General features: G+C 49.4%; 2 protein-coding genes across 5 annotated transcripts; both read right to left on the bottom strand.

Moving 5' to 3' along the window:
- Positions 1–16,993: 16,993 nt before the first annotated feature.
- C20H13orf46 (chromosome 20 C13orf46 homolog) lies at positions 16,994–27,417 on the bottom strand. Its single transcript, XM_057753139.1, has 8 exons — positions 27,228–27,417; positions 25,133–25,184; positions 24,093–24,252; positions 23,956–24,003; positions 22,967–23,017; positions 21,716–21,783; positions 19,814–19,892; positions 16,994–17,059 (listed from the first exon to the last, which is right to left on the bottom strand). The coding sequence occupies exons 1-8, from the start codon at positions 27,415–27,417 to the stop codon at positions 16,994–16,996; spliced, it is 714 nt and encodes a 237-aa protein (XP_057609122.1).
- Positions 27,418–31,584: 4,167 nt separating this feature from the next.
- Rasa3 (RAS p21 protein activator 3) lies at positions 31,585–134,519 on the bottom strand. 4 transcript variants are annotated; one of them, XM_057752712.1, is made up of 24 exons: positions 134,313–134,519; positions 87,129–87,246; positions 71,044–71,147; positions 63,459–63,553; positions 56,572–56,648; positions 54,152–54,232; positions 53,715–53,787; positions 50,570–50,646; positions 48,925–49,029; positions 47,886–48,042; positions 47,190–47,338; positions 45,979–46,093; positions 44,716–44,790; positions 44,145–44,268; positions 42,879–42,985; positions 41,520–41,597; positions 40,557–40,634; positions 39,961–40,034; positions 38,545–38,651; positions 37,713–37,795; positions 37,270–37,478; positions 36,059–36,162; positions 34,622–34,805; positions 31,585–33,120 (listed from the first exon to the last, which is right to left on the bottom strand). In XM_057752712.1, exons 1-24 carry the CDS (start codon positions 134,365–134,367, stop codon positions 33,045–33,047), a joined length of 2,505 nt encoding a protein of 834 aa, XP_057608695.1. In that variant the 5' UTR covers positions 134,368–134,519; the 3' UTR covers positions 31,585–33,044. The 4 variants fall into 4 exon arrangements, with proteins under 4 accessions (XP_057608695.1, XP_057608694.1, XP_057608696.1 ...); XM_057752711.1 differs by lacking the exon at positions 134,313–134,519 and adding an exon at positions 133,102–133,120; XM_057752713.1 differs by lacking the exon at positions 134,313–134,519 and adding an exon at positions 126,517–126,629.
- Between the last annotated feature and the right edge of the window lie 9,285 nt (positions 134,520–143,804).

Below are 143,804 nucleotides of genomic sequence, written 5' to 3'. Positions count from 1 at the left end.
ACTGAAACCAGGATGTGTACATGAGGCTCTGCCTGTGACAGTCAATATCATGAACTCCAAATGGCCACCATTTGGTCATCTGTGCACAAAGAGTCGTGTATGGTGCAAGGGAACACTAGACAATGCAAAGAAACTAGAACTGTGTGCACCATCACGAAAGAATTTCAGAATCTCTGTGCTGCATACCAGAAGCCAGAGCATGGAGAGGCCATGGCTAAGGCTCTTACCGTGTACGATTCCCAACCTACAAGTCATTCCCTGAGACCTAGGATAGAAGCCAGCCTCTGGGGAGAGGGAGAGAGAGGGGTCATAGACAGAAAGAATGCATTAAGGTATGGTTATGGCAAGAAGGCTTCTGTGTAGAACACTGTGCAAGGCTCATGGACCAGAACAGGCTACCATGGAGACATTAAAAGAAAGAATCATTTGGAAAGTTCCACACCAAGTCCAGTCCACCCCAGTCAGGGTGATAAGGAGGCTCTACCACCTGACTGCAAGAAAACCAACTGTGGAACCATCTCTGAGTCCGTTCTGCGTCCTTGGTCCTCAAAGACCTGTTGACCCCCTACTCACAGCAAACTGCTGCTTGCTGGAAGTAGTTTATCCCCGATTGGAGTCACAGAGCAGAGCCCTGGTACCTGCTACAGTTTTGTCTCTGGACGCTAGTGTCTGAGCACCTGAAGCTGTGCAATCGTGCCCCGCAGACATGTGCACAGTTTACAGTACATGATTCTCATTCGATCATGCCGCATAAAAATCCCAACATTTTAAAAGTCACAATCACTGCTCCCAGAATTAGATCATCTATTTTCAACCCAGTCCTGTCCGTTTCTCTGTCCCTTATAAGTCATCTGGGGAGGCCAATGTCCCTTCTGGTTTGTCAAGGCTGGGGCCAGGCCTGTGGCCTGTCCTTCAAAATCCCTCCTGTCAGTGGGGTTAATTTGGTGTCAAGTCCCTCCCTCCCCTCTCCCTCTCGCTCCCCTACTCAGTACCCCAGGCAGGCCTGGAACTCACTATGTAGTCTACACTGCCTCAAGCTTGTAGCCATCCCCTTCTTTCAGCCGCCAGGGTTGAGATTACAGGTGTGCTCCATCAAGCCTGACGATGCGGAGGAATGTGTGCTTTGCTTTGGCCTCCCGAGAGCGTCTCCGTGAGCGTACACTTGGAGTGAACGCTGCCTTTCCTGTAGCTTGGGCTCTTTTGAGCTGTTGCTGGCTTTGGATCACTCTGATGACTGCCATTCGGGGGTTTTGTCTTCTGATTTATTCTGAGCCCCTGAGGTTCTGTTGAACTATTTGGGCATTATACTGTGTATGTGACTGGCATTGTCAATTTGAAAGATTTTTTTGAGCAAATTTGGAGTTATGTAGGACTGTTTGGCTATCTACCATGGTAGGGGAAGTTAAATTGTGTTGGTTTGGGAGTGTTCTGTTGAACCATAGGTTCTCTGAGACATGAAAACAAGGTTTTGAGGGAATCTCTGCCATGACTTGTGTGACCATGGACATCATGAAGCCTGTCCAGCCTTGGTGTATACAAGAAGGTTCCAGAATGGCTACAACGGGTTAGAGAGACAAAGAGGACAGGGCGCTGCAGAGCACTGAGCCATCACAGGGTTGAGTGTCTTCTTCATGGCGTCCTTTCCCCAATTTACAGCTGCTGAGTTCTCTGGCCTTTCTGGATATGATTTTAACATGCCCGTGTGTTCTTACAGCCCCGGCTCACCCTAAAGAATTTATAGGGAGGGCTGGAGAGATGGCTCAGTGGTTAAAAGCACTGATTCTTCCAGAGGTTCTGAGTTCAATTCATAGTCATCTATAGTTAGATCTGGTGCCCTCTTCTGGCCGGAAGGCATACATGCAGGCAGAATACTGTCTAACAATTCTAAATAAAGTTTCTAGGGCAGTATACTTTCTACTCCCAGGAAGAGTCATTACCAGTTTATGCTCTCTGGGTAAGGCCATGCAGGTGGTTCCACTCACATGTCTGCCCAGCTTCCACCCTCAACAAGCTGCTTGTAAAATGGAGTCTCTCGAGGCAAGGCACAGTATGGAAAAAAACAGTGTTTTATATAATATAAAGTAACTTCGGGCAAGGCACATCTCAGCAGAAAGGATGACTCTCTGGTGGCAGCCAGAGGTGAAATTGCTTCCCACAAGGAAATTTCACAGCACTGACAGCTGGTCAGCCCACTTTGAAGGAGACTGGAGCCCAGAGGAAGACGGGTCAGCGATGGGCTTCTACTCTCTGCCCTCTACTTAAGGCTAAACCTCGAGTCAGAGCTCTGGAGATGAACTTGAGGCCACTAGGCATCTTCATTCCTCTTTCTAATGTAGTCACAGTGGCTAGATCCCTCTCTGTGGTTGTTACTATTACTTGTTTAAACTGCTATGTTGAGGATGGGTGGCTGGATCTAACTTGTCTGAGTTGCTGGGACCCAGGCTGTGTCCCTAACACTCTGATGATACCGGTTGATCATCATTGAGGACACCTTGGATTTCTGATGTCCCCAACTCCAAGAATCTATACCCTCTTCTGTCTCCAGGAAGGTCCTCTGTTTGGTTTTTGATGTAACAGGACTCATGACCAACTGGCATCATGCTTCAGTCTTACCTTGACTCCCCCAAGGACCTAATAGCTTGAGAAGAGGAGACCAGCTCTGAAAAGCCACTTTGAGGGCTGAATACATCAGGCAGAGAGGCCTTTGGGCCTAGCTATTTTTTTATTTTTTTGAGCAACGTGGCTGTGGGCAGCCTAACCAAAAATGCTTGGCCTCTCTACCTCCTGCTGAGAGAGGCTAGCCTGGGGATCCAGGGGGGGCGGGGCTGCACGAGGCTTGGCCGTGCTTGGTCCGAGAGAGTCTGCCAGCCTCTTGGCCCATGCTTAGAGCATTTCAAATAGTCCCCTCTAAGGACCCACAAGGCCAAAATTCCCCTCCCGTCCCTCCCCAAGCTAGAGCCATGCTGGATCCTGCTGGCAACACAACTCCAGGCTTCTTTGCCTCCATGGCAACGACTGTTTGGGTAAACTGTGTCCAAGCCCTCCAGCTGGCAGGATGAGAGCATTCTGGAAGCCCATTAATGTTTACATACTCTTGTTCCTTCTGCTCCTAGTCACCAGTCTGCGGCACCGACAGAGCAGAGGGGCTCCTGCAGCCTGTATGGGAAGGGAGTGGCTACCGAGCGCCTGCTAAAAAACAACTTTTATGACCGGCGTGATGCCTCACACCTGCGATCTTAGTGTGGAGTCCAAAGGCACAAGCTAGGGGATCAACAGTTCAGAGCTGGCCTAGACTCCATCTCAAAACACGCACACATCCCACACGCATTTTCCCTACACACTCACCCCAAACCATACACCACACCCCCTCACATTTCCCAACCACCCCCTATAAGATACATACCACACCATATACCATACCACACAACCACACATACCATACCATTCACCACACCCCTCACATTCCCCAACCACCCCCTATAAGATACATACCACACAATATACCATACATACCATACACACAACCACACATACCACACCATACACCACACACACACATACACCATACACCACACAAACACACATGCACACCACACCATTCAATTTGCCACACACATACCCCATACATCATATACCACATTCTCACACACACCACATACATACATCACACACACCGCACATGCCCCATAATCCACCACACACACTACACACACACCACACACACCACACACACCACACCCATACATACACCCCCATACACCACAAACACTTCTATAAATAAGTCCTCTGTCATATGTGGATGTGGATACCAGAAACACTGGCTTTGAATCCAGAACTGAGCAGTACCAAGCAGCTAATGACAAGGCCTCCATCACATCCATGGTCCTGTAGGGCTAGACAGGAGGACACTCATTCACACCAGGCTCATTGTGATGGTTTGAATGAGAATGGCCCCTTAGGGACATATATTTAAATGCATAGTCACCAGATAGTGGAACTGTTTGGGAAGGATTAGGAGGTGTGGCTTTGTTGGAAGAGTCGCCACTGGGGGGCAGGCTTTGAGGTTTCAAAAGCCCATGCCAGACCCAGTCTTGTTCTCTCTCTCTCTCTTTCTCTCTCTCTCATCTCTCTCTGCCTGATGCCTGTGCATCAAGGTGTAAAGTGCTCAGCTCCTGCTCCAGTGCATGTCTATTTGCCTCCAGAATCCAGACCCTTTGACTGTGAGGAAGAGCTTGCAGTCTGAAGTGTGCTAAGCACAATGAGGTAGCCTGTATTCAATGGCTCTCCTGGATCTCAGCCTCCCGCATTAAGCTGGGTGTGGTCAGTGGCTAACAAGAGACAACTCAGGCTGGGTCACAATGATGCCTTTTCCTCTCCCTCTTTTTCTCCCTCCCTCTCTCTCCCTCCCTCTCTCTCCTCCTTTCTTCCTCTCCCTTCTTTTCTCTCCCTCGCTCTCCTTCTCTCTCCCCCCTTCTTCTCTCTCCTCCTCTCTCCTTCTCTCTCTCCCTCTCTCTCCCTTCTCTTTCTTTCTCTCTCCTCTCCTCTCTCCTCTCCTTCTCTCCTTCATTCTTTCCCCGTCCCTCCCTCTCTTCCCCTCCCTCTATCTTCCCCCTCTCCCCTTCCTTCCCTCCTCTGTCTCCCTCCCTCTCTCCCACTCCCCTTCTCCTCACTCTCCTCCTCTGTCTCTCCTTTTACCTCCCTCTTTCTTTCTCTTCTCTTCTCCTTTCCTTCTTTATTTTTCCATTCTTTCTCTTGTCTTTCTTTTTCTCTTTCTCCTTCTCTTCTCTTTCTGCCTCTTTTTCTTTATTTTTTCTCTTTCTTTTGCTTGCTTCCTTTCTTTCTCTTTATTTCTGTTTCTCTTTTCTTCTCTCTCATTCTTTCTCTTTCTCTTTTTGTCTTTCTCTGTCTTTCTCTTTCTGTCTGTCTTTCTCTTTCTCTTTCACTCTTTTTTCTCTTTCTCTTTCTTTCTGTCTCACTTTCTCTTTCTCTCTTTCTCTTTATTTATTTCTTTCTCTTTCTTTTTCTTCCTTTCTCTTTTTCATTCTCTTTGTTTCTCTTTCTCTCTCTCTTTTGCTCTCCTTTTCTGAGACAGAGTCTCATGTGTTCCAGACTGATCTTGCAATCCTGAACCTCCTGCCTCCACCTCCCAAGTGCTGAGATTATAGGTGCGTGCACTACACTTGGCCTCCAGTAGCCAGTATGGATATTCAAAGACAAGCTGATGGGGCTGCAGATTGTCTGTGAATTTTGTTACAAATCAGCCCAGGGTTCCAGTTGCTGATACTTGTGTGCCCCAACACACCCCAGAATCACTAAAGGCCTGAAAGATGGCTGACTGCTCACAGGCATAGAAAATGAACATTTACCTACAAGCAACACTAAGTGAACTCAGACTTTATAGACACAGCATACACACACACACACACACATACACACACACACGTCTGTGTATGTGCAATAATAAAGAATAAGAAGCCATGAATTTGAGGCAGAGGCATAAGATACGTTAGGAGGAGGAGGAGGATAAAATGAAGTAAATACAGTGCTTATATGTGAAATTCTCAAAGTGATAATTTTAAAAAGAACAAAATTGTGTGGGGGACAAGGTGGAGTGAGTCTGGGAGGAGTTAGTAAGAGGAGTGGGTTAAATATCAAAATATATTGTATAGAATTCTCAAAAAAGCAATAAAACCTCTTTTTTAAAAAAGACAGGTTTTAACAGACTTAAGCACGAGGAACTAATAGAGAGTCACTGAGGTAAAGTATATAACACACTCAAGTGAGCACGTGAGCGTCTCGAGATATGCCATGAGCTCATGGAACAACAGGTAGGGTCACAGCTGACCAGAAAACCTGAAATCTGGAGGGTTGCATGGGAACCTAAAATATTTTTACTGCACAGAGAAGTTTATTACCTTGTTAGCGAAATTCCCAGAAACTGAGAAAGAAGTAAGGCCAGTCTCAAGTCTTAAATATGGTTCAATAGTATTTTAACATTATTTGAAATAGCTCCATTAAGAAAAATCTTCTTCATCAGCAATCTTCACAGCAAATATTAATTGTGCTGGGTTCCTGACTCTAAGCTCGTGAGAGGCTGAGACTCTGGGGCAGGGGGCATCTATTCTTCCCATATTCCCCAAAGTTTCTCTTTCTGCCCTGCTTCAGTATGGTATATACATCAAGGGACCAATGGAAAAGAGACTGGTTGTTTCCTGGGCTTTAGCTCAGTACAGTTTCCCCACTTGCCAAGGCTCCATCATGTCTGTCTGTCTGTCTGTCTGTCTGTCTGTCTGTCTGGATCAGTCTTGGGTCTCTGTACCCTCCAGCTGGTCTCCAGTTGGGTTCCCTAACACCTTATCTAAAGACTTGCAACATCTGCCCTTGAATGTATCTATTCCCTGTGTCTGCCTTCAGTAAGCCTCTTTAAACTGTGTCCTATTTAAGCCTTTTAATATACTCTGTAACCTACATATATGTCTTACCATGTGATGCATTTGTGAGAGTTAATATTACCAACTAAGCCTGGAATAAAAGGTCCTTTGATGACCACGGTACAAAGGGCAATCGGCATTGCTTGGTATGATGGTTAAACTCAACTGTCAGTTTGAGATCTAGCATTACCTGGGAGACGAGCCTCTAAGCAGACCTTAAGTAACTGAGGTGGTGACACCATTCCCTGGCTGGGATCATGGACAGTTTAAATGGAGAAAGAGTTAAGTGGTTGCGTGTGTTCACATACCCTTGTTTGCTACTCAGTTTTGTGTGATGCTTCTGACTGCTTCAAGCCCTGACTGCGTTGACATCCTACTATAATGGAGTTCGCGCTTGAAATGTAAGCCAGAAAAAAAACCTCTCCCTCCACACTTTTTCCAGATTATCCTGTGATAGCAAAAAGCAAAGAACTACGACACTAGGAAATTGCACCCCCAAGCTTGTGGACTTATTTTCATCCATTAAAATATGGCATTATGGAAACACACACATGTATCCCTTTATTTCTCACATAGAACATTCATCTGTCTCTGGAAGCCACATCTCTGCTGGGGATGGCAAGCTACCATAGTTCCTCACTGCTTCCTATCTCCATGTCTGGCATACACAAGCCAATAGTTTTTCTCCCCTTGATCTGACCTTTGGTCCCCTTACAAACTTGCGAGGGAAGGGAATGATCCCTATAGCTGGCAAGTTCCACGGAACTGAGGTTAAAAAGCCTGAGGACAGGGCAGGGTAACGACAAGAAGAATCCTGTGTCCACTGTCTGGGGGCCTGCAGGACCCAACCCTTCACCAAAAGAAGGAAGGAATGGCGTTGAGATCAGGCTGGGCTCTGCCCCAAGTTAATCCATATCATATAGAATGGTTGTTGTTTTTTTTTTTTTTCTTTCCAGGCTGCGCCTTGTCTGTATCTTAGTTAGGGTTATTATTGCTATGATGAAACACCATGACCAAAAACAAGTTGGGGAGAAAAGGGTTTATTTGGCTTACACTTCCACAACATGGTCCATCATCGAAAGAAGTCAGAGCAGGAATTCAAACAGGGCAGGAACCCGGAGGCAGGAGCTGATGCAGAGGCCATGGAGGGGAGCTGCTTCCTGGCTTGCTCCCCATAGCCTTCTCAGTTTGTTTTCTTACCAGCCCATGGGTGGTACCACCCACAAAGGCCTGGGCCCTCCCCATTAATTACTATTTAATGCCAGATCTTATAGAGGCATTTTCTCAATTGAGCTTCTCTCCTTTCCAAGGACGCTAACTCGTGTCAAGCTGACATAAAATCAGCCAGCACAACGGACTCCCTGTCAGTGCGACACACAAACATATCACTATTAAGCCACGAGCCTCCTTTCCCATTCATCCACCCCCAAGATCTCACACTAATGTGAATATCACAATATAACACATGCCAAATTTTACAAGTCTCACGGTCTTTAAAAATGCAAACACTTAAAAACTCAGTCTCTCCCCAACTCCAGCAGGCAGTACCTGGGACCCACAGGCCACTCCTGCCCTTGAAGCAGGTGGACTGACTGCAGATCTTCTGTCCCCTTCCGCTTCTCCAAATCCAACCCCCAGTCTCATCCTCAGCTCCATAGCAGACCTGACGGAGCCTCACTTTACCCTCTGCCTCCATTCCAAAGATCCTGGTGGAACTTTGGTGAATTTGTTTTCCTCCCTCCTGTGAGCCCCCTCAAAACTCCAAACTATCCCTAAGAGGAGCTCAGAATACCCAGAAACTGGAACCCCAGTAGCCACACCTATCAGGGCCACAGAAAATTTCTACCAGGCAATATACAGCTACCACACTCTCCTAAGAACCAGGAAGGAAACAGAAAAAACAAAACAAAACAAAACAAGGAACAAGTGCCCACCTAACGAAGACAAAACTAGGTATCAGCACCCTGAAGTATAATCCTCCCAGGCCCAGGTGCCTAGACACCAGCAAAAATAAATAAATAAAAATACACAACCAATAACAGCCAGGACAGTATGTCTCCACCAGAGACGAGCAACTCGACCACAGCAGGCTCTCAGTATTCCCCCAGAGATGAAGCATGAAAAAAAGACCTTAAAACAGCCATTATAAATATGATAGAGGTCCTGAAAGAGGAAATGAATACATTCCTTAAATCCAGGACAGCACAAACAGTGGAAGGAAATGAATAAAGCTGTTCAAGACCTGAAAATGGAAACAGAATCAATAAAGAAAACTCAAGCTGAGGGAAGTCTGAAAATGAATAATTCAGGAATTCAGACAGGAACTAGAGAGGTGATGGTCATCAAGAGATGGAAGAGAATCCCAGGCACGGAAGGCAGAGAGAAGAAATAGAAACCTAGGTCGGGGGAAACATCCGGAAAATCTGGCACACTATGAAAGACCAAACCTAAAAATAGTAGGAATAGAGGGAAGAGGAAGAAACCCAAGTCAAAGTCACAGAAAATATTTTCAAAAAATCATAGAAGAAAAATTCACTAACCTAAAGAAGGAGATGCCTGTTCAGGTACAAAGGCATACAGAACACCAGATAGACTGGACCAGTAAATCAAAACATTAAACATACCAAAGGAAGAAAGAATATTAAAGGCTTCCAGGAAAAAATGATCCAGTACCATACAAAGGCAGACCTATTAGAATTACACCTGACTTCTCAATGGAAACTCTAAAAGCCAGAAGGGCCTGGACAGATGTGCTCAAACTCTAAGCGACCACAGATGCAGGCCCAGACTACTGTACCCAACAAAACTGTTAATCACCATAGATGGAGAAAAACAAGATATTCCATGATAAAGTCAAATTCGAACGATATCTATCCACAAATCCAACTCTACAGAAGGTGCTAAAAGGAAAAATTCAATATAAAGAGGTTATTCAAACCCCCCAAAAAACCCATAAGGAATAATTCCAGACCAGCAAAATCAAAAGAAATGAAACACACACACACACCACCACCACCACCACCATCACCACCACCACCAACAAAATACTAGGAAGCAACAATCATTTGGTCATTAATATCTCTTAAGAGCAATGGTCTCAATTCCCCAATAAAAAGACACAGATTAACAGAATGGATGAGAAAACAGGATCCTTCTCCTGCATCCAAGAATCATACCTCAATATCAAGTAAAAAAAAAAAACATCACCTCAACAAAAGGGGATAGAAAAAGATATTCTGGGCAAATGAACCTAAGAAACAAGCTGGTATAGCCATTTTAATATCTAATTAGAAGAGAAACAGAAGGACACTGTACACTCAAATAAAAAATATCCACCGAGACATTTCAATTCTTAACATCTATGCCCAGGAAGCATTACTGCCGCTTAAATTCCATATTGGTCCTCATTCACCGAGAGTGGGAAACCTCAGCACCCACTCTCACCAATATACAGGTCATTCAGACAAAAACTAGACAGAAATACTGAACCTAAAAGACATTATAAACCAAATGGACCTAAAAATTATCTACACAGACTTCACTCAAACACAAAAGAATATATATACCCTCTTCTCAGCACCTCAAGGAACTTTCTCCAAAACCAGTCACATACTCTGACACAAAGCAAGTCTCAATAGACAAAAGATAATTGAAAGAACACTCTGTATTCTATGAGACCACCATGGATTAAAGCTGGATAGCAACAACAGAAACAATAGAAAGATTGCAAACTCGTGGAAAATGAACAACTCTCTACTTAATGAAAAAAATGTGTCAAGACAAATAAAAAAATTAAGCATACCCAAACTTACGGAACACAATAAAGGCAGTGGCAAGTTCATCCAAAAGACCCAGAGGGAAGAACCAGGGCACAGACACAAACAAAAACCAAACCCCAACAGCGTAAATAAGTCAATGTCCAAAAATCTTGGATTTACTCACAATCTTCTGGGCTCCTCCAAGGGGCTGGGGTCACTTCTCCAGCTCCGCCCTCTGCAGCACACAGCTGCCTTCTAGGCTCCAGCTGGCTCCACTCTACCGATGTTGTCCTTGGTGGTCTCCAAAATGCTAGTGTCTTCTGCACCTGACTGCACTTTCACCAACTCTCCTGGGCTCATGACACCAAGTCTCAACTTCTCTCCATAACCCTTCAGTCCTGTGCTTCCGACTGCTCTGGAGGCAGCACATTCTCCAGTGACATATTCTGACCTCTCACAGAGCCACGCCTCAGCAGACTTTCCACGACCCCTTCATTACTTCAAAACCAGCATCACCTGGGTGACTCTAACACTACCAAGTTTGGTTGCCAGCACAAAGTACAATACCTAGCCACAAACCCAGCCCTACAAAAAGTACCAGAAGGAATACTTCAGCCCAAGGAAGTTAGCTACATCCACAAAAACACAGACAAGAGATGCTCTCACAGCAGCAAACCCTAAAGAAGGGAAACACACACACACAATAGCATCACCAACAATGAAAACTAAAATAACAGGAGCTAGTAGTCACTGGTCATTAATATCCCTTAATATAAATGAACTCAACTCACCTATAGAAAGACCACAGGCTAACAGATTGGATATGAAAACAGAATCCATCCTTCTGCTGCATAAAAGAAACACACCTCAACCTCAAAGACAGACATCACCTCAGAGTAAAGGGTTGGGAAAAATTTTTTCCAATCAAATGGACCTAAGAAATAAGCCAGTGTAGCTTATTGTAATATTATCATAATATTTAACAAAATAGACTTTGAACTAAAATTAATCAAAAGTGACAAAGAAGGATATTTCATCTTAGTCACAGGAAAAAAATCATCAAGAGGAAATCTCAATACTGAACATCTATGCCCCGAATACAAGGGCGCCCTCATATGTAAAAGAAACACTTATAAAGCTTAAATCATACAGTAAACCCCACACACTAATAGTGCGAGACTTCAACACCCCACTCTCACCACTGGGCAGGCCTGCCAGTCAGAAACTTAACAGAGAAATAAGGGAACTAACAGATGTCATGACTCAAATGGACTTAACAGACATCTACAGAACATTCCATCCAAATATAAAAGAATATACCTTCTTCTCAGCACCTCATGGAACCTTCTCAAAAACTGACCACACACTAGGTAACAAATCAAACCTCAACAGATACAAAACAATTGGAAAAACCCCATGTATCTTATCAGATCACCATGGCTTAAAATTAGAATTCAACAGCAACAATAACTTCAGAAAGCCCACAAACATGGAAATTAAACAGTGCTCACCTGAATCAATGGGTCAAAGAAGAAATAAAGGGAAAAATTAAAGACTTCCTAAAATTCCACAAAAATGGCCACACAATATACTCAAATTTATGGGACACAATGAAAGCAGTGTTAAGAGAAAAGTTTGTAGCACTAAATGCCTACATAAAGAAGCTGAAAAAAAAATCCCACACCAGTGAATTAACAGAACACCTGAAAACTCTAGAATAAAAAGAAGCAAACTCACTCAGGAGGACTAGACAGCAGGAAATAAATTGAGATCTGAAATCAACAAAATAGAAACAAACAATACAAAAAAATCAATGAGACAAAGAGTTGGTTCTTCGAGAAACAACAAAATTGACAAACCTTTATCCAAACAAACCAAAAGACAGAGAGAGAATATCCAAATTAACAAAATCAGAAATGAAAAGGGGGACAGAACAACAGACATGAAGGAAATACAGAGGATCATCAGGTCATATTTTGAAAACCTGTACTCCACAAAATTGGAAAACTTAAAGGAAATGGACAATTTTCTGGATGAATATCACTTACCAAAATTAAATCAAGACCAGATAAGCAAATTAAACAAGACATATAGAAACAGTCATCAAAAGTCTCCAAAACAAACGAACCAAAAACCAACCAACCAACCAACCAACCAACCAAACAAACAAACAAACAAACAGGACCAGGTGGATTCAACACAGAATTCTACAAGATTTTCAAAGAAGAACTAATACCAATACTCCTTAAATTGTTCCACACAATAGAAACAGAAGGAACATTGCTGAACTCTTTGTACAAGGTTACATTTACTGATACCTAAACCACATTTACTGTGTGGGGCATAATCTGTAGATTGAGAATATTTGTAGTTAAGATTGGAATAAGGGCTGAAAAGATGGTTCACCCGTTAGAAACACAGGATCTTTGCAGAGGAGCTGAGTTACGTTGCCAGTGACTGTGTCAGATGGCTCTCAAGAGCTAGTAACTCCCCTGGGGAACCTGATACGACCTTGGGGGCCTCGGCATTCACACGCGCAAACCCTTACACAGACACATAACTTATAAATAAAAATAAGTTGGAATAAAATAACTTGTTTTGCCATGGGTTAGTTATTAAAGGAAAACTGATTCAAAACAAATCGTTTGTGAATTGTTAGTAAAATCTGACAGCGTGGACACAAACACATCTGTCAGCGTGTTAGAATCCCAGACCAGATGCTGCCCAAGTTATGCCCGCCTGTGGCCCTCTCTCCATCCTCATAGCTGACCCTGGGATCCCCACTGCTGCAGGGAGAGACAGACACCCAAGGGTCTGTCCGTGGTTTGTAAACACACGTCTCCTGTCCAGTCTCCAGAGATGGCAAGCACCGTTCTTTCCAAGGAAGTTTACAGGTTTTCAGACTTCACGGTACACCAGAAAGTTCCCTGTGCCCACACACCCTACATCTATCCTCCCCCGCCCCCGCCACTCAAGAGTCAGGGACAACCTAGTTTAAGGTTTGTACCAGAAAACTTCCCCCCTTTCCTATGATACCTGTAAGAAGGGACCTTGGCCACAGTGACTCTGCTCGGAGTCCCTACCATGTTATCTGCCTGTGGTAATTGGGGACTGGATGTTCCTGAGAGTTCCTTAGTCTATATGTCCATGGAGCTAATTCTAATAAACTTCTTGCCCAAAAGAACATTCTGTCAGTGTCCTCCCTCGAGTCCCCAACCCGAGACCTTTCCTTGTGTACCTGATGTAGCAGGCTCATGACAAACTTGAGTCCAGGGGAACCTCTTTCCTCCCTGGAGAACAGTGCCACCTAGAGTCTCAGCTGCTGGGTCCCATGCCTGCTCCGTGCATACTTAATGCATGCTCTTCAGCCAGCAGGAGACCGTGGACTAGGGAACGACCTGGTACCTCTTGACCTCCAAGTGATACCCCTGCGTAATCACCTTGTTCATTGTGTCCATCATGCCAATGGATGCTGGGCCTATGACACTAATTACATCCTGGACTGCAGGACACTTCACCAAGGTGCTTCCTAGTCAGAGGCGCGAGAGGCCCTGACGTCAGGGATATCAGAGCTGCAGGTCGGTGGTAGGGGGCTGCATTTTTCAGGCTCAGCTGTGAGAGACACCCCTCCAAATCTGGAATGGAAATTACTTTCTCCCAATTACTTGGGAAACCACGAGCCATGCCAAGCTGATGCTGAGTCAGGCTAACGGGAGAGCCCCCAAGGTCGTGCCCCTCCGGCCTGGCAGGGACACTGCCAAGCGAGTGCTGAATTCTGGGGCTCTGGCTTCCTCCAACTCCTGTCCTTTCCAGGTCTATCCAGCATGCCAGATCCCCTGCTGGTTCCTGGAATCTGCGACTGTTCCCACCTCAGGCAGCAAACTTGGCAGCAAACTCAGGAGGATGTCACTGGGTTCCTTGCCAGCCAGTCCTCAGAGGACCTGAGTGGGAGGTGGCTTAGACAGGCTCATAGATAGGGACGCTCAGGGAAGGCTGCAGGCAAGTCTCAGCATGCCTGGGCCTGCCCCACAACCTGGTTCTGCAGAGCTGCTGACTGGGGACTTTCCCTGTGGTTCCAGTTCCTGAGGCTGCTCTCCCTTCCCCAGTGACTTATGTGGGATTGCAGGGACTTCGCTCCTAAACGGCCTAGATGCCAGAGGTGGGGTCGGAAACTGGAAGGTGGAAAGCTTAGTTCACTGAGGGAGTAGGACTGACCAAGGACACGGAACCGTCTTGTGATAGGGGAGTTGATTTCAGCCTTGAGCACTGGGTGCTCTCCCAGCAAGGCTTCTTATTCACACTATCCAGCCCTTGGGCTATGCTGAGCCTGAGCTCTTTGTTCTCAGTTTAGGTGAGAGCACAGATAAGAATCTGATGGCCCTGACGTCACTCCTAGAAAATGAATGGAGGAGGAGATGGGAAGTCCTTGGAGAACAGAGCTCTTGGATCAGAAGGGGTGCTACTTGGGTGGGCTCTTTGGCCATGGGATAGATGCCCTTGGAGAATGAAGTCTTTCCCATCATGGGCACTGAAAGTAGGGGTGGGTAGGTCCTTCCACAGGGCTGGATGGGTGATGAGCAGGACCAGAGCGGATGAGAGGTCAGCAGCTTGGGGGAAGGGATGGAGCAAGCCTGTGGGTAGCCCATGGGGATGTGTGCTCCACCCCAGTGCTGCTCAGTCTCTGGACTCTGCCTCAGCTTCCTGGCTGCTCCCTGGACCTCAGTTTCCCCATCTGTACAGCAAGGGTCATCCTTTGAGATGCCTTAAGGTGTGTCAGAACCAAACAAGATGGCTCCTTCACCGAGACAAACTCCAGCCTCCCTCACCCTTCCAGAATGTTTGCTCACCCCTGGGGAGGGTCCTAAGCTACAGGTCACTTTTGCCAGCTGTGTTCACAGTGCGGGAGAGCTCTGAAGATGTGCCCCAAAGCTAAGCTTATGTGGGAAAGACACCAAGAATATTGTCAGAATTCAGACCACACTGGGGCTCACACTCCCCACTCAGAAGCTGTCAGTTAATCTCTAACTCCCTGACAAACTCTCCAGGTGTCCTGACCCCAGGAGAATGGCAGGTGCCAAGGAAGCTCACAGGTCGCTGTACTCCAGGACATCAAACAGACTATAATCATCACATCCCCTCTCATCCATGAACTTCTGCTCTCCCCCAGCAATGCAAGGCCCACCTCCACTACCCCAGTCTCTCAGTGGGGAATAAGAGGCAGCCTGACTACACAGAGTCTCCCTATGCCACTGGTACCTGTAAGAGGGGACGCACCCCAACTCTGTGTCACGGTTTGGTTGCCTATTAGCGATTCTAGCATGCCTACCTGACTAAGTGTGACATTTGGGTCCGAGCTCCTTTCAGGGCTGTGCTGTGGTCCCTGTCTGCACACGCACCAACTTCTTACCGCAAAGGACAATGTTCCTTAGCATCCCAAGGACTCTTTCAGATATGAGCCTGGATTCCCTTCGGACCCCACAGACATCCCTGAATCACTACTTCCTTCAGTCCTCCCATCCCAGCTTGGGCTCTACGTTCTACACATATACTGGGCTGCTCCCAATTGTGACTCCAATAGGATCCTGCTCTGGGAAGGAGGCTGAAGATGCCCTACACTGTCTGCATGCTTCCTAGTGACCATGACAACTCCAGAAGCACACTATGGGATCAAGCCTCTGCCACACACACACACACACACACACACACACGCCGTCTTCAATGATTACCATATCCTTGCTGAGTCCAGGTACTCAGGGCCTCAGATGCACAAGTTTGAGGAATTGTTTCTGCTTTGTTTTGTGTGGGGGAGGGGGAGACACATGAGAAGGTGATTGGGGAGTCCACATCCCCAAGCACCTTAGAGAACCAGGCTCCCAGGTAAAGGGACTAAGGAAGGCTGTGGCCCAGGGCCTGGGGATGCAAGGATATGGGTGCAGGGAGGCCCCTCTCCTCTCCAGCTGCAGCCTGTGTACGCCATTGTAACTCCAGCGAAGCCTTCACATCGTGATGTTTCCTTTAGTGAGCAATTAGCTGGAACTTAAGTTCTGGGAGAGCGATGAGGCGGCCAGCCCGCTGAGTAGTTGGTTCCTAGGACTGCAAGCGAAGACGGGTGGAAAACTTGAGTCACCAGGGGGCGCCATCAGACAGGCTAAAGCCCTGGTCCTGGTGTTGGCACAAATAAGCCTAGAGAGGCCCCAGCGCTGTGGGTGGAGGACAGAGGGGGAACTGAGGGGAGGTTGGTTGGTTGCCGCAGCAACACGCCCTGCGCAGAGCAGCCGCAATCACAAGTCCACACAGCTGACAGGGCCCCCAACACTGGTGCTCTACCTGCCCCCCGACTCCATGTGTCTCCTGCCCTCATGGCTTTAATAACTAGACTAATATTTACCAAAAGACCCTTTTGTGGCTAAAATTAGAAGTATCAAGAGATACTGTCTGCCCAGCTACAGGAAGGACCCATGGAGGCATGGACTTGGTCCACGTGATGCCCTGTCTCAGTACTGAGTAGCACCTGAAAACGGTCACCAGTGACATGCCTGTTATATACTGTAGAGAGGAAACCTCAGGTGCAGCGTGACCCCAACGTGCAACACAGTCTGCCCCTGACCTGAGTAAGGCTCACGTGCCCTCTCTCTGCGGGGACCATCTACCAGAAGGTAGAGGTTCACTCACTTTCCACCTTACCTGTGATTGGTGTTGGATTGAAGGAGGGTCCCTGCTTTGGGTCTCCGTTGGCTGCTGTCACTCTGGCCCTGCCCATGGAGGGAGGATCATGAAGCTGTTCCAGGCCTGGGCTGTCTTCCCTTAGTCCCCAGAGAGCTCTACTAGTGGCTGAGTCAGAGGGGTTCTGTCCTTAGGCGACTGGTGGTTCTAATAAAGCCAAGGCGGTGTCAGTGCCTGGCTGGGAAGATGAGGCCCAAAGAGGATGAGATCCTTGGGGGTCTGAGTCACTGGGGGGCGGGTCCTGGTAACTTCCAGGCTGTGGGAGGTGGAACCCTAGAAGCTAGGCTGCCGTCCCTGAATTCCAGCATCACTTGGATCTGAGGAGCCAGTGGCTGTGCTGGGCCGTAACGGTAGGTGTCCTTCAACCACCTCTAGCCACCTGAAGCAGCAACAAGAAAGACCCTGTCGTCTTTGCCAACCACGGACACAGGGACAGAATGCAGGCTCCTCTTAGTCCTCAAGCGCCAGGCCTGTTTCATCTTCCCAGTAAAACTGGCTGCTGCCGGCTGCTGCCCAAGCAGAACTGACCTCCTGCCCCAACACTGAGCCCTCAGCACACAAGTGACCACCCCCTTCTCGTCCTGCCAGGACCTCTTCTCTGAAGGGACAAGTGATGCTAAGAAGCCATACGGTTCAGAGTCCAAAGACAGACTGGCACAGGCAGGGAAGGGAGACTCGGGTTGCAAGCATGTAAGAACGCTCAGAACCAAGGCTCAAAGTATTTCTTGAGCCTTTCAAAACAGGATTTCATCCATCTCTGGACCTAGCAGCTGCTGTGACCCTCAACAAAGACACACAGAGGGAAGAACATCACTGAGACTTAAGCAAAGGTTCTCCTACCCAGAGGCCTGGCCTTGGCCAACACCAAACTGCTGTCCGGACACAGCAACAGAGGATGAACAGGTAGACAGACCCATGCTGATGCCTGCTCTACGGCAAGAGTCCAGGAGTTATGGCTGAGGACTCCTATTCCACCCTAGCAAGGTTCCAGCCAGCTGTTTGCCCTCATCCGTCTCTGAGTACCTTCCGGTGGCAGCTGGAGAACGGGACTGGCTCAAAATCACACGGCGGGCGCAAAGGTTGCCTTGCTTTACCATATAGACCCATTCAGAGGACTATCAGGCCATGAGTTCCCAATGAGTAATGATACCGGAAAGGCTTGCCCTTCCAGCTAGGGGCCTAGGTGGAAATTGATGGGTGGGCCTTCCTCCCCTCTCTACACGACAATGGCCTCCCTGGAAAGTCAATTCCTCAAGCCTTGCTCTGAGAGGTTGCACTAACCTTCTACAGCTAAAGGACCCCAATTCTTATCTGTACTCCATGTGTCCCCAAAAGGAAACAGTGGGGACACAGACATATTACATATCTGTGGCTTGTGGCCTCTGACCTTTGACTTCCAGGTGTCTCATCACATATGTCACATCATGCCTATGTGTATAGAAGCATGGTCATGGAGCATGCCTACATGTGACCTTGTACATTTGTACTGTGGAAGGGAGCGTGTGTATGAGGTGTGTAAATGCAAATGTGAATATGTGTGCACTGTGCAGTATACGTGTGACTGTCCGAGTGTGGACATGTGTGGTATGTGTATGAGGAGCTGAGAAGCATGGCCCTGCACACTCATGAATGAGTGTGTCCATGAGTGTCCCATGTACATATAAGCATACCTGTGTGAATGTCGAGCATGTGAGAGTGCTCTGTGGGGGACTCTGGTGGCACACGTCTGGTGAGAGGGGAGCTGGGCCCCGTCTTGGGATGAGGAAGAGGCCCATGAGTGGCAGCTGTTGTACACGCCAGTTTGCTCTCCTTCAACCGGTTGAGCAAGGTGGAAAGTGTCGGTGTATTATCTTCCTTCCGTTCTCACATGGCTGTCCTGGGTTCCCGTCTGGAACCTGGGTATCTGCTCTGAGCATTCTCTCCAAGGAGTTCAGACTCCTTGTCTTCAGGTCAAAATGTCTAGATGGTCCAGAGGCCTTGGCATCCTGGCGTCTCCCTTGGGACTATGACTGTGGTGGCCGCTGAGAAAGAAGCTGGTTCTAGTGTCCGGCTGGGACAGCAGCTGGCCTGACCGGGCTGTGACAGCCCCGACTCAACTTGCCTGGGCTGGGGGTTTGTTCCTCGAGCATTAGACAGCTTCTCTGCTATCCTTGCACATTTAACGTGTATCTCTGGTGAAAACAAAGCTCGGATACTGGATAGGTGAGAATATTGAGTTCCTACACCTGGTGAAGGACCATCTCCCTCCTGGTCTGGAAGCACACGGCCACGGTCAGACCTAAAGATAGGAGTTCTCTGTGTGGATCACATGGTAAAACTGGGGTTCTTGTTTCTCCAGTTTACCAGGGCCTGTGCCCAGCAACAAGCACAGAGGAAACTCAGGCTCCTGGGCATCCCTGACCTTACCCTTCAGGGACCTTGGCACCCACCGTGCCTTCCCCTGAGCACCATGTTCCATCATGAGTTTGGGCCCACAGATGCTTCTAGATGTTTCCAGGACCTGCAGGGTGGAGGACGACCCTAGGACTAGGGCATGCCAGCATCGTTTGCCATTACTGGCAGGTGCCTATGGAAGACATAGCCACTTTCCTGCCTCTGTCCACATCCCATGGAAGAAGAACATGGTCCACAAACATCCCCTTGTCTCTGGTGGCCAGGGTGCACACCCCGGTGGTGTGCATGCCCCTCCCAGAGCATTCTCAGGTTTAAGTGGACTGGGGGGGTCTTAAGCGGACTAGGGAGTCTCTGCACCACTGCTCTTTCTCTCAGCTGTGGCTAACCTTGCAAGATGGAAATGGAACCCCAGGGAACTGGTCAGAGGGGCCCTGGAGTAAGCACACCACCCCTGGGCTCCTAGCTGCTCAGAGTCCCACCCTTACCTGCCCTCCAGGTCTTGACTACCTTTTCCAAAGTGTTGATAGTGTCCCTCGCCTTCTTCTTTGTGGAATATGGGATGCAGCACACCCAGCTGGTCCTTGTCCTGGATGCCAAGAACATGAGGGAGTAAGAAGGCCCTCTCTGCCTGTCACACCCAACCTCCTGGACGGCAGCCCCACCCCACACTCTCAAACCCTGCAGCTCCCACTCTGCAAAGCCCAGGGCAGCAGGGCACTCCCCCAGCAAGCTACATCTCAATTCCAAAGCTCGCCACTTATTTCTGTCCTTCAGGTACCCAGGTCTCTTATTCTCTGTCTAGAGGGACTCTTAAAAGACTTCCTCCAGGTAGCAAGGTGGAGGTGGAGAGAGGTAACCTCCATGTATGTTCCTGCCATAGGAGGCAGTGGTTCCCACTATGTATTTCATAGGTGGCAGCAGTTCCCACTATTATGGTGAAGGTAATCACCCAGCTCATAATCAAAGCTGCCCAATTGGGCAGCAAAGGTTGTTGGTGCATAGTTGGCCCATCTTACTGAGGGATCCTGGGCATAAAATTGGAAATTAAAGAGGTGAGAGGTGCAGATGGGTGTCACGGCTCCTGTCCTGACCAGGTTATGTACAGAACCCTCGTCCCTACCAAGTGACTGCCAGCACTCAGGATTACTCTGACACCTACCCTACCTAGGGTAGTGAGCATTAGAGATTGGAAACCAGACCCAGACAATGGACTTAACTGTCTCTCAAGCTAAAGAGTAAAGTCAACCCTTTGTCTGTGGTTAAATCCATCCAAGAAAAAGTGAGGGGAAAATCCCTTGGAGAAGACTTGCCTCTGTCAAGTCTGGGCTGGGAAGTGTGACATACACGGACTATACACAGGGAGTATGACATGGGCATCCTGATATCTTGGTAACACTTGATATGATCACCTGTCATGGCCTGGTCATGTGGAGGTCAGTCAGGGAGACTTCCCAGTGAGGATGACCAGACGTCACTGAATTCTTTTCCCAGGACCGAAGCTTGAAGCAAAGGTGGCAATCACCGTGACCATATTTCCCCAACTGCCCACCAGATAGAGGGCTAAGTGGAATGTGATCAAGGAGCAGAGTCTATGGGTGACTTATGGCCCAGAGGGCAACCATTACCCCACATAAACCCAGCTTCTGCCCGAGTGTGACATCAAGGACTATGCAGCCCAGTAGGATTAGGGGTGATTCTAAAACTCCCTTTTTCTATGTTATTCTGTTCCACATGATGTGAGTTCCTTTATGACAACATGCCAGTTTAACAAATCTAATAGAGAAACAAGCCAAGATCCTAACAAAGACATTAATTCCGAGGGGGTGGGAATTTGAGTAACTATTGTGTTCTCTCCATTTCTCTGTATTGTCAGAAATGAAGTAAAATTAGATCCATGGGCTAGAGGCAAGTGCTTGCCTGGATCCCAATGCCCTTCTTTGTGGCTGATGCCTCTGGACCTCAGGAAGCTGTGAGGCTTTGCCGGTCTATCCAGGGGCATAAGTCTCAGGACCAGTGTGCAAAACCTTGTAGGCCTAAACCCAGCTATGAGAGACTATCTCTCCCTGATGGCATCCAAGTGTGCAGGGCTTTCCTAACACACTCTCTACAGTTAAATGCCACACCTTTACCTTCTGCTTTGGTCATTTTGCTGGCTGATAGGATGAGAACACGTGGTTTGGTGGTGGAGTGATATATGGCTCCTGGTAAATTTGTTCCCAAGCTCTGAGAAAGTTTACCATATTGTCACTTGTTCCTTAGCTCCTCTGGTCCCCATAATCAATTGACTTATGCATGGCTTAGGGGATGGAGGGAAGGCAGAAGGCACAGAGCTGTCACCATCGGAGTCTGTGGTAGGAATGTCACCCTGATAAGCAGCCCCATCTAAGTTATCCCTGAAGCAATACTCACTCATCCTCTGACAAATACCCTGTGTCCATCGGGGGCCTCTTCTCTTCCCTCAAGGCACGGGTGATTATCTATGGGAGGAGGCAGAACAACCTATGGGGCCCTCCCAAGGAACAGATAGGGACAGAGAAAGCCAGTCCACTATGGTTCCGAATGTCCTCCTTCCAGACAGTTCTCTGTTGAGTGGGGATGCCCAACAGAGGACTCCGGCTCCTTGTGAGCCTCCCTGACTCCTGGGCTACAGGTGGAGAGAACTGGCCCCTTGGTCTACTTCTGCTACTGGATGACCTTTCTGGAGTCCTTAGAACTCAGGGCCCCATGAGTGGCTTCACAAGGACACAGTGTGATTCAGAAGCTAAAGGTATAGACAGGTGTAATCTGGAAAGTAGCCAACCTTCAGGTACTCCTTAAATTTGTCAACAGAACTTCAGAAGTCACCCCAAAAGCCATCTGCTCATTACAGCAGGGAACTGGAAGGAGACTCCAAATAACTATGTTGATGAGCCACTGAGAAAATCTCATTTTATGGATAATGATGATGGTGATGTAACGATGATGTTGATCATGACCATGACGGTGATTATGTGATAGGGCTATTGATAATGATGGCTGTGATACTAGCGCTGCTGATGGTGGTGATGGTGATGATGATCATGACAGTGCGGTCAACAGCGGTGGTGATGGTGACAGGATGTCAAGGGTGAAAATATGATGGTGATAATGTTGATGGTCATGATGGCAGTGATACCCGTGGTGACGATGGTGGTGGTACTGTTGGCAATGGTGATGATAACAGTGTGGTGATAATGGTGGTGATATTGGCAATACCTCATACCAAGGCCACAGCCTGGAGATGTGGGAATTACGCTTTCCAGTCCATGCTGGAACAACGCAAGCACAAGAGGTTCATGAGCATTTTGAGCAGTTGCTGATAAAGCCATGTATCTCTTGTTCTCTCTGCCTCTTTCTGAGATTCCCTTAGAAGCTCTGGGTACCCAAGGACCCACGTTGGTGCTAAAGGAGGGAGAGTGAGAGCAAGAGCGAGCGAGCGAGCGAGAGAGAGGACACAGGTGTTTTTCTTCTACTCCCAGTCAGTCCTTATCACTAGCACCATGGATGTTCCCTGGAACTTCTGGTCTTGGGTCTCTGCCTCACCCTTCATGTGTCTGTGATGCTCCCCCCTTCACACACACAGAGTATGGGTGCTTTCCTAGTGGGTAATTTGGGTTTCTGGTCTGGAGGGTTTTACTGTACCTCCTCCTCAGTATGGTCTCCAAGGTCGATCTCCACAAACACAGATGGTTTCTACGGAGGAAACAATAATTTAGGAGAGAGCTTGGAAGGAGCTGCAAGGTTCTGCCTTTTAGACCTGTGGTCTGGATGGCCCTACCAGATGCTGGTGATGACAGAGAGCCCCTGTGAAGCTTGGCGGACCACGGCAGCACAGAGAGCAGGGGCCAGAAGGCAAGCTCTGGGCAGATGAGGAGCAGCGTGACCTTCTCACCTGTTTCTACTCAGTGGAAACTAGTTCTTGAGATTCTGAGAGTTTCTCCATCCTTCAAGTGACAAGGCCACTGTGGAGTTCTGGGGATCCCTCCCCAGCCCTGATCTACAGGAGCACATGGCTCACCTCCATACACTTACCTAGAGCTATGCTTCACCGAGACAAGATCTATTCTCTAAGGTGGGCTAGCTCACAATATGCCAACTCAGCCTCTGTTTGATACTTTGACTGGCCCAGAAACTTGTCAAGGACTATCTGCTGTGAAATCTTGGTGAAAGAGGTGCCCCACTGTCCCCGTTCCCCATAACATGGTCTGGGAAGGAGGATAAAGCTACCTTCTTCCTTCATGAAGGTCACCGTGAAATTCCTAATTCAGTATGGTGCTTGCACAGAAGATGTATCTCAGAGATCAAGATCGGGGTGCCTTTGGTCAGCATCCCTGATTGAGATGCTCTGGTTGGGGTATTATTGTGGGTGAAGTTCAATTGGAAGGGGAAATCTCAAGATCCACACCTTTAGTGATTTCATTGTTTGGCAAGCTAGGGCAGGATGCTGCAGGTTCAGGCAAAGAGGCCCAGAGCTTGCTCCCTGAACCAATTTCTAGCCCAGTCAGATAGAAGAGCACTGCTCAGATGGTTTTAAGGATTCCAAGTCTATGGTGTGCGCAGAGTCCACCAGGAGTTGCATACGAACAGATTTGCTCATCTTAACGCCTGTGGCTCAGGTAAAAAGTGCTTGCCTGTTTTTCTAGAAGGTTATTCAGTTTCATGGACTCTGGCTCCTGCTCCTACAAGTCAAAGAAGACACCAATAGGTGAGTACAGGGGAGGCCGTGCAGGAGGCCAGAGTGCACAGAGCCTCCCGAGGCCAGCTTGACCTCGGCCACTGAGGTGCGTCTTCCTTTGCGGGCACCATCCTTTTCTGAGGTGCTGGCCTCCGAGTCGCTCTTCTCTGGTTCTGACTTCCCACACTTTTGGTCCAGTGTTCTGGGCTCATCCTGGTTCCTCTTCTTCCTGTCTTCCTCTAGGCTCACCTGACTGAAGATCAGTCGGTAGGTTAGGCATCAAAAAAAGCAGTTTGGATTAAGTGTTATGACAGGAATCAGTTGCTGTCTCTGGCTGCTCCCCTAATGCTTGGAGTGAGGTAAGCCTGTGTGCCCTTTTGGAGACAAAAAGAAAAGCTCTCCTATGTCCCCTAACAACTCATCTTGTCTGGAGACACCAGCTCCACTCCCTACAGGCTTATGGGGCATGATGGTACCTAGTTCTACCAACCAATGGTGCCTCCAGCGACTTTAGTCGCCAACATCCCTCCCCCCCCTCACTGTTTTTTGGTCTAGCACCTTCCACCGGTGCTGGCTCATGGGAAGCCCTCTGTAAACAGGCAGCCTGACCTGTGCCTAGTGCACGGCAAACAGACTTTGGGATCTGAGAAAAGCCCTTGTGTTCAATGACTTTGAAGCCCCATGGAAGGCAGGATGGTAGGCAATGCAGAGGGATGGCTCCGTGTTAGCTGATCAGACAGCCTGTTCTATCTGACCATTGGGAGTCTGGTTATACAGCCTCCCTGTCAGCAAGGACACCTTAATGGACCCAACTGACATGAGACAGGGTGGCGTTTCCTTTCTGGAAGAGGCACATGGAGATACTTGTTGAGATACTTCCCCCAAGTTGGCTGGATGCCAGACAAGGACCAGGCAGAGGGGCTGCCTAGGAAGTGAGCAGGGCCGCCCGCACTTCTGAGACACATGATGGTGGGTTCTGGTTTTACGGGTCCTTTAGATAAAGAAGGTCCCCAACCATCCCAACCAATGCGCCCTAAAAGGAGTCTTCCCAAGTCCCGACCCAGAGGGAGGGCTCCATCCCGCTCCCCTCTGTCCCAACCCTCTCATTTCAGAAGAGAGTGCCTTCCACTTACCAGGAGGTATCATCCGTGTCACTTCTCGGATCTTTATCTTGGTCCTCAGAGTCTGAGGAGCAAGGGAAGTTGGTTAGCATCCCACGGTATGATGGCTCCCGCACCCAGGCCTTCCCACAGTTCACCAACCCACTGGTTCACTGTCCTGCCAAGGACTCATCAGGGCAGGCTCCAGGCCAGCTGAGCGTGAACAGCCATGGCTAAGAGAATTCTTTCCACATCTGCTTCTTTGGCCATCCTCACAGTGCACTTGCATTTTCCCCCCTAGTCCAGCACCTTCCATGCCTGGGCTGGAGCTTTGAGCCTGCTTCATGCGTAGTTGTGAAAGCCCAACCCTTACTCTATCTTCTTCCGTGACCCAGGCTTGGCATCCATGGCCTCCTGGAATACACTCACGGGTCCCCAAATCTTCCTCATCCCAACACTGATTACGGGAGTGGCAGAACAGGAGTCAAGGAAAAGGGACCCTCACAAGATGGCGACTTGCTCTAGACGAGATGGCTTGTCCGGGAACATCCTGGCCACTGGGAGCACTACTTGGTCTGTGAGCTTCACCCGCCCCCCACGGCATACTTCTTCCGCATGTAACTTCCTCCCCTCAGCTTCCAGGGATCTGGCAGCTCATCTAACAGGAGGAGCCATGAACAGATGACTCCATTGAGGCCCCATTCTGTCCAATTCCCCCAGTGTTGCTGCCAGGGCCAGACCTCAGCATGGATGACTGGTACTATCTGATCCCCACAGTGGCTTTGGGATTCAGACAGAAACCCCAAAATGTTAAAGAGTTCGGTAAAAAACCAAGCCCAGAAACTGGGCTGGGGGCTGCCTTGTTCTGGATGGTGCCCTAACAGAACTGGCAACCCCTTTCTTTGGGTTTAGCATCCAGGCTAGTTGATGCCAGTGCAGGAGACACTTCCTCACCAGCCGGTCCTCTTCCCTTTCCATCCACTCCAGTCCTCCATCCCAGCGCTGCCCTTCATAGAGATGCTAGGTGCGTCTAAGCTGCCCCCTTCCTATCAGGGAGCCTGTCCCCTCCTGTGCTCAGCACAACTGGCCTTGGCCTGTGCCACGTGACCCCTCTCTCAGGAGATCTCATGCCTGTCCCTCTGTTGTCTGCAGTGGGGGACTCAGACTTGTGGGTATCTGTGGTTAGAAGCTGCCTGCCCAACAGAGAGAAACAAGAGACTGAGGCCTTTTTGCTTTGTGTGTGTGTGTGTGTCACACAGCTTTGCACGATAGCTCAAACCAACGGGTCAGAATGATGAGAGGAGGAGAGCTCACTAGAAGGGTTCCTGGTGACTTAAACACTTCCAGAAGGATTTAAAAATGGACTGGAAGGGCTGGAGAAATGCTGTTAAAGGCACTGGCTGCTCTTCTAGAGGCCCAGGGTTTGGTTCCCAGCGCTCACGTGGGGCTCATAACTCTAATTCCAATCCTAGGGGACCCAAAGCTCTCTTCTGTTCTCCACAGCACTGCATGTACACAGCGCACAGGCATACATGCTGGCAAAGTACCCACACATACAAAGATCTCTGTCAGCCCCACCTGAGCACACGTGGATACATGTCAGCCCCACCTGAGCACATGGGGATACATGCCAGCCCCACCTGAGCACACGGGGATACATGTCAGCCCCACCTGAGCACATGGGGATACATGTCAGCCCCACCTGCACACACATGGATACATGTCAGCCCCACCTGAGCACATGGGGATACATGTCAGCCCCACCTGAGCACACGGGGATACATGTCAGCCCCACCTGAGCGCACGGGGATAACATGTCAGCCCCACCTGAGCACACGGGGATACATGTCAGCCCCACCTGAGCACACGGGGATACATGCGCCTATGATTTAGAAGATGCTAACTATAAGGAGAACCTTCTAGTCCTGTGAAGTGGACTTAGCAAAGAGCAGTCAAGAGAAAGGTAGGATTTCCATCGCTTGGTGCAGTTGTGCGGTTAGAAGCCAGTGACTTCTTACAGGAATATGCCTTGCAAACTGTCCGTGTTCATCTGTACACAGACTGCTTTCTTGAAGTTGGGCCAGGTCCGGCCTGCCCTCCCAGCCCACCAGGAGAGAGCCACCCCTACCTAGCTCCTTGCGTAGCAGCTTCCTGATGCAGACTGGTGGATCCCCCTTCTGGTGCAAGCCACCCACACTCCTGCTCCTCTGGAGTTCAGCCCCCTCGCTGGCCACTTTGAGGTATCCAGGGGCTATTCCTGAGGGCAGGGCCCCAGGGCCAGGCCTGTGCCTCCTGTGAGTGGCAGGATCCTTTTCCATCCTGACCCAGAGGGGAGGAGGAAGCCTCCAGGGCAGCCTCAGACCGAAGGCATCTCTGCCAGCCTCTCTCCCTGTCTCTCCTCCAGCAAAGTGGCCCAGAGCATGCTCAGTCCCCGTTGCTATGGCGCTGCTGTGACATCACAAGTCAGAGCTGAATGCTGAGGGCCACCCCAGAGGTCTCTGCAGGCTCCAGGTTTTTTTGGTTTGTTGTTGTTGTTTTGGTTTTTTTGAGTGATTTTGTGTTGGCCACTTTCCTGTGCTTCATGCCTCACACGTGTGCTCCTGACGCCCGTGCGGTCTCCCCTTTGGACATCTTCCTTTTCCTTCAGAGATGAGGATGGCAGGGTGAAAAGTCCGGAAAATGAATAAAGGGTTCTGGGGCAGCGTGATTGGATCTACATCCAGGCCAATGGGTCAGACTCGCCACCGAGAGGAGGACTTGGTGGAAGATAATTTGATGATTTAAATTACACTGACATAAACATCTGCCCATACAGGACCACAGCCTGGATGACTTCAACTGGAAAAATGTCTCCCAATCGAAGGCTGGAGGGTAAGATCAAGGAAGGGCAGGGCTGGCTTCCCTGCAGCCTCTCTTAGGGTCACAGATGTTATCTTTAAGGTGCTGTCCCTTGAATCCCTGTCTTCATCTCTTCTTTGGATTGCGGCTCCCCCTAGTGTCAACGTAACCTACACTTATCCCCTCGAAGGGGATAAAAGTTTACTCTGGAGCTAAACAAGTGACCACCGCCTCAGAACACATTCAAACTCCATGGACCAACAGCTGGAAGACTTTTTCTCTTTCAAATTTATTATAAGTATGTGTGTCGGGGATATAGCCCACGTGGCTGCAGGTGCCAGTATGGTCCAGGAAAGGGTGCTGGGTCCAAGGAGTTGCAGTTACAGGCCGTTGTGAGCCATTCGATCTGAGTGTTGAGAACTCTCTGTGTTGAGCAATCTCCAGTCTCCAGAGCTTTTATATCAGCATGACGAAGGAAGCCATAAACAAAGGTACTTTTCAAGCAGATTGGCAAAAGCATTAAATGGATGCTACAAAAGTCAAGGGACTCCAGCTCGACCTCAGCTGCTATCTGGTGGCGGCCGCAGCCTTTTGGTTGGGGAAACCAGAGCTTTGTGAATGCATGCCAAAGGGTTGTATCTGTTAATCACAGGTTGTTAGGTCAGATGTAGAAGGCAGGCAAGGAATGGCTATTAAGGTGTCTAAATATAGCCCAAGATAAACATTCCAACCTCGCCACAATCACTGGGCTTCTTATCAGTTAACCAGCTTTATGGATGTCTGATGTAAGGTGTCATTCTTTCTAGGAACTTTGATTCAAGCGAGTGACCTTAATTCAGTTGCCCAACTTTCCAAGACCCCCCCTTCTCAAACAGTCAGGCCTGAGGTCCCTGGTGTTAGGTCCTCAGCAAATGATGGCGGGGGAGGGGGGCACAACTTGATCTAACGTAGCCCAACAGAAGATCCCTGGTTCACTGTTCAAATACAGCGTCATCTAGAGCTACGGTGCTGGGAGGAGGGGCATCCTGACTCTCCAGGGCTTTTGATTGGGCCTTCTGAGATTAAACTGACTCAAGGTATATTTAGCAGGAAAAAAAGTATATGAATCTATTTTCCTGGCAGGGGACCTGCACTGGTTAGTCTTTGTCAGCTCGACACACAAACACATCAGCATTAAGCAATAAGCGTTCCTTTGTGGTTTGTCCCCAAGATATTAATATTAATATCACATTAGAAAACACAGTTTAGCTTTTAAACATCCCACGGTCTTCTAACCATTCCAATAATTTAAAAGTTTAAGTTCTCTTTAAAAATCCAAAGTCTCTTAACTGTGGGCTCATGTATTTTCTTACTCCAAGAAGGAAGAACCAGGGAAGCTACAATTAAAGTCAAACAAAACCAAAATTAAATAGCTTTGTGTCTGATATCTAGGACCCATATAGGATCTTCTGCGCCCCAAAGGATTGGCAAATCCCTCTCTTCCATGCAGTCTGCTGCTCAGCAGCTTTCTTCTACGGGTTGCTCCTGTTTGAGTCTCTCCACTGCTTTCCCGATGATTGGCTCTGCCCCGCCTTCCCGATGATTGGCTCTGCCCTGCCTTCCCAATGCTTGGTTCTGCCCCGCCTTCCCAATGATTGGTTCTGCCCCGCCTTCCCAATGCTTGGTTCTGCCCCGCCTTCCCAATGCTTGGTTCTGCCCCGCCTTCCCAATGATTGGTTCTGCCCGTCCTTCCCAATGATTGGTTCTGCCCCGCCTTCCCGATGATTGGTTCTGCCCCACCTTCCCAATGATTGGTTCTGCCCCGCCTTCCCAATGATTGGCTCTGCCCTGCCTTCCCAATGATTGGTTCTGCCCCGCCTTCCCAATGATTGGCTGTGATCAGGATGTAAGTTGCTCTTGGTTGTGGTATTTCTCACAGTAATAGGAAGCAAACTACAACAAGGCTTCATAAATAATGAAGCCGGAAGTAGCAGAATACTTGGTTTTCTGCTATCTGGATGGAGAAGCATGGTAAAGGGCATTGTGTGGGGTCAGGGAGGGAGACCGCAAGGGCTGGGTCAATGAGGTCTTCACAGAGAGTCCCTCATTCTACCAGGGAAGACAAAGCTACCCTCTTCTTGCTACAGGGGAGATGTTCACTGAGGTTTCTATCTGCAGCCACTGGCTTCTCAAGTGACCTCAAAATCATTCCTTCAGAGCATTCAGCTCCCGACAGCCAGCATGGTACATGCAGGCATGTCTCCCCACACAGGCATCCCTCCCTCTCTCACATATGGGAGGCTGCAAGTCACCTGGTCCAGTGACCATTGTGGAGACCTAGCATCCAAGGGGTTGGTGGCAATCCTACCCCACTCCAGATGCTCTCCGATGGATGGAGCTCAAGATGGAAGCGTGGAGGTAGTTCATGGAGATGCTTTCTCCAGTGACTAACAGACCTTCTGAAAGAAAAGCACAGACATGGCAGAGGTCTCCATCAGAGAGAGCTGTGAAGAGGGCTTTGAGCCTAAGTACTCTGGTGTTTCATTGTGTCTCCTCCCCACAGGGACTGGTCTATCCCTAGCTTCCTCGTTATCCCTGGGTTGAACTTTAACCTGACATGATAAAGTGTGAACCCTGCCTCCACCCCAATGAGATGAATCTTAACTAGGCATGCTAGAGTGTAATCTGGGCCTGAGAGAGGCATACCCCAGGGTAAACTGAGTCTAGGCATGTTTCAGTGTGAGCTGAGTTCTAGTTGGCACGCTCTAGTTTGAACTGTGCCCTAGCTAGGCATGACCAGTACGAGCTGGAATGTGAGGTAAGTCCTCTGTCTTGGTATGGTCCAATTCTTTAAGGATACTTTGCTTCTGGTTGATCCAGGCTGACAAATGCATGTGGCCAGGCCAGCAGACACTCCCCACTCCATTCCTAGGAGATCATAGGCAGACAAGAGGCCAAGGAGCAGGGCCACCATCCTTGCTCCACTCCACACTCTTCTGTGGCCAGAGGACGCTGACCAGCGACCCATGCCAGTCTCACCTTGTCCTGAGAAGCCTTTTGGCCCGAGTTCTTGGCCCCAGGAAGCCCCCAGAGGGCTGTCTAACTTGGTGCTCTCAAAGTCGGACCCTAGACTTTTCTTATAATGGTTCAGACTCCCAGTGGAATTAAAGAAAGTCAATTGTAGAGAAGAGGGATGAGAATTAGGTGCTTCAGTGGTGTCACTTGTTCAGGCGAGGGGCCTGCATGCTGTGCCTCCTCGCTCTCTAGGGCTCTAGGAGAGGCAGCGAGGCCTGAGTAGCCACGTAGCCCCCATGTAGCCTGCTTGTCTGCTGCACACACTTCTGCTCTGACCTCAGGGCACCATATCCTAGAGACAAGGGAGGAATCTGTCTCCTCCTCCCCTAGATGTCTTCAACTCCACAGGACTCCCAGCGGTGCCTAATGCCATAGGGCACCCAAAAGCCAGGCTCTCACAGAATCCTACGTGGACACATGCCAGAGACAACACACGCTATCAGAAATGCCACCTGTCACCACAGGAACCATCTGTCTGGTCTGACAATGATGCATTCTACCTCTATCTGCCGCCCTCCCTGTAGGGGCCCTCCTGTACACTGTCTCCTTCATGTGAGCCCCTCCGGAAGTCCAAACCACTCCTCAGAAAGAATAAAACATCTGTTTTAATCGACCGATAAAATACATTGCAAATCGTTAGTATCTTATAAACAGAAACATTAAGTTACAAATCCATGTTAAAAACAAGGCCAGTGCAGCCTAACTGCTGTGTCCAAAGTCATTTTTCTTTAATCCTCCATTTCTCTGACAACCAAGGCTGTTACCATGTTTTCTAGATGAAGAGTGAACTTCCCAACAAGAACACAGAGAAACTGGCGCCGGGGTGCGTGGTTGTGTCCTTCGGCAACATCCGCCCACAAAGTGCCTTTCTCTAGCCTGTGGAGATGTTGTGTGGGGGATGAGGCCCCAGCAGCACTGTGGGGCCAAGCTGATGTAGTCTGCCTTGTCTGCTTCAGGACCCCCCCCACCACCTGGAATCCAAAGTATCTCTAGACATTGCCGTGTGTAGCCTGCTCGGTTCACAGAGACATAGGCACGTAACATACCATGTTTGGCCTTTATTGCTGATGATGCAGCCCGCAGCCCAGGTCTCCGTCCCTGAGGACCCTTTGGCTTTTGTGAGAAACAAACATCGTTCCCTTTGGAGTTCCCTGGGCCACACCCTTTAATGCATATAGGTGTTGCTGTTCCACACTGCCTTATATCAAAATGCTATTTAAAAACAGTCCTTTAAAAACATTAAGAAAAACAGCTTGAAAATGCACATTTTAAAAATCTTTCCCAAACCTTCACCAAGGCAGCAAGCCTGTAGATTTCTAGTTTCGTCCAGCATCCAGACGTGTGGTGAGGGCTGATGGTCACCCAGCAAAGCCTGGGCTCACAGTCCTCCCTCTCCATGTCCCCAAAGATCAAAGGCTTCTTGTGCCATCCTGTCCATCCTAGCCACAAAACAACCCTTTAGCCAGGAGTGAACCAATGCAAGCTGAGGAGAAAGGCTGCCTGCCTGCTGGCTGCCACGAAAACACTGATTCTAACATCCCAAACAGGGATTAAGTAGAACAAGGATTAAGGAGGATTTCTGGAGCTAGGATCAGACTGCTACATGTATGCAGAGCCACAGAGTTCAGCAGGTGAAGAAGGGGGAGTGTACACTGCAGAAGGTAAACATGGCCATGAATGAACCAGCCACGCCTCTGTGAAGAGGGATTGGGCCATGTGGGAACAGGTTTAGACACAGTCCACACTTCCCTAATATTTAACAGATCCCTGGATCCCCATAAAACCAAAGTAGTAAAAAGACAAAGGATCACACATTCCAGAACGGCTCAGACCACCTGTGCTGGCAGCCAAGGAAAGTGCACAGCCCAGGCAACAGTTCCTGCCGGGAAGGAGCATGCGTGGCTTGCAGTGGCACCACCGGCATGGTAGGACCTGTGTGAACTGGTGAACATGGTTCCTCTCCATGTACGTGTTCTGTCTTTTTTTGTCTGCTTTTAACGGTTGTGGTTTTCCCGGTGCAGCTCAACAGCACATTCAGGGAGATGCTGGGACTTCAAATGGAATGGGTGGAGGTCTCAGAGTGCTGCCTGATGTAGTTCTGGAAGCTCTTGTCTCCGATAGGGTGTTCCCTGGAGAGGGAGTAGAGAGACAGAGTGAGGCTGTGCTGCCGACACCCCGACAACCTCTATACATTCAGTAGTCCTTGTGTTTGTCACTGTGACACACGCCAGTCCTTGTATTTATCACCGTGACACATGCTAGTTCTTGTGTTTGTCACCGTGACACATGCTAGTCCTTGTATTTGTCACCGTGACACAGGCACGTCATGAAAAACACGGAAAGTGTGGATCCACAAAGACAGAGCCGACCCCCAAGAAGCATTCGCCATGACACTAGTTTCTGCTCTGCATGGCTTATTCCCCATGTTGTCTATGTGCAGATGCCATGTGTGCTTGTGCAGAGCACATTTAGAACATACATACTATACACACATAGAAGTGGGCTGTGCATTCTAACCATGTGTGGCAGATGCACACAGATGTATGTATGTTTTAGTGGGGACATATGTGGGCTGTGTACACAGGTGTGTACCTCATGGAGTATGCAACACTTGAAATGTTCACATGTATATGGTGCATGTTTGGGATGGTGTGGTCCTGTCTTCTCGTGCTGGTAAATGCTCTATGCTGGGACAGGGCCTGGAGCATGGTGGGTCCTTGGTCACTGTTGCTCCATGGTGAGCCCACACCTCACCTCCCTTCATGAGATATGGAGTCATGCCTCTCTCACTGTTCTCAGCCTACGAGCTTCGGACTGTGAGACTGACACACATTTAATATGAACACAGGAATGTTACCAGAAGGTAAAAGTGGGCACCACCACAGGTGTGTCCAAAGAGATCTGGCAGGATGATGGGACTGGAAGGGGGTCAGTAAAGGTTTGTCTGAGATCAGAGCCTGCAGATGCTAATACTGAGTCCTGCGAGTACCTGGGGAGTCAGGACATGGGTCATGCCATCTCCAAGGATCCCAGTGTGGTGGGATTGGGCCCTGTTACTGTCCCTGGGCATCACTGTATCTTTCCCTGGAGGCCGAGCAATGATGCAAAGAAGGCATGCATTAGGGGCTATGCCATGGGCACTTCCAGAGAAGTCCCTGAGCAGCGCTTGGATAGAGGTAGGGCCCCACAACCTGCTCAAGATAGTTCAGGAGCTGTCCTAGCCTTTGTGGTCCTGAACTTCATCTTCTCCAACTCTCCACCTACAGAGGCTGACCTGCTGGGGCCACATGACCCGAGTTGGGCAGGTTGAATGTCTCTGTCTGGCTTGAGTCCTCCACCTCTCTACCCCTCCCACCTCAACCAGAGACAAGAATGTGGTTAATGACCTTGCACCCAGAGCCATCAGTGGCCTGGGAAGACAGTCAAGGGTATATGTGATGGCAGAAACTCAAGTTGGGAGGCTAATGGGATGGGACCGCCTCCAGGCACACCAGGGAACAGAGCTGGGTATAGCAAGCGAGGCTAAGCCCAGGCCACCGAATCCCATGGAGCCCCAGGCCTCTCCACATGAGGTGGGTGAGGGTCCAGATCTCTCCCTCAACCCCGACTCTGAAGCCCCCCAGCACTCACTGGCTCCCGTATCTCGTCTTCTTGAACTTGTCCCTCCTGTACTGTGCATGCTCCTGTTCAAGGGTCCCCACCCCAGCGATGACCTGCTTTAGTGTCTTGTAGGTCTCCTGGGGGTCATCGATGATGAACGTCGAGTATTCCTCCTGCTCAGGGCCGTCGTACACTGACTTGCTGCCACAGGCCTCTGTCACAGGGTGGGGGGGGTGGGGGACAGGAAAGTGTCAGTATGGGATGTGGCCCCCGGGTCCTCTTTTCCTAGCTCTATCTTTGGATGTTGACACAGTCCCTCCCTCAAAAAGCTTCTGAAAAAAAAGAAAAACAGAAATAGGGGCTACTTATAGGACCAAGCACTACCCAGCCTGGAGGACCTCTGGGTGGGCTACATAGCCAAGGTTTCTCCAGTTGGCATTCTGAGACCTCACATCCCAAGCCACAGTACTGTCTCCAACCAACCTCATAGGAAGAAGGAAGGCTGCATGACATCTTGAGCCCTACAGAATCAAACCAGCGAGCTCCTGGCTATTGTTATATATGCTTCTCAAGATGAGGAAAGGGCCCAGAAGGTATCGGAGAGGAGCAGGGCTACCCTTCCACACCTGAGACATCAGCCCCCAAGCCAGTCATCGCCCTCAGGATTCCCGGCTGCACTGAACTGATTCTGAACCAGGAGAGAAGATAAAACTGGTATAAACTGGTATGAGCAAGAGCAAATCAAGTGAGGAGACAGAATCGGCTTGGAGTGTGGCTTGAGGTGATAGTTATCTTTGTCAACTGGACACAATCAGATGTCATCAGGGAAGAGACTGCCAATAGGGGTGTCAATTATCTAGACCAGATATGACTCTCTCTCTCTGTGTGTGTGTGTGTGTGTGTGTGTATTTTGCTTATGGTAACTGAGGTGGGAGGACCTGTCTACTATGGGGACACCAAGCCCTGAGTAGTAAATTTTGAACTGTATGAGAAAGCTAGCTCAGCACTGGTGTGAATACATCAATTCACTGCTCTCTCAATTAGCTGTTTACCCCTTTGTCCATCTGTCTGCTAGGCATGTGGCATACTCACATGTGCCCATACAAGAAATTGTGTGTGCATCCACATGTGTACATGTATATATAACCCATGTACACATGCATGTGCATACTAAATACCTCTCCGGAAAGCACGGACGAATGAAATACTCAGTATAGAAGTATTAAGAAAGGTCAAAGAATCTCGAAGTTTCCAGTCTGCGTGTTAAATTCTATCTGAAACGATCAGAACATCCCACGGGCAGACTACTCTCCTGCCAATTGTTCTTTAACCCTCACCAAGCTCCCTGTCCAGTATAACAGACACCCACGGACACCAAGGAACCCCAGAGGCCCTGGAGTAGCATTTATGTGGTTACTTATCCCAATTCACAACTCCCCCTGGTTGGTGCCCAGGGTCCACACTCACCCTGCATCTTTTCCAGCTTGCCCATGTACAGGCTAAAGAGAGAATAGATGCGCTCTGTCTCACGGTCCCCATCGATGTCCAGCTGGATGTTTGCTGGGAGCCCACTGTCCAAACACAGCAAGCACAAAACTATGAGTGCATTTTCTTAAACACTGCTTTGTATGAGAGAGAGAGAAAAAAAAAAACTTGGACTTGGTAGCAATATGAGAAAAGACCATGTGAGAAAAATCTTCTTGGGGCACACAGGTAGGAATGACCCAGAAGAACCCCACACATGAGCCCGTGAGTCCTCTTATCCTTGAAGGTTGTGGGGCTCTGGCTCCTGAACCAACCTAAAAAAGGAGGAAACTCTGATCTCCTCCCAGAAGGGTTCTAGAGATAAGGGGAGACACACACACGCACGCACGCACGCACGCACGCACACACACCCGAGAGCCCTGACAAGGGGCCCTCCTGAGGCTCAGGGACACACACACACACACGCACACACACACACGCACGCACACCCGAGAGCCCTGACAAGGGCCCTCCTGAGCCTCAGGCTCCACACTAATGAAGCTGGGGACAATGACATCAGTTCAATGGAGGGTTCAACCACAGCCTGAAGGGTGAGTGACCCTGAACATTTCAGGACTTGTCGTACAAGGTTATTTTCGCTTATTTTATGTGGACTAGCTACTTAAGAGTTGAACACGGGGCACTACAATCTTCATGGGACAAGGGTGCCTCTAGGACGAGCCCCGCTGATAGAGCCTTGACAATTGCAGGAGGCCAAGCTGGCCATGGGGCCAAGAAGGTGATGGCCTGCCTTGATTTCCAACAAGGGGATGCAAGCAATGATCCAAGTAGAGAAACCAGGTGAGGTATCTGTGAGCTAAGAACGTGCTGAGGGATACACACGCCATTCATGCTTTTTGTAGAAGACACAGAGCATCCTGGGGTCTCTGCTTAGGATCCTCCACAAGGGCCTACCATGCATGAAGATATCTCTGCCCTGAGCAGGAGACAGAGAAGAACCTTAAAGGCTTGCACCTCCCACCAGCCTAGGCAGAGCCTTTCAGAGGACCACACCAAGGGCTCCCTCAAGAGCAGCTCTGTGTGTGTGGTTTCTGATTCACTACATTTTAGTCCCCATTCAGTGTCTTAGCTTCCACAGCGCAGAGGCCCGCAGCTGCGCCTCGTTGGATCGGGCTGCAGAGCCAGGGACCTACCCGGTACAGGGAGTACAGCCAGCAGCCGTGTCTGAGGAAGCCCTACAGCAAAGCCAGTGGCCGTTCAGGTAGGCAGATGGATGGTATGTGGTGAGGCGCTTCTGGTTACATTGGCTCACTTTGGTGAGGATGTCAATCCAGTCCTTGGCCTCCACACAGTTGTTGGCCTGGATGTATAGCGCACGCTCTGGCTGGATGACCTGGAACATCTGAGCCCGGAGAAGGGGATCAGGGGCTGTTAGTCCAGTAGGAGCCAGGTCATTCGCCTAGCTTCTAGTTGGTTTGACCACTAGAAGGTAGAGGAGGTGGGATGATGGGGGCCTGGGTAGCAGAGTCCCCAGGCTTGGGTAGGCAGGGTAATGGCGGAAGGCGCATCGCCAACAGCAGAGGCGGACAGGGAGAGGAAGGGCAGCCTCTCAGGCTGGAACTGGGCCAGCACTCACATTCTTCATTCGGAAGGACTCCTCCTCCAGCCTCTCCACAGCCAAGATGTTCTCAATGGGGATGCTACAGAGGGGCTGATCACCTGCAACAAGGAAGGTGGGAGAGTTGTGTTCAGTTGCACAGCGTTCCCCCAGGTGGGAGGCTCCCACGGCCCAGGGACGGCAAAGCCACAGAAGAGGGCTCTTGGCTGTCTTTTTCTGAAGGCTGGACAAATAGGAAGAGCACAGATGTGGGGTTGTGATGGGTCTGGGGTCCTCAGAGCACAGTATCTACGCAAAGGAAGGACCTTGGGCCTGTTCTCACTCTTTAGGTCCCCAGGAACATGGCCTACCCCATCTCCAGCACTACAGCATTCTAAGCCAGTTTAGATCTAGGGCAGGGCAGGACTGCTCAGCTGTCCCCATGACAGGAACCCAGCACTGTGAGGTGCTAGCCCGATGAAGCACGGAGAACCTGGCTGAGTAGGTCTTCCCTAAGGAAAGCTGGCTGCTGCCAAACTCATGGCCCCCTGGTCCCTCACTGCTCTGGGGCTCTGCATCCTACATAGGAACAGGAGCAAGAAAGGCACAAAAAGGGATGCTGGGGGCAGCGACACCGCAGACAGTTGAGGAAGTCAAAGTGCAGGTGAAGGGTCTTCTGTACCCCCACTCAGCTCTGTACCCCTTGGTTCTGTGGGGAGCAATTCCTGAGAACAGAGTCACCTTCTGAGGCTGAGGCTTGTCTTAGGTGTCACCTGCTCCCCAAGCTCCTGTGACTGTCAGCCTGTACTGGTAACTGGGGAGCCTCTCTACCATGCCAGGCCCCAAGTGAAGGAGTGGGGAAACTCATTACCTTTGCTTTTCTGGTAGGTGAACTCGTGGTTCGTCAGGCGAAACCACCTCTTCTTGAAATTCTTCATTCCAAATCGTTTCCTTCCTTGGGCCCGCTTAATCATGAATCTATCACAGAGGGCACGCGGCACTCAGTGAAGGTTCTCGAGTCAGGACACATAATCACACATAATATTTCTCTACTATCATAAGCCACAGGAGGGCAGTGGTACCAAAACCCTGTTGTTTTGTGTCCTTGGGCTAAGGTTGAGGTTGAAGGGCACACACTCTTGTTTTATCGAACAGTTCTGCCTCTTACTAGTACTTTCCTAGAAAACACAATTTTCTTTGTCCTGTAAACACATGGAATTTGTATAAAATTTATGTACACAGCATCCCTTGTCAGTTTGGATTTTACCATACAGAGGAGCACACGTGTGCAGCACTATGGGAAAGTATCTGTGGGTCTCTTGGAAAAGGATTCATAAATCTTCTTGTTCATTTCTTGACCCAAGTACATGCATAAATGACTTTCTCTAACTGCCACCAGTTTTTCCCCATGGGGGGCAGTAGTCGTTGTTGGAGGCTAGAGTCAGGGTCACTCGCCTCACATAAGCAGGGCTGACTTGACCCAGCGAATATACTCGTGTGCAAAATTGACCATGCGGTTCTGTGTGTAACACACATGTGAGGGATGTTTTGGCTGCAGCGGAAGTGCACCTAAAGTGTGTGGGCCTCTGTGGGCACAATTACTTCCAGCAGTGGATGTGGGTGATGACATAGGACAGGGTAAGAAGAGACAGGTCAGTCTCCAGGGTGACACTGCATCTACACGTACAGAGCTGCGAGGGGTCTGAGGACATGATCCGGAAGATGAACAGGTAGTGCTTCAGGATGGGTAAAAGCCCAAAACCTCGGCATGAGAAAGCTAGTGAAATCCTAGCGGTGTGCTGGCAGAGACCAAGAGGCTGCTCCACTCTGCAATGGTTTTGCTACTGAAAGTTTTTTTCTATCAATATAAGTTTCGCCAGACCTGTACACACTGGGCCAAGCTAAAGACCACGAGACAAAACCTGTTGCTTCAGAGGTTGTGAATTAGATACATAACACATGGTGCCATGTGTGTATTGCTGAACACGTGGTTAAGGTAGAAAGTGATTTAAACAAAGACAGCAGATGCAGTTAGGGCAGCCTGGTGATAACTGTAGATGGTTCAAGCTTGAGCCAAAGGGACATGGGGCTAGCTAAACATGGTCTCCACGAGGAACTGGGAACTGACATGCAGAACAGGGCTCATGGAAACTAGGCATGCCTGTCAAAGTTCACGCAAGCGAGAGCAGGATGCATTCCCTCGGGCAGGTCTACAGGATGGGAAGAGTGGGGGCGGAGAAAGAGGCCAACTATACCACAGTCTCCCCACCAGGACCCAATTCCTTACCCTTCTTTAAGCAGGATGGGCTGCTCTATGCTCTTCGGGTCCCTTCTCCCAGAGGATGAGATCAAATCCAGGAACTGAAGTGAGAGGAAATGGGACCATCAGAAGGGACGCACGGGGACAGAGTCTGATCTGCCAGAACCCTAGCTGGGGGTGTAGACCTCCTCAGAGGCCAGTGAGAGATCTGGGGTATGAGTCCTGAGAGAGCTGGAGGGTCTGCTCTGTCTCCACTAGACGAGCCCAGTCCATCCTACCAGGCTTGTCCATCTGCCGTGACCTTGTCGGGGCACTCGCCCGGAGCCAGGTGCCTGCTAGGGATTCTCCCTGAGCTCCATAGGCCCAAGTCAGGTTCTAGTGGTACATCCTGAGGTACATGGGAGGGAGGTGGGTTCTAGTGGCACATCCTGAGGTACATGGGAGGGAGGGAGGCGGGTTCTAGTGGTACATCCTGAGGTACATGGGAGGGAGGTGGGTTCTAGTGGTACATCCTGAGGTACACGGGAGGGCAGGCAGGCCAACCTCAGTTTAGAGAGGACATAAGTCCTGGCAAAGGCCACGGAGAGAGTGGGGAGCTGTGCCTTGGAGGACGCGACACTTACGTTTTTTACAGCATCCGCGTACTTTTGCTCATTGAAGAACTCATAGAATGTTGCCATGTATGACTCCTTAAAACTGGCCTGAAATGAAACAGTTCAGCTGTTGACAGCCATCAGCACCAATGCCCATGGCCAAAGACCAGAAAGCTGCAGCACACAGTGGCAAGCCTCGGGTGTCACAGGTGAGGCGATTCCAGGCCACACGGGTGAATAGTAAGCATACAGCCCCACCTGGAGGCTGCCCCACCTAGAGGCTGCCCCACACAGAGGTGTCTGCAGGAAGCTGGGATTCTGAGGTACTACCCATAGAGGTTGCTGGGAGTCTACATTGAAGTCCCTGGCTCAAAGCACATCTGTGGTCTTATCAACCCTGGGAATCGGGGTTACAGGCTATAAACTAGTTATAGATGTGGTCACGGCAGCCTGGGGCCAGCAGCATGGATCAAAGCAATGGTCTGCAGGAACAGGCATGGGGCAAGTCAGACACCTCAGCACCAACCCCTGGTCTGGGGCATTTGATGATGAAGGGGAAATGCAGACTTATGGCCAAAGGGACAAGAGGGGCTTGGCCTCTTCTGTCCAGGATGTAGAGGCTGCAGATGGATGAATGTCAGCTGCAGACAATCCCTAGGTTACTCCTATACAGTGCCAACAGCCAAGATCAATACCACATATCTGGCCTACTATGGCCAGGGGTCCTGGGGCAAAGCTGAGGAGGCTCAGCCATCTTGTCCACTTAAACAGTCAGATGGGGCTGATTTGCTCACCACTATGGTCGGTGAATCTCCCCCACAGTGACTGGTGAGGGTAGAGGCTGTAGGAAGTGCTGAGATTGGAACTTTGGGAGCTGGGAGACGGAGACACTGGCTTTGACTCTATCTGCTGTCCTAACAGCTGTGATGAACACACCCTCCCCATATGCTTCTGAAGAGGAGGAACCAGAGCCACTGTTCATAATAGACTTACAGACTTGGACTTGGACAAGCTGCCCAGAGTCTGGATCGTCTTTGAGATGAGTGTCAGGGTTCTAGACGTCTGTGGATCCTGAAGGGACAGGACAAAAGTAATGTAGGTGTTATCAGTTTTGTAGAGGAGCAACTGTCAATCCCAGAATAAGATGAGACAAATGAGTCTCGACCTTCCTAACGCTGCAGTCCTTTAATAACAGATTATCATTCGTGGTGACCCCAACCACAAAATTATTTTCGTTGCTACTTCAGAACTATCACTTTGTTACTGTTATGAATCATAATGCAAATATATGTGTTCTCTGATGGTCTTAGGAGACCTCTGTGAGGAGGTCAGTTGACCCCCAAAGGGGTCATGACCTACAGGTTGAGAACCATTAGCCTAAAACCTAGCATAGAATGGGAGTATATACATCAGTAAATATTCAGGAAGATCTGCATTGCTCAGGCCTGGACCTTGTCACATACCAGGAGCCCATTTCATCAAGTCCCCAGGTTCCTGGCATTGCTGGCTGAGATGACTCACATGGCTGAGGACTCTCCGCCTGAGATGCAAAGAACCCTCTCAAAGTTAGAGCAACCCAGGAGATCACTGTCATGCTAGTTGAGGCTTCGCGACCCTGACTAGGGACGCCTGCAGCTCTGACATGACATGGAGGGTTGAGAACCCCTAGCACGGGGCTGCTCTGCACTTGTCTCTACCAGGAATACATGTCACCCCAGGAGAAGGCTATGTCCCACCAGACAGGGCTTGGCCATAGCATGTGCACCATGAGCAGATGAAACAGATGCTTGTATATCTTAGGTGGTGGGAAGAATACTAGCAGAGAGTACAGGGTAAGACCCTGGCCAGACCATGCACTATTATTTAAAACAGTATTAACTGGAGGTCGGCGAGATCGTTCAGCTGGTAAAGTGCTTATTATACAAGCATGGTTTTGACTCTTAGCACCAACATACAAAGCGGAACATGGTAGCATGCACCTGTGATCCAAGTATTGAAGATGTGGAGTCAGACAGATTCCTGGAGCCAGGCACTCTAGCCTAAACAGCAAGCTCCGGGTCCCAGGGAGAGACCCTCTCTCAGAGAATAAGATGGCTGTGCATGAAGAAACATACCCACGTTCGACCCGTGCGTCCCCCCAACACATACCTAGACATATACAAATACTAAAGAAGATAAAGTAGTATCAATTCTTCAATCAGAGTGGATAAAACTGCTCAACCCACCCTCTCTTCCACTCACATAAGCCTAGCTGGTTAAGGAAAACTTGCTGTTTAAGAAGGACTGGCTGGTTAAGGTGGACTGCCTAGTTGTGGAGGACTGGCTGGCTGGTTTGCAGGACAGCTCACTTACCGTGTGGTGGGGTGTCAGCTGGAAGAGGTTTGGGGACAGGATGGCGGGAGCGAAGAACCTCAAGAAGATGAAGCTGCTCACAGCTGTGTACCTCACATCCAGGTCATCTGTAAGCAGACAGGGGACACTTGCAGTCTGGGACAGAAGCAATGACATCCGGGTTCTGATCTTGCTGGGCAATTCTCAAGGGCCTTGTTGATAAGCTAGCCTAGGCTTGAGACTCCATTTCTGTCTCATTCTGTTCATGCGTTTCTTCTGTATTGTCCGGTCTCTTTCTTCAGTCTATATATCTGTATGTCTCTGCTGCTCCTTTGTCTGTCCCAATAGTAATGTCGTATTTCTGCATATTTCTTCCTGTCTCTAGATCTCTCTGCCTTTGTCTCTCTGTCTACCTATCTGTTTCTCTCATGTGTCACAAGAGGACACAGTCTGGCAGCTGAGGGTCACAGATGTGACATCATTCACAAGGGCCTCCTGAGGACTCATTATTGGGGGCTCCACTCCCAACTGGATTGAGACGATAACTTTATTTTATCAGAAACTCCCTCCCTAGCGCCCTGTGGCCTGCAGTCCTAGAGCTCTGGGGTCGGAGCTGCCTGGGGTCTGCATGACTCATGCAGATTCTAGTTTCCCAGAGGCTGTTCCAAGAGCAAGGCGCTCTGTCCTGAGATGCAGTCTGTGTGGAACAGTGATGGGACTCACACGCTTGGGGTCTGCTTGGAGAGGTAAGTGTGGGGCCTGGAGAGGTGCAGGTGGGGTAAGGGCTGGGATAGGAGAGGCCAATAGCACTGGGGTATGAGTTGGAGGAGGTAGGGGGCAGCCTGAGAGGTTTGGTCCAGTCTGCATAGGACAGGTGTTGGGCTCAAGGCCTATGGGGTCCCATTAGTCTGGGGACTATCACAGTGTGAAGGGAGGCTGCCATGCAGATATGGGTTCTGCAGGGTGAAGCATGCAGTTTTGGGGGGCGGACTGTAGGGAGGGCATCTCTGCTTCTTCAGGAATCAGTGTGAGAAAGGATCAGGTCTGCAGGAGTAGGTCCTGGATCTCCTGACACTTGGGGTTCTTGGTAGGGAAAGCCCCCCCCCCCAAGGGGCTGGTCGTCTTGGTAATGCAGAGACTCAGAATTCATGATCCAAAGAAGAAACCATCTGAAGGCAGCTCTGGGAGGCCATGTTCACACTCTGTGGTGATCTTTCCCAGAGACGGGAGAATTATGAGCCAAGACGGCTGAGTCCTTGCACCTTGGCTCAGGCCCCAGTGGCTCACCTTGGAAGCGCTTGGCAGCTGCCTCCCGCAAGGAAAAGAAGATGTCACACATGACGGTGGGACAGCTCACTCCGGACTTCGTGATGACAGTGAAGATGCGATCCACGTACTGCCGCAGGCTCTCCTTCAAGAGTTGGGAAATTAGACCCAGAGTCTCCCTGAGGCCAAGACTGCACCAGAGACACGCCCAGGGATAGGGGAGCCCAGACCTCCGTGACACTCACAAACACACTCCCTGTAAAGATCCGTGTTGAGTGGCTACAGAATTCAACCCCTTTGGTCTTCTTGCTTAGCATCATGGAATCAAGAATGAACTTCACTAGGATCTGAGGAACCCGCACTTCTGTTTAAAAGTGTAACCCTAACGAAGCCTGCTCTGTGTGGAATGGGGTGGGTTAGGGGGTAACAGGCACGATGCTGACAGTGCATATGTGGGCACAATACTGCACTCTGGGTCAAGAGCTCGAGAAGTGGTTTGGGGCCCAGTCATCCCCACCCTGCTTGAGACCTTCAAACAGTGTCTACATGGCCATGAGCAGAAAACCCCAACAGAACAAAGCGGGTACCTTACCATGTTGTTCTCAAGGTTTTCACCGTCCTTCAACTTCACAGGGTCAATTTCACAGGACTTGTGGCTCTGGCAGATCTGGAAGAGCATTAGATGGTGCTATATAGGGTGGGAAGGCAGGCCTGAAAGGCTTCCTGGGGAAGCTGGGCCTCCTGGAGGCAGCTCCCACAACTGACACTGGACAGCTATGGACATGGAGTAGAATCTCAAGGCTTGGGTGCACTGCAGCTGCCTTAAGGACCAGCTTTGACCCCATGCAGTCCCAGAGAATCCCACAGAGTCCCATGAGACCCCAGGGTACTCCACACAGTAGATGGTTGCCCCTACTACACGGGATGCTGGGAGAAACCAAAGGAAGCAAGGACGCACAGCCCTCTATCCTCATCAGGTCATGGGCATTTCCTCAAGACTGTATACTCATGAGGAGTCACCTCCAAGCTCCAAGAACATTTGTCCTCTCGAGTATTCCTGTGACTCTGCTCATAGATAAACCAGTACTATAGTTTAAAATTTCACACATTGCAAGAAACCTGCTTTTCACAACCCGTCTTACAAGACATCAGTAGAGTCATGGTAGTGGTGGAGCTAGGAGAAGGAGTAGTTTGAATACAAAAGACAGCTGAACCATAGGCAGGGCAGTCTAGTCCTCAGACAGTGCAGATAGTTCAGGCCACAGCTGTAGTAGGGACTAAAGGATCCACAGGGTGTGGGAAGGGATCCCTGGGGGAAATGAGGTTTCTCGTGCATGTCCTTCTGTCTTTAACAGTGAGGAGATTCTATCTATCTATCTATCTATCTATCTATCTATCTATCTATCTATCTATCTATCTATCTATCTATCTTTCATTATCTATCTATCTATCTATCTATCTATCTATCTATCTATCTATCTATCTTCTATCACCCATCAATCAATCAATATATTTATCTATCATCCATCATCTATCTATCTATCTATCTATCTATCTATCTATCTATCTATCTATCACGTATCAATCAATCAATATATCTATCATCCATCACTTATCTATCTATCTATCTATCTATCTATCTATCTATCTATCTATCTATCTATCCATCTATCATCTATCTATCTACCATCCATCCATTCATCCATCCATCTATTTGAAAGCAAAGAGGATTCTGGAATATATACAAAATGCCCATTATAAAAACCACTAAAGTGAGGTCCCTGTGGGTGGTTGGGCAGTCCTGTCTCTCAAAGGAGCCCTGATCATCAAGCTGAAGTGGCCAGGGCCATCTCACCTCTTCAATGGTGGGCTTCAGAGTCACATGGAGGTAGTGCATGCCCGCCAGCTTCATCGTCTCATCTATGCACTTAGACGTCAGTGAGTTGCCTCGGAAGATGGTATTGGGGTCCCTGGAAAACAGCATTGGGATGATGTCTGCCTTGTTTAGGTACTAAGGGAGCCTGGTCACCAGGTAGGGACATGAATTCTGGCAGGCCTGTTTCCAGATATCTCATGAGGAACTCAATACCCCTATCTCAACAAGTGCTGTAGGACAATGGTCTTCTACTTTGTAAGGATTTGCCACTTGTACTGGCTTAATAAAATGGTGATTGGCCAGAAGCCAGGCAGGAAGTGTAGGTGGTGTGACCAGACTAGGAGAATTCTGGGAAGAAGAAAGGCTCTGTCTGCAGTGGTCACCCAAAGAGGAAGCAAGATGAGAATGCCTCACTGATAAAGGTACCAAGCCTGTGGCTAACACAGGCAAGAATTATGGGTTACGTAAGAGTTAATAAGAAGCCTGAGCTAATAAGTCTACTAGTTTATAATTAATGTAGGCTTCTGTGTGTTTCTTTGGGACTGAATGGCTGTGGGCAGGACAGAAACCTCTGCCAACAAACAAGTTCTTAACTACTGATGTGCAGGGCTGGATGAATCCTGCCTCTACCCCTCTATGGGGGTGCTTTTGGCAAATCTTGGGCTTTTTACACACAAAGCCAGGTATCAACTGGCTTCCAATCACCATGCCACCTTCCTCTGGTTCATTTTTCATCAAGAGCATCTTGAGACGAGGCTTGCAGTTTCAGCGGGGAGCAGACCCCACTTTATGAGTCAATAATGGTGCCCTCCAAGGAGACATGGGCTCATCAGAGTGGACAGAGATGGTCCTTCAAGCCCTGGGGCCCCTGGGGCCCAGTGTACCCCTCCACACCCTCTCTGGATCTCCCCAGAGATAAGGAATAAAGAAATCTGTGAAAGGGGGAGGGGCAGACTCCTGAAGACCCTGGCACCCTCACTCCCCACCAACACTGCACAGATATGGGTTAGAATGGCTACTTTTGATGGCTACCCTCTGGGTACCCAGGTGCCCAGCTTCCTATCAAGAATATTGGTAGGTGAGGAGAGCAGCAAGGTCAAGTGGAACATACAAAAAACGGGGGTGGATCTTTGTATGCGGCACAGGAAGCAGGCTGAGCATGCAGGGACTGGGCATCAGGGGGCACTTACTGGGTCCTCTTCACCTCTGCACTGGCAATGGCACTGATGAAGGGCACCACCCTGCCGTAGTGCAGCAGGAGCCGTACCAGCGGGATGGCTGCCTCTTGCTTATCTCTGCACACCTCACCCAGGATGTGCGCTGCTGAGGCCGAGACGGGCTGGGCAGAGGGGAGGTGGGAGCAGTGAGCACGTGAGCAGCACCCACCCTCCGCAGGTCGTGCCCCACCCATAGGTCAGTACCTGGTGACTCCAGACCGTCACCCTACGGTCACGTATGTGACAGCACAGGGAGGCCGCTGCAGAGAGCCACCCACCCCCTCGGTGGCTTCCTTCCCATCTGCTAAATGTCCCACTTTGCAGAGAATCCCACACCTGATGAAAACCCGTGTGAAAACCTCTCGTGGGACCTTGCTGACTATATTCTCCAAGTGTGGCCTAAGAGCCCTCCCACCAAACCCCAAATCCAGTAGCACTGGGGTTGGAAAAGAGGGCAGTCTGAGTGGGCCAGGCTCCTGAAGCCGTAACTGCAGAGAGTGAGATGTCACTTGTACAGTGAAAGGGTACGGGTGTCCCCAGGTACTGGAAACAGGGTGACAAAGGCCCACTGGTAATGCTTTGAACTGGCTGCGCCTGACAGGCGGGTACCCAGGGCTGATCTGCGGAGCTGGACTTGGGCCTTCACCAGTAAGAGCGGCTGACACACACCTCCACATCCGCGGACTTCAGTAACAGGTCACGCAGGGGGCTGTAGTACTCAGAGGAGAAGACGTGGTCTTCTGTGTAAACCACATTTAACCTCAGCGACCCCAAGTCATCTGGCTTCAGGCTCTTACTGCCGTTGTCTCGGGGCTGGAGGAAGAACCTAGGAAAGGAAGGACATGAACCGGCAGGTAAAGGCAGGGTCTTCCCAGAGCATTTCCAAGACAACCCAGCATCCTGCCACTGTAGACGGTCTGTGCTGTCACAGGTGGGTCTTGGGCGGAAAGACAAGGCTCCAAGGCCGCTTTCCAGGCTCAGAGCATGGCCACCTGGACGCTTCCTGTAGGGAGCCACAGACTTACAGGCAAAGGGGAAGATGAAGCAAGAGGAATGAGGAACAGGTGAGAAGCGAGAGACAGGAGGCCAGGAGTCTTTGTAAGCAGTGTCTGTCTGAGGATAGGCCCCACACCACGGCAGTGCTCAGACAAAATGGGGACCATTTTAACACAAGTGTGTGGCTTTCACAAGAGTGAGTTGGGTTGTGCTGGGGACCAGTGGTCACACAAGTGTTTTCTGAGAACCTTTCTCTCTCTGTTGGCCCATCCTGGTCATTCTTCTCCACCCAGCCTTGTCATCTGCCAAGGTGGAGCCCTGTATCCCAGACCCTGCCATGGAGCTAGCAGGGGGACCTAGATGGGCCATTCTTTATTGAATTAGAAGTCAATTTCCTGTCACCAGGAATCTACTTTAGCACCCTCAGAGTAACACCTGGCATGGGACACTGGGCAGCAGGACACTGGACAGAGAGACAGTGGACAGCAGGACACTGGACAGTGGGGCAGTGGACACCAGGACACTGGACAGTGGGACACTGGACAACAGGACACCAACAGCAGGACACTGGGCTCCATGCTCTTTGTGTCTTTAAGGAACCAACATGGAATAAAATGAAGATACAGCCCTGCTAAAGCTACAGTGTCTGGTATAGCCACAGCGCTAAAGCCATGCTGTATCCCCAGTGCTGTACCTTGAGATGCACACCTACCAGGCTTCGTAAGAGCTAGAATGTCGCAGCACTCTGAGGGGGATCCTCAGCTCCCCAAGAAACTCGTCCCCAAACTTCAGGTTGCTGGCATTCCAGAGGTCAACTCTGAAAAAGATGAGCAAGTGCCATTCAGGTCTCACGGAGCAGCCCCACCTAGTGGGCAGGGGATGGAGGGAGCCTGCTTCCCAGAGGGGCAAGCAATAAAGGCCTTCAGTTCTCAGAGTAGGTAAATACTTGTACCAAGAGCAGGTAGACCAGGCTGCATGGTGGAGCGGAGATTTTGATTCTCAATGCAATGGACAAGCAGTCCCTGTGTCTGGGAGCCAGGGGGGACTCCCAGCTCAGTCTGGTGGAGGAACTACTGGGCATCACTCTCATGGCAGAGTCAAATAGCTGCTCCATTCTTGGCCCAAGGGTCCCTTCACCTAAGAGTAATCCAAGTGCCCTAAGCACATGTTAGAGATGTGCTAAGGCCCCAAGGACCTTGGCTCTGCCCCGGATGTATCATGCTTTGTTCTTCAAGCCCAGCATATCAAACAACAGAAGTGTCATAAGGCTGAGCAGCAGTTCACGGACAAAATAACAAGCCAGGGCGGATGCCCCACCATGACTATACCTGGGAGGGGCACCGGATACCTGAGAGCCTTGCTCCTGTAACTTAAGAGCCCTGCCTCTGTCTCCATCAAACGCTAGACCTCGTGTGGTGTGAACCCTGATCAAGGGATACTGTGTATGCACCGGAGGGCCTGCAGTTGGGTCCCAAGGAGCCACGGCCACAGCACAGTCTGTGGCCACGGCAGTGTCCAGTGCTTCTGGAGCAGATGGGCCACAAAGTGATGCCCCTTCCCCAAGAGAATACTCATTTCCCCTCACATTAGGGGCTGAAAAGCAGCACCAGGATAACAGTGGGTTGGGTCCATGGTACCTGTCATCACTATTCGGCGGGGTTCATGGCCAGAGAGCTGAAATCTCATACAGGTCTACCATGCCTTTTCTATAAGGGCATTGCTATGTTAGAGACATCTTAGAAGACTGTGCTGATCTTTCCGTCATCTTTGCCAGTCCTATAGAGCACACCCATGTGACCGAGAGGGAAGACGCGTCACTGAGAACATATGTATGTGGGAACCAGGAGGGCTGCCGGTGTCTCCCAGCCCAGGGTTGAAGGCTCCTGCTGGCAAGCTTGATCACTTGATGGCCAGCATGCTCCCCAAACAACTTAGATGGATATCGGAATCCACAGGGGGAGGATGCGGTGCCTACTAACCTTTACAGAAGACTTGGTTTCTATAGCAACAGAGCAGGAAGACCCATTCAGGATCCGCACAAAAAGAATCAGTAACATCAGAGGAGATGGCTCCACAGGGGTTGCCAAAGCCTCAGGGACCCATGAGACTGCTTAGAAAATATCCTGGAGGAAGAGATCTGTCGGATGCCTGTAGGCTTTCCCACTGAGCAGTATCAATGAGAAGGAAGACCCTGTGGTTTCCAAAACTGATCCTAGACCTTTGAGGGTAGCAAGCAATAAGATCCCCAAACAGCTGGGGCTTTGCTGTGCCAGGGCTACCTCAATAGTCTGGGGGATGGAACCTGTCTCAGTGAAATATCTCCTAACCTTTGCTATCAACTTCTGAAAGCAACTCACCGGATTTCAAGTTTGTCTACATCTTCCTCCTCAAAGTCAAAGTGGGACTTTTTGCTGTAGCTGCAGGGTCTGGTCACCTGGAGTTAGAAGGGGATAAATAATGTCAGACACATATGCCAGGTACCTTGGCATTCCACAAGCCAAGGGAGGACCATGCAACTTGCCCGTGAGAACAGATGTGTGTGTGTGTGTGAGTGTGTGTGTGTGTGTGTGTGTGTGGTGGGGGTGAGGGTTTCTAGACTAGGAACTTGCCCTGGGGCCATATCGAGACATGGGCTGATTTCTCAAGACACAATAGGACATTACACAGAGGCAGCCTGTTCCATCTCTAAACTACCCATCGAGTTCATGACCTTACAGGCCCCAAGGCTTCTGGTCCTAATGTCATGAGGCAGGAAGCCAGACCCACAGGGCATAACCTGAGCTCTTATGGTTTCCTTTTGACCCATAAGAAGGTATGGAGGATCCCCCCTCCCCACCCAGCACACACAGTAGGTCCTGCAATAGTGACAGGTCACAACTCTTTTGGTGGTTCAGCCTATCCTACAGCCTTAGCACGAGGTTCTGCAGAGTCTACACCCTGGGAGAAGTCAGGAAACTGAAGGAATGGCCTGACAGTTTTCCTCTGATGGTTTAGAATGGCTGGGCTCCCATAACCTAACAGGTGGAGGACGGCTAATGATGCACCTTAGTGGCATGTTTGTCCACCGTGCACAGAGCAATGGGCTCAATCCCCAGCACCATATCGGCATAGCCTAATGGCTCATGCCTATAACCGTGGCACTTAGGAGGAGGAGGCAGGAGGATCAGAAGTTCTAAGTTTGCTCAGCTACACAGTGATTTCAAAGCCAGCCTGAGATACTCGAGACCCTATGGAAAAACAATGCACAGGTGCAGGAACTAGAATTCAGGCTCAGAGAAATGGCCAAGGAGTTGGCTCTTCCTTGACCACCATAGTGTATGAGCAATGCTGCCTTCCTCGGGGTCCTCCAGAAGGATCAGAGGGAGGCTTTTTGCCTTAAGTCCTATTCTAGAACTTGTCACTCATGTTCCTTATGCCATGAGCTTTAATTTACTGGAGAGTGAGGCAGTGGTGAGCACCTGCCTCCCTCCTGAACACCACACCTTGTCAGACAGTCATCTTCCCATACCATTCTGTCCTGATGCCACCCTGTCCCTATGGTGGTACAGCCCACAGTGAATCTCAGGGAAGGATGGCCCAGGCAGGCTCCAGGTGTCCCATCACCCTCTCCCCGCAAGGAGGATCTAAGGTAAACCTAGGAAGACAGCAACCTGGAAGCTGCCTGCTACTTAAACAAGAACCTTTGAGGAGTTACAGTCAGCCAGATTGTTTACTTTCTTCCTGAGCCCCACCCCCAAGTCTGTCCCCAACTTAAGTCAAACAGTGATAAAGAATACGGGTAAGTTTTATTAACTGGGTGTGGCTACTGAGTCATAGGACTGACAGACCGACAGCAGCATCTCAAGTCTGGGACTGGGAGGAGCAGGGGCCCCACCTGCCTCTGGAAGTCTGGCAAGCACCCCACAACATGGTTCTCAAGCTTCTCCAGGACACTGAGTTAATCCAATGGGCTGGAGATCAAGTCTTTAGGGAGTAAATTAGACACGCACAGCCCAGAGATGCAGGGTCTCACCCAGTAGAGACAGGGTAGAGATAAGCGTGTCACCAGAATAGATTCGGGGTCAGGAGAGTCCGTCCACACTCGTGCCATAGTATACCAACCTAGTGGCTTTGATTTTCAGTTCCTACTAAACGCTCACATTTTATGACCACAAGTTCTTGCCTCCCAGGAGAGCCTGCTGAGGCCCCAGTGTCATGCCCCGCTCTGTGACATCTCCACCGCCCTACATGGCAAGGATGTCCTGGCTGCACAGAACACAGCTACTCCCCATCACTCCCCACCCTGCACCCTCCAGGTCGCAGACCTGCCTCCAGGCCTCTTCTTCCCCCGCCTCAGAATGGGAGCCCTGCTCAGAATTTTCAAGATTCCATACTTGAGAAGCCCTGCTCTCCTCGGCCCTACAGCAGGTCTCTGTGCCAACAAAGCTGAACGGTTTCTATGTTTTAATTTATTGACTGTTTGTGTGTCTCTTTCATAATGTGTGCACTTGACACATGTGTAAGTCAAAAGTGGATGTCGGACATTCTTTCCCCACTTTATTTTTTGAGTCAGGGTCCTTTTCACTGAACCAACGCTCTCTCATTTGACCAGACTGGCCGGCCAATGAGTTCTAGGGATCCACCTGTCTCCTCACCCTAAGAACCAGAATTACAGGTGTGCACTGGCATACCTGGATTTTCAGGTGGGTTCTGGGGATTTGAACTCAGGTCTTCATGCATGCATGGTAAACACTTTACTAAACCATCTCCCCAAGTCCTAGTTATATTTTTTCTTAATTAAGGTCTAGCCATTTAACACTCATTGTTATGGAAGTTGATCTACTGTAGACCAGGCTGACCTTTAACTTAGGATCTTTCTGCTTCTGACTCTTGAGTGCAGGAGTTCCAGATGCTGGGCCACCATGCTGGTCTACAGCCCATCATAACATGGGGTTTCGTGACACCTACATTTTTGCCTTTCTCTTGCGCAGGCTCTGAAGATGGGAACTGGGGCCTTGCCCGTCCCCTATCTCCCGACTCCCAGAACCTGGCGCTAAAGAATAAACAGAAGGTACCAAGGCAGAGAGGCAACCCGCTGCCTCAGGCAGGCTCCAGCCTCACCCTTCTTGACTAACCTGCTCTAGTTCTAAGAGGCCCCAGGGTGCTCTGGGCTGAATCATTTCCCCTTTTTGCTCAAACCCTCACATTTCCGGAGAAAGGAACCTCACCCTGCTTGGGGAAGCTGTGGTGAACAGCCAGGAAAACAAAAGCCCCAAAGCCAAACAAACAACCCAACCCCGAGTCCTGGGGGGCCGGCGACAGCATCAATCTGCCCCTTCCAGCATGAGCCAGCTTTTCTCTCCTGAGGAGGAGGAAAACGACCAGGGATTCAAATGCCATGCAGATCTGAGGATCTCTGGGCTGGGTCTAGACAGCTCCTGAGACACAGTCAGGTGGCTCGGATTGAGACTTGCTCACTGTCTCGGTGCCAAGGCTCAAAGTTCTTCCCACCGAAGCACCAACCTCAAAATAAAACACCTCATCAAAGTGGGGATTGTTCGTTTTCTTCTTCACTTTCGTCTTCTTTGCTTCAGACCTGGGGTGGAGAAAGGAAGAGTTGGTGGGCTCCAGATGGGTCTGGAACCGAGCTGTCAAATGCACAGTTGTTTATTACCTTTGTTTATCTCCTAAGCATTGTCTGTCTCCACCTCCAGATGGTATGTAAAACAGGGACCTTTACTGAGCCCAAAATACCCACTATGAAGCTTGCAAAGGCTTTCCGAGAAACAGACCTCACCGCAATAAATCTACACAATACATTCTGCTTCTAAGTGCACCGTGCCCACCCCGCTGAAAAAGCCGGGGCAACCTCTTATCTCCAGAGCTAGACCTGGCCATCCCCCATGCCCCCAACCCAGAACTGAAACCCAGGCAGGAGAGATGTCAGAAAGACAACTTGCCTGAAGGGTCCGGACAATGTCACTGTGGCGTAAGGGTCGCACTGCCCGTTCACAATGGGGAGGCCTTGGCACTCAAAGATGCTAAGACAAAGAAGACCGTGATCAGGGAAAGGACTTGGAGGTCACAGGAGACCAAGCCAGTGCTTTCTCAGCCAGAAGTTCTATGGCCTGGCAGGTTCTGGCAAGAATGTGGATTATCAATTATAAAGCATTGTGGAATTGTAGAGCGTCTGTGGCCTTCACAAGATTATGTCTTCTAGGGTACTGAGTCCTGTGACCATCACGGTCATAGCCCCTCCACTGCACCTGGGTGACAGCTGAGGACCGTGGTATCACCCCAGGGTCAACACTACCTTCTGCTGCTCAGTGGCCTGCAGTTACAACCCCTTTGTGGGCCTCTACATCGCTCTTGCCTTCCTATAGTGTAAGCTGTTGGCCCGGGATTCCACTGCTGCCCGCATCCCTGTCTACAGCTAAGGGATTTACAGCCATGGCCCGTGGTTGTCCATATGTTCTGACCCAGCGTTATTACTTTCCTACACTGGCCAGCGAGCGCCACGTCTGCGCCACTCTTAGTCTTTCTGCTGACTGTTGGTGTTTAGTTCCACTCTCCATCGACACGAACTCTTTGAGTGGATACTAGGCTCTGTGAAGTTTAGGCCAAGTATCCAGAATTTTTGCAGCTGGTTATTAGAGAACGAAGTTGCTGAACTCAAGCTCTCAGCTGTGGTCATTGCTCTTCTGATTTGGTTGGTTTTGTTCTATGCATTTTGGGGGAGGCTACCCTTTCCTTGACATGGTTCATAATTTACAAAGCTGTAGTCCTCTTTCTGTCTGTACTATGTGTTCTGGGCAATCACAAGGCTCTTCCTTGGGCTAAAGGGATACAAGTGGTTCTCAGACACATGTAAACCCGGGAGGCTTTTGATGGCCCTCTACACATGACTGGGGTTCCTTCCGGGATTTAATACCCCATGCCATAGCTCCCCTCAGCCTGTGTTCTGCCATTAGCTGGTTGGAAGCAGAGTCATAGACATGGGTCTTAAGATGTGTTCCTTCTCAGGGGGCCCAGAGCTATCCCCTGAGCATTGCTTCTGAAGCAGTGGATAAGACAATACAATGTTCACCATGCCCCCACACCACGGGTAAGCCATTCCTGAAGTTTGTGAACAGAAAATTTGAAACACACTAAGTTCCCAAATCTAGCCTTTAAAGTACAAGAACGGTAGCATTCCATGTTTATGGGCTTTGCTCTACAACATAATTCCATAATTATGGGCTTTGCTCTACAACAGAACACTCAAAATGGGCCCATGCTACCTCGGTGTGGAGATGCTGAGGTGTAGCTCCACATACCAGGGAGCTCATCAGGGAACTGCAGCTTATGAAGAGGTCTCAGGCGGTAGGTACTATCTATACTAATTCCCGGCCACGGCCCATACTGGAAGGTTGGCTTGAGGCCCCCTTGCTGCACTGAGACCTGGGTGGACAACAGAGGGTGCTATCCTCCATCCCTTTCCATCTTGCCTGGGCAGCTGAAGGTGGCTGGGTATGTCTAGAGTCACTACAGGGCTAGTCCCTGTTCCTCGAATTCCCTTCTCAGGGTCACGCTTCTGTATCCTCATCACAAATAGACCTTTCTCTTATCCGAGGCTTCCTCACTGCTCCTGGAGCACAGCAACCACACTGGGTTGGTGAGATGAAAGCTCAGACAACAGCAGATTTTTCAGTTTCACTGTGGGGTGCTCGGTCTCATTAGGACACAGCACAAGGCCTTAACAGAACTATGATCAAACAGATCTCGGCTCTGTGTCAGATACCTGGCTTCAAGGGTTTTGTTACAGTAATAGAAAACAGATGATGACATTCTCCACGACACAGCTTGGGTCCTGTGTAAAGGAAGAGAGAGTGGCCAAGACCTGAAAGCCAGCAGGACAGGAGTAGTGTATGGGGCTACTCTGCGTACGATTTAAAGAGGGGAAGTGAAGAAGCTACACAGCATATTTAGGGGCATAGTCTGAAGGGCAGGTCTCAACTGGGGTGCACTCCCAGGGATGAAACACGAACGCAAAATGAAATGTGTGTAACTACACTCTCCTGGAGCCACGACTTCCTACAGATTATAATAAAGGGGCAGAATGCTCGGAACTAACTTTAGCCAGGAGTGCCCTCATGCATCTATATGCACCCATGTGACCTCGCTGCTGTTGTGTTGTGCTACCTCCCTGCATGCTGGCTCGTTTCCATTTCGAGCCCTGGAAGGTAGCATCCCACTTCTTAGCTGAAGAACAGCACTGTGTATGTCAGACTATCTTCAAGAGCCGCATACCACACTGCGGGTGGGCATTAGCTCCGTCAAGGATGAAAAGGGCAACCTCTAGGGGAAACGAAAGATGTACCTCTCTCCCTGGGTGACTTACCGTGCAGCGAGTTTGTGGCAGACAACCCCAGAGTCTGTAATGACCTCGCTCAGTCTCAGCTCCAGGTGGACCTTGCCCTGCAAGGCACAAGGACAGTGTTACAAGTAGACAAAGCTTGTAGAAAACCTACGGCCCTCTAAGTGGTTTGCACTTGTACTACTAGGCACCGAACCTAGGCTCAGATGCTAAGAGAGCGGGTGTCACCCACTGGTCTTACAATAGCTCCGAGTGGGTTCAAGGGTGTTAAAAAAGAAAAGGACATTTGGGCAGTGACCCCAGAAGGGCTGTGAGTGCATATATGCAGGACAGGTCTTGAGTAAGGCTCTCCCATGAGGGTCACGATCTCCACGGGGAGGCCAGGGCGATGCTTCTAGAAGGGCAACAGATAGCTGGAAACACAAATGTTCTGTTGTTTATCTATACACAGTCACACTATGAGAACAAGGAGGGAATGGCATCAGGAGAAAAAGACCTGTTTCCCAACGGGACCCACGTAGGATGTAGGACCTCCCGTGGGTTGGGTGTACACAAACGTTAAGCCAAGACATCTGTAATTACAGAAGCGGAGGCTAACCCAGGCAGTCTCAAGGCTCCTTGTCATTGAAACCTTTGGACCAAGAGCACCAAACAATGCCTTGCCTATGAGAGTCCAAGATTGCTAACTTTGTTTACAAAGAAGATATCCTTCCTTCCTCTATCACTGTAAGCGAGACTTTTACCTTAGCGAGTGTAATTCCGCCAGGAGCCCCTCCAGGAACTACTCAGTGACCTCATTTAGGTTTACCACCCCCTTCAAAGACAGTGCCCCCAAACCTCACCCAAATCCTACATCCTCTTGTAAAAACTCAATGGGCTGAGACTCTCCTTGAGGAGCCTGTACCTACACTTGGGCGTTTCACTTTCTGTGGCTCTTTGTGCAGATCACGCCCATGCTCTCAAGTGTGTCAAGATCACGCCCATGCTCTCAAGTGTGTCTTCCTTCTGAGTGCCTTTCTCCTAATCTTCCAGCTTAAGCCTATATTCAAATATCATCATCAAATCCCAGCTCAGTCTCATACTAGCAAGTTCTGAAATTCTCTTTTGTTTTGAAGTCACAAATCCTGATTTGACTTGAACTGAGGTTTCACCAGAAGTCTAGAGAAACCTTTGCCACCCCAAAATGCTGACAAAAAGTGTTCTACTTGTTTTTTTTTTTTTGTTACCTTGACACAAAGATATACAAATCTTAGAAGAGAGAACCACAATTGAGAAGAGGCCTCCGTGAGATTGGCCTGTAGGCAAGCCTGTGGTCATTTACTTAATCAGTGATTGACGTGGGAGGGCCCAGCCCATTGTGGGTTATGCCACGTCTGGGCAAGTGGTCCTTGGCTGTACAAGAAAACAAGGCTAGGCCAGCCATGAAGAGCAAGCCAGTAAGCAGCTCCTCCATGGCCTCTGCATCAGCTCCTGCCTCCAGGTTCCTGCCCAGGGTGATGAACTGCAAGCTGGGAGGTGGAATAAACCTGTTCCTCCCCAAATGGCAAAGGCCATGGCGTTTTGTCATAGCAACGGGACTCCTAACCAAGACAGATGGTCCAGGGAGGAGGGCACCAGCTCCCTGCACATCCTCAATGCTTGGTGGAAAGGAAAATACCCAACAACAATATCAAGGACTTTTTGAGGTTCCCTTTTCTATGACCAGTGGAGCCTGCCTGAAGCTACCACTACCCGAAGCTTGAGCGGCTGCGGGCTCAGGCTGGAACACGGGCCATCGCAGGCACTCGAAGTCAGCCTACCAGCAGCAGGCCATTTTCAGGACCAGCCGTGAGATGTTCAGATGGCTGGACCTCAGTCCATCTTTAGCCTCTGAAAGGCAGAAGCACGGGGGTGAGGTGAATGACCCCACCGCCCACAGCTGATGGCAGCTGCCTTCCTGTTTCCTGTTTTTCCCACACACCAGCAGTGCCCCGAGACTCAGCACAAACACTGCGCACAAGGGCGGCTCCCACCTCAATGAGCGGTGGCTTCCGTTTCTAGAGGTCTGGGAGAGGCCAGAAGGAGGTGAAACAGGCAGCTACACCGTGACCCCACTGCACCAAGAGGTTGCCCTAGGCAAGCCTGTGGCCAGAAGTCATTCTGGTTCCATCCCTGTGTGTGATGGGTGTTTCCCAAAGGGCGAGGTGTCAGGGTGGAGGCTGGGAGGTGCCTCTGTGGGCAGGTGGTGCACAACCCATCAGGTTTACACCTGTGCTTTGGTCCCTCACAGCCCTGCCCCTGCTCCCAGGGCCCACATCTGGGTCCAGTATGCGGCTACACCACAGGCACAGGTGCCTTTCTTCTCTTTTAGAGTCACTGAAGGACAGGCAGGTGGCCTTGAATTCACTCTGCTCTGTGAGAGACACCCTTTCATGTGCAGACGGAAGTGCTGGAAGTCGACCCTCCAGTCTTACTTAAGATGAATTTCAAGAATGTCCACAAAAGGGGGCAGTGACAGCTGCAGGGTTCCACTGTACAAGGTCCTGAGAGGAGCCAATGGGAGCTCCCGACCTTGTCAGACAGTAGGAAACACCCTACTGAGCTCACTGGGGACAAGGGAAGTACCTTTAGCTCCATTCATCAGTTACATGCGTAAGGGGGAAACCACAAAGTTCACTCTCAGAGCTCATGGGAACAATCTGGAAGCTAGTAATGAAAAGGAGGCATAGAGATGACAACGACATCTAAATACCACAGAGGCAAAATGAAGAGAAGTCTAAGAGGAAACTCAAAATATTTTTAAATAAATGAAAACAAAAGCAGAGTTTATCAGAATTTGTGGGGGCCACGGAAGCACCGTGTAAGAGGGAAATTCTGAGTGCTAGCTTCACGCTCTGGAAAGGCAAAAGACCCAGGGCCAGCAACCTTAGAAGACTAGAATTAATCCCCTGAAAGCAGAAATAACCAAATGCCTGATTAGAAGTAAAAACACAAAAACAAAACAAAACCTGAAAGCAGGATGTCATAGGAAGTCAACCCCCATCAGGTTCTCTGAAGAGATGGTCGGAGCGATAGGCCTGTAGTCAGGCTACCAAAACCGACTACCAAGACCACGGTGAGGGTGTGCCCAACCTGAGCATGCGATGTGAGGGAGGCTGCCTGTGAAGCAAGCGGGCTGTGGCCCATGGACCACTAAGGGTGTGAACTGTGTACACTGGGAAATGATGAGGCCGACACTGGTCACCAGGGGAACCGTCAGGGCTTCAGGAAGACGCTTACAAAGCATATCTCTTAGTTTCCCTATGAACTTAAAACGTTAATAAAATTTCAAGTTTATTAATTTGATTTTGTCGCAGATGATAGCCCCACCACCACCACAACAGCTGCCTTAGGAAACAGAGAACACTCCTGGCCAGTCCCCCACGAGAAGGTGGCTCGTGATAGTGGACACTCTGCTCTGAACTGTTCCTACCAGCCTGAGAGGCCACTAGATCAAGGCAGGGAGAAACGTAGAGCTGGCTCTAGGTGAGATCTGTGTAGTAAAGGGAGAAGCAGGCAACTGAAAAAGAAGGCAGGACTGGGCCAGGGAAGGAAGGAGGCCAGTACTTCTCCTAGCATCCGGGCTCTCAAGCCCTTAGAGACAAAAGTGGCCCTGGACCATGGACAACCACTGGCAACTTTTTGGATTGTCTAACACACCAGAGACAAATCCCCAAACACTCTGGGGAAAGGGAGAATGTCTACCCCTTCTCTGGCCTTCAGAGCCAACCTCTACCCTAAGATGGCATTGGCCTTGGGCCTGTACTGAGTTACAGATCTATGGGGAGCATACTATGTGTCCTGACTCCATCACACGCCCATATGCAGTTCAGAAGGGGGAGACAGTTGGGATGAGCCAGGAGAGAAGGACCAGCGCCATCCCTCCCCTTACCATTCGGAACTAGAGGACACTGGGCACTACAGAGTGCCCTGCCAGCTGGAGCCCCTGCCCTTTTGACAGGGCCATCCCTATATCTGACGGGTCCCCTGTGAAGAGACCAGCAGAAGCGACTGATTCCGGATAATAAAGTGACTTATACGGGGCTTTGTAAAGCATCAGTTCAGGAAGGAAGCAAGATATGTAGCTGTCTTTTCCTTCATTTCTGTGACACATGGTCTCTCACGTGGGCCCCGCTCCCTCTGTCATAATGCATGATTCTTTCCCGTGAATTACAGAACAGGTGGATCCAGGAACCCAAATGCCACTTTCTGCCCTTCTAGAGACTGTAAACGCGACATTTCAAAACAAGCCACAGCTGTGGCGTAAAAGATGGCGATTGCGATTTAAAGGTCAGGCTGAGGGGAGGAGCTGTCTCCCTGTCTCAGCCTCTGTGAGAATGAGAGCATTTCACACCCCAGAGAGGGACTGAGTCCTCCAGAGATCTGCTATTCCTCAGTCCAGCCACAGCAGATTAGCCTTATTTTTTCATTTTTTCTTTGAGATTTATTTATATTTTAGGTGTGTGGATACTTTGCCTGCATGTATGTTTGTGCACCGTGTGTGTGCAGTGCCTGAAGAAGCCAGAAGAGGGCGTTGGTTCTCCTGGTACTGGAGTTACAGATGGTTGTGAGCCGCCAAGTGGGCGCTGGATCTTTGAGAAGAGCAGTCAGCGCATTTAATTGTTGATCCATGTTTCCAGACCCTTCATGTGTCCTTCATGATCCAAGGTCCCAGGAGACAAGAGGGCTGGAGTCAAGATCTGTTAATACTGACATCAGAGCCAGGCTTCGAAGGGATAAAAACCGGCCCCCAGGGTGCTTTGGGCACCTCCTGGCCTTCAGTAGGAAATTCCCCTCCAGACATGAGATTGACACATGCATGTATATTTGTAGCTTTGTGATTCTGAATCTTGATTATAGTAACTGTTATACAAATGTGTGCACAGGATAAAGCTGCAAAAAAATCTAATAATCAAGTAGGAGCATCAGCTCCCAAGCTGTCCCTGGGTTGACAGATAAGTAAAATGTGGTCCAGCCACCGAGTCTTAGGAAGGCAGGGAATCCTGAGATACAATTAACACTCATGGACCTGGACTTAACACTCAGTGAAATCAGAGATTCACAGAAAGGCCCTCCCTACTCCTGGCCCAGCAGAGCAGTGGACTCTGGGCCTGGGAACTGGGTTGAATGGATTGGAGAGAGTCCTGGAGATGGAGAGAGGTGCGACCCAAACGCAAAGGCACACAATGACACCGAACTGCACTCAGAAATGGTGATGTGGCAGGTTTTGTGAGATGTGCATTTTATCATACTAAAAACCTGAACAGAGCACGCATGCATGTGTGCGTGTGTGTGCTGGTGAGATCGCACAGGATAAAGGTACAGTCGTGTGACCTGTACCAGCAACCCAGGGAGGAGCCACGGGGTCCTCACAAACTGTATCCTGTCTTTAGATAAAATATAACACGTGAACTTTTTGGTTATATTCCCTGTGGACTCCAGTTTGCAGCTTCCTGTGAATCTGAAGCCATTTAAAATTGAAATACCTAATAAAAAATAAGAACTAGGAAATGTCACACTGAAACCTAACTCAGGGGAAACCAGGCCCGGAAAGAGATTTGTGCAGCTCTGGGAAGGTGCTGAGCTGGCCTTGGTCTTGGGAATGTCATGGGGAACAGGCCAGAACTCCCAGCGATGCACAGTGCCCTTTGGAGAAGCTTTCCAAACCAGAGAGAGAAGGGGCGACTGCTGCCTTCAGAAAGGCTCAGTGGCCCCATGAGAGCACCCTCATTGCTTCCAGCAGTGCTTGCAGTGTTATTTAGCTCACAGTGGGCTCCTGGGAGGCGGGGCCAATGACTAGGGAAATCAGATGATCCCTTCGTGGGCGGGACTCCCACAGGCCCATTTGCAGCTTGGCCATGTGATTCCACTCAGCGCCTCACTTTCTCTTGTGCTGGTCTCATTGACAACCCTGTGGATGACCTTTGACCTTGGCAAGGAACCCTTGCCCTGTGCATAGAGAAGGCAGGCCGAGGTGGAGAAACTTGGAGGACATGGGGCACGCAGGCTAGCCTAGCCTGTAGTCCTCAGACACAGGGGACATGGGACTCAGAGCTTCCCCGGTTAACTGCAAGCGAATTCTCTCTGCCGAATGACAGCCCAGGTCTTTACAATAGATCTGTTTCATGGATTTTCACCTACTCAGGACAAAACAGCAACCATCATCATATCCCACAATGCACCAAGCACTGCAAGGCCTCGCGCAAGTCTCCTGGAACTGGGGCTTGCAAACTCTAGCCACGTAGTCGTGTGACTCCTGAACATGGGAGCTAAGTGCTGACTGGCCCAGTCATGCCATGACTACAGCACCTGCAGAGAGGGGATCATGGCAGCTGCTCTTCATCTCACACCAGGGCTTACGACAGTCCCTCGGTCATGTGCAGGTTTGTTCTCTCAGTGAGTGATCCTGCTGCATCTCCTCTTACAGGAAGAGGAGGCAAGCTACTAAGTTTTGTGCTGCTTGTCAAGGGGCTTGCATGCCTGGCCTACTTACTAAACCCCCACCATTTATCTCTTTGTCCCTGGAAGTTGGGCGCTCAGTCCCAGATGGCAAGCTATGCAGGCAGGTCACGGGGAGGCTACTGAGGTGGTGGGAACCTGGACGCTGGCTACTCTCCCGTGGCTCAGCTACTCTCACCCAGAATAGCAGCGCAGAGCCCTACCCAAGTTTACTATATGCTCTCTGCCTTCTCTGCCACCTCCCTTCCCACCTTCTGTAGTTTTCAAGTTGCATCCATCTGCCTGACAAAGCGTGCCAATAACCAGAGCAACAAACACAGCTTGCAAGCCTGCGGAGCTTGATCAGAGGTGAAGGCACAGGGTGTAAACTCTCCCCCTTCTCAGCCCCGAAGCCTACCGCTTACCTCACCACGAGCCACATTTGCAAGCCTCACCTGCACCTCTGAGTCGGCGTCCACGTGCTGCAGCTGGAACCACGTGTCCCTGTTGTGGTAGCTCTGCAGGTCTTCCTTCTGGATGGCCACTTTGCCTGGAACACAGAACGAGAGCAAGGCCGTGGAGGGAAAACCGTGGACGCACAGGAGGGGTCGAGGAGACCGGATCCTGACTCCTTAACAAGGTTAAGACTTGGCTATTCTACACTTCGGAACACACTTCATGCTGGCTTTGGCCAAGGCTGCAGACTTGTCTGTTCATGTAACAGCACTTGCCGCAAGCTAACCGGCACAAGAACCAGATTTTACAAATAAACACTTTCCCACCTTGCACGTTCTCTAAGCTGCTGCTGTGGGAAGGCTGTAAGAGAAAGGGGTCAAGCCTGTTTTCTGCTATGAACGGCCTGTCAGGTACCCACCCAGCAGATCTGGTTGTCCTAGCCCCTCCCTGCTGCTTCCCATAAAATGTAGACAAAATACACTTTATAGGTCTGTGGTAATTTAGTAGGAATATGTGTCTACTAAGGGAAATGGCAGAATGGGTCACAAATGTGCACCTTCAATTTATATACCACGTGACATACATGTGTGTGGCATGTGGTCATACACATGTGCCTGAAGAACAGTTGCTGTGGGACAATCATCTGTGCCCTGTCACTTGTATTTTAAATAAATTCTGATTGGTTATTAGCCAGGCAGGAAGTAGAGGCAGGGTGACCAGGCAGAAAGTAGAGGCGGGACAATGAGAATTATGGGAAGAGGGAAGTTTCGGTCTGCAGTCGTTACCCAGAGACAGAGGAAACCAGACACAGAGCAAGCAAGATGCGACTGCCTCGCCGAAAACGGTACCAAGCCACGTGGCTTAACACAGACAAGTACTATGGGCTAATATAAGTTATAAGAGTTAATAAGCCTTAGCTACTAGGTCAACCAGTTTATGATAATGTAGGCCTCTGTGTGTTTATTTGGGACTGAATGACTGCAGGACTGGGCAGGACAGAAACCTCAGTCAACGGTGGTTGCCACAAGGGCACAACTTGTCTGTAGGTTCTTCCTCTCCTCCCACCACCTGCTGGGTATTCCTTTGACTTTTCCACAACAGGGTCCTGAGGCCTCTGGCCACTGAAGGCAGCTGCTGTGTGGCTCTTGCAACAAACCTTTGGCCAGCCGGGCGGTGGTGGCGCACGCCTTTAATCCCAGCACTTGGGAGGCAGAGGCAGGCAGATCTCTGTGAGTTCGAGACCAGCCTGGTCTACAAGAGCTAGTTCCAGGACAGGTTCCAAAGCCACAGAGAAACCCTGTCTCAAAAAACAAAACAAAACAAAAAGACAAACCTTTGACCACAGTTTGGAGGCAATATCTTCTTTTTCTAGTCTCTTATGAATAAGGCCACATGAAACAAAGGTTTCATGAGACTGAGCTCATGTCCATGAAGAAGGGTAATGAAATCCTTGGGCTCTGTGCTCCGCTAGGCTGGACCCAAGGCTAACCTCTGAAGTTTGATGCTCTAACAGCTATGGCGTTACGACGCTATGCTTTCATGGGCTGACGTTGGCATAAGGAGCGCTGATACATGCAGAACCTGCGTCCTGAGTCCTACATTTTTAGACACCACTACTAGCATTAATTTTCAGAAGTACTTCGTTCAACTTTTACATATGCCATCAGACGCACAGAACAAGACTCAAGGCGTTCAGAAGGATGGCGTGGCAAAGGAGCCTCTCTCCTGGGGTCCATCTCCTATGTGTAGGTGCCTGTCAACCACTTCTTGTTCTCCCAGCTGTGAGAAGGATTAGTTCTCCTCTAAGCAGTCAGTGTAAGGCGAAGCAGGCGGTGTGTTTGACCCAGCTGCAGGAAGTCATCTCCTTCCCATTGTCTCTTTTGTGTGTGACAGTCAAGGGCTTGGCAGACAGAAGTACTATGCTTCTTGAGCCCTCCCAGCCCCAGAACCATCACTCCCCTCGGCCTCTTTACTTAGTGGTTTTCACTTTAAGCATTTTTAAAAAAATGAATGGAACACCTGGCATCCATGCGGCCGAGCTTGTCTCTGTAGGTAGTGTGGTGATTTAGGAAGAAACAGTGGGTTCCGTTCATGATACACATCTGCTTGTGGCCCAAGCTTCATAACCAGCAAATCCAACCTAAAGCCTCTGCCCATCACCAGGATGAAGCAGCTTGTGTGTGTTCTGGGAGATTTTCTCTCACGGTGGGTTTCTCCGGTGAGGCTATTTTGTGAGACGCACACGTGCGCTGTTACACGAGGCAAACATCAGTAGAACTGAGGTGACAGAGCTAGAATTTCAGCGATCATAGTTCATGTTTTCTGGTATACCTGGATGGTTTCTTCAGGCTTTGTTACTGCATTCCTTAGGAGCGTCTGCTGAAACTGACCTCTCCTTGTGCTTCTAGAACACACACAACCAGGCCCCTCAGGCCCTCATAATAAGAGAAACCTGTAACCTGGAGGCCGCCATTCCTTGTGGCCTGAAACCAAGAGTTCATTCGCTGGGGGTGGCGAGGGCCGACAGAAGTCTCACCAAGTGTCTGAGGTTCTGACAACATCTCTAATGCCTCCGGAAATGCCCAAGAACCTAAGCCTGCCACACTAGATCCCGAAGAGAGAAGCCTCACCCCCACACCTCAGAGACAAACCAAAAAAAAAAAAAAAAAACCTTCAAGCGCCAAATCCTAAAAGGCCTTCAGTGCCTGAGAAAGCACCCCAAACCTGAGAGCGACTTCAGATCCTCAGAAGCCTTCAGCACCTCTGAGAGATCCCCAAATCCTCAAGAAGGCACCCCTCTAGTGAAGGGACTAGAGCCTGGCAGTGGCCAGTCAAGGCCTGTTGGCAAGAACTGGCTTCTAGACAGTCAGCACTCTACACTTAGAAGGGCAAGTGCCCCTTATTGCCTGGACTCAGGGCCTAGAGCCTGTGTCAGGCGGAAGCCATGAGTCAGGAAGGAATTAGTTTAAACGTGAGGAGGGCAGTCACCACACAACCAACGTATAGTTTCCCCAGGAAACAAACACAGATGCAGCCTGGTCAATGGTGCTTTAGTGGCCGACCTTCCTAGGTTGAGCAGCATGGTCGAGGGGAGCCCAGAGCAGACATGGATTACAAACTACAGGCAAGCGTCTAGCACAAAAGCCCAGGCCCAAGACTCTCAATACAGCAAAAGACATGGCCGGCTGTGAGAATGACTAAACCCCATAACTAAATACTGACATATTTAAGATGGCAGATGGCTCCACGGTGAGTTGCTTGCTTGACAGGGAGTTTTCACACACCGTGCCTGCCCACCTACGGGAAAACCACCTGCCCTACTTTCTCCCTTATAAAACACCTGGATTAACAAATTTCACACATTCTTGGAAGCCATGGCCCAATTTTTCCTTGGCATGTTTGGGATGCACATGGTTTGTTGGGGCTGAGAAGCATTCATGGTCTGGCCTCTCGCCAGCCGACTGAAATGCTGGGACACGGACTGCTGGCTGTGGCTGATCTGGGGTTGTGTCCTTTACTAATGGAAGTCACAGCTAGCTCCAGCATATGAAACAAGCAGAGAAGAGCCCTCTGGCTACCCTGCCACACTCTTCCACTGGCTCTCATTAGTTCTACCAAAAGGTCTAACAGTTAGGGATATGGCACTGTTGGTAGAGCGATTGCCAAACACACATGAGGCCCTCGATTCCATCTCCAGTATTTGGCAAACCATGCCCAGCCATGCATATTAATCCCGGTGCATATTAATCCCGGTGCTCAGAAGGCAGAGACAGAAGGACCAGAAGTTCAAGCTCATCCACTACAGAGCAAGTTTGAGGATGTGCTAAATGAGGTCTTGTTTAGAAAGAAAAAGAAGAGGAGGAGGAGGAGGAGGAGGAGGAGGAGGAGGAGGAGGAGGAAGAAGAAGAAGAAAAGCAGCAACAAAACCCTCAGGCAGGCAAATGAGCTACACAGAGAGCACTCTGGGAGCTCAGGGTTCCTAGGGGCCACACTGAACTGGCCTACAGCAGAGAGCAGAAAACACTACACAGACACACGGAGCACATGTAGGAGGAGGTGCGGTGGGAGGAGGGATGAAGAACACAGTCCTCATGAGCGGTACCCACAAAGGGGAGGTGGAGTCTGACCACACACAGAGTTCACAAGAACAAGGTCCAAACAGTCTGAAAACTGGGGCCCTATCATGTGTCCCCAACAGTTTACATCTATTTTCTATTTCTAACAATGCCATGCAATGCTACTGAGGAAAAACCGAGATTCTCCAGCTGATGTTGAAAGTGGAAATGTGGCCCTAGGGTCCCCTCTGCTCCTCAACCCCACAGCAGCTTAGCCAGTCCTGGGCACTCCTAATAGCAGCCAACCAGTGGCTCGCACGCAGAAGCCAATTTACAGTTGTCACCAGGCAGACACGCAAAACTTGGAGAACCATAGCCCCTTCAGGGAGACTGATGGGGACTCGGGTCCTTTTGTGTCATGGAGAACCACAGCCCCTTCAGAGAGACTGATGGGGACTTGGGTCCTTTTGTGTCATGGAGAACCAAAGCTCCTTCAGACTGATGGGGACTCGGGTCCTTTTGTGTCATGCCCCTCACACGGACTTCTGTCAAGGTTTGAGACACAAGGCGAGCACAGGTCTGGGCTATTCCAAATCCTAGCACATGCGACCAGCTTCGCTCATTTTCTTTACCCCACGTCACATCCATGGATATTGTTAGTTGGGCATAAAAAAAAAAATCAGGTGTCCAAACTCTGTCACTCTAACATGTACAAGAAACCAGTCCGTGGCAGGGCTGGCATGTAGGGTACTGAGTCCTAGGGTGGCTCTCAGTGGGAGCCATCCAGTAAGCACAGTGCAGCCGGTCTGAAGAACTGGCAGATCATTGTGCTTCCCCACCCCTGACGGAAGGTCCAGGAGGCCACAAACACCAAGCAGACACTAAGACATCCCACTCAGAGAAAATTAAGAGATGCACGATAGGGAACGAGAGGTGCACACAGGAGTTACCATGGCACGGATGAGAAAAAGACCAGAAGGGAAGAATCCTAGAGGGAAGTGCCATCTAGGACCCCGAGTACCAGACTTACTAACCGACGTCTGCAAAATAACTAAACTAATGAACGGCACCAGTGTACCAAGCAACTAAGTGTACAACGCTGGAAAAGCACAATAGCTACGACCAACTTCTCGATTTCCCATTTTCTCAACAGGCTCAAGTTAAAGCTCTATGTAAGTGTCTACACAAGCACACATGTATGTGTCCACATGTATGCATTCCTCCAGCACACTGACCAAGGCCAAGCGTGCACCTAAGGAATGACTACAATAAACAAATCCCTGCCCACAGGTGTCATACAGATGGTGAAATACAGACAGACACACAGGCGAGATGCCCTGATGGCAGATGTGGAGGAGCCGTGGGGACAGTGGGGCAGGGACAGGACGAGGGCTGAGTCATCACAGAAGAGACAGGCTGAAGAGCAGTGAGAGGAGAGAGTGTGTGCGGGGAGGCGTGAAGTGAGATGAGGACTCTGTGAGGCGTGAGAGTGAGCAGAGCGAGGTTGGGTGCGCAGAGCACACCGAGGACTGGTGTGAGGGACAACGTGAGGGAGATGTAAGAAGCGAGCATCCAATGGGTGTGAGGGGGCACAGAGTCAGGTGTGAGGAAAGAGACCAGGTGACACATATGGTAGATATGAGGACCACGTGTGGGGGTATGAGAACATAAAGGTTGAGTGTACGGTCAGATTCAGTGGGGAGATGGTGTGAAAGGCAGGGAGCTACGTGGGTATAGGAGATGAGGAAAGGTGTGTATGCAGAGCGAAGTAAGATGAGGTCACTTTGGGGGTGACGTCTGGTGTGACAAGAAAGCAATAAGGACAAAGTGAAGTGGGGCGTGAGGGCCATGGCGAGGTCTGTGTGAGGGTCACAGGAGGGGCAAGATTAAGTGGGCGAGAGAAACGGGTAAGAGGGTGTGTGTTGGTTTGAATGAGAATAGCCTCAGGAGGCATATATGTGAATGCTTGGTCCCCTGTCAGTGGAACTGCTTGGGAAGGATTAGGAGGTGTGGCCTTGTTGGAGGAGCTGTGTCACTGGGAGAAGGGATTTGAGGTTCCAAAAGCTCAAGCCAGGCCTGGTCTCAGTCATCACCCCACTCCCACCACACCTGCAAGCTCCCAGCTATTCTGCTCCCATGCCATGCCAGCTGGCCACCGTGTTCCCTACTATGATGATAATGAAACAACCCTCTGGAACTAGAACTGAGTCCCCAATTAAACACATTCTTTCATAAAACTTGTCTTGGTCGTGGTGTTTCCTCACAGCAAGAGAACAGTGACTAAGAAGGGTGTGAAGAGCAGAGAGCGTAAGGCTGAGCATGAGGAGTCTATGCCGTCAGCTGTGAGGGCTGAGGTAGGATGGGCTGAAGGATAAGGCAAAATGGGGTTGGGGTGAGGAGTAAGGTAAGGGGGGCTTGCAGGGAAAGGTCAGGAGGGGCATGAGGGGTGTGGATAGATGGAATGAAAGGGTCAGGTGGTGGTGTGGGGTAAGGTGAGTCCAGTCAGAAAGTTAAGGAGGCATGGCTGTGACGGTTGAAGGGTGGAGTCTGTCAGGGTAGGAGTGAGTGTGAAGTTGAGAGGGAAAGAAGTGTGAGGTCAAGCGGGGGAATGAAGTAAGGTTCTGATCCTCTTCCAGGCCACACCCCATTTTGTTGATATGAAACCACAGAGTCTCTAGAGGAGAGGTTCCATCTGGCCATGCTTCGATCAGTGCCCTCTTGGCTTCAACAGTAGTCTCCTCTGCATTCCTGTGACTAACATGCTCATCTCAACTAATATGGGACCTCAGTCAATCCAGAGGGAACCACTTCCTACCTTGAACAGTGTAGTGAGCATAGCATCGCCTGTCCACTCGTGTGGCTGAACTCTGGTACTACCCTAGCACCGGTCTCCTGTTTTGGATAATCAAGGGAGTACCAGAATAGAAACCAGCCTTTGGCTGGCCCATCACCTGGACTCCTCACATGACTATGGTCTGGGAGAGCATCAGGACTGCTGCCTTCTTGAAATTACAGGGAAACTGAGGCTCAGAGACATAGGGGTTAACGAGGACTACATACGTGTCTGACTGGCCCCGAACCCTCTCCCTAGCCTTTGCGTATTCCTACCACTATGCTGGAGTTAGAGATGAGAGAAGCCTAGACCAGAGAAGGCTTGCAGTCAAACTTCCCTATGGCACCTGGGAAGGAGCTCTTGATCTGTCTAGGGACATTTTGGGACATGCTACATGCTAACCTTAAGAAGGCCCTCGTCAGTGTGTTCCAATGGCAAGCGCTTCTACACATTGTCAGGCCAGAAGACAGGACGGTGCAAGAGGCCAGGCCACACAGGCAAGCCTCCAAGCGACTCCCATCGGGAGTGACTCAGTGCCACACGGCCTGTTCAGGAAGGCTTCGGATAAATGCTAATCTCCTCCCAGTCCTAAGGGCAGCAGGTGCTTAGGAGAGGCCTGCCATTTCCACCAGGATGAGATCCTGTTTGTCAAAGCAAGAGAACACCCATGTAAGTACCTACCATTTAAGTACCTACCTATGATGGAATCCCTTCGGAAAACATCTCTGTCAAAAATGTAAAAGGACAGGTGACGGAAACTCCGAGGGATTTCACAGTAAAAGTCTTCTCCATAAAAGGGGCTAGACAGACAGACAAAATACACACGGTTAGAATATGTGTGAACGAGTCCTCGCACAGGCTGACATGTCCAGGGAATGGGCTTGACCAAAGATCAGAGAGCTCAGTGGGGGGCCCTTGCCATTAACAAAGCTATCTCCAGTGCATTGATTGATCCATATGCCACAGCAACCTCACGACTGTTAGAGAGACCTGACAGTAACGAGGAGGAGGGTGGCCGAGTTTGTGGAGGCATCAAAAGGAACACACACCCTGATGTTTCAGACATGCTCCCTCCCCGCAGAGACCAGCCTGCCCTTGAGTCCTGCTAGGAGGGAAGCCAGTCCCGCGGCAGACTCCCACTGTTCCCGTGGCTCATCAGCCCCCTCGTGAGTCATCCCACAGCTGTGGCAGGCCTACAAATGGAAAGTTAAAATAAACCGACGTTCTAATTAAAGGGGCAGAAAGCCAGAGGGCTTTGTCACTAAACAAACTTCCCATTGTTCTGGGCTAGGAAAAAGCAGCTCATGACACGATGAGGGTACCACCGGACCTGGCGAACTGTGAAGGAAACCCAGTGACCTCAGTGAGACATGGGGCCTCACTTGAAATCAGATGTGATTCCAATTCCATGCATGGTCATGGCTGAGGTCCGAAACAAGAATAATGACTGTTCAAGGGGGAACCAAGGCGTGTGCCACAATCGGGGACGGCAGCAGGACAGCACACGAGGCAAGGACCATCGGCATCCATGCGCAAAGACCGGCTCACCACCATGCAGGATGAACTCGAAACAGATCACACACAAACCTAGCGGCTAAAACTCCGGACTTCTCAGGAGCCCATGGGAACAAAGCCGGGCTTGACCTGGATTTAGGTAGAGATCTCTTAGATGTGATATCATAAGAATGATTGCTTAAAGAAACAGTTAAGTTAGGCGAGCAGAACATAAAGCATTAATTTAAGATGTTTATGCTGGGCACTAGACAGATGGCTCTGTGCTTAAAAGCACTTGCTGTTCTCCCAGACAGGGGATGTGAGTCTAGTTCTCAGTATCCACAGTGGGCAGCTCACAACAGCCTATAATTCCGGTTCCAGAGGATCCAACAACCCTTTCTGGGGTCTCTAAGTACCTGCACACACACGTCATATGTACACAGACACACACATGTGCGCGCACACACACCCAAATAAAAAATGAAAGTAAGTCTTTATTCTCTAAAATATATAAAGCAGAAAACCTTATGCTTTAAAAGATATAATTAAGAGTGTAGAAATAAGAGACGAGGGAAGAAAACATAACTCAGCTATCTGACAAAGGGTTTCTAACCACACAGTAAGTACAAATTCATCACACTTAAGCCAAATGGCCAAGAAGCATATGAAACACACCAAATATCTCTAGCTGTTGTGATCTGAATGTCTCCCCCATTGGTCATATGTTTGAACGCTTGATTCCTGGTTGGCAATGCTACCATGAAAGGTTGTTTTGGGACTTTTGGGGGCTATTGCCCAGCTAGCAAAAGTGGGTTCCTGAAGGCAGGTATCTACTTCCCGTCGCCTTCTGAGCTCTCTGATTTTTGATCTGCCAGACGCCGGATGGCAGCTGTTCCCACCAGATATCTCATCATAGCAATGAAAAAAGTAACTATTCATTGACCTTGAGGAAAGAGAAATTAAACCAGGACACACAGGTGAGCCTTCCACCCTGGCCTCTGGGTGGGACAGTAATACTTAGTGTTCCACCCAGGGGTCAGAGGAGGAGCTCGGACACCTTCCTTCTCAGGCCAAGATCTGTAGACAGACAGCTCCGTCTGTATGTAGCATTGCTTAGTATTCTCAGGCCAAGGTCTGCAGACAGACAGCTCCATCTGTATGTGGCATCATTTAGTATAATTTGTCAGAGATGGAATTAAGTTTAGTTAAGAAACTACCTTTTTGCAATGAAAACAAACTCCTCGAAGGGAAATCTAAGATGCTGAAGCGGCTTTGAGCATTTTGGGTACAGAGAAGGAGCAGCTTAAAGACAACAAGAAATTATCATCTTCTTTCACAGAAGCAGAATGCCCAAGGACTTCCACCCAGAATTCTTTAGGTTAACGATGCCTAAGGAAATTGCACTTAGCCCCTGTAGTCAGCCTTTGCTTCTTCTGTACGTGTGCCAGACACAGATTCAACAAGAGAGCAAGGCCTTGTGTGAAGCTCCAGTCCCCAAGCCGGGTGGCGGTGGCGCACGCCTTTAATCCCAGCACTTGGGAGGCAGAGGCAGGCGGATCTCTGGGAGTTCAAGGCCAGCCTCGTCTACAAGAGCTATTTCCGGGACGGGCACCAAAGCTACAGAGAAACCCTGTCTCGAAAAACCAAAAAAAAAAAAAAAAAAAATTCAGTCCCCAGCCTAGAGTACTGATCTCTCGGCTCTACTGTGCTCTCTGTAATTTAAAACCTTAAAAAGCCGGGCAGTGGTGGCGCACGCCTTTAATCCCAGCACTTGGGAGGCAGAGGCAGGCGGATCTCTGTGAGTTCGAGACCAGCCTGGTCTACAAGAGCTAGTTCCAGGACAGGCTCCAAAACCACAGAGAAACCCTGTCTCGAAAAACCAAAAAAAAAATAAAATAAAATAAAACCTTAAAAACAGTGTGTTTCTACACGAAAATTCTTGAAAGACTGGGAGACAGAACCTCCATGTCCAAGTGTGTGTACAGGTGTGTAAGTGTAAATAATCCTGTTTGTGTACCTCTGGGGGTGTTATGTGTACACATGCCCATAGACGTAGCTGTGAGTGTGCGTGCTACACTGGTGAGCACATGTGATTGTGGACACACATACGTGCAGATGTGCATGGGAACCTGTAAATATGTATGCATGTGCACCTTCATGTATGTGTCTACGTACTCTGGATGCAGCTGTGCATGCCCCATATGCATACATCAGTCCATAAAGTGCATGTGTGAGCCGCAGGCATGTGTAAAAACACAATCGATGCATATCACGGTACACAGCCTTTGTAGTGTGGATGAAACCTGTCCACCTCCCCATGAAGCCACAGATGCTGAAAACTAATGAGACTTTACAAACAAGACCCTCTTTATTCCTACTTACAAACGTTCCAAGAAGATGTGTCATGGTGGAAACAGCCCATGCTCCACGGGCTTTGGTCCAATAACAAGAAAAGTGATCATCAATCTTCAACCTCAAAGAAAGGAGCACAGAACAAGCCTAGACAGGCACTGTGTCATCCTCTAAAAATCCTCAACAGCCACAAGAACTACTAAATGGATCTATTTAGCAGCAATCATAAAACCTTTGGGTTTCTTTTTTAAGTATGAAATAGTTCCCCCGCATATACCTGTGTCAACACTCAGAGGGATGGACGCTGAAGGGATTATTTGGGTTAAGACACTTGGATATCCAATCTCAAAATCATCTGACATTTCTGTTCCCTCTGGGTAGCCTCTAGGAAGGGCCTCTGAGAACCAGGCTCTAGTGACTGACCTTCAGCGCAATCCTTGGTCACAGCAAATCTTGCCACATCTAGGGTCCCACTGTAACCCACCTCCGGAGAGGTCCAGATGATATGTCACTTAGCTTTATGTTATGGCATGTCCCTACAATAGCAATTATCTGAGATGACCAATATACAAAGAGAAAGCAATTATTTGAGCTCAGAGTTCTGCAGATTCCAGTCCATGACTGTTTGGCTGGTCGTCCTGGGGCTACGTGGGACACATCATGGCTGGTCGTCCTGGGGCTACGTGGGACACATCATGGCTGGTCGTCCTGGGGCTACGTGGGACACATCATGGCTGGTCGTCCTGGGGCTACGTGGGACACATCATGGCTGGTCGTCCTGGGGCTATGTGGGGCACATCATGGCTGGTCGTCCTGGGGCTACGTGGGACACATCATGGCTGGTCGTCCTGGGGCTACGTGGGACACATCATGGCTGGTTGTCCTAGGTGTATGTGGGACACATCATGGCAGGAGCATGTGACGGAGCCAAATTTTACTTCACATCAGGACAGCAAAGAAGAAAAAGAGGAGGGGCTGGGGTCTTACTGTCATACTAGGTATGCCTCCCATGAGCTAAGGACATCCCAGCGGTTCCAATACAGCAGACAAGTGGCCCTTTGTCTCATCTTTTTGTAATTTTTTTTCTAGTAGTTTCAACCACCTTAAATGTGTTTTCTTCTCTTATTTCATGTTTCTTTGTTTTGTTTTGAGTTTGTGTGGGATTTTGTTTATTTGTTTTGGGACAGTGTCTCACCATATAGCCTAGGTTGTCCTAGGGTTCACTACGTAGCCTAGGCTAGATTTAAACTCACAGTGATCCTCCTGCTTCAGTTTTCTGAGTGTTAGGATTACAGGTGTGTGCTACCATGCTTGGCATTCTCTTATTCCATAGAACTTTTTAATTTAAATTTTACTGGTTAATTTGCCTGTGGGTCAAAAACTTTGGAAATTAAGGTGGGATCCTGGCAGATGAGGGAAGGATTTCACTAACTGAGGAGCGATTGTGTGCAGGTTAAATTTTTATGAACTGGTCTGAGCTGGTAAACAGGAGAGAGAGAGAGAGAGAGAGAGAGAGAGAGAGAGAGAGAGAGAGAGAGAGAGAGAAGGAGGGAGGGAGGGAGGGAGGGAGGGAGGGAGGGAGGGAGGGAGGGAGGGAGGGAGGAAGGGACAGAGAGACAGAGAGAGAGTGCAAAGGCAACTCCATATCCGAGGAACACGGTGCCCTCAGAGAATGGAGAGGTCTTTCAGCTGAGCATGGAGGGAGGGTGCTGCTTACCAAGCAGATGGTCTGTGGAGCTTCGAGGTTGGGCCACTGTGAGGGGAAGAGGCCAAGATGGCCAGCCTGACAAAGGAGGTGACAGAGATGCTGCTTCTTTTCCTGGGAAGCAAGGGTTTCATAGAAAGGCAGATCCCACATCCCTGAATATACTTCACTCAGCTTTCTTTTTGTAAAGACAGCTTGGGTGGGTTTTTTCTTTAACATCCGTTTATTGTATGTATATGCGTGTCCATGTCCCATGAAGCATGTGGTGATCTGTGGACAACTCAGAATCAGTCTTCTCCTTCTACCATGTGGGTTCAGGACTCAAACTTAGGTCATCAGGCTTGGTGGGCTGCACCTTTACCTCCTTCCCTACCCATAATTCATTTGGGTTTTTAGATCCCTGATTTCTTTGTGAACTATAAAAAGGTAAACCAAAACCCGTAAGTCTTCCCACTTTCTGGTACCCTGGCCGGTAGTTGTGGTCTCAGCAGCATGGTGAGCCCCTGTTTCAAAAACAAACACACAAACAAAAAAAATAACACACTAATCCAGCAGTCCTGGCACACACTTGGCAGGCTGAGGCAGGTGGATCTCTGAGTTCGCGGCCAGCCTGGCCTACAGAGCAAGTTCCAAGACATCCAGGACTAGACAGAGAAACCCCATCTTAAAATCAAAACCAAAAACACAGTACGATGGCTATTGAAGTGAGGTCCTGGGAACAGAAATGCTACGCCAGCTCTGTGAAGATGCTCGTGTACATGGTATTAGGAGGAAGACCTGGAAGACCTCATTATCACTCACAACTGTCAGGTGACCCACAGCTCCACTCCTAGGTACACACCTGGGAGAAATGAAATCTCAGCAAATCAGAACTCACATACAAATGTTCCCAACACATCAGCAAAAAAATGAGGAAAAGCCAGGGTTGTGGCGCACACCTTGAATTCCAGCACTCAGAAGGCAGAAGCAGGAGGATCCCAGTTTAAAGCCAGCCTAGTCTACAGCCAGGGCTACCCGGAGAAAGCATGCCTCAAAAGGAACAATGACGAAGGAACAGCTCCGTCAGAGGGTGTGGAGTTCAGCAACACCGCGGATGAATCTTGAGACACTGAGTGACGAAGAGCTCCACACAGAGCTCCACCACTATGAGACAGATGCCTGGGATGCCAAGCACAGGGGACATGGTGACAGTTACAGGACCCATACTTCTTTGGGAAAAGTGAAATATTCAAAAAGCAGCTGTGGTGATGGTTACAGAGGCCTCCAAAGCTCCCCCAAAGCCACAGAGCTGACATTTGAAGTGGTTGAAGTATATGTCAGTAAATTATATTTCAATAAAGCTATTTTTAAAACAAAAATATAGCCAGATGTCAGGAAACTGGAAACTAGAATTACGCTCTGGGATAAGACCTTCTAGAATGTTTTGCCCTAAATATACACAGATAAAGACGTAGAAACAGCTGCCCGAGGATTTTAGAAGAGAAGTGGGATCGCCACACACGTTCCGGCACAGCTTTTCCTTTGCACCATCTTTACGGCCACTTTCAGGATAAGCAAACATAATACCCGGAGCCAAATGTCCCCGTGGTCACCAACAAAGCCACCAGCCTCACTCACCAGCGGCTTTTCCCAACCTTCACAGCCAGAAGCAATGTGACAATACTCAGACAGGGGTCTGCACAGCTCCTGCCTGCTCCCAGAGAACCATTCCGAGGTGGAACTGTTGGTGGAGAATGCTCTGATGTTCTGGAGGCGTCATGCCACAGAACCTTCCAGAAAGCATGAACTGGCTCAGGTCTCAGCTCGCCAGGTCATGTCAGTAGAGTTAAAGTTGTACAGGAATGTGGCTCTAACCCCAGGTACACCCGTCTCCAAGCACCAAGAAATAAATTTGGCTCAGTTGATAGCAAGGGGAAATAAAAAGAATGAAGAAACTATTTCATTTAAAATGTTTAAATGGCCGGGTGGTGGTGGCACACGCCTTTAATCCCAGCACTTGGGAGGCAGAGGCAGGCGGATCTCTGTGAGTTCGAGACCAGCCTGGTCTACAGAGCTAGTTCCAGGACAGGCTCCAAAACCACAGAGAAACCCTGTCTCGAAAAACCAAAAAAAAAAAAAAAAAAAAAAAAAAAAAAAAAAAAAAAAAATGTTTAAATGACAGGTGAATTTGAGATTCTTCCATTTACTTATGAGCTTTTAAAACTTCCCTTTTCTTCATGACTTTGGCCCATTTTCCATTAGTGTCTTTTCCTCTCTCTCAGGATATTGACCCATTAGGAATGTTTGAATCTATGTTCCAATAATTCACAGCATATGAGGGACCCATTTAAAAGAAACACGCCCCACATCTGTGAACATCTCAGCAGGCAGAGAGGCAGGAGGACTCTGTGAGTTCAAGGCCAGCCTGGTCTACAGAGCAAGTTCCAGGACATCCAGGACTACACAGAGAGGCCCTGTCTAAAAAGTCCATTTTTTAAAAAGCAAAAACAAACAAATAGATGACAACAACAACACATTAAGATGGCTATGACCAAAAGCAAATTCAAGGTGAGGTCCTGGGAACAGAAATGCTAGTGGGTGACCCGAAACCCTCTGCCCCCTACTCTGAACAGCTTCACCAGCAGGGACTTAGGCCTCACAGCTATGGGGCCATGGCTGTCCCAGCCTTACATAGGGCCTACAATAAATATCTGCAGGAATACCCACAACAAGAACCTCCAGTTTAGGCAGAGACACCCAGGCTGTGGCGAGCTACACGCCAGGTTTCCTCCCAGGTTGCACGCTAAGGATCAGGCTAGAAGCAGGAAGAACCAGGCACACCGGCCCAGGGCCTCCACACCCTGTGCTCTGGGCTCTCTCATCCATGGGAGTCAGTCTGTGCCCTTTCCTGGGCATCCGAGTTTAAAGCATATTTTCAAGAAAGCAAAAGGAAACAGGCTGAACACGAGGGAGGACAGTCTTCTACCAGCCTCCTCCCAGGGCTTCCCTGTGGACAAAGCCTCCTTTCTGCGGCCCTCAAAGGGGCACACAGTGAGGGTGCTTCCCTTCCCAGGCACTGCTTAGCCACAGTTATGTCCACAGAGGCTGCCTTTGTCCAGGCCGCAGCCAGCAGCAGGAGAGCCATGATAACACTTGCCAGGCGACCCCCATTTCAGCTCAAGGGTTCCAGAAACCTCTTTCCCAATAGAGAAAAGACCCACAGGGAAGGGCTGGGACCCTCATTCCTCATTGCTGTTTGACAAGAGGAAATTAATCTAGCCAGCAGCTTCTGCCTTGAGGCCACTGGAATGACAGACGTGCTGTCTTTTACCTCATCAAAAGGGAAGAAGCCGGGGGCTCAAAGGAGTTTCACAGCATCAAGGAACTTCCTTGAAGAAAAGGAAAAGCTGACAATGGGCCATTATCTCCAATGGGGCCTCTGGCCTGAGCCCTCTGAATACCTCCTCCCCTCTCTCTCCCTCCCCTCTTTCTCCCTCCCCTCTTCCAGGAGCCCTCTGAACCCCTTCTTTATAGCCTTCCAACTTCTCCTCCTCCCACTGCCCACAGGACTGGGCACAGGGCTCACACAAGCCTCACTTGGGACCTGCAGAGAAACCACCGAGTCTTCCTTGAGTCATTTCCCGACATCTACTGCTGCCCCACCCCATCCCAGCTGCTTGCTGTGTGTGCCTCATGACAAGTGACATTGGTCATGAGAAAATGATAGAGCCGGGTCCCCAGTGTCCTCCCTGGAGCAAGTTCCTGGGCCTATTTCCCAACATCTTGAGCGAGAAGGGTACTTGAGGGGAGGGGGAGGGGCGGGCCTGCATGGAGAAGGATAATGGAAACTGGGTGGGGCTCTCTGTGCCTGGTCTTTGTGCCCCAGCATCTGGGGAGATACAGACAAGGCTGGTGTCCAGGAGGTCCTGGGGCAGAAGCCACATGACTCTTGGGCTCTTCGCCCCACGGGAGGGAAGCAGCTTTCTACAGAGTCCAGCCTGTTTCTCAATGGTTGGACATTCAGCTACGAAATAGATTCTGGGTTGATCACTAATTAAGAGCTAGATTAAACTTTCATTAAAGCTCATGGTATATCAAACGTCCCCAGGAGATAGGCAGGGGTGCAGCAAAGCTTCACTCAAGTCTGCCTCTTCGGTCCGCTGAAATGTGATTCTTAAAGCTTTGGGGAGCTCACATCACAGGCAGCCAGGAAGACAGAGCAGTCAGATTTAGCCACTGGTGCACACCCGAGTCCTTGGGCAACTGCTACCAGAACAGCCCAATGAGAACCCACACACCAGGGAAACACCGGAAGAAGACCGCCTGTCGTTCACTAAGGAACCAAAAATGTCATGGGTGGCTTTTGGAGCACTTACACATCTACAGCGGAGACCGGGAACAGAGGGACCATGAGGATGGGTCATGGCGCTTCTATACCAGGCTAACTTCCTGCCTGGTGCCCTGTATTTCACAGCCTAGCACCCCAGGGTTTTGGCCGGAAGCCTACGATGCACTGGCTACAGGGTACTTAAGTGTAGTCAAGATGTGGGGTAGGATTGTTTATTTTGTAACTCTGGAACACTGATCTGCAAATTTTCAAAGCACAGACCTGCTGAGAAGTACAGCTTGGCTGAGCTCCTGACTCTTGGTCTGAGGTTGGGGGTGAGAAATGTGGGCTGGGTTTCTGCCTCGACCTGTCTTCAGGACCAGGGAGCGCCTGTCACCTGCATCATTAGCCCTGGAGCTTTGGGCATCGGGCAGGTATTGGGATAAAACAAGCCTCTCTCTCTCCCAGGCTCTTTCCTCTTAGCTTCCCCTTGTGCCCAGACAAGAACACTCTGATGCTACCAAAACAAGATTCCCAAGACCCACAGTCTGTGGGATTGAAATATCCAAGACCATGTCATAGGATGCAGTCAAGGGCACAAGGGGACCTGCAGTTCCTGAAGAGGCACCCCACAGTTCTCAGAAAGAGCACAGGCAGTCAAGACAGAGGGAGAAGGTCAGAGCTGGGCCAAGTTCTTTTGCACCTCATAGGATAAGGACCTGCAGTCCCTCTTCTGAAACTTCCTGGGGACCAGGAGGTGTCCATGAGGGACACAAGCTGATAGGCCCCGACTTGGCCTGGATGACTAATATTGTCAAAGAATGTAGTAAGTGCTTAGAGTTTATTACATAGAAACAAACTGGCATTCGCGCCCAGCAGCTGTCCATTGTGTAGAAGGAACCTCACATTCCAACCCAGGCGTGCTCCTGGCCTGGGCGTGCTCCCAACCAAGGTGTGCTCCCGATCCAGGCATGTTCCCGGCCCAGGTGTGCTCCCAACCCAGCCGTGCTCCCGACCTAGGTGTGCTCCCGACCGGCCCAGGCGTGCTCCCGACCGGCCCAGGCGTGCTCCTGACCGGCCCAGGTGTGCTCCCAACACAGGCATGCTCCTGGCACAGGTGTGCTCCTGACTGACACTGGTGTGCCCTTGACTCAGGGTTGCCCCCGACCCAGGGTTGCTCCTGGCACAGGTGTGCTCCTGACACAGGAGTGCTCCTGGCTAAGAAAGAATGCTTAGAAGCTTTAAGGACAAAGTGGCTGAGGGCGTTGTAGCTGAGTGAGGGCTAAAACAAGGCGTCAGGAGTAGAGAACTTGGGGTCACATCCATAGGAGAATATACAGTGGCTTCCTGAGCTGTTGAAGGTCCACCCTAGACCTGGAGAAGCCTCTTGGGGTCATTATAAACCCAGCGAACTCTTAGGCTTGGTCCAAATGACCCAGGAGCCTCCAAGTTGGCCAGACCCTTGGACAGACAGCACAGCCAAGAGGTAAAATGGTGAGAGGCGCCAGCTCCTTCCTAGGTCCCACAGTAACTCCCTCCAGGATATCACAGACACAAACCAGTCCTAGGTTAAGAAAACATACATTTGCCATAGGATCATCTAGATATCTTGATGTGCGCAACCACTTTCCAGACCCCAGAATTAGAAAGACACAGACCAGCGAAGCCATGGCAGTCATAGGCCTTTCTATGCTATGGGCAACCGTGGCTCTCACACTCTCGTACCAGCCTCTTGCTCTAGAACCATCAACTAGAAGTCACCATGAGTATTGTCCTTACTGCCACCAAGACTCATAGGGTCTGCCCTGGATTCCTGCGAGGCAGTGGCATTCTTAACTCCCTAGTACCTCAGTCTGGACACCTCAGCGCCAAGGGCCAGAGCTGCCCACGCTATGACTGCCTCTGTGACAGCCCTGAGCGTGCACTACTCCCAGTCAGTGCTTCCAGCCGCTTACAGGTTCCAGTCAGTGCTTACAGCTCTGGGGTGCTGGTCCTTTTGAAATGCTCATTCTGTATGGCAGCAACACACCCCAGTCTGATAGCAGCTCCCTGTACACAGCCTGCCCTTTCTGGTTGTTTCTATCTGGTATGGAGTTGTGCTGGGCATTTTGAACACGGCAGCCCTGAGATGCCTTCAGATACTTCAGTAAACGAGAAGGTGAGGAGTGACCTACCCACACAGGAAAGGTGAAACCTCAGCTCTGCTAGGTGGAGAGTGAGGAGAGCTTTGTGCGGTGGCGTGGATAAGAATGGTCCTCACAGGCTCCCATATTTGAAAGCTTAGCACCAGGGAGTGAGTGAGACTGTTGGGAAGGCAGAGGAGGTATGGCCTCATTAAAGCAGACAGGTCCCTCGCTGAGCTTTGAGGTTTCAAAGCTCACACCAGGACCAGTCTCATCTGTCTGTCTGTCTGCCTGCCTTTCCCTGTGTGTCTTTCTGTCTCTGTCTCTCTGTCTCTCTCTCTTTCTTTCTCTCTCTCTCTCTCTCTCTCTCTCTCTCTGTCTCTCTCTCTGTCTCTCTCTCTCTGTCTCTCTCTCTCTGTCTCTCTCTCTCTGCCTGCTGCCTGTGGATCAGGACGTAACTCTCAGGTAACACTTGGCCATGCCTGTCAGCTTCCAGGCATGATGATAACGGATTAACCCTCTGAAACTGCCAACAGGACCCAGTTAGATGCTTTCTAAGAGTTGCCTTGGTCGTGTGTCCCTTCACAGTGAACACTGACTAGGGCACTCTCAACATCAGGGGCATGTCTGGTGGGACACAGCCTTCGACGATTTCACTTTCATTGGGGAGGGCTGGGGTCAGCGAGCTGGGCTTGTTCTCCCGTGTGTCCCTCCAAGAACTGACAGCAAGGGAAAGGGATTTATAGGAGAGCACTCTCCAGGAACACTGGTTCAGTAGCAAGAGCAAGAACACTGGGGGGCGGGGGAGCACCAACTCCCATCCGTATGGGAAAGGCACACAGCACCAACTCTGAGAAGGCGTCCACATGAGTGAAAGGGGAAAAGAAACTCAGCTTCCTCTCGTCCTTGCGCAGTCTGTGTGGCTCTGCACTGAGTCCCAGTGCACAGAGGGACTTACGGAGAGTGTGTTTTGTGAGCGCCTCCCCCCAGAGGACCATGCCCAGCTCCTGCCACTCTCACCAGCCCTGCTAGGCTGCGCATGTGCAGTAGGACCAGTTCAGACTTGCAGTTATGTGAGTCTTCGGTTTCCTGCAGCAATGCTGCCAAATCAGTGTCTAATCTAGAGGGTGATGCTGGTGTTGGAGGGGAGCCATGGAGAATCTGTTTCTGGAGGTTGATGCCAGGAAAGTGTTCGATGGGCATAGCTGCCTTCTGTGGAGCAGCACCACGGGATGGTGGCATCTGGCTATAGGCTCTCAATCTGGACCAGGGGCCCCACTTGCTCTGTCCCCCTGCTTATCATTATGACAGCTGTCATTGGGTCTGCCCCTCCTGTCTCTCACCTCAGCTGCTGCTGCTGGGGCCCACCCCTGCCCCAAGGCCACACCAAACCAGGGCAGGACCTGGGCCTTTCAGGTCTGGCTACTCTGGGCCCGCTGCTGCCCTCCTGAATCCCCACCTAGTAAGCTGTGCCACGGTCACCGCACTGTCCTCCACTTCTTGAAACGTCTTGCGTTTCCCATTTCTATTTCAAATTTGCCTTCCATTTTCTCTTCAGCCATGTCTATGAGAAATGTAATTTAGTCACCAAATTTTCCATTTAGGTTGTTGCATTGTTAGTTCCTACAAACGCTACTTTACAAAAACGTTCTTTAGAGCCTTCTGTCCTGCTGCAGTGTGTCCCCATCCAATGTGGGACTCCCTTCTGTATGCTATGAATGTTTTATTACCATCGGTTATTAAAGAAGCTGTTTCAGCCAATGGCTTAGTAGAGTAAAGCCAGGAGGGAAATCCGACAGATATATAGTGAGAAAGTAGGCGGAGTCAGAGAGGCGCCATGTAGCTGCTGAAGGAGACAGACACCAGCCGCCAGCCAGAACCTTCCTGGTAGGCCACAGCCTCGTGATGATTCACAGATTAATAGAAATGGGATAATTTAAGATGTAAGAGCTAGCTAAAAATATGCCTAAGTTATTGGCCAAACAGTGTTGTAATTCATACAGCTTCTGTGTGATTGATTATTCATGTCAGGGCGACCAGGAGTGCAAGAGCTGTCTCCATCTATACCTATCTGTTGCCCCCACAGGAATTTATCACTCCAGCTCCCCGTGCATTCGCACACACACAAACACACTTTCTTTGCACACCTTCCCCTTCTAGTTCACAGTCTTTGGAACTTGATATAGGAAACCTCTTTGAGATTTTGATATTGAAAGAGGTGGATTGGATTTGCTTTAAAGAGCCCTTCGTTGCCTGAGTGGAGGCTGATCCAGCGTCCACCTGGAACCCATGGATTGAGGCTTTTAAGCCACATATGTGGACTCAGCACCAGGCTGAGGCAGCACCAACCACAGCTTACGTCTTCCACAAGCCATTGGCACATGTAGCCCAGTGGCAGGGCGTAGGATGCCAGCCTGCAGGTCTACCAGCTGCTCAGCTGCACATGATGTGGTGGCACAGACCCACACCTGAGGCTCCTGCCGTAGTTTTTCTAGGTTCACTTCTGGGGTTATCAGTTTGAACTTGTACCCAGTTTTCAACTGGCATATTTCACCCATAACCCAAGTCATGATGGAAAGATGGGGACATGGGAAGGAAAAGAGTCCCTCACCCCTCTCCCCAGACTCTGGTTGAAGTCTCTCACCAGATGAGAATCAAAAGTCCCAGGACAATTAAAACGTTTTCTGGGAAGGTTGCAAACATAGAAACAATGGTTCTTCTATATAGAGATTTCAGATAAGAATATCTAAACAGCAACAAACTTTGAGTAGAAAGGGTACCACGCTATACATTTACGGTGAATTGGGACTGTGGGGGCACATTAAAATCTTAGCAGGAAGACGGGACACAGGAACTGACTGGACAAAGCAGACTACAGAAGGATGGACCACAGCAGACTGAACACCAAGCACAGCGAATACCCCAAGACCAATCATCTGGCCCTGATGTGTGCACCAAGGACTGGAAGACAGAATTTCTAACCTTCCCAGGAACCTTCTCTTGGCTCAATCTCCACTGCTGACCTGGCTTGCTAGAATCGCTGTCTGCCTATCTACCTGTTCACATAGCTGCATCTGCACACAAGTTCATTCATCTAGACTAGGTCAGCCCCTTCATGTCACCTCACCCCTGAAACTCAACTCTGATCTTGCAGCCTGACTCTACAATAGCTGCTGAGCTTGTCACTACACCCAGAGACTTGTTGGCACTTTTATCAACTTCCCTGTTCTCGAGACTTCTGGAACCAATGATCTCTGGTGCAGCACACACATGCACACATATACTCATACATACATACACATGTGTGATATGTGATGCTTGAGTATTAATATCAGTAATTAAGCTTCTTCTTCACCAACCCCGCAAGACTTTCTTAAACATACAGTTGACCCTTGATGGTATTTTTCAGTCTTCAGCTTTGTTTTTTAAAAAATCTAAGTGTGCACAAATAACAACACAAACAGCTGTAACCACGGGGCCTCAGCAGGGTGGCTTCAAGACAGACAGAATTGGGTACGCCATCCACCGCCCTCAAGGGCGGGCAGCGTTAGTGGTTTTCCAAAAATTAAACTCATTAAGTCATCAGGACATGCTGTTTGCTACCACTTGAAGTAGCAATAGGCAAGGATATAATTCAGCTGCTAAAAATGCTCTCAAAACCAGAATAGCTTTTTGAAACCACACAACCCGCAATTCTAAACCCGAAAGGTGGAGTCCCTGGCTTGGAGCTGTTCCCTTTGATCTTGAAGAACCGCAAGAGAGGCTGGGATGCCTGCCCTGATGATAGTCTTGGCTCCTTAGTAGCACCGATGGGATGCTTAGAGCAGGTTTGTCTGCTTTGATAACAGTCTCGGCTCCTTCCTAGCACCGATGGGATGCTCACAGAGACTGGTGTGCCTGCCGTGATAATAGTCTCGGCTCCTTCCTAGCGCCAATGGGATGCTCATAGCTTTCTTGCTGTTCCCCCCACTATGGGTTCTAAGATGTCACTTCCTGTCCCCACATGCTCTTAGCCATAGCACAGACCCTCTGCTGGCTGGTAAGTTATTGGCAAGGCAAGATCTGAGCCCCAGAATGCTGGGGCACACAACCATGCTGAAAATTCATGCTGAAGACAAAAAGCTCTCACCCTGGACCATAAACTAACAAGTTAGAAGTCCCCCTACATTCCCGTTCTCCTTGGCTGATCCCCGCCTTACTCAAAGTCTGCCAATGAATGTTTTCTTGGCTCTTCTCCTCAATTAACAGCTCTGTGTACACAGTATGGTTTTCATAAAAGTTTTTAAAGAAATACAGTATGAGGTGAGGAAGCTCTAAAATATTTCCTTTCTTAAAATTCTCACTTTAAAAAAAACTGTATATATATGAATGTTTTGCCTGCATGTATGTATGTATGTACACCGTGCGCATGCCTGGTTTCCACAGAGGCCAGAAAAGGGTGCCATGCCCTGGAAGTGAAGGTAAGGATGACTTGGAGCCACCTCGTGAGTGCTAGAAACTGAACCCAGGGGTCCTCTGCAGGAAGAGTGAATGCTCTTAACTGCCTAACCATCTCTCCAGCCTCATTTGCGGACTTTCTCAAGCAGATTTTTTCCTGTCTAGGGGAAAGAAGTGGCCACCAAGAGTTTCCCATGATTCAGGGTCCTGTGGCTCAGGAACTGATCTCATCAGGCCAGAGGTGCCCACTACAGCCCACCCAGGGCCCAGCAGACGCTTCCTCATGCAAAACACTCTCATGTGCAGCCTGGCACAGATAGACAGACATGGAATCAGAAGCAATTAAAGCAGCGGTGGGCATTACCAGAGCGACTTCTCAACAATTTTGGTCCGGAAAACCTCCTCCTGGTCCAGGTTCACGGTGCAATAGCAGTCCCTCATCTTGTTTGGCCCCGGGTAGGAAGGAAGATTCTTGGCTTCACCTAAAGAGTAAATGGGACACACACCAACTTAGCACAGAATACTCAACATCCTCGCTGTCATACACGTCATCACACCCACCCCAGGATGCTCAGCACAGTCACCAATCACACATTTTTGAACAGTGGCATCACCTTCGTAGGGAGGCGCGTGCCTTCACCTTGTACACTAGTTCATCCTTTGTATGGTTTGGTTTCCTTACAAATCAAAAGACTGCAATGTTCTGTTGTTGGGCAGCAGGCTCTTATACATTGAAACCTTCCATCCTGGAAGAGGGCTCCTTAAGATTCTGGAAGTTCTAATGGGTGTCTCAGGAAAACTCAGGAAGTAAACAACTCACAAGTCTCAGGAAGTCCCTGAAATGTACCAGGGTCATGAGCTCCCTCCCTCCCCAAGATTATATAACAGGAAGAGCTGCTTAGAAGAGACCCTCCCTCTAGTGAAGCTGCAAGCCCTGCAGAGCTCTTTGGGTTTCCAGCTTTTGTGAGTTGTCACAACTTGGGGATGGGGTTTTGGTGATTCAGTTGCTATGAATTGTCTGTCCGTGCTTCTGTAAAGTAACCCCCACCCAAACTCCTTTAGTTAACCCTAGTAAATTCAAGCTGAATGTTGGTGGCCTTGGCACTTTGGTCTGTCATCAGCTGACTTTTGGGTGAGTAGATATTTGTTCATTTCTTCCCAGGAGCAATGCCACACAACAGCCAGCAACACAGAGGCACACACTGGTACCTGCCGATACCACTTTGTGTTGGTATTGACAAGCGACACAACCAACCATGCCATGACAGATGTTCCTCCGAGCTCTATAATCGTCTGGGTCTGATAGCACCAACAGCCTTACCCTCCTCAAGCGTCAAGCAGGCGTATATGCTCAGCTTTCTTGAGGAAAACAATTTAGCCAGAACAATGCCAACTTACAAACTGATCAGCCAAAAATTCTCCAGAGCATCTAGATGACTTTTAAACTTTTCATTAAGTTTGTTCACCTGAGACATGGAATGGAGGGGAAGGTTAATGGAAGATGATTTTCAATGAGTGATATTTTTTTTGTATCACATTTTCTTTCTGATGTCCCAGAGTGCTTTGGACACCTATGCCAATACATATTATCTCTTGGAGCTGCCCACAGGTCTTAATGTGTATGAGGCTGCTTTCCACAGCAGGTACATACAGTCTTGTGGAGCCTGAGTTACTCCTGCCCTGAGAAGACAAGACTCTGGTCTTCCCAGTTCAGACACCCTGGAGTTCACGTGTCTGGGTCTCACTGTATTAGGCCAAGTGCTCTGCAGCTAGCCTTCTTTCCTAGCCCTCTTCTTTACATTTTTATTTTGTTTTCTGATTGTCCTTTTTGTCTTGTATTTTTCAAGACAAAGTCTTTTTCTTTTCTTCTTTCTTTCTTTCTTAGTTTTAGTTTTGGTATAAGACAAGGTTTCTCAGTAGCTTTGGAGCCTTTCTTGGAACTCACTCTGTAGACCAGGCTGACCTCGAACTCACAGAGATCTGCCTGCCTCTGCCTCCCCATGCTTGGATTAAAGTACTGGGGGCTGCAGACTCCTGGCCCCTTGACTTTCTTTGCCTGCCTCAGACCCTTTGCCTGCTGTAGTGAACTGAGCAAAACAACTTGTTTACCTGAGCCTACAGCTGCTCTGAGCACGAGACCCTGATGGCAGGGGAGTGGGTTCTGGTGAGGCCTGCAGCTGAAAGATCCCGAGAGCTGGGGTGTGGCTATCAGTTAAGGATCCCTATATAAGCTTCCATGGAGCACAGTAAACTTGGCATTCTTGTATCAAAGATAATCCGTGTCCCCGTCTGTGTCTGTATGTTTTTAAGTCTCCAGCCTAGTTCCCGGCTCACATACCTCCCCTTAGCGCAGGCACTACATTAAAGGTGTGCACTACCACTGCCTGGCAAGAGACAGACTCTTGCTAAGTTGTTCAGACTTCAATTGAGTTTGTGATCTACCTGCCTTAGCCTCCTGAGTAGCCAGGATTACAGTTCTCCACCACCATGCCTGAGTTCTTAAGGACTCATTGGGGAACCATCTATGACCAACCGTGATGCAGAGAAAAACCACCAAGAATGTTTCTTGTAGCCACTCTCACCCTAGAAACACGGCTCTCCCAGAACATCCATTTCTTCCCGGGCAGAATAAAGACATGACAGACCTGGTTTGAGGCAGTAAAGCTTAGGCCAGCTTCAACATGTCAAAGATCAACTTCTGCAGGCTCCCTAAGACATGACAGGCATACACCATATGCATCGTCTGTGTGCCCAAGATGAATTCACGGGCAAGAGCAAAGTCCACGGCTTCTACAGGAATGAGCTCCAAGCGATAACCATCCTGCTGGTCTTAAAGCGAGCACTGACTGGGAACTGGTGGCTCCAGAAGAGATCACAAATTTTGAGTTGATACTCTACTAACTTCCAGGCAAACACCTTACAACAAAGCTTTCTTTTGGAATCTGTTTGCTCTTTGTGTTTTTATGTCTCCACTTGCTTTTGTTTGTGTGAGCGTATGTTTTTACAATGAGTATAGAGTTAAGTGTAGATTGTTAGCCACACGTCGCCCTGTTTCTTGGAAGAAGATGTTCTTTGAAAGTCCCGTGGGAGAGGGTTTTTGATGGATGATACAGACCTAATATCCTGTCTATTATCCACGGAAAGTCAAGGTAGGAGAGTACCGACTACACTTCCTTAGAAGGATGCCCAGTCAGTCCCCAACAGCTTGTGGGTTCACTTACTGGCAATACGCAGTTTGGTCACTACCTAGACAGGGATGGAAACATCCTGATTGCTATGACAACAGCAACCCCAGCCAGCAGACGATTGTCCTGAGTCATCCACTAGCAAGTCACCGTGACCGGGAAGACCAGATCAGTTACACATCTGCCCTGTGTCTTCTCACAGGGTCCCTAGGATGAGAGACTCTGTCTGCATCATGAAGAACGAGAAACAGTGAGTTATCCCAAGTAAGTAGATCCAGCTGAGAGACAGCAGAACATCTGGCAGCCAGGTGTCAAAGACACATGGGCTACAGATGCCCAAGTACCCTTCTGAGTCTACAGAGCCTTCTCCATCTCCTCCCAAGCTGTGTGGGTTCCTTTTCCATTTTTTAAACTGGCATAAATTTGTTGTACAGTGTTGGTTTTCATAAAGAAAATTATGTATTATTTCATGTTTTGCTCCTTCCCCTTATTGTCATCCCTTCCTTCTTCCTTCTAGTCTTATTTCATCTCTCAATCTTCCTTCTGCTTCCATCACACACACACACACACACACACACACACACACACACAGATCTGTAAGGAATTCTAGCATGGCCAGGCATAGTGACACAAGCCTTTAATCTCAGCACTTGGGAGGCAGAGGCAGTGAATCTCTGTAAGTTCAAGGCCAGTCTGGTCAACATACCAGGCTCCAGGACAGCTAAAGCCTACATGGAGAGACCCTGTCTCTGATTTAAAAATAAAATAAAATCATCTCTAGGAGCCACAAATAAGAGAAAACATGATATTTGTGGTAGTTTGAGCAAGAATGGCCTCATAGGCTCATAGATTTGAACGCTTGGTTACTAGGGAGTGGCACTATTTGAAGGGATTAGGAAGTGTGGCCTTGTTGGAATAGGTGTGGCCATAGGGGAGGAAGTATGTCACAGGACTGGGATTTGGGTTTCAGAAGCTCAAGCCAGGCCCAGTGTCTCTATCTCTTCCTGCTGCCTGGGGATCCAGATGTAGAACTCTCAGCTACTTCTCCAGCACCATGTCTGCCTGTGTGCCACCATGCTTCCTGCCATGATGACAATAGACTGAACCTCTGAACCTGTAAGCCAGCCCCAATGAAATGCTTTCTCTTATAAGCGTTGCTGTGGCTATGGTATCTCTTCATAGCAATAAATACTGACTAAGATAGTATTCATTTTTCTGTCTGTCTTTCTTCAGTTAATGCGATGGTCTCCAGCTGCACCCATTTCCCAGCAACTGACATAATTCCATTCTTCTTTATGACTGAATAATATTCCATTTGCACATAGACATTTTCTTTACTCTTTCATTTGCTGATGGGCATGGAGGCCGATTCCAGGACTTGACACTTAAGAAAAGGGCTATAGTAAATTTGGGTGTGAGCAGGTATCTCTGTGGTATGTCACCTCAGTCCTTGAGATAAGTGCCCAGGAGTAGTAGAGCTGGGTTACAGGGTAGTTTTAATTTTAGGTTTTTCAGGAACCTCCATATTAACTTCCACAGAGGCAGGACAAATCTGCATTCCCACCTGCAGTGTAGAAGGGTTTCTTTTTCTCCACACCTGGTCATATTTTGTTGTCTGTTTGAATGACAGCCATTCTGACCGTGGTAAAATGAAATCTCAGTCTGCATTCCCCCGATGGTGGAGAGACACCTTTTCATGTATTTACTGGTCTCCTCTACTCAACTGTTTGAGAGCTGTCTGCTCATTTGATTGACCCACATGTTGACTGGATTGTTTTGGTTTTCTAGTATTTTATTTTTAATTCTTTATACATCCTAGGTATTAATCTTTGGTCAGATGGTCGCCTACAAAGATTTTCTCCTATTCTGAAGGCTGTCTCTTCACTTGGCAAATGTTCCCATTGCTGTGTGGAAGCTCTTAAATTTCACATGACCATTTGTCAATTCTTGGCATCACTCAGCAAGCCATTAGAGTCCTTTTCAGGCGGCCATTGGCTGTGTCTGTATCTTAAAGTGCTTCTCTGTAAGAGGTGCATTTTGAGTTCTTATATTACCATCTTTGACCCATTTGGAGTTGATCTTTGTACAGGATAAGGAGCCTACCTTCATCTTTCTACACGCTGATTTTCAGTTTCCCCTGTACCATTGGTTAAAAGCTGTCTTTTTTCTAATATGTCTGGTGTCTTTGCCAAAAAAACAGGTAGCTGAAGCCACGTAGGTCTGTCTGTGAATTTGAGGAGGGTTTTTTTCTAGTTCTGATTAAGATTGTCATTGGGAATTTTAAGACTTATTTTAATCATTTGTGTGTGTGTGTGTGTGTACATACGTGTCTCTGTGTGCATGTGTACAGATGTGTGTACCTGAATACATCTGTGCGCATGAATGTTGAAGTCAGAAGAAGGTGCTGTATTCTATCAGAGTTGGAGTTAGGGGCATTTAAGGGACTCCCAGCTTGATACATAGGTGCTGGGATCTGAGCTCTGGTCCTCATGATTGCACAGAAAGTCTCCGAACTCCTGAGTCAGCCTTCTGGCTCCTCGCTGACATTTTATTGGGGATTGAATTGAATCTATAGATCATTTTTGGCAATACAGTCATTTTTCACAATATGAACTCTGCTAACCCGTGAGCACGCGAGGCCTTTTCATCTTATAGTAGTGTCTGCTTCAACTTCTCTCTTCAGGGCCTTCAAAGGTTTTGTTGTAAAGGTCTTTTGCCCCATTGTCAAGGTCATCCCTAGGCATTTTTAAATGCTGCTGGGAATAGGTTCCCATCTCCTTAATTTCATTCTCGGCACATTCATTATTGATCTGCAGAAAAGCTACTGATTTCCACATGGTAATTCTGTGGCTTGTTGCTTTCTGAAAGGGTCCCCCGAAGCTTCCTGGAGCCTTCTGTGTCTCTTCTGTCCAGAATCACATCACTGGCAAATGGAGATCAACTTCATTTTCCACTGGAATCCTTTCCACTCCTTTCTCTTGTCTTACGACACCAGCTAGGACCTCAGAGCCCATACTGAAGAAGAGTGGAGGAGGTGAGACCCCGTTCAGTAAAATGTTAGTATGGGATTATCATAAAAAGCCTTTGTGATGCTGAGGAGTCTTTCTACTCCAGTTTAGCGGTTTTAATCAAGTAGGGATGTTGAATTTTATCAAGAACCTTATCTGCATATACTAAGATGATCAAGTGATTATTTTTGCCTTTGAGACAGTTAATGTGATATATTATATATTGATTTTTCTATCCTTGCAATTCTCAAAACAAGGCCCATTTGATCGTGGTGAATGATAGTTTGGACGTATAGTCAAATTCAGTTTGCAAGGGTTTTACTGACCATCTTTGCATTGTGCTCATCAGGGAGAGTGGCTTGGCGTTTTGTTTGCTGTTGAGTCCTTGTCCAGTTTTGTATCAGTGTAATATCTATTGGCTTCATAAAAATGAGCTCAGCAGAGCCCCTTCCTAGTTTGTGGAATAGTTTGAGGAGCGTTGGTGTCAGCTAACCTTTAGCGACGGTGGAATTCAGCTGTGACTCTATCTGGGCCTAGGGTTTTATTAGCTGGAGTCTTTAAATTTTTTTATTATTAATTTTTATGTGTATGTGTGCTTTGCCGGCATGTTTGTTTATGTTTCGCAGGTGTGCACAACCCTGGGGCTCTCCTGAGACTGGAGCTGCAGACAGTTGTGAGCTACCACGGGCACTGGGAACTGAACCACGCCCTCTAGAAGACCAGCCAGTGCTCTCTCCCCTGAAGCAGCTCTCTAGCCCCCAAAGCCTTTTTCTACTGATTCGGCTTTCTTGCTTGTTGTGTAAATACTTCAGTTGTTTATGTCTTCTTGGTTTAAATTTGGCAGATAATATGTGCCTAGAAATTTATCTATTTTAGCTAGATTTTTCAATTTATTAGAGTGTAGGCTTGCAAAATATGCCCTGATAATACTCTGAAATTCACTGATTTATTTTTTTGCAATGTGTCCTTTTTTACCTCCAACTTTATTGTGTTCTCTCTCTCTCTCTCTCTCTCTCTCTCTCTCTCTCTCTCTCTCTGATAAGAGTTTGTTGTTCTTATTTATCTTTCTGAAAAACCAACTCTTCGTTCCATTGATTCTTTGTATTCTTCTTCCTGTTTCTATTTCATTCATTTCTGTCCCAATCTTTATTGTTTCTTTCCATTTACTGGTTTTTGGTATAGATTATTCTTCTTTTTCTAAGACCTGGGGTGCATCTCTTGGACTGTTTTCATCACATCAGACATAATCCATCCAGTAGACTGTGCTTTCATTCAATTCTAGAAATATCAATCCCCCACCCCTGATTTCTTCAATGACTCATTCATCATTCAATAGTGTGTTTTTCAAGAACTATGAGTTTGTGTGTGTTCTGCAGTTTGTTTTGCTATTGCTTTCTAGTTCTACCAATTGTGACCAGATAGTCACAATGAACTTTCAGTTTTTTGTGTTTCTTAATACTTGCTTCATGTCCTACAATATGGTATATTTTACAGAAAATTCCACAGAATACCAAGAAGAATGTGTATTATGTAGTGTTTGAGTATAATATTCTATAGACATCTATTAGGTCTATCCTTTTTTTTTTTTTAAATTTGAGACATGGTCTCACTACAAAGCTCCAGCTGCCTGGAACTTGTTCTGCAGACAAGGCTGGCCTTGAACTTACAGAGACCCACCTACCTCTGCCTTCCAAGGGCTAGGCTGAAAGACCTGTGCCCAGCCCCTATTTTATCTTATAATGTCATTAAACTCTAAGGTCTCTTTGTTGAGTGTGTGTGTGTGTGTGTGTGTGTGTGTGTGTGTGTGTGTGTGTATGAACTGTTAGTAAGAGTAGGATATTGAAGTTAACTACTGTGATTGTGTTGAGGTCAATGTGTCCATGAAGATGATATATGACCACCACATGGACTGCGACAATCTCCAGGGAATAACCCAGAGACAGTTGGGGTGCAGCATTCTTAAGTGGGAGGTGTCGTTCTTAGAGTCGTATGAGTAACCACCCTTGCTACTGCAGCTCCATTGGCCTCCTCCAATCCTTGCTCCCTCCCTGCCAAGAGATTTCCCAGACTCTAAAAACCACCACCAGAACTCAGTGGCAGCACTTGAAAGCTAACAAAATGAACTCTAAGCCAGCGTGACCAGAGTCTAAGTTTGGGGAACTGGGAAGGATTCGACTGCTGGCTGAAGGCTGGCTCCCTCCCAGAATTGAGGAGGGCAGGAAGGACGGCCGAGAGTCCAGGCTTGTCTGCAGTGCAGACACTGACATATTTAACTTTGAACCAATCATCAGGCTTCAGAGTTCACATCTGTCAAGACCATGTATTGTAACAACACTGAAGAGTTTTTTCAAAAAGAACATGTTCGTGATTGAAATATCCTATTCTTGGAGCACATTTGTACTGCCTTATTATTTGAGTAAGTCTAGATTTCTAAATCACACTGCCTGGTCTGTGAGCACGCTGAGTTAGAGAGCTCAGGAAACACCAGCCTCCAACACAGAGTGGGCGCCCGGGAAGAGCCTACACAGTAGCCATCGCTACTTCTCAGAGTCCTCAGTTCCCACAAAGGACAGGAAGCTCTTTACAGTGTGAATGATGAGCATCAAGCAAGACTGTTATGTGGAGATTGAGAATGGCAAAAATAAGGGAAATTACATTCGCCCATCCCTAGAGCTGCTGGGAACTGGTATAACATAATTTTATTATCCTATTTTATTAAAATGAAATGCACCAGCTCTCCAGGAGGGATTTACCAGACATCTTATGCAAGTGATATTAAATAATGAATCAGACATAATAATGAGTCATCCATGAAGACTTATAAAGATGCAGAAGTGAGGCCATATTTTCTACCCCCATTAAGAGTAGCAACTGCATGGATAGGCTACCAATTCCCAGAAAAGGTTTCTCGGCAGAAGAAACGAGTGCGAATCAAGGGGGACTTAACTCTGGGTCGCTCTATGCCGCCCAAGACCCAAGCTTGGAAGAATCCTGATATCTCACAGCTGGGCTCCTGCCAGCATCAGTAGGAGGAGTTAGCAGGTCATCAGTCAGCTCAGCAAATAAGAGGAACAGGCCACGCCCACCACCACAGCCTGTGTCTTTCCCATGGGACTCAGGCCCTGGAGGCTCAGCCTGCCTACACCTTCTACTCACTGGACTCTCTCCTGAACCCTGAGTCGTAGTGGCCAGCCTGGGCCTCAGCTGGTCTTTGCATTTTGATTCCTGAGCAGCGTGTGGGAAACAAGCATGGAAATTCTCGAGTCCTTGAGATTAGAAGCGGAAGCCCTGTGGGAGTACATCAGGGAACCAATGTGACCGCTCCTAACTCGTTTAAATATCAAATAAATGAGAGTAGCAATCTGACAAGCCAAGGATAATGAACTAAAATAATGGAGACAGGCATTCATAAAAGAAGAGAATGTCTCCATAGACACATCCCCAGGAGACGAGGATACACCCACAAGCGTTTCGCGTGCAACTATGCTACAAGCCACAGACACTGGGAAGAAACTTGGGGTTCCACATGACTCCATTCAAATTCACACACAGACAAGGAAATGACCACTCTATATAGATGTTCCAATTGACACGCAGCACAGGTCCACAGGCTCTCTGTATATAGACATATATATATACAATTATATGTATATATATAGATATATACGTATACATGTATATATATACATGTGTGTGTATATAGAGAGACTGCATATAGACATATATAGACTATATAGGCTCACTGTATATAGATGTTCCTATGAACACGCACACAGGTCCACAGGCTCTCTGTATATAGACGTATATATATATGTATATATGTGTGTGTGTATATAGGCTGTATATATACTATATAGGCTCACTGTATGTTCCTATGGACACACAGCACAGGTCCATGGGCTCTCTGCACCTGAAGGCTAATCCTGTGCTGGGCGTCTGCCACATACCAAACAAAACTGATAGTGACACCTTCAGTTCAGGGCCCAAGATTCCATCCCAGGCATTCATGCTTCACGCTGACAACGGAGGTGGCACTAGACTTCCCTCAGTACAACCTCTGGAGGTCCTTCACAAGACAAACACCCACGGCACAGCCAGAGCTCAAATTCTACTGGAGGTTAAGGGCTGCAGGAACCAGGCATGAATGCTCCTGAGTGGCTCCGGGTTTGGCCCAGGTTAGCCACACTGGTTTCTGTCAAGAGCTGCTCCTCATAAACCAACTCACAGACGTAGTAGGAAGCCAGCGACTCTTGGTTTATGATAAAGGGGTTTTGCATTAAATCGCTCCAAATTTGCATTAAATTTGCTCCTAACGCTGCAGCAGATTTTAGTCCTCCCAACCCAGGACACTGGCACTGCCGGCAAATATGTGCAAAGAGCCTGAGCTTAGACAACCCGAATAGTAGGCTGGCAGAGGAGGTGGGACATGTTTTCACTGCACTGAGTAGAAACACGCCTCGCCTCAGTGGATAGAGACATGTCTCCCTCGTTCAGAGGCTATGGACAAAGAGGTGGGGTGGGGGTAGGGTGTGGGCAAAGAGAACAGAGTCTCTGCCTACAAGACATGGAGAGAATTGTCTGTACGGAATGAGGCTTTGGGAGGCAGACAGAGGCGTAGGAGGAACAATCCCAACCTTCATGATGCCTAACACCAGTCAAAGGCAGCACGGAAGGGACCATGCTGAGCTGGGGTGCTGGGAAATACTGGCAATGGGCTCTCCAGAGAAAGATGTGTGTGTGTGTGTGTGTGTGTTTACACAGGCTTGTCATAGGTTATTCAAGCATCAAGTTGGCACACAGCATACATGAGATGCTAAAATGCAGAACACCCTCTACGTAAAGGCAGGTCATATGCGGCTGACAGGTTCTCACAGTGGCTCCACTCTTGTCCCCATAACCAACCTGTGCTGCCGTGAAGCTCGGACTGGACTACAGAGCACATAAAATGACTTCAAATGACTTCTTTATTTGAGTGCCATGCAGTCTGTTTATTGGCCTTACATTCTTCAAGTCATGTCAATCAGGCCTCTTCCAGCCTCACCTAGGAACACTGACACTACCCCCATCTGTCAATGGCCCAAGTGACTTGATAGATCAAAGTATCAAATCCTGGAAAGTTCAAGTGTTTTGTTTGTATATTTTGGCTTTTTTGGCTTGCTTGTTCGTTTGTTTGTTTGGCTGGTTTTGGTTTTTCAAGGCAGGATTTTGTGTGTGGGGTGTGTGTGTAGCCCTGGCTGTCCTGGAACTCACTCTGTAGGCCAGGCTGGCCTCGAACTCACAGAGATCCACTTGCTTCCGCCTCCCTGAGTGCTGGGATTAAAGACATGCACCACCACTGCCTGGTTTATGTTTTGTTTTTTTTTTTTTTAGATTGGTGCCAGTCACGGTGTGACAACTTCAGATGCCAGACCTAATTTACACTCACATTTTCTCCATTTTCTAAGCTCAGACCATCGAAAGACAACCTGCCACCAAGGAGCCTAATGTACCCACACTCAAGCTGCCACTGGGCCCAACTCAGGTAGGTGGGATACAGGCAACGGTGCCAGAAGGTGAGCCATTCAGGAACGGCAGCTGGGTACCTACCACCTTCCCTCTGGATGCAACATAGTATGTTCAAGACCACACTGCAGACCCTAAACAGAACTGTATTTGTCAACAGATCAAACGCTTTCTGGAGATTCTGACTGACGGGTTAAATGAGTTGCCTCTATGCACGCCCTCGATGTGTGCTTAGAACCTGCCTGGGAACTGAAACGGGTGATGTACAACATAGACTCCTGGGATGACAGTGGCACAGGCCCCTGTGGAAGCGAACACAGGCACCCACAGAAAGCAGGCATGCTGGCCCACCTATCTGCCAGAAGATTTATGTTGGAGGGCCACAGGGCAGTGCCATCAAAGCCACTGTACCATGTGGGCGCCTGTTTCAGAGATACCATTTAGTGAAGAAAAGACTATGCTTGAGGGGCCGATATCATGTTCTGTCATCAAATGCCCGGAGGGAGAAGGCAGCGACCTCCCCACATCAAAGGAGAATACAGTCTCCTTACAGTAAGCCTCCCACTGTCAGCTACCAGCCTGCAGGCCTTCCAAATACAGGGAGGGATCACGGGGATCCACAGCTGTCCCAAACTGTAGCCCCAGGTCAATATGTCTGCAGAGGGCTCTATCCAGCGTCTGCACTAGCGTCAACCTAATAGAGTTGTATTACCACATCCCATCTGGCCTTCAGGGCCTATCCATACTGCAGAAGCCACAGAAGGAACCTACTCATACACAGTCCTACAGGCTCAAACCTGAATGATGTGGGAGGCTTGTCCTGACCCTGGACCCATCACAACGTTGTCAGGACTACTCTGCTCTGTCCTGATTCCTGCAGAGGGGACGCAGGAACCTTTCTCTGGTGTCTGGTCTGGTCTCCTTACGCCTGTCCCCTCCTCCACCAGCCATGGCACCCAGCAGTGTCACGGGAGTAACTGGCTTCCAGCAAAGTCAGAGAAGTGTTGGCACCACAGTCTTTGATGGTGCTCACTGGGTAGGGCTGTGGCCCAGCTTCCTGTGTGCTGGGCACCTGCACTGTCTAACAGCGAAGGACAAGCCAGCTGAGTTCCTGAGCTGACCCCGCGAGAGTATTGATCGCTAGTCCTTAAGTTAGTTATGTGAAGCCTCCAAAGCAGAGTCAGGTACATTTTCAACACTATTGAAAATCAGATGCCATTATCATTGTACTTAGGAAGCTTCACACCGCCATGCACACACATGACATCCCAGGACAGGGTTGCAAAGCTCCATGCAGAACAACTGCTAGTAGTGATGGGCAGCTTTCGGGAGCAAAAGTAATTATCCTTCCTTTGAACAAGAAACTACTGTGTACGGCTTTGCTTTCCAAAACCCATGGTGGGTGCTCTACTCTGGTTACAGTGCCCTGCCCATTCTGGGCTCCAGAGCTATACCACCACCAACCTCAGGTCCAGCCCAACTAACAGAGGCTCCTATCACTGTCCTCCAGCCCAAGGCACTTCTTGTGTTACCCTAAACTGTCTCCTTCCCTCTCAAAGCTTAACCCTCAGAGGAAGTTTATAGTCAGATACTCGGAACTCCTGAGTTTGGGAGCTGGGAAGCCAAATTAGTCTACATCTGTGGGTCCTGTCTTTGTGCTGAATGCTGTTCCTTAAATAAATGAATAAGAAGGAAGCAAGGAAGGAAGGGAGGGAGAGAAGGAAGGAAGGAAGGAAGGAAGGAAGGAAGGAAGGAAGGAAGGAAGGAAGGAAGGAAGGGGCCAAGACACCAACAGGGATTGTCACTCCTGCTGGGAAGCTACAGCTCTCCTAGCCGCGAGCAATCGCGCCTGGGATCCTGGTCCCTCCCGTCTCCTGTGAGGCTCTCTTCAAGTAGCCTGTTGGCATCAGTCACTGCACAGCAATTTCTAGAGAGTTGTCACTAAGCCAGAGGGGTGGGACGCTCAGGGTGGCTGTAAAGGAAGGAAAATAAAAGGAAACTGAGTGGGCAGGAGGATGACGGGGATGACGGGGCTAAAAAGGGAACAGCGTTGGGAGGCTAAGGCTAATACAACACAGAGGCTCTCAAAAGACGCAGCGCCCCAGGAAGGCACTCTGAAGAAAACCCGCCTTCCTGGGGACATCTGTGCCCCCTTCAGGAATGACTGGAGGGCAGGGAGGTGACAGGAGGTGCCAGAATAACACAGGCCAGGGCAAAGTGCCAAGCGTGAGCAAGAACATGCCCGTTCTCCGCGCAGGAGCCTCACAGAGGAACGCCTGCTTGCTCCTGAGGAAGCAGATATGGGGACGGCAGCCAACTGTAAACACACCACCCACCAGCCACCTGTTCTCGCAGTAAGGTGTGTGGGACACGCTCTGTGGAGCTCTCGTGTCTTGGGTGCTGGGGTTTTTTGTTTTTTGTTGGTGGGTATTTCTTTTTTTGGAATCAACTCTACCAAGGCAGCATTTCAACACCACTCAGCACAGAGCTGACTAGTTCCCAGGGCAGCCGCGGAGTTGTGCAAGCATCACTCAAGCCAATGGCGAGAACGTTCTCGTCCCCTGGGAGAGGCCAGTCCTGCTTGGTGCCACTTCTCCTTCCCTTCCTCCAGCCCTGAACCCAACACAACATGGTGACATTTCTTCTCAGGGTTCAGTTACACTGTAGTGGCTCACAACTGTGCAGGGTTTCTCCGCCTCTCATGGATGGACCACCGTGAAGGGTGTTTAGGCTGGAGCCAGCACAGTGCTTTCACAGCCCCAGAATGCACGGAAGAAAACACTCAGCCAGGGAAGTCCAAGATGAAACCGAGTGCGGTCACACCCCTGCTCCCTCGCTTAAGAACAGTCATGGCACCAGTTCCTACCTCCTCAACAGCCAGCCTCCCTGCCATTTCTCTCCTCCAAGCTGTCTGCTGGCTCCCTGCTGAGAGAGAGGGGAATGAAGCCAGCTGCCACCTTCACTACCCAAACTCAAGTCTTTTCTGCATCTACAACTAACCCTATTTTCTTTAAAAGTCAAACAAAATGTCATCAACAATATCACCATCATCCAACTGTCTGCTGAGAACCAAGTGTTAAGCACGGCCTCGTTAGGGGTTCCTGGAACCCATGATAAATCCCACGCCCCGGGCCAGAGAGATGGCTCACTGGTTAAGAGCACTGGCTGTTCTTCCAAAAGACCCAGGTTCAATTCCCAACACACACATGGCCACTTACAACTATCTGTGTTCCACAGGACCTGACACCCTCTTTTGGCCTCTGAGGGCACCAGGAATGCATGTGATACACAGAACAGGCAAAAACACCTAGATAAGAAATATTAAGACATTTTTTTAAACTCTCAAGCATCATTTTGTGATGCGGCCCTAGTCATTGCAGTTCTGTCCAGCTGTTGACATCTGTCTCACTGTCACCACCCATCCCTTCTGCTTGTCCCTCCTCTACCACAGGTAGGGTAAAAGACAGGTATCTCTACTGCCCACAGGGCCTGGTTTGGGATTCCTGTTTGCTGGTCTGACAATGTTTGGATTCCAGTTTCAGCCATTCTTTCATATTCCTGCAGACGAAATTCCATGATCAAGTTCTTTAAAGACATCATGAGGGGGCTGGAGAGATGGCTCATAGGTTAAGAGCACTGACTGCTCTTCTAGAGGTCCTGAGTTCAATTCCCAGCAACCACATGGTGGCTCACAGCCATCTATAATGAGGTCTGGTGCCCTCTTCTGGTGTGCAAGCATACATGGAAGGAATGTTGTAAACATAATAAAATAAATAAATCTTTAAAAAAAAAAAGACATCATGAAACTCACATCTCTGCAAGTATGGGAAGTAGAGAGAGTCTGCTAAGGTTCTACAGCTTAGCCTTCTCTGGAAATGGGCACTTGGGTTATTTTCCATCTTTTCCTGTAGAGTCCATTTCTGGGTAATAAATTCCTAGACTTAAAATATCTGGCACAAAATCTGCTTAAATGGCCACATTGCCAGACGGCTGGCAACACCGGCTCTCGCATGCCATCTCTCTGGTGTGCATTATGGTGTGTCTGTTTAGTGCAAGGAACTTATTTTAAGGGCTCTAATTCCATTTCATTAATTCAAAAGTCAAACCCATTCCCTGGTCAGCAGTCTAGATTACTTACACATGACATTTCTCTCCAGCTCTTTCTTCCTCCTTGGGACGATGGACAGATACAAAGGGAGGCCGCGTACAAAGTACCTAATGGGACCCTCAAAGACACAGTTTAGGGGAGCTAAAACCATCTTTACTTTCAAAGTTCCCATCTCCCCAACATCTTCTGGCCAATCATTTCCTAAATTACTAAAGCATCCAGGCATATGTCCGCCTGGGGGCCGAAAGTCATGCCTCCTGGGGCCATAGGGTCCCTGCCACCTCTCTAGAGTCCCCTGACAGCCACCTCTGGAGGCACCATAGATTTCTGACAAGCTGTCACATAGACTTGTAGCAAGGGCTCCTCTGGTGTGTGCATTATTGGTTTTGAGTCAAGGAGCTGGAGCTGGGAAACTCCTTGCATTTGGGGAATCAGTCACCAGGGCACTGAGATTGAGACAAATTAGAAGACCATAACCCCAAGGCAGGAATAGCATTGTCAAAACAATGTTAATGATAGTATACGGTATAAAACATTCCCTTTGATATTAATTCGCTCTTTAATAAGTCACCCATCGCTTGCACCCACTTTTTTATCGACCTTTAACAGCCTTTTCCCTGGTCCCTGAATGCACTGAAGGAAGAGCCTCATCTCCTCCCTCATGCCCACAGCCTGCTGCTTTAAACACTGAAGATGCCCAGACAAAGCTACATGGCAATTGCAGCTGCTTTTTGCTGGTACAATCCCAGCCCCGCCCCCACCCCAGACTCAACCCCAGCAAGGACTATCTCAAATAGCTTGTGAAGTAACTTTTTGCTGTTAAAAGCCTCTATTCGCGTGGCTGTTTTCATCTAGACCAGAGGGGAAGCACTTCCTCTGGGGGTCCAGCTGAAGGTCTGACATGGTACAAACACAGTTCTTTGTGTGGGCAGACTGCTGCGATGGGCTCAAGTGCAGTTTGCATGAGGGGACTACACAGTGGCTGGTGGAAATACTGCCTTCGTTGGCATGAGGGATTTGCTGTGATTGGTGCAAATGTTTATTCTTTAGCTTTCTAAACAGGCTTTTGGCTCACTTGGTGAGCAGGCTGGGAGACACCTTCCGGTAAGGCTTCTCTTGGTATAACAAACGTTTCTCGAAAGTGGTCTCTTCTTGTTTACTTCTGTCAAGCTGGCTGCTCAGGAAGAAGATGCAGGGGCAGCTCCAGCAGCGGCAGGAAGGTCAGGCAGAGAGGCCCAGCTGCTCCAACAGACACAGAACAGGGGGAGCCCAGAAAACAGTGCTGGTATCACTAGAAGTTAGAGGGACCCCTCAGGCTAGGTTCAGAATTTACAGTGTTAACAGCTGCCAAGGGCCGAGGAACCCCAACTTCCTGAGCCTACACAAGAGCGAAATATTTGTAGCGCTGAAGGTCCCAATCCCTGAAGCCTGCCCAAGATCACATGCACACCTGTGACAGCTCCCACCTGCCTGGGGCCGATCCCTCCTGTCTGGTCTGTCCTCGCTGCTGTCACAGGCCAAGAAGAACAAATAGTACCAAAGGCCAGCCCTGGGAGAGCTTCCCCACCTATGACTTCTGTCTAGATAGAGTGAAAGAGCCCCAGACCCGTGGGGACGCCATCAAGGCCTAGTCCTGACCTGGGGACACAGGTTCCCTCCTGTGACATGCCTGCTTCCCTCTAGAGAGAAAAACCTCTTCCTCCGAAATCAAACAGAACTTCACTCTCAGCTCTTCTGCCCTCAAGAAGCTCTACTTGCTTCGCTCTGTCCTTCCCACACCATTATCTGCTTATTTTCAGGCAGGCGACAAGATGTCTCATGGAACTCGATGTCAGCCGCACACTATCCAGGCTTAAGGAGCCCTGAGCACTGCTCCAGCCAAAGCCAGGTTTTCCGTGAAACACAAAACAGGTGGGCTTCTCAGCCGTCCTGTTGGAAGTTCAGGCTACCTGGGACAATTCTTGGGAGACTTTCCCAAGAGCAAGGCCAGAGAGGACACGCACAGTGCAACTTGCTGGCCACAGCCAACATACATGCATGGCGCTGGTGAAGACACAGGGCCAACATGCATGTTCAACATCGGCGAAGACACAGGGCCAACATGCTGGTGAAGACACAGGGCCAACATGCATGTTCAACATCGGCGAAGACACAGGGCCAACATGCATGTTCAACATCGGCGAAGACACAGGGCCAACATGCATGTGTGAGGCTGGTGAAGACACAGGGGCAGCTACACAGTCACACTGTCCCAACAACACTGCACCTGGCAATGAGCAGAGAGGCCATGCTCTCATCACAAGCCAGTAGATTCTCCCCTCCCTTCCCCTTCCCTTCTCTCTTGTCTCCTCCCCTCTCCTTCCCTCCCCTCCCTTCCTGTCTTTTCCCCTCTCTTTCCTTCACCTCTCCTTCCCTTCTCTCCTGTCTCCTCCCTCTCTCTTTCCCTCCCCTCCTTCCTTCCTCTTCCCTCCCCTCCCCCTCCCTTCCTTGCTGTCAGCAGACAGGGGCAGGAATAAGCAGACAAATGACTCTGGTGACAGAGAAAGACCTAGTTGTCACAACCCCATGAAGCCCTAGTAATCTCTGACACTTGGACACTCAGTTGTCTCTCTAAGGGCACGTTCAACATTCCTACCCTTACCACACAAACACAACACCTACCCCACCACGGAGCGAAAGCAGCGTCAAGTGAAGAACAGCCAACGACACTGGTGTCTGGGAACAAAGACCTCAGACCATAAGAAGCCTAAATAAGAAGGGTTACCCACAAGATGAGAGCAGTAGCTGCCAAGTCACAAGTCCTTAAGAGTCTAGAATGTACTGTGTGTGGTGTGTGGATAGAACCCAGGCCTCGTACAAGCTTAGCGCGTGCTCTACCTCGGAGCCACACTCCTAGCTCTAGAATTCATAAGCCTCAACAAAGAAAACCAAACTGAAAGAGAGAGAACAAAACAAAACAAAAGCCCAAGGACCTAAACAAATACTTCCTCAGAGAAATACAAAGTGCCAGTTCATTAGTCATTACAAAAATCTCAACCCAAACCACAAGATAACAGTTCACACCCACGGAGGGCAGCTACAATTTAAAAGAGAAAAATAGAAGAAACAAGCAAGCAAAGCAGAGGCTGGGGAGAAGCCGGGACATTGCTGCCAGGACATAACTAGACAAAGACACAGTAGAGAGTGATCCTACAGGACCTCAGTTACATGAGGACCTCACTGGACCCACGGACCCCCTCCCCACTTATTTAGGAGGAGGGGAGAAAGGAGAGAGGGGGGAGAGAGGGAGGCAGGGAGGGGGAGGAAGGGAGGGAGGAAAGGAGAAATTAAATAAATGTTGAAATAAAATTGTGCCTATGCTTAGCCACAAGAGCTAGCAGGTAAGAATAACCGAAGTGCCAGCTGATGCGGGAGTTGACAAACCATAGCCAATCATCCAGACAGGCAGGGATGTTGCTACTTAAAGTTATAGAATATTCTGGGAGTGATTTTTATGAAATAATAAAATTAACTAGCAACTCGCGGTGGCACGACGCAGTAACCAGTTGGTGGGAATGGCACACTTCAAAGCGAGTGGGTTACTGCTGCGGTTTTCGGAATTTTATGCTCTGTGTCATCTGCAAAACTCTTGTATATTTTTATTTTATGTGTGTATGTGTAGGTGGGTGCATGTAATGTGAACAGACAAGGAGAGGCCCGAGATCCACTTGAGGGCTGTTCCTCAGGAGCCATTCATCTTATTGTTTGAGACAAAGTCTCTCAGTCCCTGGAGCTCACCAAGTAAGCTCCGCTGGTCGACCAAGGAGTCCTGGGGACCTGCCTGTCTCCATCCCCACAGCACTGGTGCTACAAATGCACACCACGACGTTCGGCTTTTTGATGCTGGCTCTGGGGTTCGAACTTGGGTCCCAATGCTTGCAAGACAAACACTTTACTAATTAAGCCACCTCCCCAGCCCTGTACCAAAATCTCTTTAAAAGGCAGTTACGTCCATATTGAGAGAGGTCATCACCTACCCACATGACTTCAGGCTCCTTACACCAGCTCCCATTCTAATCCCCATCTCTGTAAGGAGCCACAAAGCGTGGAGAGAAACACATCTTTGGGTGTTTATTTCTAGCTTTCCTATTGTCACATGCGCATGACGACAGACATTCATTAAGCTCAACCCATGGGTTCTCACAGACACAGCCTGCAGTGAGGATGGCTCCAGCTGAGATACCCCCCCCCAACACCCTCCCTCCCGGCTCAGCATGTTTCAGAATTCTAGAACCTCTCCTTGCCGCTCACATGCACGGAAATGGAGTACTGCATCTTCCGTGATGAACTGAACTGGTAAGAAGCCCCCATCTGTTTCAGGGAGCCACTCATGAAGCCACCAAGTAAGTTATTATTACTTTGTATCTCCTGGGTTCTCACGTGATGACTTGGTCCCCTATGGCACTCAGAAGGTAACTGCGCTGGTAGATTTATGTCAACTTGATGCAGGCTAGAGTCATCTGAGAGGAGGGAACCTCAATTAGAAAATGCCTGTATAAGATCAGGCTGTAGGCAAGTCTGTAAGGCATTTTCTTAATTAGTGATTGATGGGAGAGGACCCAGCCCATGGTGGGTAGGGCCAACCCAGGCTGGTAGTCCTGGATTGATGTGGGAGGTCCTTCTGTCTATGTGTCACTTTTATTGGTTAATGAATAAAGAAACTGGCTTGGCCTGATAGAGCAGAGTAGAGCTAGGCAGGGAAAACTAAACTAAATGCTGGGAGAAAGAAGGTGGAGTCAGGAGAAGCCATGTAGCCCTGCTGGAGACAGACACGGGAACTTTACCCTGTAAACCACAGCCTCGTGACGATACACAGATTAATGGAGATAGGTCAGTTTAAGACATGAGTTAGCCAGAAATACGCTTAAGATATTGGCCAAACAGTATTGCAAATAATATAGGTTCTGTGTGGTTACTGCAGGGCTGACCAACCAGGAACAAACAAACAGCCTCCATACACCACTGGGTTCTATAAGAAAGCAGGCTGAGCAAGCCCCAGGGAGCAAACCAGTAAGCAGCACCTCTCCATGGCCTCGGCTTCAGCTCCTGCCTCCAGGTCCCTGCCCTATTTGGCTCCTGTCCTGTTTGGTTTTGACGCTGAACTATGATAAGGAACTGTGAGTGAAATGAACCCTCTCCTCCACAAGTTGCTTTGGTTGTGGTGTTTCATCATAGCAACAGTGACCCTAAGACAGTAGCTAATCTAAGAAAAAAAATTTTTTTTACACTTACCTTTTACTGAGATGTAATTCACATGCATACAGTCCTCCCTCTCAAAGTGTGCACCTTGGAAGCCCTGAGTGTGTCACAGAGCACAACCTCTCTGTGTAAGGCTGCTCACCACCTGAGGAAGCAGCCCATCACCACCAGCGTCGCCCTCTACCTCAGGATGAAATCCACACTTCTACGTTGTTTCAGTGGATTTGCTAGTGCCATGGCCATTTCACATCAATGGACAATATGCGGCCTTCATACCGAGCTTCTGTAAAAGTACTGTGTTTCCAGGCTCTGTCACGTCCTGGCCTATCTAGGGCTTCGCCGCATTGGCCACTATAATCACCACAATACAGGACAAAGAGTAGATTTAGGCCAAAGCACCATGGTCAAAAGTTCTCACAAACCCGGGGGGTTCAGTTATGGTCCAGAGCTAAGGCATTTGCCATAAGATCCAGGGAATGTGGGGTAAGTCATCTGGCCTCTCAGAGCCACAGGTTTCCACCTGTAAATGAAGTGGCTGGTCATCAGGCAACTAAGTGCCTTAGTCACTTTTCTGTTGCTGTGAGAAGACACCATGACCAAAGCGACTTATCAGAGGGCTAGAGTCCTTAACCATCATGGTGGGGAACATAGCGACAGGCAGCAGACATGGTGCTGGAGCAGTAACCAAGACATCACAACTGGATCAAGTGGGAAGCAGAGGGAGACACCAGGAATGAGCCTTTTGAAACTTTGAACCCCTTCCCCAGTGACACGCCTCCTCCAACAAGGCCACGCCTCCTAATTCTTCCAAACAGTTCCACCAATTGGAGACCGAGTGTTCAAATAGATGAGCCTGGGGGTGGAGGCATTCTCATTCAAACCACCATTCTGAGTTTCTTTCCAACCCTACAGTTTCTGTGGTTTAACGTAGGTAGACTGGACCCAGTCCTGTGCCTCTCTCCATGCAGCAAGAAATGTCATTGCGTCCATTGCACTCAAAGTCAGGGGAAGAGCTATTACAGTAAAAACAAGATAAAAACAAAACCATGAGCTAGCCAGATGCTGTAGCATTTGCCTGTGATCTTAGCTGCTTAGAAAGCCAAGGCAGGAAGACCATAATGTCAAAGCCAGCCTGGAATTCACAGCATGACTCAATCTCAAAGGACAATTTAAAAAAAAAAATCTTCTTTGTTCCTGCGGGCTAATTCTGTGACTCATTTTCCACTTCACATATGTTAGAGTCCTCACAGAGAAAGGCTGACAAGTTTGCACATCTGCTATCACAAACACCCGACAAGCATCAGTACTCCCGACAAACTTCCTGCCTGAGAGCGACAGCCCTGTCTCATGCCTGAAGAGTGTCCAGTCTGCCAGATCAGGACCATCCCCCTGCCTCACGTGACATCTATGGATTGTTCTTTCCACTCAGGGCCATCTGCCCCTTGCCAGACCCTTGACATGGTTTGATGCCCAACACCCAGTTCCCAGCAACCTGCATCCCACCTCACAGATGACACCCAACACCCAGCTCCCAACATCCTGCATCCCACCTCACGGATAATACCCAACACCCAGCTCTCAGCATCCTGCATCCCATCTCACAGATGATGCCCAACACCCAGCTCTCAGCATCCTGCATCCCACCTCAGATGATGCCCAACACCCAGCTCCCAGCATCTGCATCCCATCTCATAGATGATGCCCAACATCCAGCTCCCAGCATCCTGCATCCCACCTCAGATGATGCCCAACACCCAGCTCCCAGCATCCTGCATCCCACCTCACAGATGATGCCCAACACCCAGCTCCCAGCATCCTGCATCCCATCTCACAGACGGACTCCCCTTCATTTCTATATAATGACTCCCACCCAGAATAACCAGGTCTCTAGACAGGAAGAGTTGCTGCTTCCCAATAAACCAACACCCCGTATCCTCGGCTCATTCTCATTCTCCTAGTATGTGTACAGCACACTGACTTAGGGGAGTGCTCGTCACCCTCACGGTGCCTCCTCTCCCTCCTCAAAGGCAGGCAAGAGTCTCTGCTGCCTCCAGCCAAGCTCTACTCCCAGTCAACAAGGAAGCCCCAACCAGTGCGTGCCCACCTATGCCCAGGCGGATGCAGGTTTTTCCCCTAGACAATCCTGCACACATTCCCCTTGGCAGCCCATACACCTCTAGACACACCCTTCCCTCTTGCTGATACCTCCAGCCACTGCATCCCTGGGTGTGAGTCCTCTCCCCCATCGGGCTTCTCTGGGCATCCACCAGACCCAGAACCGCCTTGGTCCCTGAGTTCCCTCATGAAACTGTCATTGTCACCTGTCTCAGGCCTCACAACTCCAGCACAGAGCAGCTGGATCTCTGGTATCACTTCCTTAGACCAACCATTTCTCACCAAACTGCCACCTGAGCATCTCCAGAGCTGAGCGGTAACTGCTGAAGGGTCAGAGTCCTGAATGACCTTTGACTTGTCCCTTTGCTTGCTTCAGCTACCTGAGCAAGAAAGTCCTCTGATTCGGTTAGCAGATCAGTCCTCAGCGACCCACTAGCTGAGCGATGGAAAGGACACCAGCGCTATAACCGACCAGCCTCCCAACCCCATGCCTAGCTTCAGGAAGCAGATCCAAACAGGACAACATCACTGTGCCACCACAGCCCTACGGCAGCCTCTCCTGGATGTTCACACACAAGCAAGCTTCACTTGGTTAAAAGACTGTTTCGAGTTCACAAAATGATTTTTTAACACTCTGAAGGAAAACTCCCATGTTTCTGCATGGGCACCTGCATTAGAAGGCCCCTGGGCTCTTACGCTTGAGGCCAGATTCACAGCCCTGAGCACTGTTTCTTTTTAACTTGTTAGACTAAGGGAAGCACTGAAGAGTCAGAAGACTTGCACACATCAGAACTCTGGTTTAACCTCCCTACTCAGATCCCCACCCCCATGGGTGTGGTATGTGTACGTGCACGTGCGCTCACACACACACACACACACACACGCACGCACGCGCACATGTGTATGGAGGCTCAAGGTCAGCCTCAGGTGCTGCTCCTCAGGAGCCATTACTGGGACCGGGGGCTCCCTGATTAGGCTAGAGAGGCTGACTGGTGGTCTCTGGGGATCTATTGTCTCTGCCTCCCTAGAGCTGGAATTAGAAGCACACTGTGCTCACCTTTGAACGTGGCCCTGGGACTGAAGTTGGGTCCTCATGCTTATATGGCAAGTGTTTTGTCTCCCCAGCTTCCATCCTGCTCTTGTTGAGAGAGCCTCGGGTATCCCAGGATGCTCGCAACTGGCTCTGCGGCTGGGGGTGACCTTGCACCTGATGCTCCTACCTCTTCCTCCCAGAGCACAGGTTACAGGCAGGACCCACCACACTTGGTCTAGGTAACGCTAGGGGGTAGAACAGGGCTTCAAATATACCAGCAATGCCCTCTGCCAACCCCAGACCATCTTCTCTGGAGGACTGAAGGCCAGCCTAGGGTCAGGCTGTCCCTGCCCCTTCTGTCCCTTGGAGGGGGCCTCCATAGTAGAACAATTCATGGCTTCTGTTTCCTATCTTAAGTAAGTTTGCAATAATAAACACTGATCATTCGAACCTCTGGTGTGTCATTTCTAGAGACTGTTCAGAATATTAATTCACTTCTACAGGGCCTCTTAAACACACGTCCTTTAAGGACTGAGAGGAAACTGTGAGCTGTCACCACAACCAGTGTAAGGGAGAAAAGGAGTGACTTAGAGCCAGCACTTGCTTTTCTGCAGAATTTTGGCTTGGCAGACTCTGGTCCCCGTGCCAGCTCCAAGACAGATTAAGCGAGGAAGTGTCACCTTGTTCTCTGATACGATCTGGCCTCTGGCAAACAGGTGGGGGCCAGCACTGTCCAGTATTCATTGTCCCTGTGATGGAGCTGACCTATGAACATGGCCCTTCAGAGGCCTCACTTCACCCAGTGGCCGGAAAGCCAGGCTCTGGAGAGCTCCCGGGCAAAGGGCTCCTCACCGGCAGCGGCCTCTGTGATGCTTGGCTCAGTCTTTGAACACCAATCCGTATGACTGATCTAGTGAGTCCATCGTGACCATGGATGACAGGTCGAGGTGTCTTTGCAGCTGGAACCCCATGAGTTCTCACTGGGATCATTCTCAAATCCCCAGGGCCCCCTCTTCTCAGGAAGGTCCAAAGCAGCCTGTGCTGGTTCTAGGTGGTACACAGAGCCATCACTCTGGGGTTCTGGGTGGTACAGAGAGCCATCACCCTGGGGTTCTGGGTGGTACAGAGAGCCATCACCCTGGGATTCTGGGTGGTACAGAGAGCCATCACCCTGGGGTTCTGGGGTAAGATGAGAACTTACATGCAGCGGCTGCCAATTGGGGCAGAGAGGGAATTTTACAGTCTATCTAGGAAGCTGAAGCTAGAGGGAGGACACAGGGCCACTCTTCTGTAAGAGTCATTGCTTTGAGTTTTGTTGTTGCTGTTGTTTTGTTCTTTTCTCAGACAATACATCCCAACCGCAGCCTCCCTCCCTCCTCATCCCCTCCCTACTTCTCCCTCCCCCAGATCGATTGCCTCTCCACTTCCCTTTAGAAAAGAGCAGGCCTCCAGTGGTTCCAGCCAAACACATCACAACAAGATGGAGTAAGACTAAGCATAAACCCTCGTACCAAGGTTTGACAACCTGGTAGGAGGAAAAAGGACCCAAGTGCAGGGTGGAGTCAGAGACACCCCCCACTCCCACTGTTACGAGTTCCAAAGACACCCCAAGCTTAACCACCATAGCACGTATGCAGAGGACTTAGCGCAGACCCATGTGGGTTCCGTGATTGCCACTTCGGGAAGACCCACTGTTTCGATGAGGTTTCTGACATTAGGGTACACGGACTGAGGCCCGTTCAAGCAGAACACACATGCGAAATCCAATCTCTGTTCACCAGCAAGCTTGTTAACAGGCAATACATGAGGAAAGAAAACCCAAGTCTAATTTTACTGCTTCCTCCTACTCTGAAACCATCACCAAGAATTCAGAAGGGGTGGGGCTGGTTTGTGGTTCTCCACAAGGGACAGAGCACTGAGACGGGTCCCACTCTGTAATCATTCTGGGTACACTGGCTGCACCCACTCTGTACCATGCTGACGGCTGGGTCAAGCGAGGAAGCCCATGGCTGCTGAACGGATGACATAGACCCATGGCACAAATGCAAGAAAGTTGTTTGTCTATTTGTTTGTTTGGAGACAGGTCTCTCTATATATCATTGACTGGCTTAGAACTCAACATGTAGACCAGGCTGGCCTCGAACTCACAACATCCACCTGCCTCTGCTTCCTGAGTGCTGGGATTAAAGGTGCGTGCCGCCACTCCCAGCCTACTTTTAATGAAGTTTTACTACACTCTACCGAACTACCTCCCCACCCTTCTACTATATTGAAAAAGCTATTCCATGGTCAAAGCTGGGAATTGACCATAATCCACGTTAATGCCTAGGACTGATTCACATGGCTTGGCTGAAGACAGCGTAAGATCCATCCACCTGGCTTTTACGCAAACTGTTCTGCTCATCTCTCCAGCGGCTCCTACCACACAGCTGAGCGGGAGGCCACTGTGACCACATACCTGCCAATTCTGCAGAGGACTATCACTAACTGGTCGCCAAAACCCTTACACACATCACGACACATGCTAGACACACAGGTGCTCACATACAGATGCAAAGGAGCCCTGAGGCAGGCAGAGTTCATCGGCTCACTACCTTGAGCCCCCGAATGGTATCGATCTGAGTAGAGAAAGCCCACGGCTCCCTGCGGTAACTACAGCTCCCTGCTTGCTTCCAGAAGTAGTGGGTGGGCAAGAGGACAGCATCAAGTTTGCATTTTGTACTCCCTTGGGCCCTGATGCCGCTTTGGTGTCAGCCACCCTGGGTTAGGGTCTATTTTAATCTGCAGCAACTAACAGCTTGCCATACAGACAGGCTTATATGCAGTCCTCTCAGCAGCCATGGGCACTGGTCCAAGGATCCCCCAAACATGGATGCTCAAGGCCCTAATAGAAAATGGTGCAGTATTTCCATGTAGCATGTTCATCTGTATTTTAAATCTCTCTGGGTGACTTACTGTATTAGTCATATGTGTGCTATGTAAGTAAGTACTGTCTATGGAATAACAAGACAAAAGACTGTGTGTGCTCAGTAGAGGTATTTTTTTCCACAGATATTTTTTATTCCCAGCTGCTAGATTCCTGAGTCACAGTGTGGCTTTCTGGTTTGCTCCCTGGTAATAAACTTTCCCATGTTTCTGGGGCTATTCAGGACGCTGATGGCTTACCAATTTTGCTGTTGCTTCATTTTTCTCACGATGTAAGCTTTAACCATATAGAACTTACGTTTTATATAGTGTGAGCCAGAATGCAATTTCTTTTAAGGTGAGTAGGTAATGAAACCACCCCACTTATTAAACCCACCCCACTCTCTGGGGGAATCAAAATGCCTCCTTCGCCATCACCTTGATGCTAAACCCACTATGATCTTTTCCTGCCTCACTGCCCGCCCGTCAGGAAGCCTGGCCCTTTTGACCAACGTGAAAAACTGGCCACATGTGCATCCCAAGGCAGTGCACAGAATGCTAAGTCTGCCCAGTTCCAGGAACTGTGCCACCTTCCATAGCTTCTGGTTATAAAGCCCAGCTTCCAATTGGAGCAGGTGCTAGCCCAGAGAGTGTTGGCTCTCCCAGAGGACTAGACTGATCCCCAGCTCCCACAGAATGAGTAACAATTGTCTTGAGCTCCAGTTCCTGGAGATCTGACACTTCCTTCCGACCTGCAAGGGCAATGTGCCCATGTGGTACACAGACATACATGCACACAAAATAGAAATAAAGTTGTTTTTAAAAAGCTTCCCAATAATTTTTCCTTTTAAAAGTTTAACCAGAGCCGGGCGGTGGTGGCACACGCCTTTAATCCCAGCACTCGCGAGGCAGAGGCAGGCGGATCTCTGTGAGTTCGAGACCAGCCTGGTCTACAAGAGCTAGTTCCAGGACAGGAACCAAAAGCCTACGGAGAAACCCTGTCTTAAACCCCCCACCAAAAAAAAGAAAGAAAGAAAGAAAGAAAGAAAGAAAGAAAGAAAGAAAGAAAGAAAGAAAGAAAGAAAGAAAGAAAGGAAGGAAGGAAGGAAGGAAGGAAGGAAGAAAGAAAGAAAGGAAGAAAGAAAAGTTTAACTAGAGCTAATAACCAAACTTTAAAGTGCTCTTCGCTTTGCTGCAATTTAAAGCAATCACCCTTCCTAACTGCACCCTGTTTGATTAAAGAAGTGATTAAAGGAGGCTCCGGACCCCATAGCGGCAGTTTTTCTCCAGCTCTGTGCCAACAGAACGGTTTCACCCTGAATTTTGCTCCCTGGAGTTTCGTCTCCACTTCAATCTTCCTCCAAATGGTTCTTTCCCCCACCAGAACCAGAGCCTTCAGCTGGTAGAGACTGTCGTTTACTCTCCAGCCAGCGGCTGACCTCAGTCTTCCATGAATTAAAATCAACTGGACTCACAGAAAATCCCCGGTACTGACTTCCATGATCATATCTAATACATGGTCTCCTTGGGTTCCAGAACCTGACTAAGGACCCCAAACTCCACTAAGCCCAGGCAGAAAGAAAGGCAGAGAAGTCAATATGCGTGAGAAGACAATACCACCACCAAGCCTAGGCTCACACTCTCCCGGAGCAAGACACAGTGCTCCATCTGTGGCTTCCAGTGGGGAGGAATTTTCCCTGCATCTTGCCTGTTGCACAAGCTTTGGGTTTTGGTCTCCCCATCCTCCAGCCTGCTGGAGGAAAGTCTGGCGCGTGTTTTCTCTCACCTCCTCCTTACCCACACCCAGTGTGAGACTCTGGACAGTTTCCTTGACATTTTGTTATGTACTCCTCGGGCAGACTCTGGGCCCCCGTTTAAAGAGCATCTGTCTCCTCTCCCATCACCACCCATGGTACCCAGTTAGTTAAGATGGTCCAAAGCCTATGACGGAAGAAGCAAAAGCCAGCCTAAGCCAGTAGCAGTGAACAGGTTTCAGAAGACAGACTGGAACTCCGGCGGCCACTGGAAAAGGGTCACACTACAGTTGTCCTTTGCAACAGAACCACGTGGCCCTGGGTCCTCAGACACAGAGGCCTGTATTCATCTCAAGAGCAAGTGCAGCACTCAGAATGCATGGGAGAGCTCCCAGCCTCAGTTTCCCTATAAAGTAAAGTGAATTGATTCTGCGTGCTTGCTCCGGTCTCCAGGGACAAACTACACACGGGAGATCAACAACCTTGTCCCATCCACTTTCCATGGGCAGCCAGCAGACTTCCAACAAAGGAAGCCACAAGATAGGAATGGGTACACACTCCTCCTGCCAACAGCATCCTAGACCTGGAGCCAAGGGATAACATCAGCTGGCACATGGTCTTTCCCCTCCTGCTGACTCAGGATCAGAGAGACGTGGGCATCAACAGAGATCTCAAAGCTCAATTCGGTCAACATTCCACACACTTGTCATCTTAGACAGACAATAACATAACAAAGCCAAGGAACACATGGCTGATGAGAAACTCCTGTCTCACCCTTCTACAGGTATGGGGGCATGGGGATACAAAGAACTAGGCTGATGACCCAAACAGCCCTTATGACCCACAGCTAGTCAATGTGTCGAAGGAAAAATCTTACCCGTCCTCTGCCCACCTGTCAAAACTTGTGGGTCCTCGTCTGAACAGCAATGGGGCCTTCAGACCTCTGTAGACACCTTCCAGCTATGGGTTTCAGGGCTGGCCATGCATGAGGTCAACGTGTGGCTAGGTCATAGGGTTAGAGAACTTTCAGAGAAGAGGTCTCCCCTCAACACAGGCTGAGAACATTGTGTGTGTTCAACCTGCAAATATGAAGAACAACCCCCAAAGAGCTCACAGTACCCAGTGAACATGTGCCAGGCCTCAAACACCCATAGACAAAGTCCTCCAGAAGAAAGAGAGTTTTAGGGTTACTAGTGTGAAGGTACAGACACATGTTTTAGCATGTTGTTCTAACATGTTGCTCTTCCATATTCCCCCAAACTTTCTACAGTGGTCATACAACCTCACCCACCACCACACTCTACACATATATGTAAAAGTCCTACAAAGCCCTAGGCCAGTTATTCTCAACCTATGGGTCGCAAACCCTTGAACAAAACTCCAGCTCCAAAAAATATTTACATTACTATTCCTAACAGAAGAGTTACAGCTATGAAGTAGCAACAAACATAATATTATGCTTGGGGGCGGGGAGTCACCATAACGTGGGGGACTGTATTAAAGGGCCACAGCATTAGGAAGGTTGAGAACCACTGACCTAGAGCAACAGTTCCCAGGAAGCCACAAACAACATGAGCAGAACAGGATTTCGGAGAATTCAGGGTAGAAACCTGGGCAAAGTGACAAGACACACACTCTGCTATCTTCCTTCTCACCTGCTCCCACATCAGGTCCCCAAAAGTTCTCAATAGCGGCCAGTCCCAGCCTAGTTTGGGGACTTGGGGAGTGGACTGTGCACTGGGGTTGTTTGGGGGTCCCCAGTACCTCTGATACTAGGCAAGGGGCTCGAGTCATCCCTAAGACTACTCACTGAATGAAAGAAGTGCTGTCATGGCACCCTCCCAGGGACACGCCCACATCTGCTGTCAGCCTTCTGCACTGCAGGGGACACGCCCACATCTGCTGTCCCCCTTCTGCACTGCAGGGACATGCCCACATCTGCTATCCACCTTCTGCACTGCAAGGACACGCCCTCATCTGCTGTCAGCCTTCTGCACTGCAGGGGACACGCCCACATCTGCTGTCATGGCACCCTCCCAGGGACACGCCCACATCTGCTGTCAGTCTTCTGCACTGCAGGGGACACGCCCACATCTGCTGTCATGGCACCCTCCCAGGGACACGCCCACATCTGCTGTCAGTCTTCTGCACTGCAGGGGACACGCCCACATCTGCTGTCATGGCACCCTCCCAGGGACACGCCCACATCTGCTGTCAGTCTTCTGCACTGCAGGGGACACGCCCACATCTGCTGTCATGGCACCCTCCCAGGGACACGCCCACATCTGCTGTCAGTCTTCTGCACTGCAGGGGACATGCCCACATCTGCTGTCCGCCTTCTGCACTGCAGGGACATGCCCACATCTGCTGTCAGCCTTCTGCACTGCAGGGACACGCCCACATCTGCTATCCGCCTTCTGCACTGCAGGGGACACGCCCACATCTGCTGTCAGCCTTCTGCACTGCAGGGACACGCCCACATCTGCTGTCAGCCTTCTGCACTGCAGGGACACGCCCACATCTGCTGTCAGCCTTCTGCACTGCAGGGACACGCCCACATCTGCTGTCAGCCTTCTGTACTGCCAAGACACGCCCACATCTGCTGTCAGCCTTCTGCATTGCAAGCATCAACAGAACTTGCAACATGAGCGGCATAAAGCAACAAGAAGAGAGGCCAAGCTGCGAATATGTGACTAGCAGTGGCCTGCACAGGGAGGGGTACCAGCTCACTCAGGCACTAAGGAGGAACAGTCCTCTCGGGCAAGGCCTGAGCCTGTTCTGCAATAACTTTAGTTCACAACCACCCATATCCCACAGGCAGAGCACTGCGAAGCACACTGGTCTCATGAAGAAAAGAAAAATTACCCCTAAAAGATGAAAGCAAACAAGCGGGTGCTGGCTTCACATGTCAGTGATGTGGCAAGAAGCTCACCAGGGCTGGCAGGAGCTCACAACACTGTAACAAAGTGCTTCCACCAGGGATACCCACCTTTCCAGCAAACTAAAGTCACTGGCTTCACCTCCTATTGGCCCAGGAATCTTTGGGATTCTGGTCAACAAATTTCTGCAGCAAGAATTAGCAGGTTCTGTCTTTCTCTGATCCCCGATTCGCCAACTTTTGCTCTGCCTGCCTAACTAAGAGCAACGAGCTCTCAGAGTTTATAGGACAGGCGCATGGGACCCTCCCTCAAAAAGTTTAGGCTCTGACACAGTCAGGAAAGGGCACAAACCCTAAAGCCAGACTCGTTTAGCTGTGGTCTGAATGTGGATTGAAGGGGAAAAAAATCCTTCTATAAACAGAAAACTTAATGAGTCAAGAAAAAGAAATGGTAAGAATCTAACACAAAAAAATGAAACCAAGTCAGGCAGTGGTGGAGCACGCCTTTAATCCTTTAATCCCAGCACTCGGGAGGCAGGGGCAGGAAGATCTCTGTAAATCCAAGGCCAGCCTGGTCTACAGAGCAAATTCCAGGACAGTTCCAAAACTACACAGAGAAACCCTGTCTCTTAAAAACAAACAAAAAACAAACAGAAAAAGGAAACCAGTGGCAAAGAACCTGGAGAAGCTGGTGACCGAGCAACACAGAGGCCTGGACCCTTGCCTCTCAGGCTACGGGCTGCCCTGCACTTATCTAGACTCTAATGTTTGAGGTCAGCAAGACAGACCAAAGCCCCAGATCAATTATTCTGTTTGCCAGTGCAAGGCAAAAGTGGCTTTTGTAATTTTCTGGCTTGAGGGTGTGAAGGGTACACATCCATGTTGGTGTCTGTATCTATATGCAAACAGTAGGTATGAACATGTATGTGCAGGCATGCAGAGGACCAAGGTCAGCATCAGTGTCTTCCTCAATCCCTCTCTCCTTTATGTTTTGAGGCAGGGTCTCTCACTGAACCTGGAGCTCATCGATTCTACCAGACTGAGGAACCAGTGAGCCCCACAGGTCCTCCTTTGCTAACCTTCCTTCACCCAGCCCTGGGCTACAGGTGTCTCCCATTGTGCCCATATTTTTACTTTGTTTTCTTTTATTTACTTTTTATTGAATCTACAATATATGTTTCCATACAAGATACCCTGATTGTGGTTTCCTCTTCCCCAACTCCTCCCAGATCCTCTCTACTTCCCCACCCACTCAAATCCATACCATCTCTCTTTTTATTTCTCTCTCTCTTTTTCATTAAAATACAAAAACGCATCTAAAATAATAATAAAATAAAAAAGAACAGGACAAAACAAACAAGAAAAACAGGGAAAAAGAAGAATCAAAGAAAAGACACAAGGAATACATACAATGAGACACACACTTTCTCACACACAGAAACCCTATAAAAATAAAATTGGAAACAAAAATAGATAAGCAAAATATCTGTAAGGTTAAAAAGAAAATGTCCAGACAAAGCATTGTCAGACAAAAAATAAAAATAAAAACCACCAAAAGTACCACTGAGTTTGTTTTCTGTTGTCCATCCACTGGGCAGGGAGCTGCCCTTAAGTGTGGTTTGCATCCCCAATGAGACTCCACTGGAGAAAGCTGACTTTTCCTTTGGGAGCGGCTGTCAGTTGGAGATAGTTTCTGGGTTAGGGATGGGACTTGAGTCTACTTCCCTTCTTGGCATTGGGACCCCACCTGGCTTAGAGCTGTGCAGACCCTGAACACGCTGCCACTGTCTCAGTGAGTTCTTACATGTGTCGGTCCTGTCTAGAAGATCTTGTTTCCTTGATGTCCCCCATTCTCATTGGCTCTAACAATCTTCCCCCTCCTCTTCCATAGAGTTTTCTGTGCCCTGAGGGGAGGGATTTGATGGAGCCATCCCACTGAAGACTGAGTGTTCCAAGGTCTCTCACTCTCTGGTGCCTAGATTTTACCCACGCAAGGGATCTGAACTCATCTTTATTCTTGCATGGCAGGCAATTTTTTGACTGAGCCATCTCTCCAGACACGGCCTTTAGATTTCCAAATAGCTTTATCAAGAAGATCATGCATAGCATAAGAAAATTATGTGCGGCCCAAATGTCAGTGTCCATAAATAAGGTTCCACAGACATGCTGTCACCGTTTCCCAGCGACACACTGACTTTCGAGCTACAGTAATGAGGTTGAATAGCCACAGGCTCCAAGTTCCCAGTTCCCAGCCCATACAGGTGGAGCTCGCAGCACTCCCTCGACTGTGTGAGGGTCTGTACCTAAGCATCATCACCTGAACTCAACACATTCACATCGGTCATGTGCCGGCTGGAGAGGGGGTGATAACTCGGAGAGCGCCGAATCCACATGGACAGCAGGAAGAGATTCTAGCCCAGACCTGGATCTGGACCTGGTAGCTACACCACAAGCCAAGAAGTAGTATGGATCCACCCTGTATAACACCGTCAAATTAGGGCTGCGGGAAGCACCCTGCTGATGCCATCCACAGCTGAACCCCAAACTGAATTATACTGGCTGAGGCCTTCCTCCCACCCACAGGACCCCAGCCTCTCAAAGTGCCACCCCAATGCTCTGTACTCTCAGCTACAGGCACGCTGCCTTTTATCCCGGATAACCTCTAACTACACAGCTTCTCCAAATACCTTACTTATAGCAAATGAGCATCTGGAATGAGCTCTAACTGCCAGATGTGAATCTAGAGGGCCACTGAGCCATGTGGGGTGATTCCAAGCGCAACCTATAACAGCATGTCTTTTGTACGTAGCGCAGGGAAAGGGTAAATCTGTCCTCTTACTCCAAGGAAGAGAAATGAGGGACGGAGAGTGCCTAGGGTAACCCAGGAAGACTGGGGGTGCACAGAGATGCCGTGAAGTCCTAAGAGCACAGAGTGGCCAGGCTGCGGTAATAGCTGACCCAGTACGACAGGAGGGAAGCCTGACAGGGGATGGGACCCTACTGGGACCCTACTATCCAGCAGGCAGGAATCGGAGTATGAATGATTCTTGACCACCCATCCTGAAGCCACACACCTCCATGACCACAGAGTCCCGTTCCTCCTCTGTGTTCTCTGTGTTCTCTGCTGGCAAGGAGCACGGGCACCTGTGCATGGAGACTCGGGTTGGAGGCTCCTGCACAGGCACCAGCCACAGGCAGACACACTGGGAAGTGAGCAAGCAAGCGATGGCGTCCCCGTAAGCTGCAGCACATGAAGAAAAGGAAGGTGCATAAAGGAGGGACCACTGCTGAGTTCCTTCCCAGTGACCAAGTGGCTCCTGACAACAGGACACCCAGACCCAGCTTGTGAAATTGTTGATGTCAGATATTATCTAGCTTATTAAATAGCAAAAATCCTTAACCGGCATTTCCAGGTTCCAAGTGAACACTGCGCCCAGTTCCCTGAGCAAACGAGACACCCCTTGTCTTCGGCGAGCTGACTGGCGTGGTACTATTAGAAAGTCAGACCACTAACTTATCTGTAGGGCTTAAAATGAACTTCCTCTAGCCATGTGCTAACTTTCTATTCTGGATTTCCTGAGGTTTCCTTTATTAGACTTGAGTCCAAAACTATCTTGGAAAGAGCTACGGGACATATGGGTGTTACGCATTCGAGGGTAAGGAGAAGGGGCCAGGACAGTCAGCATTTCCCAGCATTTCCCAGCTCCGACAGCCTGCCTGAGCTCCACCCACCAAAAGCTGCCATTTGCTTGCTAAGAATGCGATGAACCCAGACTTTATTTCACCCTCAAAGAAAATATAATTGTTTATTCTTGTGGCCAACCACACAGGACACGCTGCTTCCCACACTCCTTCGGGTTGACTTCCCAGCTACTCTCCTTCCAAATGCACCAACAATGAGATGGCCCAATGTGCCCCAGGAAAGTTAAGGAATGAAGTCAGGGAGATTCCTGGTATTTCTGGAGCTGAAGTGTTACCAGCAGGTCACCCAGCCCTCGAGGGCAGCTACAGGCCCAAGCAGGACTTGTTCCAGGGACAGCCTGCTACGCGGTGCACAGAGCCAAAGTCTAGCAACCTAGAATCCTTTCGGATCCCCTGAGGCCCTCACTGTAGGTGGGGAGGGCAGCGCATAGACAGGAATGCGGCGAGCAAAGAGGTACCTGCTGCCTTTGTGCCACTCTGGCGCAGTGCTCCTGGGCATCCTGGTTGAGCCATTGTGGCGGCAAGCTTTGCCGGGTGCAACCCTGGCAAATGAACACATCTTAAGAGAAAGCAAGCAAGAACCTCAGAGTCCAACAGTGGGCTGAAACTGAACTTGCCTTCCACGTTGGGCTATCTGGCTTGCAGGGGCTGCTCTAAGCCAGAACCAATGTGGGAGTGCTCTATTCTGCAAAATAAACTGGAGATGTGTTCCCTGCATTTATTGCCTTAGAGAGAGGTTGGCTTTCGCTCTGTCCTGGAGGCTCCTGCCACAGCCAGCTGCACTCTCGGCGTGTGTTAGCACATCACAGATGGGCAATGTGTAGAAATAAAGATGCTTACCACATACCCAAGAAGGGACAAGAAGGGACCCAGGACTGCAGCATCCTCCACGCCCCACTGCCTAAAGATCTGTGCTCCCATAGCAACAACCTGGAGAGCAAGCCTCTGCTCCGTAGGCCTTCGGGGACATTCCACACGCTGACCCCAGCACAGCACATCCGCTGTTATGATGGCCTGTGCAGTGGAGATGGCCACAGGACAGTCCGGGAAACAGCACAGAGCTAACGACTGTGCTAAGTGGCTTCGGGCTACCTGCAACACACACTCAAGTACTTCTTCCAGCTTCCGTATCCTGTACCAACTGTTTGTCACCAGTGGCAGGGAGCCCAGCCGCAGCTTCGGGGAAGGTGGCCTTGCTAGCCTTGCTATGCAACTCCACACCGTGGTGCCGCGCTGCAGCAGATGTGGTCTAAAGACTGTATGTAGGCACAGGGCCACATCATGGCTAGCATTTCATGGTAGGTCTGAGTACACTATGGAAGACATTTGAATACCGACAGTTAATGCGGGACCCAAAGTCTTTGCATGGCAGGCAGCCCAGGCTCTGATTTACAGGGGTCCCACAAGTCCCTACCCTCCCAGCCCAACTCCACGCATTGTACCCACTCATCATCTGTAGCCTATGAGGTTTTTCTGCTGGCCACACACAGTCCCGTCCTTGGCTCACCCATAGGAGTCCTATGACCCTGAACAGACGCTGGTTCTCCCCAACCCCCACACTGCGCCTGGGTGACATAAAAAGCCAGAAGAGAACAATGACAACATCAGGCCCAACTGATTCTGTGCCCACACAGAATTGGCATCTCACATATTATCCAATTCTCCACACTATTAGGAAGGAGCCATTATCATTCTCATTGTACATTAAACCAAGGGGCAGAAAATTCACAGAACCCAGGAAGGTCATCCAGATGGTAAACCACAGAGGCCTCTACCCCTCGGAGCCACACCCAAGACTGTGAAGCAGCAGCCTCATAGTCCACAGTCCTGGAGTCTTTTCTCAAGCAGATGTGCGACGAGATCTTTGCTCCACGCTCCCAAAATGCGACCGACAGTGATGAGATACTCTATTTCCTGAAGAGAAGAAGGGGGGACCTGGGGCTGACACATGCTTGGTCTTCAGAAGTGTTCAACAATATCCCCATTGCAATCTTCTTCCCAGCGTGCTGCTCAAGAATGCCATCAAACAAGGGCTCCACCTCAGCACCCCATGCCGCATGGAAGCCCAGGACTTGTATCCACCATGTAAAAAACAAGAGTCCTGACCATCACCAAATGACGTTGGGGGGGGGGGGCAAAATGGGATGGCAGACCCATGCAGAGGACAGTATCTATTTTGCTGTGCATTGCGCTGACTGCTCTCAGCTTGGGAAGAAGGTAACAGGTGCTGACGGACACACATAAACAAGACACCCAACAGCCTCTCCTTCCAGTTTTCGGTCTGACCTGACCGAAACCATAGCTTTCTGAGCTGCATAGAGCAAAGCTGGGGGTAACAGGCCTCCTTCGAGACAGCAAGTAGGGATGATGGGGTCCTACATCATCATGAGCTCATGACCAGGGAGGCCAAGTTCCGAGTAAATCTCCTCTCAAGCCCATGAGAGTCCCTCCGAGTCCTCTCTTTGATGTTCACTCTGGAAAAAGGACTGTCCTGTTACTCTTTCCTTGCCCTGATGACAAGGACCAGCAAACTAAGACAGCATTTCAGGAAGAAGATGAAGTCCAACACACAATACCTATGTGCAGCTCCCTGATGAAGTCAGAACCTTCCCAACGAACACCTACCCTGAATTTTCTTGGTAACCAGCCACTCTGAAACACACCAGAATCCAGATATATACTTACAACCACGATTCTGCCCATCATATTCCAAACTAGAGCAGTTGATTTGCCTCAAGACCCTGCCCGATCATCAGCTTCCAGACCCTCGCAGCGCATCAGTCGCCAACACAGCTGCATTCTTATGTCCACAGCACCACGTGGTGCAGGGTGCTACAGAGATGGGGCAGCCCAGCCCTGAGGTGGGTGGCTCTGTGGAGTGGCCCTGGGGCTGGGGAATGAACTACACTATGGATGGTGAGAACGGCAATCACAAGAAGGAAGCCCGTAGTGTTTGACTCGGGACATAAGACCCCGTGGGACCTCTCTGCCTGCCAAACCCTCCTGATCCACTCCTTAAAGCCCTCTGGAGAAAATCACATCCTGGGGCTCAGCAAGGGGACAACAAAGGAGACAAAGTTTCCCCACAGACGTCATGAAATATACTTCATGAAACAAAATTTAAATCAAGACGCTCGGCAAAAACAGTGAAAAAAATTTTTTTCTTTCCATGTGACCCTTTATTTCCACTCGGGACATGCATAAACACATTCCTGGGTTCCAATACTGAGAAAGTCTCTCTAAACACTACATGCAGTCCTGCCCAGAGCAGGAAATGATGAACAGCAAAAGGAATGTCACAGATTCCAGACGGATGGGACCAGCTGGGGAGTTGGTCAGCCACGCTCATGTCTCAGATGTTGCCTCCAGGACTCCTCAAGGGAATCGCTGCTGTATAACTGTAACCCAGGAATAGCCAGAGGCCTGTGCAACCAGCGCAGCTCAAAGCGGCTGGGTGTCCCAGCAGGGCCTTCATTCATGCTCTGGCAAAAGTCCAGCTGGCATATGGCTTTGCACCAGCTCTGTCTGAAACAGCCGACAGGTAGAAAGTGCCCACGAGTCTCCCCCCAACGACTGTCGAAACACAGTGATCTGCAGGCAACTCCTTCCTGCTTCTCTTTAACAGGCAATGGCTCATCCCGGCCTGGGCTCCCTGGCCACGTCTTACCTACTGAATTCAAGCTCCAGCACCTGCCCATGCCTTCCTTCCCAAAGATAAGGATTCAAGTTTGCTCCAGACTCATGAGGGTCTCTTTACGGCTTCCTGAGCACACAGCTTAAAAGACTGGGCCTTGGCCTGACAAAAGCCATCTACGAGAACAGGTCAAAAACAAACAGAAGAAATGCCACGAGAAAACCTCTAAGCTGTGGCCTAAAACATGAGTGTGCTACACAAATAAATATAAAAGGCATAAAAATCCAAAACAATTGCGAGAAGAGATCTTATGGTGTGGGAATAGGAGAGCAGAATACCCAGATACCAAAGTCATAGTAGCAGAGGCAAACTGTCTGAAGGTGTCTTGGACTCCAGGTGACAATGCCCCACCCATGCAGGTAACAGGAAAAGTAAAGGATTTTGTGAAAATCAGGACTAATTTAAACTTTGCAAATCTCACAATGCCAGGAGTGACCTGTTCCTGTTGTTACAGATCTTAGAAAAAGAAGAACCCCAACCCTCAACACAATTTGTACACCATGCATACTGGGGCACGAAACTCTGCCCTGCAAGCGGCCGCAGTGCGCGTGCACACACATGTATGTACATGTGTAAATGAACTCCTAATGACATCACAAGAAGACACTTTGAGAATGGCTCTTGACTTAACCTGAATGTAGGTCTCATGGTGCAGCTCAGTTCTCTCTCGCTATCTCACGCCTCAGGTCAGATCTCCAGCGATACAGACAGGGCACAGTTCCAGCTCTTAGAATTCAGCTTTCCACGCAGAGGAAATGCCCTATTGTGTGTTCTTAGGTCAACAACCTTACAGCTCTGATCACCACCGCTAAGAGATAGCCTTGACATTCAGGAATTATCTTCAGTGCCCCTTCAGGCTTGGGGCCAGCAGCCTGCTTGCTCCTTCCTGTGCCCAGCCTAGGGCCGGGCTCAAGAGCTGGGGAGCAGAAATGCATTCTCTCTTCGGGAGCCGGCAGAGGCAGCTGTGCAGATGAAAACCTGGCACAAACTCCGAATCCAGCAGCAGAGTCTTGGAAATCAGCCATTGAGTTAAGAGGTAGTGTCCTCTCCAGGCTTGGTGGTAGTTGAGCTTTCCCAGAATTCCATCCTGCAGCAGGCTGCCTACATGGACTATAGGCCAGCTAAGCAAGGCTTCGCAAGAAGGCTGAGTATGTCATCTGCAGATCCAAGGGTCTGGAATTCCCCAGCTCAGCCCTCACCCTAAAGGACATGGGAAAAACAGCCTTGTCATAGCACTCATCCCAGACTCTAGACAAGAGTCCAGGCTGTGTAGGCTTTGGGGCTTACACACGGATGAATTTTCCGGAAGAGCCTCATGTTCCTGGACTAATGCTAATGGCCCCGTGCCCCAGTTTGATCCCCACCTTGGAAAATCCCAAGTTATCCAGAGCCAAAACAAAGTAGATACCCAGAGGTTCAGGGTCTTAGGACTAAGATACGTCGCCACACTGAAACTGAACCACGCTCCACCCACATCCAGATTTCCAAAGCCAGGCTTTCTTCTCCAGGCAGCAGCTATCCAGCAGGACAAAATGAATCTCACCCCTCCTGAGAGGAGTATGTAAGAGAGGGAGACCAAGTGCCCCGGAAACCAAGGTTGAGAAGGGAGTGGCATCTCTAGGCTGCCCTGATTTGTGACGTGGGTCTGATGGTTTCACTGGACAAGATGGAGCTCAGCTGGTACAGGGTTTGCAACTAGTCCCCCCTGACACTGACTCCTCAGCTCTCTCTACTCCACGCTGCCAGGGGACACCAGCGCTGCTCAGCGTGAAGGGTGTGCTCCACAGACTAGTCCCATGCAGGCTGTTTTTAAAAAGGGATTGAGAAGGACAGGCAACTCATTTGGAGGCTAGTTCATTCCTCTCTGGCGGTCAAGTCCACAAGTTCCACCCCTTGCTAACCATGAAGACTCCTGGGCGCTATGAAGCAGACATGTCACAGGACACCTTAGTGGGAGGCAACCTTGCTTCTCTGAGACCTGGATGGCAGTGAGGAATACCCGTCAGGACCATGACCACCCTTCATAGGTATCTGTGTGTCCTCAGCTCCTCTCTCAGCTCGAAGAGCAGAGGCCGGCACTGGGGCAGCGCCAAGTTGAGCAGGGCCCAGCATCAAAGCAAACCCCAAGCTTTGTTGACTCAGAACCTAGATGTCACTCTCTCTGCCTGGAGAATCACTGTTTCGTGCCAAGAAAACCCACCTGGAGAAGAAAGCATGGCTTTAACAAGCAGAAGGACAGCCCTAATAGGAAGCACTTTCAGACAGAAAAATTAATTATTTTCTTAACAAAAAAAATCAAAGAGAAGCCTGACTGATAGTCTTAACCCTGGGAGGAGCTCAACTGCTATGGGGTCATTCCTTGTAGCCTCGTCACAGGGAGGGAAAGAACAAACTGGAACCCAAGGAAACAGAACTGGTCTCACGTTGTGCGGAATGGCCCAGAGGCAGCTTCCCTTGTCCTTCAGTGGATGCTCCATGACATATTAGCATTAGCATTCACTTTGCTCTGTCCCCACTGTTTCGTTCCTTGGACTTCTGGCTATGGGGTTGTACAGAGAGCACTTCAGTACACGATTGCCATCTGGTCAGAGCATGAACATTTCCGGTGTGCAGGTGGCACCTCCTCTGCACCATCCTAGACTGGCGCATACCTTGACAGGATGGACAGACCAGCATACCTTGACAGGATGGACAGACAGCATACCTTGACAGGATGGATAGACTAGCATACCTTGACAGGTACCTACAGAAGGCCAGCTGTGACCCATGAGGTCCCTTTCAGCCCAACATACATAGCTATACATCCCTCACTCACCTTGTGCCTTCCCGAAGCCACCCAGCACCTACAAGTCCCATATCTAAGTCCTGACGAGACCTACCTACACGTGTTTTCTGCCTGTGGAGAGGACCATTTACTCATCAAGTTGGAAGCTCCAGGCCAAATCATCTACACTCAAGTTGTATAGATAACCAGCCCCACAATATCAGAGGCAAGGAAGGACACTGGGGTCCATAGATCCATGGAATCCTCTCTCCGCGGGCAGAGCTAAAGCCATCTCTCTTCAGACTTCAGCCCCTACCCACTAATCAAAGTTCAGACCTCTCTGATTTATGCGCAGCTTAGGCAGAACTCTAATTTGTACAAATTAACAGAACCAACAGCTTCAAATTATACTGGAAACATTGCCTCTGCCAGCGAAGATCTGGTCTTTGGTGCATGTGCAATCCCTGGGCTGGGTGCACAGAAGCATCGCTTTCCACTTAGACAAAGGAGACTAAGGTCAGAGAAATTAGGGCTCATCTAATAAAAACTGTAGTTATCAAGAGCCAACCACTACCCTCTCTTGAGTCTCAGATTCTAAGAAAGAACCATCACCTCCTCTCCTCATTAGCTGTCTGGGGCTCTGGTCCTAAAGATCAGCCAGCTCTCCTCCAAGGTCATGCAACCGCCTGAACTTTCAAAGGATTTGCAGAATCCATATTTTTGCTAAACATTTTCATACCCACACTTAAAACACACCGTCCCTTGCCCTCAGCCAGTTGCAGTTAACTCCTCAGTAAGTGAATGCATGTGTGACTTATGCATTCAGATACACAATGAGCTTCAGGGAATCAAATCAAAACATGTTCTGCCTTCCAGGCATGGCTGCTGCGTATCACTTTGGGGCTACTATGTGACAGTCTGACCACATGCTGATCTCCTTGCTCGGATGCACAGCTCCTCTCAGACACCCATCCTGCTGGTCAGTGAGTCTCAGCCGTGTTCAACCAGCACAGAAGTCAGCACAGCCCTGCTGTCTACAAGCATGGACCAGTGCCCTGTTCAACATCCTCAGCATCCTGCCGCCTCCCTCCAAAGCTCCTCTTCAGCCCGTCAGCCAAATCTAAGATCATAGAGGAAGTAAAAGGCCTTATGAACTGACAGGAAATGACCAGACATGACATAGGCTGGCTATTATGTGTGTGTGTGTGTACATACACACACATATACATACACATATATATCATAGATATCATATACATACATACACACACACACACACACACACACATATATATATATCCCTTCATGGACATCAATGTCATGAGGTTGTGAGAATTTAAATTTAATGATTAATGAGGTAGGCTCAGAGGTTACGTGGACTTGCCACTCTTCCAGAGAACCTGAGTCCTTTTTCTAGCACAGCTAAGCAGTTCATAACTGCCTCTGTATGATCTCTAGGGAATCCAGTACCCTCTTCTGGCCTCTGCAGGTATGGCATGAATGTGTCCATACACACACACACACACACATATACATGTGCACATGTACACACACGCATGCACATGCACATACATGAACACAAATAAATAAAACAATGAAACAAAAATCTTTAAAATTAATGAGACAATGTGCACACACACCCCTCGCTTGAAATCTGCATTTCTCTGCCTACCATAGGCACACCAACCAGGCGCACCAATCCGACGCTCCAACAGGCAGCACCTGGATCAGCAGGTAGGAGCAGTCCAAGCCAGAGCTTCCCTAGCTTCCACAGGTCCAGCCTAGATCTCCACATTAGTCCCGGGCAGTTAAAAATAGCACAGGCAGCTGAGCTGAGTTCGGTTAATGGAATACCCAAGTTAATTTTAGCATGAGAGAGCTCAAGGGAATCTAAAAATCTTCCGTGCCAAGGACCACATTTGGCCCACATGGCATCTTCCTAGACTCAGGCCCAGAAGCGACTGTATCACAAAGGCCATGACTCACGAAACACCTCTTCTCTCTGACCGAGCCTTGGCTGGCCCATGACAACTGGCTTAACCCGGAAATACAACTGCCTCCTGCAGATCCATGGCCTGCAGCAACCCTGGTGTCAACACGCTGTGGCCAGCTGAGAGAACAACTTTGCTCAATGGGCTAACAGAGCCCTGAGCTCCCGGGCCTTGATCTAGCGCTTTGCCAACTGCTGCCCACTCACAGCTGACCAGCCAGGCGGACTCACAGCCCTGTGTGCCCTCAGCTTGCACTTCTGCCCATCCTCCTTTCACTGGCTCCTCCTGCTTTTGGTTAGATTCTATTGTCAGCAGGAAGGCAGGGAAGAAAAGTGAGCCTGAGAAACCAACCCTGGTCCACAGCAACCAGTCCTGCCGGATGCTCTGCTGGCCATCCCACTTCTCCACAACCACATTCTAACCTTAGCGCAAGACCACGGAGCCAGCCAGGATGCAGAGAGGCTGCTGTGACATCCACACAGATGAACTGGAGTCACCAAGGGTCCAGAAGAAAAGCAGGATGCAGAGCCTGCCTTCCTGGGCACCCACAGAGCTCAGCCGAGACCTCAGCAGAAAGAAAATGAACAAAGCCACAATAGTGCAAGAGAACATTTCTGGTCTGGGAATGCAAAGCCAGAATTTCAAATTTTTATTTATTAATTCACAAATGATAATTACCTCTACAGCATTCAATGTTTTTATCCAGGGAGGCACTTTTTAAAAACAAGTAATAAATATTATGCAAAAGGAAAACATGACTGGGAAGTGAAGCTACATTGCAACCCCAGGGAACACTGGGCCCAAAATAGCATTGCTGGGCAGATGCGCTCCGGCCACAGCTATCTGCCCAATCACCAGGCGGCATCGACTCTAGAGAGTTGGGCTACACACTTCCTCAATACAGCAGCCTCAAGGAAGCGTGGGTCAGTCACATGTGATGGCTGAAGAAACAAAGCAGTAATTGTTACCACAGATACTTAAGATTCTAAGTGCACAGAAGAACACATCCAAACAACCCTGCACATTTTAAATGGGGAAGCAACCGATTCTTCAAGACAGGACTTGAAAATGTTCTCTCTCTCCTTTTTTTTTTTTAAATTAAGATACTTAACTTTTTATGTGGTCTTTCCTTCAAAGCGTAGATGGAATGACAAAGAGGAAGAACAGAGAGATTCATTTCTGGTGAAACCAAGTACTACATTATACTCTGAAACCAAGAAGTGGAGGCCAAGCCTTGTCACACTGGCCCTTCCCTAAGTCCTTACGGCAACAGTGGCAACAGTGTTTATCTATATGATTTTAGGGGCAACTGTCTCTCTCCTTCTCTGGATGGGGGAGGGTGTTGACTTTGACAGGTCACAGCCTTGTGCCCTTCCACCGGATGCAGCACACATGGACTCCTGCTTTATCCAGATGGGGAAATGGCTGTGACCAGAAAGAGGCTCATCTGGGTCACCCTCTAAGTCACCAGCAGGCTTGCTGGAAGCCAGCGTGCCTGGAGACAAGGCTCAGAGGAGTGTGTGTGTGTGTGTGTGTGTGTGTGTGTGTGTGTGTGTGTGTGTGTGTGTAGGGAGAAACAGGGGCAGGCTGGGTCAACACTCCTGCCCTCAAGTCCACTACAGTGGCACAGCCAGCGACACCCAGGCAGATGTTAAGCATCGAGTGACCTGACCACAAACCAAGAACTGCAAAAGGAAACCCAGGAGCCCAGCCCATAGGGAGCCAGCATACCACCCACCTTGCTGGAGTCCTATTTTTTCTTCTGGTGGGATTCCCCTGGGGACCCCAGTATCAGACAAGAAGGGCAGCTAAGCAACACCAAACCCACACCAGTTGCCACAGCTGTTTTCTGGGCTCCAGAGGGCTAACCCACATCTGTGCTCAGACACAGGAGGCAGGATCTATACACAGAACTGTGTTCGCTGCATACTCCACCCAGTGAACACACAGACACTACCCTCCGCCCTTGAGTAGCCCTGTGGGTAAGAACCTTTGAGAATGATGAACCTCTTGGAGACAGAGCACATTTAGGGAGCAGGCAGTTGGAGCTTGGGTACCTCTACCCAACCTAAACATTTGAGTGCTGCCCAGTTCCCTATTTCATCAGAGGCAATGAAGGCTCCAATCACACCCCTATTCAAAGTCTAGTAACAGAGGGAGACCTTAAGACTTGCCCCCACCCCTGTTCCCCTAGTGAAGCCCCTACTCTGGCAGATGGTTTGGGCTACTGTCTTGGACATCAGAGCCTTCCCTCTGCTCTTGTCTTTCTTACTATGTCATTGTGGAAGAGACATCCTCTTTGTTTGATAAGAACTAAAACCCTTCCCTGTGTACACAGTAGCTGATGTTAGGACAGGAGCTAGGCCTGGATTCTCCCCTCACAGTATCCCACAACAAGACCCCTCCCCCTTGCTGTCCTTGAGCAGAAGGGCACAGTACCCCTGGAGCCAGGTGGACTCACTTGGTGAGATGGTCTTGGCTGAAGGAAACTGGAGCTGGCTGCCCTCACACAAGTGCCCTTTGCCTTGCCCCACAGCGGCCAGAAGCAGCCCCATTCCTCAGATTGAAACTGACAGCAATTCCAGGCACAAAAGCGAGAGAACTCCCTCCCATGCCCTCTGGGAGCCCAAGCGCCACATGGTATCCGCAGCGCTTCTGAACCAAAGATCAAACTGTCTCGGCGATGATTCAAAATCAAAATAAGGCAGACAGGAAGCAACACGCTGATTGCGAGTAGCTGGCATTCCTCAGCCAGCATCGAATGTCATCAACAACAGACACTCGACTGTGACTGTTGCCACCCACTAGAGGCCTTTTGACATGGGAACAGTCCAGTATGTGGGACGCAGTTCAGGGGGAAAGACTACAGGAACAGCGCGCTAGGACCCAGAATTCCTGCCAGAAAATTGGCCCTTGCCCAGTGCGTTAATGGTTTGATGTGTAACGGTCACTTCAGAAAACCACTGTTAGGAAGTGGACTCACACATCACTCACAAGATTTAAAGAAAAAAAAAAGCAACTTGGAAAACCAAATTCTCCAGATTTAAAAAAAAAAAAAAAAATCAGGAAGTCCTTTCCAGATCACTCCAGTTCTACTTCACTCCCTGCCCCCAGCGTTGCAGCAGAAGTCCGGAACAACCGAGAGCAGTCTGAATGCCAAGCCTGCCGGCCACAGCTCCCACGGCCAGTTCTCAATGAAAGGAGGGGGAGGTGCTGGCAGCTCCATCACCATGCCTGCAGCGCGCAGACACTCAGTCGCGCGCGCACGGCCCCGAAGCCTGCAGCACCGCACAGCAGAAAGGGTGAAGGGGCGCCCCCTCCTTGGGAAGGAAGTTCTTGCGCACAAGTGGGAAGGGGACACCCAGAGACTGACATCGGTAGACCTGATCCCTAAAGTGGGAACACCCAGACAGAACCGCGAGTGCTCGTGCATGTAAATTCGGGCGCCCGAGACCCAGAGCGGTCCGGGAGCGGTCCTGCGCACACGGACACACGCAGGCAGCCACGCGCGCTCACGCACACAAACAGACGCCCCCGATGCAGGTCCCGCCTCCCCCGCAGTGCCAGGGAGAACCGGGCTGTCTGAGCGGCTAAGCACGAGTAGCTGGTCCAGCCGAGCCGGATACCAGGAGCAGGGGTCTAGGGAGCTGCCCAAGTCACCGCGGTCCTCACCGATCTTGATCCTCACGCTCTGGAAGACCCGCAGCCCTTCTTCCTCCACCGCCATGCTGCTTGTCGACCTCGTCAACGCGCGAGGGCCCGGCAGCGCGGCCGCAGGAGGAGGACAAGACAGGCGGACAAGGCCCGCAGAGACGGAGCCGAGCGGCGGATGCCCCCGGAGCCCCGCGCGCTGTGGTCCGCGCTCTGCCCGGGTGCACCGCCTCGCGCCCTTCCATTGGCAGAGCTCGGGGGCGGGGCGGTGGGCGCCTTCCTTTGCCAAACTCCCGATCTTCATTGGCTAATGCTCCTCGTGGGGCGGAGCAGTACGACTCCGCCTACTGCCAAACGTTGCATCCCTTTGGTCGGATCTGTAAGGGGGCGGAGTCGGACTCTGAGGCGGGATCGGAAGGGACTCGGGGTTTAGCGGTCCCTGTTCTCAGACTCCCCGCTGGTCTGATATCTTCGGACCCGGGACAAAGAGAGGGTCGTGAGTACTGATCTGTGTTTTAACCGCCAGTTTCCGTGAGACTGACTCGCACTTAAATTTTAAAAAGGTATATTCAAGCAAAAGGTGTAAAAAGAAAAGATTTCTTCTAGCCCAAACTTCAGTACCTACGAGAAGTGACACCTGCCGATCGCACCGAATAAATCCAATGGTGATGCATAGCCAAAGTGAGGTCCCCGTGCCCAGCAGGCAGGTCCCGCTGTCCCCGGTGTACTTGGGCAGCCTTTACGTGGACCTTGACTTTGGCATTCCAGGACCTTCAAACCTGTTTCCTGGTCATTTGATTGGTGTCCAACTTTAGGATTGTTGACTCTCTGCAGCCATCAGACCTCTCTGAGGTCCTACCCTGATCCTTCCAAAAAGACACAGTTTCCCTGCAGCTGGGACAACTCCCAGCTTTCTCCAGGGGCAAGCGCTCCAGGCTCCTCGGGTCCCTTATAGTAGCCACAGAGTGTGTCCCACAGACTTGGCCCGCGTGGGCGAGGAGTGGTGGCAGAGGCAGCCTCTTCAGTGGCCTTGAAGGTGGCCCTTCCTTCAGCAGTGAAAGCTGGATGGGAGACTTGTGGAAAGAATACACTGCGTTTGGGAAGTCTGAAAATCGAGGAGGCATTGGCTGTGGAGTCAAGGGGCTAAATCATTGGCACGGTACCTGAAAGAAAGGTGTGACACAAACATCCCTTGGTGCTCTGCGGTAGCTCTGTCACCAGCAACCAGAGACCAGAAACACAGTGCACAGGCCAGTACGGTCAGTACAGCATTGGAATTCCAGAGTAGCTGACAGCTAGAACCCGCCAAAAGCTGCTGTGTTGTCAGGTTCTGTGAAGGGACCCCTCTAAATTGACACATCAAAAATCCTGAATTCCTGGCTTGAGAATCTAGGTCAGTAGCAAGCACATGGTTGGGCAGGGATGGAGTGGGGAGAGAGACAAAGGACTATCTTAGTTAGGTTTCTGTACTGTGATCAAACACTGATCAAAACCAACCTAGGAACCACAAAACAAACTAGAAAGCTGGGCGGTGGTGATGCACCCCTTTAATTCCAGCACTCAGGAGGCAGGGGCAGACAGTCAGTCCTCTGAGTTCAAGGCCAGCCTGGTCTACAGAGTGAGTTCCAGGACAGTCAGGGCTGCACAGAGAAATCCTGTCCAAAAAAAAAAAAGAAAAAAAAAAGTAAAAGAAAGAAGGAAGAAAGGAAGAGGGGGAAGGGAGGGACGGAGGGAAGAAAAAAGGGAGGGAAGGCTTACTTTCATCATGACCATGGATAAAAAAAAAAATCAGGTAGGAACCTGGATGCAAGAACCAAAACAGAAGCCATGGAGGAACCCCATTTACTGGCTTGCTTCTACTGGATTGCTCAGCTTTCTCTCTGACCGAGATGAAGACCACCTGACCAAGACAGGCACTTCCCACAGTAAGCTGAGTCTTCCCATATCAGTCATCAATGTCCTACAACAAAGAAATTCCTACAGACTTTTCTACAGGAAATGCAATAGAAACATTCTCTCAGCTGAGTTTCCTCTTCCCAGATAACTCAAGCTTGTGTCAAGCGCTCTCTCTCTCTCTCTCACACACACACACACACACACACACACACACACACAGACAAAATGAGGGAAAGCAAATAAAACCTTCATCCTGGACTCTTCTGAATGTGCTTGGAGGTCTTCTCTCAATAAAAGTAGACGATCTCTCTATGCCTGGAAACACCTTGAAATCTCTGCAAAATATTACATGCCTGCTTGTGTTTCATCTACGGATCAGCGGGAGCTGCACCTAAATGAGGGAGACAGCTGACAAACAGACCTTCCAAGACATTGACTACGAGCCCCAGGAGTTGAGGTAAGACAGATCTAGACCTGAGGGACATGGAGCAGAATGACGCTTTGAAATTTCATAGACACTCAGCACCCTGGCAAATGCCCCATGCTCCTGGGACAGCCTTTTGAAGCTTAAAAAAAAAAATAACAAACATGACCCCACCACTTTCAGGAAAGTAAGGCTGCCAACTTGTCTTGGTGGACAACAGACAAGAGTGCCCCGTCCTCGGGGAAGTGACTCACTGGCAAAGGTATACTCTATGAGGCTGGCCTGGCGATGCTCCTTTACAAAGTGACAAGGCTGTCTGGTGACAGTAAACTTGGGAGATTTTCATCCTCGGTCCATAAAAGGACTAGGTAAGACAGGACTGGGCACCTAACAGCAGTGAGGACCGTGGCAGTGACGAAATCAAGAGCCGATAGCGGAAAGCTGGTAACTAAGCATCGCAGCAGATTGTGTGGCACCATCATGACCGGAGAGCCAGGAGAGAACTATTTGAGCAAGACACTCTCAGGAGCTCTGGCTTAGTGCATAAAACCAAAGGGAACCAAATATGAATATCAAGAAGCTAAAGAAAGTTTTCCCCCCAAAAGCCCTTGCCCTACATTCTCAGAGTGAGCAGCTTTCACACCTACAGCCTGCTAACTAAGGTGAGTCTGAATTCTGAGAACGGCACCGGTGTGCATGTGTGCATACACGCTAAAATGCTCCAGGACATCTCAAGGGCCTGCAGCCACCTAGCAAGGTCTTTCACTTGGATATTTTCTGAATAACTGGGACTTGCAGTCTCAAGGTCATTGTGCTTCTGTGCAATGTGAATTTGTAAAGTTAAAAAAATAAAAATAAAAAAGACCTATCCCAGCATAGACCTGGCTCACAGTAAACCAACTGCGCACTTAGCTTCATGAAGGCACTATACCCCTTACGCTGAAGTTTGCATAGGTGAATTTAGTAGGGGTCAGAAGACCCGTACATGCCCTTAGCATGTAGGCTAAGAGTTATCCTTGTCTGGTAGGCCAATCAAAGCACCATAACGTTAAGCAAAAGTAGTAATCCCAGGACAGAGATCAATACCAGCCCTGGAGACTCAGTAGACATAGTCCTGAGGAGTCAGATAGACTTTTAAGGGGAGCAGTGGATCACCACAGACTCGAGCCTCTAGCCGTCTTGCTACAACCCTGGTTCCAGGACAGATCTCCTGCCCAGGCTCCTAGGAGCTGCCTGCCAAGTGTTCTGCACCAGTCAGCCTAATCCACGAGCTGACAGTGTGGTTAGCAAACAGGTTGACAGGCTGTGGGAGAGAACCAGGCTTTACAAAGACATGATCAGGGGGCTTGAGAAGCAATTTCACAGGCAATTTGTTGAGGCTTCCAGGTGTCCAGAGTCCCCAGGAACACCAGGAAACTCCTCATAAACAAGGACAGACAATGAGGTCTTACACTTACCACCCCTCTGAGAAGAAGGGCCTGAGGTCGCAGATCTTTATGAAACTGGAGTCACTTTTCTGGCTCATCTCTAGAAGGATACGGAAGGCTGAAAGTTTGTGAGAATCCTGTAGGCAGCTCAGGGTGTGAGGCAGATAACCATGCTGGCTGACACATGCTACCCTCGAGACCCAGGAAGAAAACACTGGGGTGGTCTGTGGGTGAAAAGTCCACACTGCAGCTTGGTTAGAGGAACAGAGACTGGTCCTCCAGGTGCTGAAGGAGCATCTTTAAGAAGGATGCATGATAAGCAGCAAGCAGCCCTCGGTCTAGCTCAGCCGTGGCAGAGAGATGTGGCCATACTATTACTCGGCCATTTAGAGTCGGGGTCTCTGATATCCACCGGGGATGCCTGGAGTCCCAGCTGCCATCTGTCCTAGGATGCAGCTGGTCATGAGTATGGGGCAAAATCTACTGTGCCAGCTGGTGACACCAGGACTTGTACCACATTAGTCTGGATCTTGATCTATTCCTACCAGAACCTGAGGCTTCTGCCACCTAAGCATCCCAGTAACAGGACACCTGTGCCTCATGGCGCTATTCCTGAACCCCTCTACAAACTTGTTCTCTGTGTTTGTCCTCCTTATCACATGACAGAACTGAGGGGGGAAGCCTTGTGCTACATATGTCCCAAGACTCTCTGAAGAACCCCAGATCAATCACCAAGGAGACCAGTTGTCACTCCCAAGGCTGTCCTGCTCACTATCTGCTTTGCTTAACCAGACACACAAGTCTGTCCTACACAGGGTAGACCCCTTCCTTTGTGAAGCATAGGTGCCCTAGCATGTCTTAGGGTCCCCCACCAAAGAACTGTGTGGACCTCCGTGTTACGCAACAGTTTTCTTCACGATTGAAACGTCTCATACTGCAGGGAAGCACTTAAGCAGGAAGGTAAACAAATAGTTTCAGGAAGTCCCTGAAACTGAGAAGATTCTAGCCCCACCCTGAAAGAGTAAGTGATGAAAAGCTGAGAGTCCCTGTCATAAGAGCAGAGCCAGGCTGCAAAGAAGACTCTGAGACCAGCCAAGCTTCCCGGAAGAGGTTTAGACCAACCCCTTGGAAAGGACACTCGACAACCTGTGGAGCTGCCTGAAAGATGTGCACTGTGCTCCAGATTCCCAGTTTTGCGAGTTGCCACCCACACTGGGGTGGACTTTGGTGATGCACCTGTCTTTGAGTCATTTCTGCTCCTGTAAGAGACCCCAGTAAAACTCATGGTTCCCCAGGTTGGATTATGGTGGTGTCTGTCCTTTGGTATGCCGTGGGCTCCCTACCTGGGGTGAGTAGATGTGTGTATATTGCATATCCCAGAGGAAAAGTTCCATCAGACATCACACATCATTGGCCTCCCCGGCTCATATCCTAGACACGAAACTGGGGAAGTGGCACATAGGAAAATATTAAGCTTTAAAGCAGTGGTTTTCAACCTTCCTAAGGCTGTGAGACTTTAATATAGTTCTTCATGTTGTGGTGACCTCTCCAACCATAAAATCATTTACATTTCTACTCCATAACTATAATTTTGCTACTGTTGTGAACTGTAATGAAATATCTGATATGCAGGATAGTCTTAGGTGACCCCTGTGAAAAGGTCACTCAACCCCCAAAGGGGTCACTACCCACAGATTGAGAACAACTTTAAAGGAACAAGAGTGGTGATATAGAGCCTATTATTTCTTTTTATTCTAGCTTAATTTTTGTTCTCTGATATAATCTCCTTCTTCCCACCCCGGAAAAATATTTCTTGAGAAGTGTGAAACCATTAGTAGCTTCTTGGATCAATCATTATTCGTATCTGACCCGCTTCTTGGATCAATCATTATTCGTATCTGACCCGCTTCTTGGATCAATCATTATTCGTATCTGACCCATCTACTTTCACAGGCTTTGAGGCAGCATAAGATAAACAACCAATCTGCAAGAGAGTAAGTTTTAAAATCTACAAAAATAAGAATCACAGGAAGAAATTGTGGTGTCAGCATGTTGGAAAAGCTGGAGTAATGGACACAAAGGCCAGCTCTGTGCCTGCTGGAGTTGAGAGAGGCATAGAGAGCGCATCTTAGACGGGCTGTGTGTCTGAGAGCATGGATGCAAACCCGGCAGAAAGGACAATATTTTGTTAAAAAACAAAACAGTACTCAGACGGTTGTTTAGTAAGTTCAGGGAATGAGCGGTCAGTGTTAAAAGACACTGGGGAGTCGGAACGCAGTTATGTGCTCTGGGCCAAGTCAGCGTCTGAGTTTCTTGCATTGTTTCATGAGAAGCCAGAAAGAACATGGGAAAGCTGCTTCTGGTAGTCTCGTGGGTCACAGGGGAGATGGTGTGGAAATAGCAGAGGGTGAGCAGCCTGCCACAGCAGCTTTTCCAGATTGGGGCAGCTAAGAGGCACAGCTGAAAGCAACTGGTGTGTCTATCACAGTCCCCTTCGTGTCCCCTGCGCTCTGTCACTAGTGGAAAGGAAGCCAGGTGGGCTTGTGAAGGTGTCCCTCCCTAATCTCCTCATCATAGCCAGGCCAAGGACCTAGAGGCATAAGAGGAGGCGGTGATCCCCTGCCCCCACTTTGGGCAGCCAGAGTCCCTGTGCACCCCCGTTTTGTCTTGCTGGGGCTGCAGACCTCGTACTGAAATAGAGTGAGAACAGAGCGACCTGGATCACTTGTGGCCATTCCTGACGACTGAATGGCTTTACCTGCTCCAAGTGCAGCTGCAGCTGTGGGAGTCTCTACATGGGAGAATGAGTTTCGGGCATGCGGAGCATTAAAATGCTGCACACGTTATCAGCATAGCATCTCGCTCGCTGGGAGAAACCTCAACCATTTACACAAGCCAGCATCTTTACCCTGGGCTGGTAGGAGTAGAACTGGTGTTTAAGGATACCCCTGTGGGAGAGTGTACCTCATCTCTATGGTGACCATAAAAATGTTCTCAGGGTGACCATATGGTTTCCATCTTAATGAAATTAGCTTGGTATTTTTACCCTAATTAGCCAAATCGCTTTCGACATTGCTGAAAAGAGCAGCTAACAAGACCTCAAATGCCTTACCTCTTTAATGGCAGCAGGGAAGCATTTTTATCCCATTTAAAGTCTCCATGAAATTATCCGAGGAGTTTAAAATGACGGCTAGAGGTCAGGACGGGAACCTCTTCTCGGAATCCCACACAGGCTTAAAGCGGCAGAAGGAGCAGAGCTGTGGGACGTCCTGCATACACAGACAGGTGTTTCCTGTCCAAGGTGCCGGAGATGCAATAAATGCAGGGGATGCCCAAAACTGTGGCTGAAGGCTGTTGAAATCAAGAAAAAAAAAAAGATGCTATTAATGGCTAGTCAAGAGACCCAGCTAAACAAACAAACACAAACCTGTAAATGGGCAAAAATACACTTGCATGTCCACCACTTCAGTATAAGAGTTTTTATTTCCTATGGCTCTTTGAAGGTTCTATACATGTTTATATACAGTTGGCTCTGGTTGGAAACTTGCTTATATAACAAATCTCTTCTAAGCACTTGGCTGTGTCTAGGACCTGCCAGCCTGTGAGACAACAGAGACACCTAGCCAGGACCAACCCCAAGGCTTGTTCCCCTGCGTGATTTCCTGAGTGCTAGTAAGTTTCCCTCTTCAGGGAGAAAGTAGATCTGTAGAAAGAGATGAGAGAGAGAGAGAGAGAGAGAGAGAGAGAGAGAGAGAGAGAGAGAGATATCCTGGGCATAGCCACAGTGTCCATCCTACAGAAGAATCTAAGCCTGTGTTCTTATAGGAAATGGCTTTGGGGGATTAAGGACACTAGCCACACCCTGCTCAGGCCTGGCACATCACTTTCCTTCCCTCAAACTGGGCTCTTCTGCCACTTAGTAATGAGTTGAGGGTGGGCTGGCTGAGGAGGGCACACCCCGTAAACTTCACTCTCTAGAACCAAGGTCTGAAGAGTGTAACGCTCCTGGTGGGGGCAGCTGTGTGGTGCACCTGGAGCAGACACAGCCTGGGCACTGATAAATTCAAAGTCAGAGCCCTTGACTGTGAAGAGTGACAGAAAGTCACCAGCTAGCCACAGTGCACACCACTCCAATTTCCTGGTCTTCCCCGTGGAGACGATCATTCCCCTCCTCTCAAGGTGATCCCCAAATCTCTGCTCAACAGAGCTCAGGCTGTAAGACCAGCTCTAGGCCAGAGGTTCTCAGCCTTCCTAATACAGTCCTTTAATACAGTTCCTCATGTTGGGGTGACCCCCAAACATAAAATTATCTCATTGCTACTTCATAACTAGAAACTTTCTACTGTTGTGTATCATAATAGAAATGTATGATGTGTAGGATATCTGATTTCTGACCCCAAAGAGGTTACAGCCCACAGCTCTGGACCATGGTGCTGTGCAGCTGGGCCAGTACTGGCTATTTTCCCTGAGAGTCTGGAGTGGCCTCTCATCCCCTGATGCTGCCATGTGCTGAGCCCTGGAGATTTAGAGGCCACACACCAGGCTGTGGGAGAGGTAGGTAAGTAGTGGAGCAGGTTTCCCGTCCCCAGAGCAATGCCACCCCATCAGACTGAGCCTGCTGCCGTGGGCAGCACGAGTGATCCCATCAGCACTGCTCTGTCACCTCATCTAGGAAGACACTGGGAGCTCTTTCCCTCACACCACAAGGACCTCCAGGGTCTGTCCCTCCAGCTACAAGGAGAGTTGGTGTTAAAACAAAAAAAGATATCAGGTGTGCAAGACTGGAAATGATCTTTGACCTCTGCCTCAGCAGCCATGCACCAAGTAGACAGTAGGAAGCACATAGGCTTACTGCTGCCCAGGTCAAGATTCAAAGCTTAGGGCAAAACTCCAAGACAGTACAAGAAATTCAGCGAGGGTTGTCTTCAGGGCAGCCACTGTGCATTCCGCTTGCACAATAATCTCCAGTGACAAAGTTACAGACATGGAGGCCCAAATGGTCTCGGGGCTAGTGAAAGAGGAAGCTGTGGCTGGTAAAAGATAGAAGAGACCCTTGATGTTGATGTCTGAAGAGGCCCTGCATTTTGACAGGAATCCTCATATACGATAGAACTGCATTAGTCTAGATATACGTGTTCACATGCACCTGCTCACACACTCAGCACACAGAAACTTACATACACTCGTAGTATCACCACACACATGTTCACATAGTCAGCATATATACATTTGCACAGGCTGACACCCACATGGCCATATACTCAGTAACATATGCCCAAACTTTCATACAAACATACTCAGTACATATATGCTTACATGCACAAACTCAGCACACATATGCTAACATAGCTTACACACATATTCAGTACCTATACACGTACATGTTCATACACTCCACAACACGTCCAAAATACACACACACACACACACACACACACACACGTATGGAAAGACAATCTCAGTGAGCCATTGGCTATTCTAATACCAGAAGCAATTCTAATACTGCGGCTTTGCAAGGTGTTACCACTGGAAGAAAATGGAGAAATTCCACAGGACCTCTGTTCTGTAACTGAATTTTTCAGACTGCAATGCTTAGAGCAAAGGGTGACATGGAGGCAGCTGTCACCTCACTGTCAGTCTCCTCTCCTTACTGCAGCTCCAGAAACCAAGCTCTCTCAGCAGGAACCCAAACCTCCTCTGCACAGGAAGGGTGTAACCGGTGTTTACTCACCTTGTGGGGCACAGCCCTTGGTAAAAAGCCCTTAA

Source organism: Chionomys nivalis, chromosome 20 (assembly GCF_950005125.1).
Source record: "Chionomys nivalis chromosome 20, mChiNiv1.1, whole genome shotgun sequence".
Lineage (NCBI taxonomy): Eukaryota > Metazoa > Chordata > Mammalia > Rodentia > Cricetidae > Chionomys > Chionomys nivalis.
This window is presented reverse-complemented; position numbering and strand designations above follow the sequence as displayed.

What these genes read in the sequence shown, in the direction of transcription:
- C20H13orf46 (XM_057753139.1), bottom strand. Translation starts at nt 27,417, where the DNA reads ATGGAAAAGGATCCTGCCACTCACAGGAGGCACAGGCCTGGCCCTGGG. An exon ending in GACACGGATGATACCTCCTG is followed by an intron (nt 24,253 to 25,132) that starts GTAAGTGGAAGG and finishes ACTGATCTTCAG; the next exon opens with TCAGGTGAGCCTAGAGGAAG. An exon ending in ATAACCTTCTAGAAAAACAG is followed by an intron (nt 23,018 to 23,955) that starts GCAAGCACTTTT and finishes TTTCCTCCGTAG; the next exon opens with AAACCATCTGTGTTTGTGGA.
- Rasa3 (XM_057752712.1), bottom strand. Translation starts at nt 134,367, where the DNA reads ATGGCGGTGGAGGAAGAAGGGCTGCGGGTCTTCCAGAGCGTGAGGATC. An exon ending in CCGAAGGGATTCCATCATAG is followed by an intron (nt 63,554 to 71,043) that starts GTAGGTACTTAA and finishes TCTGTGTTCCAG; the next exon opens with GCAAAGTGGCCATCCAGAAG. An exon ending in CAAGCTGGAAAAGATGCAGG is followed by an intron (nt 34,806 to 36,058) that starts GTGAGTGTGGAC and finishes ACCCTGTGACAG; the next exon opens with AGGCCTGTGGCAGCAAGTCA.